At 40.2% G+C, this 144,179-nt stretch overlaps 5 protein-coding genes and 1 non-coding gene across 12 annotated transcripts in view; 5 read left to right on the top strand and 1 right to left on the bottom strand.

The window, feature by feature from the left end:
* The window catches only part of ppp6r3 (protein phosphatase 6, regulatory subunit 3), a 28,632-nt gene extending 13,356 nt beyond the window's left edge, over positions 1 to 15,276 (top strand). The window contains exons 14-26 of one of the 7 annotated variants that reach the window (XM_063479031.1): positions 424 to 509; positions 1,092 to 1,178; positions 1,784 to 1,830; positions 3,944 to 3,998; positions 4,382 to 4,512; positions 7,441 to 7,556; positions 8,143 to 8,341; positions 8,471 to 8,568; positions 8,792 to 8,987; positions 9,983 to 10,000; positions 12,092 to 12,199; positions 13,133 to 13,207; positions 13,346 to 15,276. In XM_063479031.1, the coding sequence (XP_063335101.1) occupies positions 424 to 509; positions 1,092 to 1,178; positions 1,784 to 1,830; positions 3,944 to 3,998; positions 4,382 to 4,512; positions 7,441 to 7,556; positions 8,143 to 8,341; positions 8,471 to 8,568; positions 8,792 to 8,987; positions 9,983 to 10,000; positions 12,092 to 12,199; positions 13,133 to 13,207; positions 13,346 to 13,397 (1,268 nt within the window). In that variant the 3' untranslated portion in view covers positions 13,398 to 15,276. Of the gene's footprint in view, positions 1 to 423; positions 510 to 1,091; positions 1,179 to 1,732; positions 1,831 to 3,943; positions 3,999 to 4,381; positions 4,513 to 7,440; positions 7,557 to 8,142; positions 8,342 to 8,470; positions 8,569 to 8,791; positions 8,988 to 9,982; positions 10,001 to 12,091; positions 12,200 to 13,132; positions 13,208 to 13,345 lie in introns of all 7 variants that reach the window. The other 6 variants (XM_063479029.1, XM_063479028.1, XM_063479027.1 and 3 more) reach the window with 6 other exon arrangements.
* A 1,590-nt stretch (positions 15,277 to 16,866) lies between these two features.
* On the top strand, positions 16,867 to 23,975 carry tmem170a (transmembrane protein 170A). The gene is made up of 3 exons (XM_063479026.1): positions 16,867 to 17,137; positions 17,681 to 17,851; positions 19,688 to 23,975. The coding sequence occupies exons 1-3, from the start codon at positions 17,023 to 17,025 to the stop codon at positions 19,816 to 19,818; spliced, it is 417 nt and encodes a 138-aa protein (XP_063335096.1). The 5' UTR covers positions 16,867 to 17,022; the 3' UTR covers positions 19,819 to 23,975.
* A 22,973-nt stretch (positions 23,976 to 46,948) lies between these two features.
* LOC134631765 (RE1-silencing transcription factor-like) lies at positions 46,949 to 48,595 on the top strand. The gene has a single exon (XM_063480317.1). The coding sequence runs from the start codon at positions 47,093 to 47,095 to the stop codon at positions 48,593 to 48,595; it is 1,503 nt and encodes a 500-aa protein (XP_063336387.1). The 5' UTR covers positions 46,949 to 47,092.
* A 4,740-nt stretch (positions 48,596 to 53,335) lies between these two features.
* wu:fa25f02 (uncharacterized protein C11orf24) lies at positions 53,336 to 64,224 on the top strand. Its single transcript, XM_063480315.1, has 4 exons — positions 53,336 to 53,343; positions 53,623 to 53,676; positions 53,899 to 53,951; positions 56,751 to 64,224. The coding sequence occupies exons 1-4, from the start codon at positions 53,336 to 53,338 to the stop codon at positions 57,674 to 57,676; spliced, it is 1,041 nt and encodes a 346-aa protein (XP_063336385.1). The 3' UTR covers positions 57,677 to 64,224.
* A 31,037-nt stretch (positions 64,225 to 95,261) lies between these two features.
* lrp5 (low density lipoprotein receptor-related protein 5) lies at positions 95,262 to 142,201 on the top strand. The gene is made up of 29 exons (XM_063479025.1): positions 95,262 to 95,490; positions 107,801 to 108,001; positions 108,161 to 108,377; positions 111,122 to 111,190; positions 111,358 to 111,486; positions 114,084 to 114,280; positions 114,424 to 114,555; positions 117,966 to 118,054; positions 118,140 to 118,358; positions 118,723 to 118,811; positions 119,162 to 119,333; positions 127,040 to 127,256; positions 127,366 to 127,519; positions 128,793 to 128,928; positions 129,088 to 129,332; positions 130,053 to 130,237; positions 131,400 to 131,548; positions 132,143 to 132,320; positions 132,726 to 132,922; positions 133,188 to 133,393; positions 134,944 to 135,134; positions 135,979 to 136,188; positions 136,277 to 136,402; positions 136,851 to 137,087; positions 138,402 to 138,512; positions 138,607 to 138,846; positions 138,936 to 139,078; positions 139,177 to 139,274; positions 139,534 to 142,201. Exons 1-29 carry the CDS (start codon positions 95,406 to 95,408, stop codon positions 139,853 to 139,855), a joined length of 4,944 nt encoding a protein of 1,647 aa, XP_063335095.1. The 5' UTR covers positions 95,262 to 95,405; the 3' UTR covers positions 139,856 to 142,201.
* Positions 142,202 to 142,758: 557 nt separating this feature from the next.
* Positions 142,759 to 142,830, bottom strand: trnap-ugg (transfer RNA proline (anticodon UGG)). Its single transcript has one exon. It is a non-coding gene; the product is annotated as a tRNA-Pro (tRNA).
* Between the last annotated feature and the right edge of the window lie 1,349 nt (positions 142,831 to 144,179).

The following is a 144,179-nucleotide window of genomic DNA, read 5'->3' as shown; positions in this document are numbered from 1 at the left end:
TCATCGATAGGTCTCATACTGACCAGGAACACATCATCAGTGGAGTAAAACTAACGTTTCTAAACCCTAGCTCATATTCCCCTTCGTTACACTCGTATTTTAGGAAGGACAAAAAGCACTTCCATGTGAGGGGAAAGAGAAGAGCTGGCTTTAAAACACAAGAAACTGTGGAATAGAATTTGCAGCATGAATGTTTTGTTTATTATCTGGGTTTTATAGTTATTGGACACTAAAATCATAACTGAAAATAAAGTGAGAGATGTGCTTACCCATAATTTGAGAATAACATTTTTTTACTACTTCGCTGTAAAGGGGCTCAGGGGGTAGCACTGTCTGCTGCCAGTAGTTTTGATAGTTGTGCTCTTTATGTTGATGTAGTGTGTGTGTGTGTGTGTGTCTATATAAATTTCATGTCTGTGACAGAGCTCCCTGCAGAGGATCGAGAAAAATGGGAATCTTTTATTTCTGGACAGCTGGCTGACACAAACAAAAGAAACACTGTTGACTTGGTGAGTAACAACACGAACATGAAAACTAGTAAAGCTTTCAGGTTTGTTTTCATGCTGAACCATTTAACAGCTAAAGTGTTTTGGCATAGCATTAAAATGTTTTTAATGTAAATTTTAATTGAAAATAAACTGCTCGGACACACGAGGAAAAGATGAGCCAATGATTCAGTTTAAAATATACTGTCCAGCAAGACATTAAGACTCAGTAAAACTATTATGAAGTTGAACTTTAATGTCAGCCAGACTGATTTCCCTGGGAACAAATGAAATGAACCAAGCATCACCTGTATTATAGCACTTAAGTAAATTCTATCTAATGTTTGTCCTCCAGTCAAAGGTGAGGTCAGATGTTGGGGTCTGTTGACAACCTGCTGTGACAGTTTCAGTATTTCATGACGCACTGTAGCACAGGAACCATGAGATGATGATAAAATAGTGAAATAATTATGTTTTTAGTAAAAGTGTACTTCTAATTTTAATGTATGCAGAAATTATAGTTTAATGATTATGTTATTTAATTTTGGCACTCTTGGCACTCCATAAGCAGGAGATCCTTTTGTATTAAATGTTATGTTTTCTCAGGTAAATACACACCACATCCATTCTTCTAGTGATGATGAGGTGGACTTTAAAGAGAGTGGTTTTCACCAAGACTCGTCTCTTCAACAAGTAAGATTTAAACACAGATGCAAATGAATGAAGGCACACAAAGCAGACCCATGGGCACATAGACCCAGCTCATGTAGAGGTAGCCTTTCTGCCTAGGGGGCCAAATCAAAATCTTCTATATATTAAAAGGTATTGTCAAAAGTATTTTTGATGATTGGGGGGGAAAAAACCCTCAGAAATTTAAATGTGCAGTACATACATAGGCAACTTATTTTTAAATTTTGTCCACTTCATGCTTCACAAGAGAAATTGAAGTCCTCCAAAGTGCATCAGGTTACTTTGTATGTTTTGGGGGGTTTTTTTCTTCTTCCCCCTTGACTTGGCCAGCTGTTGATTTCAGTGGGTACTCTGTGTCCATGGGTCCTGCACAATAACTCTGTCATCAGTGTAGCAGTAGAAAATTCAAAAATTAATGTACTTTAAACATCTATCTAATGTATGTTATGTGTGTGTGAATATAGTATGTGTATACATGTTCTTTGTACTGCAAGTAATGACAATTTTTGGTGTAGAGCCAAGAGTATATCATTATCGTTGGTCCTGGGTTTTGCCAGGCCTTTTCTGATTATCAGATGCAACAAATGACGTCCAATTTTATTGAGCAGTTCGGCTTCAATGACGAAGAGTTTGCTGATCAGGACGATGTTGTGGAGTGAGTACTTTTCCTACATTTGCTATTTAAGTATTACCATGTAACACAAAAGCACACTACACTACAAGCTGGTGGGTCATTTTTTTCACTGTTAATTCATTCAGTTATAGAATATTTGCATATGACTTTTAAAATAAAGTTCTTCAATTTAATTTCTTAATTTTGAGTCATTCATTGGCTTGTGAAGGATTCCCATTCTAGGCCTAAACTCAATTTAAAAAGCATAAAGCTTTTTTTTTCTCAGTAATTTAGATTTTCCTTTTTATATAGAAAGAAATGTCATCACCAGCGACACCATTTTATGCTTTATCATTAGCCTGGTACAATGATCACGTCAAAGGCAAAAATTGGCTCAAAGAAGAAATCATATCCACCTTTTTCTGCTGTCGTGCACCGCCTCTTTTCTATCTTTCTTAGGGTGAGCTGGAATGGGCACGCTTGTGGTTTTGCCTTTTATGTCACTTGTTTTTCAAAATGCCTGGGAGTGGATCAGTGAAGTACAGCTTTCTTACATAATCTTAGGCTTCTGGTGACCTAAAGTTCATCTTGTAGCTAAAAGTTACAAGAATAACTTGTAACTTTTAGTTACAAGTTACAAGAATAAGTTTTCTTTTTACTTTATTTTCTTCCGCTTTAATTTAAAAATAAATAAATTTTTAACAAAAAATGGCGTAAGTAAAGCGCTTAGGAAGAAAAGATCTGCTCTGAGTAGGTAGCTATATGAACACCTGTCGAAAAGCATGCTTGTTAGAAACATACATGGGAGATGCATAAATACAATGGACCCATAGCATTGACAAACCTACCTCAGTGATTGAATGTTTCCCAGAAAGGCTGAAAATGCACATTGATCACAGATATGACCTCTACTAATACTGTTAAGCATAATATTATTTAATGTTAGTGATTTATATGTAATGAAAATTTGGCAAGATCTCTTTTAGAAAATAAAGCTGTTATTCACTGAGGTCTTTAACTGATGTACCTGATAATGCTTCTGCTCTAGCTAATCTAAAGTGTCTAAAGTGGTGTGCCTCCTGTGCCATCATGATGCCTGAAACATATCTGATGTAGCCTAAAAAAAAAGAGGACTTGACTTTCCTGTAGAGATGTACACAGCATAAAACCTCTGCTTCTTTGCTGTAAAAGAACAGTGCATTGTATACAGGGCAGATGTTGGCAAGTTATTATAAGTGGTCACACAGGTGAAAAACATTGATAATTTCTTCATTATTAGTTTCAATAGTGTATATCCAACTGCAATATGCATGATGAGTTTTATATTTATTGTATTTTCATCTTTGTTAGAACTAGGCTAACAATAAAAAAAAATAAAATAAAATAAAAAAAAGCCCATGCTTGGGCAAAAAATGATTGATATTCTGATGTAGTCACATAAGATTTTGCTGAAAATTTACCATCCACTAAGCAAAGTAGAGACTAACAATGTTGGGTTCCTTGTAGAACTGCATTGTTTCCTCTACCTGGAATTGTAGCTTTTCTTAGCTTGGTCAGTTTAAAACATGGAACGGGGACATAAAGAATAAGGTGGTGATTAAAAGTTGTTTATTTTTTACTGGCTGCCTGAAATATTAAACAAACTTTTGCTATGTCCTAGAATTTGTCTGTGTGGGGTCATTTGGAGACAGGTTAAAGGAAAAACAAGTGTCTTGATAAGGTGTTGTGCCAGCAGTGTGACTTGGCATTGTTTGTCCAAGTGTCCAAGTCTATGAAATTCTACACAGTGGTTAAGCAGCACAAATGATATTCTCTCGTTTTGATGACGCCAAAAGTTCAGCTGGCTTTTGAATCTGGCAACTAAAGGTCATGGTGTTTGAGTCACATCAGTCATACTTATTAAAGCCATTCTTTCCCTATGGATGGGAGCATTAACATCTCGGCAACAACTTGCATCATTGGGAGTGCTTCATCATTGGTTAAAAAAAGATCACTCTACAACTTCTAAAATGTCTCCTACAGCATAACGGCCAAAAGATTCCCCCATCGTAGGAGGGAATCTGGGGTTTTTCCTTTAATTTGTTGCTTGTCTGTATGTGGATGCCTAACAAATCTAAACTAACTCAATAAAACTCTGTTCTCTTTAACCTTGCAGTATTCCCTTTGATAGAATATCAGACATCAATTTTTCACTGAATACAAATGAAAGTGTAAGTACTTTGATTATTAATCTAAAATTCATAATGTTGAGAGTAAAACTCTCCTGGAATTAGTTAAAATATTTTTAAAGGCATGTTGTGCATATCCTGATGTTGATATTAATTTGGAAGCAGATGACAAGAAAGTGAGAAAATAAAACTGCTGTAGAATACAAACCTTGAAGTAATTTTTTTCGTACTTCAAACAAGCCTCTAGGTATGCTTCAGGAAAAGAAATGACAGCATAATGCTGTGAATGATGCCTGAGGCCTGCTTTCTAAGTGAATGCTTCACAGCCTAGGGTTTTGTTCTGTAAGACTTTACTTTGTATGTGCATATGGTTTAAGCACAACCGATGACGATCTAATTTTGACATGTGTGTAAATTTTCTCCAGGCAAATATTGCTTTGTTTGAGGCACGCTGTAAGGAGAAAATCCAGCAGTTTGAAGATGCTGGTTCAGATGAAGACGATATCTGGGATGAAAAAGATGTCACCTTTGCACCAGATGCACAGAGACGCCCCAGGTCAGTCAGACACCCATGCACCAAGAAACTGCCAAAAAAAACCAAGTTCAATCTCATACTGAATTAACCTTTTGTTATGACCTTAATGGCCTCATTATACTATCTTTCCACTTGTTTTTAAATTATTTATTACTTAATGTTTTCATTAAGGGGGCGGGGTTGCCTTTATTTGATAGCATTAAACAGGACTATCAAGTCAAACATGGGCATAGTTGTAGTATGGATGCAAGCTGGTATGGATGTGAACCATGTGCCACCAGATTTTGAACAGCTAAAACAGGGGTAGGCAACCTTTCTGATGGTGAGTGCCATTTAAAATTTCCTCAGAAGTCAGTGTGCCATATGATTGCATTAGCAATAAAATTAATAACGCTCTATATTAACAGTTACACACTATATAGAACCACTTTATAGAATTATATTTGTTCGCAGATGTTGGCAGCTATCAGCAAATAGTTATCAGCTATTTTGAAACAAAAAAAAGACACTTTTTATCCATAACAAGAACTCCATAACAACAAATACAGAAAATAAAAATGCTATTTATGGTCTCCTCACAACAATAAGAAAAATAAACTGGGCCAATATGGCATGTTTGTTAATACAGAGATACACATGTTAATATGATCTCTGGTCTCCCACTCAGAGACACAGGTCTCCGAGTGTCCAGCATTCAGACGGCTACCCGAGGACACTCATGTGATAGAAAATCTGCTCACACAGATATGTAGAGCCAAATACTGTCAATGAGGCCTCTGCAATGTTCTGAAGGCAGTTAAACTTGTCAGGTAGTGATGTCCAGCAGGTGACAATGCAAGCTCCATGAACACGCACATCTATGGATTCCAGCTACTTCGATGTTATATGTATGATTTCTATACATTTTATGTCAGATAAAAACTTTGGTTGTAAGCTTCAGATAATTATTTAATAACAGCCAGACATTTTAAATGAGAATAAGAAAGTATTTCTTTGTGCCCCCCTTTCCCTGTTAATGCCCCACCTGGCCCCCTGGCAAAACTTTGCTAGACCCGCCCCTGCACAGTTACCAGCTGTCAGCTACTTAGAAAAGGATCCTGGTGTTATTTGTCTCTCAGAAACCGTTCATAACTTCCCTTCAACTCATTCCTGTCACCTAAAAGGTAAACCTGTTTCTCCATCACCTGTTCAGCTCTGATGATTCAGTAAGGACACCTCCTGGTCTCATCTTCATGTTTCCCTCTCACCAGATATACAAACCATCATGACCAGCAGCTTTTACAGCTGTGGCTCCAGCAAACATCAGCTGATACTAGAAAGTAATATTAAATAAATTCTAACAACAGCTGATCAAGCTTAAACGTGCTGCTGTTGTTTAGCGCGACATCCGCTGGTTTCTTCTTTCTGGCGCAAAGTGGGCGATAAACAAACACGAGAGAAAAGCCGATCAGCTGATCATTGATCGTTTCATGATTGAAGTAGCAACAGGAGATGGAAGGGGGGGGGGGAGAGAGAAGAAGAGGCAGCTGTGCAGCAAAGACACAGAATAACTCCAGCTTTGTGTCTTTTTCATTGTAGTTGAAGTTCGGGACAAACTGTGTTCCTTTTCACCTCAATACGAAACGCGTAATATTTTCTCTGAATGAGGGACGATTCAGAGAATCGTCTTTTTACAGGCAACTCTACTAACTAACCTTAATAATAAAATACAGTTCACTGTGGTATCAGTAACATCATAGCACCCACCCAGCTGTATAGAAACTCCGTCATGCTAGCTAGCAGGCAGTACGAGTTATTGTAACTGACTGTAAAAAGTCAGCACAACGAAAATAAACTCCACCTAAACTTGGTTTATATCTGACCCAGACAGACTGCAGGTCATAACTTCTTACCTGAAGTTCAGTTCACCTGACACTCGGACCGGCGGCTGCCTCGGGTCTCTCCTCCTCCTGCCTTCCCTTTCTCTCATCCACCTGCTGGCCTCCACCACTTGCTAATTTTACTGAATCTGAGGAAGCTCCGCCATAGCCACCACCAAACAACTGAGTTATTTTTACACACCGACCAGCGTCTGGCCAAACCACCACCTTTCATTGTTTATACTGTTACAAAGGGGGGAAAAAAAGTCACCGGGCCACCGAGCAAATGCCCGATGGCCAGTCCAGCATTGGTCGTGCCATCAGTTAACCGACCCCTGAGCTAAAACATTCAAGTGGTAGGAATGATATAGCAGGTTTTCTCATGTATTCATATGGACACTGTATTTGATCTTATAGTGATTCATTTTTATTAACATCAACTTCAGAAGCTATTTGTAAAACTCTTTTTAGTCTTGTTTAAGTATAATTTGTTGTGTTTAGTTTTTTGCTTTTTGTGTGACTGCTTTAGAAAAGTGGTAGTTGTAGCACCATTGCTGTAGTCATCAAAAAAACTTTTGTATTATCAGCTTGTGTTACTTCAGTATTTTTAATACAATGGTAATAATAATCGTTATAATATTTATAATCAACATAATATGAATAATGTCATCGGTACTTGGACAAGAAACATCTATAGGTTTGTCTGTGTTAGTTGTAAATCACACACAAATTCATTCACAATGGAAAGATGAGGGAAATGAGAAAGGTGAAGGTCGTATGGCTCTGAATACATATTTTAGTGGTCAACAAGGCCAGCATTACATACTTATTATGCAAAAATACAAAAAAAAGGATGTATTTATGTGAACTGTAAGTTCCATGTAGGAGCATATATACAGATAAATGGTTTTACAAAACGCCACCAGAGCAGCCTGTTTATTTGGGCTGTATCAATAAAATCCTGATATCAATTCCTGCTGAATTGTATATTCTGTTATTTATTTATTTATCTATTTATTTTTCAATCTCTCTCACAGTATAAAGAGGACAACTCAGATCTTTATTCTAATACTTGATCTGTCCATCACAGGAGTTCAGGCAGCACAGACAGCGAGGAGAGCACAGACTCAGAGGAGGAGGACGTGAAGAGGGATCAGTTTGAAGCTTCCAACCCCAGCAACGATGACAGAATGGAAGTTGACACGGGTTAGTGGTTTTGAGACGACCACATGTAAGACTCAAGTACACAGTGGTAGCCTAATGACAAATTGTCACAAGAGTTTTTATTTATTTTATTTTTTGCCTCAATTTGATTTTAGGATCAAGATTAAACTAGGATTAATTTAAAGTTATAGAGTGTAAAATCTCACTGCTGGTCAGTAGATTGCTGTCAGCTGAGTTTTAACCCCTCCCAGTTCGACTGAATAATCAAATCAACTCCTTTAGATCAACCCAGAAGAATCAGTAACGGTTGCTTTCATTTTCGCCACAATGGCCGCTTCCAACTGGCGTGTTTTTATGACCGTTAGTCATTTTTTCACATACTAAAGCATATTTGAATAATATCAACAATAAATTACGCAATAAGCAATAAATTATGATTTTTTTTTTTTTTTTTTTTAAAAACCCACTGAGCCAGTAAAAAATTTTTTTCTTTTTTTTACCCCTCACTATGTAGGCATTGCATTGTGTAAGCACGATAATTAATTGGAGTTATTTTCAGTTTATGCGTGAATTAAAACGTATATATTTGGGGTTGTTTTTGTTGTTGTTTGTTTGTTTGTTTGTTTAGGCCCAGTGTGGACAGCAAATTTTGATGATATCCCCATGGACACGGGTACATCCACAGCTTCAAACTCCAACCCCAGCAACCCAGCTGCATCCTCTCCCTTGTCCTCCACCTCCCCTGAGACAACATGGAGCTCCTCTCCTGCAGCTAACTCAAACTCAGAAACTGGCTGGGCTGATTTCTCCAACTTCACTCCTGTCAGGTAAGATGTCCTGACTTACTGTGGGTCTGTTTTTCTGTCTGCAGTGTTGCAGTTTCTGGAATAAATAATTTGTGTTTAAGATAGTTTTGAAGCTTTAAAGGGCTTTATAAATTTATATTTATCTTTCAGCCCCAAAGACCCCCTGAGATGCAACTCTCCTGTTGCTATGGAAACCAGTATAGAAACAATTGACCCTTTAGGGGTTAACGCACCCATGCAGTCTGAAGGTGAGGTGATATGCACAAATGCATGTCCTTGAGTATTCTTGTCATCTGACAATTGAAGTATCCAGAATTTCCTGAACTTGATGTTTCTTATATTTCTTATATCTTTCTTATATTAGGGGTGAATGTAACCCATGTTGGGGTAGCTGTTGATGCTAAAACAGTCTAATTGACGTTGATTTGATTAGACCTGACACCTAATGTCACATTTCTTAACATCCCTCAGACTGTGATGGCTGGTTGGGCACGAGTGTGGCTTCTCCAGCTGCCTCTGCACCTAGTGATTGTGGGAGCTCTAAGGCAGAGGAGGAAGCATCTAGCTCTGAGCACCGCAGCATCACAGAAACGGTCATCAATGGCTCCATGAAAGAAACAGTCAGTCTCACTGTTGATGCCAAGACTGAGACCGCCGTTTTCAAGAGGTTCGAGAATCACTTGCACACAAAAGAATTACGCTTCAGACTTATGGTGATGAGAGTGGTGCCAGTGCCAGTTGGAATTCTGTGATTATAGGCATGGGTTGGCTGGTTTTAACTGGTGTGTCTTATGGGAGGGGGGGCTGGCTCATTGTAGCCAGAAGAAAAACTCTTAAGCTACTGAGGTAGTCCTGCATTGTGAATAACTTATCTTAACTAGGCTGTAGTCAGTGTAAATTCTTAAAAGTTGTTATCACTTTAAGAATTTACTTATTTATGAATGAACTTATTTATGTATTTATGAATACAATCCCAGTTTAGTTATCTGTGCCTCAATGACGATCAGAGGCTGATCTTATAAATGATTCCTACTTGACCTGGTCCATTGCACTGCCATAAAGAAAGGGGCCTATAAACTGATTCAGTTTTTAACACTGACTGTTCTTTCTTCCACTGTCTAGACTGTAGTGACTGTAGCTAACATAAGTTCTTTACACTATTGGTGTTTTGAGACTTTAGATACAACCACTATAGATCCTGTGACATTTAATTTGTGTGCCCTGTCATGGGTTAGTGTAATGTGACATAATAATGTGGACAGCAGAAAATAGGATTTTGGGGGGGTTGGGGTTGATATTTGAACATTTGAGCACTAGTTTGTTTGTTTTTTACTCCTTGATAGCCATTTGATGTTCAAAAATCCAAAGTAACTGAGGTCTTGCCTTATACAAACTGGGGATACCAAGTTTTGAAAGCCACTTTTCTGTCCTACAAGCTTGAAAAGTGCCTCATAAAAAGTCCCTTTCATGGTGAAATCCTTGTTTCCTGAACAGTCAGGTTTTAAAGTTGGTTGTCCTCTGTCCTTCCGTCCCTTTGTTGATGCTGCATCATATTGTCTGTCTGTCTGAGTTGATAACAGCAGTCTAATGAACTGAGCGACACTTACAATCTGAGCTTCCCCTCTCTCTCTTGCTGTGCGTTGTGGGTGTGGTCTTCTTCAGAGTGTTGAAATCTTATCGGTATGTACAGCCAATCAGAGATCAGCCTGCAGCCGTGATGTAGTCTTGTTGTCACGTCAACCACCAACTTTTCTTTCGGAATTTTGATCTTCTTTGGTTTCAACTCCTTGTTTGTTTATTTCATTATCTCCATTCTGCATGTGTTTTTACCAAAGGTGTGTTTTTCTTTTTTTTTCTTTTGTTTTTGTTTTTTTTTTCTTTTTTAAGTGCAGTTTTTTTTTTTTTTTTTTTTTTTTCCTTTTTAATTTTGCCTTGATCTTATTCAGATTACTCTTATTCCAACACTGCAACACAATCTCATTCTTGGCTGAAATGTTCCAAATGAAATTGGCCCAAAGTAAAAACCAGTTCTCTGAAGTGGCCTCAGTTGGATTTTTATTGGTTACATACAGCTTTCTAAATATATTTCTCCATATGCTTGTTTCATTGGTGTGCTTTTCCCATAGCTGCCTTCTTTTTTTGGCTTTGGCAAATAGACAGTGTGTCCATCCTGCGATTGTAACTTATTAGAGTGAAAAACATTACTACTTTTGATCATTACTGATGAGCAAAATACAAAAGCAAAATGTGGTGATTATATTCTGACTGAAAAACTACTTTAATATAGAATAAAAACATGTACACGTCACAGCTCACCCTTCACATAATACTACAAAATTTGATACTGGCTGCAATACAACTAGGGCTGTTCGATATAACGATATATATCGGATGACAATATAAAAAAAGTCTATCGTTTCATTTTACGCTATCGTTTGTTTCGTGGTGTCGTAAAATAAACTGTTTACAGCAATATTTTTTTCATCGTTTTGATGGTCACTGTAGTGGCTATATTAATTTCTTAAAGTTCACTCTCTCTTATATTTAATATAACCACACTACGGACGGACAAACGCCTGTATTTACGTGTTGTTGTTGTTAGCAACAACGACGGTAAAACCATCGAGTGGCTCCGCTGTCCGCTTGTTTGTTTTCCCACATAAACCTTTCACAATAAAGCTCAATATCCTGTTGAGACTTTTCAAAATAAACTGAATCACGTGAAAGGGTATGCAGAGAGTTTACTGATGAGAAGCAAAAAAGAGCCGTCAGGTGTTAAAAAAATAAACCTTTGACTCAAACTTTGAAAGAAAATGGTGGCCATTAATTGTCAGGACGATAAATGTCTTATATCGGTATATGAGATTTTGGTCATATCGCACAGCCCTAAATACAACCATTCTAAATATAACAATAACTGAGGTAGATTTAAATAGAAAGATTTGTGCTTTAATGTGCTGCTAATTGAGTCAGATTTCAAAAAAACATGTACAAAGGACTGCTATTAATTAAAATATCTTAAAACTTTCAGAATTATAATTGACAAAATATTCAGATATAGAAATCCTGTGTAAATACAATTCATAAAGTTGCAGTTAGTTGCAGTTAGTTTTTTTTTTTTCTGTACTTTAAATACCAGAAAGTAACGTTTTCTCTTTTTTGGTACTTGACTAAAATTACATTTACACAAGCATGACTATATGAGTTTGAATGGTTTTGTGAAATTGTAAAATTCTGTTTTTAAACATGTAACTGACTGCAGATTTTTAACAGGAGACCATAAACATTTGTTTTCTAATTTTACACATTCTGGATACCCGTTATATAGCACCTTTTTAAATGTTTGAATAGATTTGGATGTTTGTGAGTGTTTTTAGTTTGATTGAGGCCTCATCAAGATGATTGGTGGTTCTCTGAGACAAAGCAAGACTGACGGCTGGTACAAACAATTTTGGTCTAATCAGTCTCTAGGCCTGTTTACTGTTTGCTTGCTAGCAACAAAGTAAAGACTATCATAGCTAAACAATCCAATCTGTTGACTTTCTCCATTTGCTGTACATTTTGATGCTTTTCCTACATAGACATCAGAGGTGTTCCATTTCGACATGACCATCCTTTGTTTTACTGTTCTTTCTGTCAGTCAGTTCAGCATGCTTCACTGTTGACATCTCACTGTTGTAATGGTTGGTGTGTTTCTGTGGAAAAAGTGACTAATTAGAAGGGATTCATACCAATGTATTAATGCATATGCTGTGTACTTGTGTGTTCCAGTGAGGAAGAGAAGATTGCTTCTTCAGAGAAGTACTCAGTAGTGGAGTATGTGGAGTCAGAGAGAGCAGGCATCAACAGCTCAGCCACAGCCTGCTGTCCTAAAACTGGGTCAGATATAGCACACACAGTCTCACAGTCACCACTTAAGTTTGTTTTTGTTTGTCTTATAAAAAGCCAGAGTCAGCACGTGCTCTGCAGTGTTCAGCGGTCGTCCGTCACACATTTGTCCCTGAAATGTGCAGGACTTTGCAGTATTCATTGCTACTATCAGATGTGCTTGCAGAATCTGATAGTCAGATTATGTTTCTTCATAACTTCAAGTGCATTAATAGTAATGAATCATCACATTCATCATTTCTATTATATCGCCATCCAGATGCATCTAGCAGCTATGTCAGTGCCCCGTGTTTCTCTGTGCTGTGTGAATAACTGCAGGCCTTTCCATTTTGGTTAAATGTGAGCCTGGAAAATAAAAGATGTGATTTAAAAATTAGTAAATTGCTTTTGATTAAAAAATAGTTAGCCTAACAAACAAAGTAAACAACTTCATTCCTTCCCTTTTCAATTGGATTAGACCTTTTCCAGAAAGCAGGTCATTTAAAGTCTAGGAATAGTTCCAGATTACCTTCAAAGTCTGCTTTACATCAGCTCAGTGAATGAGGTATTAAAACAGCATGGCAGACAGCTCCTTTGGGCTCTATGCCAACAGTTAGAGATAGTTGGGGTTTGGGGGAGAAATCCTGACTGAGTGATCTACTCGTGTAACTAAACCTCTTAAGTAGAGTTGAGCATCGCACCCAGAAAATAAGTTCAGTATAACTCCTGGCCAATCAGAGCTTGGTCAGTTGCTCTATTGACTGGAATTTAATTATTTTTAAGAAATTATAGGTGTAGTAATTGATAAATGACAAAACTATCTTGCTGCAAGATACAAATTATCTTGAGCTGATTTCCATTACAACCTTTTCTAAACCATTTCACATGTTCTGGTATTGTAAACTGAATATATTGTGTTTCTCTCCTTATTCGTGTCCTGGCAAGTAGTGAGAAATGTCGGCCCGTTGTGGAGCTACCCAATGGTCCTCTGGAAGAAATGTCCCCCACAGAGGAGGCCAAGTAAGTCTGACTGCCTTTGTGATACAAGTTTGAATTTCATTAGAATATAATCAGTCTCTTCATAGTCTTCATTTATGCAGTGATATTTCCTTCTGTCTTCAAAAGGTTCCATATCTATATCTCATTCCTCTTTTCTAGGCTCGACAGAAGTTCTGTGTCCTCTGAGCCAGCTGTAAACGGGCCAGCATGAGAGTCACTTAATGCCTGCCAATGGCCAGCCTGTTCTGCCATGCAGGGCCTTTCTCCTGGTCAGCCAGCAGAGGCTGCTGCTCACAGCTGTTCCAACCCACATGCCCCATCAGGACCAGCAATACTCCCATCGTCTCATCACTGAAAGACAAATGGGCAGACAGGTGTACAGACACAAGATGGACTAAGAAGTAAAATGAGAGACACTCAAATGGATACGGAATAATTTTTTTTCTGCATTTGTTTATATACTATTGTACTTAGGAGGTGATGTGTGACTGATATCCTGACTCCCAAAATTAAATAGTAATGTTGCGATGGTTAAGGAAATGATTGTATGAATAAAATATTTTATAAAAGGAAAATGTATACAGAAGCATAAGTTGAATTACCACAGAGAGAGGAATAGCTGATTCATGATCCAACCAATCACCATGTTGTTGTTATTGGCTGCAGAACAGGCTGACACTTCCAGTTAGAGCTATGTTTAAAATTTCTCCCCCACCGTTGATCTGTCTCTGAGCAGAGCTGCTCTGACCAATTGAAACAGTTTTATTTTTGTTGTAGCTAATTGCAAATGATTTTTCTCTTGTGATCTTCTGCATTGAATAACATTTGATGAGCTGTTTTGGTATGTTTCTTTCTAATTTATTATGGAGTTGAGATTGTAGTAACAAAAAGGGGAAAAAAAATGACCATAGAGATATACCAACACTGTCTCTTTCTTACTGGCTGCTTTCATGCTAACTAGGTTCTTACCTCGCAGCTGGAAGGCTAAAGAGGAGATGTTTGTCACCACAGCCTAAACTAGGAGCTATAAATGCATTAAGAATATGTTCGTTTTTTTGTTTTTATCGCAAGTGCTCTTCAGATAACTGGTTTTCAGTTTGCTGGGTCTCCCTTTAGATTGCATTATATTTTTAAAAAATGTCGTTCCAAGTTGAATATTCATCTCCAATGTGCAGAACTGTCAATTCAGCCTGCTACTATTGTAAAATTGAAAGGCATTTAATTGCCAAACTATACACAGAAGTAGAGGATAAATTTATTTAAAAAAAAATAAATTTTGCCAAAACACACAGCTGCCACATGGGGTAGGCCCAAACATCTACACAATCTCACCACTACAGTCCGTAACTCTGTCAGCTGTAGAGGGCGAGCAGATGGAGCTACTGTGTGTAGTCCCACCGTCTCGGCATTAGAAAGATATTGACTGGCAAGGCTTGGCTCTGGAGGTTTCCTCTATAGGTAAGAAAGTGTTGGTTTTCAAAATATGATTTTTTTTTTTTTTTTTTTAAAGTCAATATCTGTACTGTTCAGCTCAAGCGCACATACTCTATAAAAAAAGGTTGCAGTTTGTGATTTCCCATTGAGTGCAATACATCATTTCTAATGTGCTAGGGACAGCACGTTGCATGCCTCATACATCATGTGGAAGCTGTGTGTTTTCTGCGTTACCTTTTGCAAGATTGTCTTGTGTCCGCCCTCATGGGCTTACATGTGACAATCAGGTGAAATTGTTTCAGCCAATGACTGTGTGCCAACAGGTGACACTGTTTAGACCGTACAGTGGGTGGGGTGGAGGAACGGATGTAGAAAGTTTGGGCAAAAAAAATTAATGGTGACTTCAAATGATGTACTCTGTCAGCCAGTCTAATCAATGAAAGCAAACATTCCTGCTAGATTACTTTGTAATATGAATGGTGACATTTTACTTTTTACCTGCAAGTTTTTAAGATAAAATGATAAGGATTACTTTTACAGTTATCACATCAGACGCTCTGCAGTGTTTTAGCGTCTGGTATGTGTTCATGTGTAAGTTATTCCTGCAGAGCAGGAGGTCCAGCTTGAGTAAAGCACCCAAGTTTGAAACAGTTTTATTTCTATTTTCATTGACTTCATTCTTGTTCATCAATGTTTTGTTGGGAATCGTTCTTCACTTTAAAACCACATTCATAAAGCATTATTTGGAAAATGGTTTGATTTATTTTGGTCTCCAGTTCTAGAGGTGGCAGCTGGATCCTGAGGTGTATTTTTTGTTTGTTTGTTTGTTTTGGGGGGGGGGGTCTTAACATTATAAGTGTCTAACTTTTTTTTTTTGTTGTTGTTGTTTTTTATTTTTGTTTTTGTTTTTTTAAATTGGACCAACCGTTGGTGCCCTGGGCAAAAACAAACACTGGCTTATCTTGATTGGCACTATTACTGCAGAATATGTCCACGCAGGTTTGACTTTTGTATTGAGCACTAAATGCACCAATCACCAATACTTGTAGGATTTTAAAGTGGACTTGCCACGCTAGTTTCCAGCTCTGTTCTTTCTCTTGGACACCTGGACAACCTAAACTGCTGTGTAACCACCTGACTTAGAATAAGGAGCTGCAGATAATATGATGGTAAAAAACAGACTTCAACTTGCCTTCTCTTCTTTGCTTTAACCCCTTACTTTGCTCTCACCAAATTAGTTGAAACGTGGTTCCTAAGGAAAATGGTTTTGTGACTTGGTTTTCTGTACCAGGATTGGAAATGAAATGAGAGGTTTACAGGTAATGGTTCACATTCACTGCTCTGTTCAGTTGTGCATAGACTGTCAAAGGCACAACCCATTTTCTGTTAGATTAAAGGTGTCAGTGGAAACTCGAGTCGGTTTAATATACTGATGTATATTAAATGGTGGTAATCGCACCCATTTTTGTCCTCTTGGGCTTTGCTTTGGAAACCAGCACCACATTTTGCACAAAACTTCTAGTATCACCGAGACCTAATTAGCAGCGTTACGGTAAATGTGAGAAATAATTGTGTGAAAGTTAACTGAGGTTTTAAGATATTTCTCCATTAGAATTTTTGGAGTTGGCGCATTAGGGGTTGCAGTGTTTAATCGCTCATGTCAGACCACATGACATGACACACTTGTGCTTTCAGTGTAAATGAAGCATTGTCATTATGCCTGTTTTAAAACCGAAAACTGAGTTTTCCTACGCGGCTTCAAACCATCCTCTTAACGGTTATTTCGCTCCGGAAGTTGTGTGCGTCATATACACAAACGATGAGGATGAGAGGAGCCTACATGGTTGTTTCTCTGCTGCATTATTTGAACACTGCCCCCAAGCGACATACACGTGGAAGAAACCACACTAAACCTGCTTACACACAAGAACTTATAATCAACAGATGAAATGTTAACATTGAAATAGCATAAGATTTAAAAGTAATCTATTACAAACTACTCAAAAATGTACTATGCTGCCAAAGAATATAAAAAATTATTGTGGCCTTAATGTGCCTTCCTATCATTCCTATCATCACAGAATCTATGTCCGAATAAAAGCTGCTATAACGACACCCCCCAATCCATAAAGACAAATATCGATTGAACATTAGATGGTTATTATTAGTTTAATTGTTAGTTGTATAATTGCTCGATCTTTGCACTCTGTTAGGAGCGCGTTGCCTGACAGACTGCACTCTGGGTAAAATCCTCCCATCTACGTCAAAACAACAGCTTGGTTAGCTCTTGCTAGCTAACCTGACGCTAGTTAGTGGTGCGTCAGGTTCACCAACCAACTTTAATGGTTTTTCGCGTCTGTAGGCCATCTTTGCTGTATGCAGTGTCTATTTTGTTATGAGACATGCAGGATAGGTACAACGAAATAGGCTTTGTCCAGCAAATACTCGGTTTGAATTTGGTGCCGAGAAAAAATAGTACAAACCGAGGCAATGACACATCTCTCAGCGACTTCTCAGGTGGGCTAATGTTTGGTAGCTTTTCAGCTAGTCTTTATGTCTTTGCTGTCTACCTATGCTAAAGTATTTGACTTAAAAATAAGCCATTTAAAATGTACTACGAACAGAACCTGTCACTATGGGTCATTAGCTAGAGGCTAGTTTATACGCAATGTTGTTGGAGTAGTTGGTGAAGCTAGCTAACTTCTACTTTGTCTAAGCGATTGTTGGGTAGTCAGAAGTCTGCATATTGTTTTGTAATTTGAGGGTCTCTAATGTTGAAGACCTGTGTCTTTTTCTGTTATTTTTCTGTGACACTGAATACAGCAATGATTTTGCGTTGGTGTGTTACTAGTTGTTAAACAATGAAGATCTAGAGTTCTCCTTAATATTTAGTCAAGTCACAAACTGATCCTCATTAAGGATTCAACATCATTGTCATGCTTTTTCAGTGAACCACTGTCAGCCCTATGGAAATAAATAAAATGAATACATTCGTGGTTATGTAATATGTTCACTGATTGGCATGAAGAGATGCATAACTGTATAATTGTGTTTTCCCAGAGATGTGGTATGGCGTGTTTCTGTGGGCAGCGGTCTCCTCTCTTGTCTTCCACCTGCCTGCAGCTTTACTGTCCTTAGCCTCACTGCGCCAGCACAAATTTGCCCGGTTCATGCCCATTGCGATCCTCCTCATGGGCATTGTGGGACCAGTGTTTGGGGGAGTCCTAACTAGTAAGCCTTCTACCTGCATGTGCTGTGTTGTTGTTGTTTTTTAATGTATGTATTTTTGAATTTTTTAAAATGAATGATATAATTATTTGTGATTACATTTATTTCAGCATTTATTAAAAAGATTTGTATACCTGCATATTATAAAATAGAAGGTATTTTCAGATGCTTCCTCGTTTCCTAAGTATCACCACAGCAAATTAGTCCACACAGGAGGACATGAACTTGTGTCCGTCTGAGCCTGATCTCAAACGAGGGATGTATTGCACGCTAGTCAGATGCCTTTGTGTTTTTCCCAATGTAAAAAAACTGAATGAATTGGACCATCACTGAGCAGTGCTGCTGGAAACCTGTTCATTATGCAGCCAATTCATTTAAGCTTCCACAGTGTGTGGGTCTACTAGTCTCAATCTCAAGTGTTTACAAATAGAACTCGATGTGTAAATTAGTATCCCTGTAGCTGAATTGGGTTGTGAGCACACCACAATGGTTCTTAATGAAATACTCTGAATCTTAAGTTGGATCAAAGCATCAGGAAATTTTGCAGTTTTTAAGATGCATAATAAATAGATGATAAGTTCTGTATTTTCTTCTGAACTTTTATTTAATTTTTCCCAAGTCAGTCACTTAAGCTTGAGTTAGTTTCCAGAGAGCATTTGCTTGTTTCACTGTAGTTTTTGTTCATGTTTAGTTGTTGTTAAGTCTTCATTATTTTCAGTGCTACTTGTAGTGTCTTATTTTAATGACTTCGGAGGTGTCTGATAGCCATATGTTATTCTGAAGTTCAAAATGGATATTACAGTACAACTGCAATGTTTATTCATTTAATTTTGAAGGCAGGTGATTCATGACAAAATCCTGAGTCTCAATAAGCAAACGCACAAAATCCTGATTGGACAAATCGTGATAACAAATTTAAACATAAAGTGAATGCATATTCTTAAAAAAGTGTATTATTACAATTACAATATTATTACAGTATTATTTCAGACATTGTTTCTTTTCAAATTTCCATTTGTTTAATTGGGTTAACAATGTCTGTTACACACCCACTTTAGTTTTTAGTTTATTTGAAATTTGAATCATATTTGCACAAATGGGGAGAGCTTGAAAAGATTAAGAGAACTAGGGATATTCTTTTTATTATTATTAGTAGTAGTAGTAGTAGTAATTCAGTAAAAATCTAATAATTAGATTTTCTTTAAGAAGTGACACAGTCTACATTCAGTTGCAAATTTGATATTAATCCACCTGTTTCCCCTGATTATGGTAGGCTAAATCATCCATGCCCCACTTTCTCTCACATCTGACAGTAACATAACGTGTTGTCGTCCGTACCTTCCCCTCTCTGGTCTGCTCACCTGACAGCAGAAATGGAACAAACTAGGAATATTTTATGACATCAAAGAATCTTACACTGAGACACACACAGGCTGCCCTTACGAGACAACGTTTATGGTTACAAACATCCCCTAATTAGGGCATGAGCTGTACCAGGCAACCCTGAATACCCAACAACCCACAACTCTTTCTGTTTAAAGCTCAGAAAACCCCAAAAGAAAAAATGATTGCAAGTACAATAACTGCTTGAAATTTTAGATAATGAATAATAATGATATGTAGTGAATACATTGACCAAACTAATGGTTATTATGATTTTTGCAGTAGTCAAGCCTTACATTCAGACCCCCAAGTGTGCGGTTCTGATTAGTTGTTGCTTATATCAGGAGGTCAGCAGGCCAAAAGGTGGTTTGTCGGCAGAGCTCTGCTTATCAGTAAGTCAGAAGCCAAACTGGAAACACACACGCTTAATAATTTTCTTTCTTTTTCTTTTTTTAGGTGCAGCCATAGCAGGTGTGTACAAGGCAGCAGGGAAGACGATGATATCTTTGGAGGCGCTGGTGTTTGGTGTCGGGCAGTCGTTTTGTGTCCTCCTCATCTCCTTCCTCAGGATACTTGCCACCCTTTAGCAGTGCTAAGTTTGATGTGGACTTTCTGGTGAATACTGGCATGAACAGTCCAGTCTGGGTTGTGATGTCATTTTCTATGATGCCCCAGGGTGGATTTTTTTTTTCTCAACTATCAAGAGAAAGGCAGTGTGTAAATTATTGGAGTGTATGCTATACAGCACTGAATGCTCTAGGTGTTAAATCATTTGTATGATATTGACTGTAGGACAGCATGTTGCTACATTCACATCCAGGCCTCCCCATACTACATCCAATGAAAGTTACTTAGCATTGTGTCCCAAGTTTTTTCTAAAGTCAGGTGTCGAGCTGAAATTCTCAGTTTAGGAGTCTGCACTTTCAAACGTAATGTGAAAGCAGCAATATGCTGTTCTCTCGAGTTAACAGAGCTTACAGTTCAGCAGCAGGATGACACTAACCTCTCTCAGGGGCTGTGTGAGAGCGTGTGTACGTTTGTGCGCACACGTGTGTGTGTGTGTGAGAGAGCGTGCGTGCATGTGCGCATGCATGCACATTTCTCTGCCAGAGTGACTGCATAGAGATAGAACAGCAGACGGGCTGTTGTACTGTTAAAATGGGGAGATAATGGTTATATGCAAGGTTAATGCTTTTTCTCTTGAGGCCTTAATTTCTATTTTCTACTTTCCAAAGTGGTGTTTATCTTCAGGGCTATATTTCCTTAATTCTTTGTCCTGCTGCTCCTTGGGTTCTCTCTGGTGTTTTTGGTTGACATTTTTTTGACTGCCTGTGTGTTAATAATAATAATTCCAGGTTGGTTAGAAGCACCTATATGTCTCCCTCTATTCCTCTCAGCTTATGTCTTTCACACAGGAATACAGTGGAGATGCTGTTATAAAGCTGATTGTTTAGTTCATAGCCCTGAAAATGCAGCCTGTGTCTTCAGAGCTTCTCTGTTCACCTTCTTGATTGTTCTGTCTTTAGGCTTGATGAAGGAGGGCAAAGATGATCAGATTGCTAAATCAACAGAAAAGTGATATAAGTTTTTAATCTTTTAGCTCTTTGAATGATAGTGTGTTTTTAAGGGTTATTTTGTAACAATGAACTGATTTGTATATATTCAAAATTGTTTCCAGGTCTTTGTACATTTTCAGTCTTTATGATCAAATATAAATAATTTTCTGCACTAAATGTGCATGTATAAGTTTCCACATTGTGACAGCTTTTTGGTTGATTTTTGGTATCTGAGAGGTGCATTTACAGTAAACTCTACAAGTAAAACACAAGTCATTATGTTTGCTGTGTCTATATAAGTAACTATGTCGCAAGTAATTAAGATAGAAGAAATGCATTTGTTTTTACAGGAATGAGGTGTGATATGGTCAGAAGCTTCTTCAACCTCTGTACACTATATAGGGCTCTAGGGGCTCAGACCAGTGAATGAGCTGTGGACCCTACAGGTCCATCTAATTGGTCCTAATATAACATTAATTGCATAAAGCAAAAAAAAGTTGAAGACTGACTCACAATCCTGTACAAAAAAAAAAAAATATTCAAAGGTCTCCTCAAGCAGGCAGGAAAAGGTCAAGAAAACCACTAGATGTCTAAGCTGTTTCCAAAGGATGACTCACTCTTAATTTACTTTCTGTTTATCTATAGTTTTGGCTGGAGTCGACACAAGGTTTAACTATTATTGACATTTAGCATATCTGCACCTTGCTATAGACTGTATATGATGTTATAAGTTTTCAAAATGAAGCCAAGCCATGAAAGTGCCTTAAAGATGCTCTCCTTAAATTGTTAGCAGGAGCCTTTTCCACTGGTTCCAAGAAGTCTGGTTCTGTCCACTCTGAGAAAATGCATGAATTCCTTCAGGTTCTCAGTCACATCCACCTCGTTCTTATCACATCCCAGTTACAAAAACCAAGGGTGACTGCTGAATGCCTGACTCGAGTCATAATGTTTATACTCACACGTTCAAGGTTTTTAGCTTGTACAGGTAAAACAGTGCAATAAATGTATTACTGGGCATAACTCCAATCTTATAACACATTTTACTATTTTTAATAACTGACTGTTTGGTAAGTCTGGCTTTTTTTGGAGAATTACTTGCTGTACAGTAAAGGTGACAGCTAAAGTCTCCTGTTACATATTAAATAATTTCTGCTTGTCCTGCAAGACCTCAGTGGATCGTTTAATACTGTTGACCATAATATATTTTATTTTAATTACAACATTTAGAGCATGATGTAGGTATTAAAGGTACGGTACTGCGGTGGTTTGAATCATCTGTCTGATATACTCCCATTTGATCATGTAAATGGAGTCTTCTTCTCACACTAAGGTTAATTATGGAGTTCCACAGGGTTCCATGCTAGGACCACTTCTGTTTACATTATACATTTATGCTTACTCTGGATGGCATTACCTTGTCCTCCAGTAACACTGAGGAATCTGTGAGTCATTTTTGACTAGGGATAGATCCTTAAATGTGCACATTAAACAAATATATACGACATCTTTCTTTCAATATCCTGTTTCTCAGTTTTGGAGCCCTCTCTACTTTTAAAAATAAGATTAAAACTTTCCTTTTTAAAAAAGCATATAGTTAGGGCTGAATCAGGTGAATCTGAATCCTTCCTTAGTTATGTTCCAATATTCCTAGGCTGCTGTGGGCTTCCCATGATGCATTTTTTTTCCTTTGTTTGTTTCTTCTTCACTCACCTTATTATTCTGTTTATGCACCAATCTGCATTTAATCCTTAGTTATTATTAATCTCTGGCTGTCTTTTACAGCATGTCCTCATTTTGTTTTCCTCCCATCACCCCAACTGGTTGTGAGCATGTTTCTGCCAGATTTTTCTTCCTGTTAAAGGGGAATTTTTCCTCCCCGTTATCACCAAACCACTTGCTCAAAGAGGGTCCTACGATTGTTGGGGTGTTCTGTGTTTTTTTTGTTTGTTTGTTTGTTTTTTTAAATTATTGTAGGGTGTTTCGTTTACTATAGAATGTGCCGTGAGGAGCTATATAAATAAAATTGAACTGATGTCCAGCAGGATCATTCCATCTGAAATCATTATAGGCCTTCTGCTCAACCATCATGCTTGGTTGAAACTTGGTCCTGAAAAAAGACAATAGTAAAAAGCACAGCTGCAAATCTGCAACAGAATGGCAAAAAACAAAAGAATTGAGGTACAGACCTCAACTTAGTTGAAATAATGTGGCACTCTTAAGAGAGTGGTATATAAATGAACACCTGAAAACCTCAATGAACTGAAGCAACATTGTAAAGGAGGATAGGCCAAATTTCTCCACAATGATGTAAGAGGCTAATATTCAGAAACAAAACAATTACTTTCAGTCATTGCTGCTGGATGTGGTTCTACAAGCTACGGGACTGTGGGGTGTACTTAGCTTTTCATACAATGTTCCACAATGTGGAAAAAAATAATAATAGTGACACTGTGTAATATGTCATATTTTGCTAGTTAATCAGTGGCTGAATTTACCTAATTTTAAAGCCTGGTATGTACCTGCTAATTATTTATTTCTTAGAATTAAAAGAGGGTGTACTTTCTTTTTCATGATTGTAGACATTTGTTTTCCCTTGAATATTTTTGCATTTAGTAGTTTCCACTTGGATGTGATTTTAGATATTTTAGTTATTTATTTTTAATTATTCCTCACATTTTAGTGTTTTGTTTTTTTCCTGCCAGAAACAGGCTTCCATACAGGCCTTAATGCAGGTTATTCGAACACTTTAACCACTTGACTGCTGGGATGGGTTTTTTTTTTACAATAAAGAGATGTAGTGTCAGAATGCCAGATCTGATGAACAGTCACACTGTCAGAAACACCAGGCAAACTCGATGACGGGATACAATTAGAGATGTCAAGTTAATACTAGAACAGAGCAAGATATTTCACACATTCATGGGCTGTATATGTTCTGATTTAAAGGGTTTAAAGCTTACATTTATTAGAGGAAATAAGGAACCCGTGGTTAATAGTTCCATGATATAGGATGTTTCAACTAAATTGTTAGTGTGTCTTAACGTTTTTTTGTCCTTTGTAGGTTGGGGCACAACCTACTAAGCATTGTTGCTGCATTGTTCCCTTTGTGGCCAGTTTATCCATCTTTTGATGACCGCCTCCAGTGTAATAATACACCATGTTATAAAGCACAGATTATCTCAAACTGGTTTCTTGAACATGACAATGAGTTCATTGTGTTAGATGGTCTCCACAATCACCAGATCTCAATTTAATAGTGCACCTTTGGATGCAATGGAGCGACAGATTCAGGTCATGGATGTGTATCTGACAAAACTGCAGGATGCTATCAGTTTGGGTCAATATGAACCGAAATCTCTGAGGAATGTTTCCATGGCATAGATTCAATGTTTGTTTGATCTGTACCATGAAGAATTAAGGCAATTAAAAAGACATAAAGGGGGTTCAACCCAATCCTGGCAAGGTCTCCATGACTCTTTAAAACCAAGTGTATTTGATACATGAGCTTTTGTGACTTTTACAGTGTAAAAGTCTGACCCCCACCCAAAACAAAATAAATTGCATTCTACATCTTTAAGGAATAAATTGCCTGATGTAGCAAACATGATGCAAATTCACACTCCTATATGCAAGTTAATATTTAATTTGTTTTTAAAATTTTGTCAGAAGGTTCAGTCCAAAGGCATGCAGTTAGTGGGGTTATGTGAATTGGGAACTCTAAATTGCCTATAGGTGTGAATATAAGTGTGAATGGTTGTCTGTCTCTGTGTTAGCCCTGGCGACCTGTCCAGGGTGTACCCTGCTTCTGGCCCTATGGGTGAATCCAATAGATCATCTTGTTCCAATGCAATGTTTTACATGAAAATCTTTGGTCATTTATGTGGATTATAGCACATCCAGAGTTCGTGCTCATAGAGCTTCACTTGTTCCACATTTTGTCATGTTACATGTCATGCTTATTCAAAAATGGATTAAATTAATTTTTCACCTCAAAATTCTACACACAAAATTAGTAAATGACCCTCCCAAAAACCAAAATTGAAATACACACAAGTATTTCTAGTCCTTGCAAAATAGAACTGGGAGACCAGTAAGGGTCAAGGGAAAGATGAATGTCGCCATATACAGAGATATCCTTAATGATAACCTGCTCCAGAGCACTCTGGACCTCAGATTGTGGTGAAGATCTAGCTTCCAACAGAAAAACAACCCTTAACACAGCCAAGATAACAAAGAATGGCTTTGGGACCACTCTGTGAATGTCCTTTAGTGCCTTAGCCTAAAGGACATTAGGCTAAGTGCCTCAGCCAGAGCTCAGACTTGAATCCAATCGACCTGAAAATGGCCATGCACCGATGCTCCCCATCCAACGTGATAGAGCTTGAGAGGTTCTGCAGAGAAGAATGGGAGAAACTCCCCCAAAATACATGTGCCTGCCTATAATATGCGTATATAATATTTGTAAGTGTGAGTGTAATTTTTTAGTAATGCATTTGCAACAATTTCAAGCAAGCTTTTTTCACTTTGTTGTTGTACAATTTGTGTGTACAATTTTTAAGGTGAAAAGTGATTTGAATCCTTTTTGGAATAAGATTGCAACATGAAAAAATGTGGAGCAAGTGAAGATCTGTGAATACTTTCTGGTTGCACTCTAAGTTTAAGATTTACCCTCCCCACGCTCCACAGCAGGGCACTGGACCTCTCCCAGTTCAAAAACTATTAAAACTGCATGAACATGATAAAGATCCATAGCCATTAACCCAGTATCCAAAAGACCCAGATTCCAGTTTGATCAAGTATCCACTGGGTTGTTGGAGGCATAGTTTATTTACAAGCTACTCAAAGCTGACTTTGAACCTAACAGACGGAGGCAATGATGTGTTGAACAGAGAGAATTTATAACTGAAAGGTATATTTTTTACAAAGAGTTAAATTGCCTTAAGATAATTTTAATACATAGTAATAAGTTCATAAAGTAGCTGTAATATTGTCTAAATATTGAACATTGTTTTGTAAAATGACTTCTACCTTTTACTTCAGTAAAGAGATTATATATTACTTTCGCCACTTTGTAATACAGTTATTCAGCTCAGGACACTATTAACAGCACACTGTTAATGTCATTTAACAATAACACAGTTTTACTGCTGTAGACATATGGGGTATTCAAACATACACTAAGTGCGCCTCCTTCTGGTCACACTGAAGTACTGCTGGTGTTTGGAGAACAGCCGTCTGAAAGAGCAGTGTCCACTCCACCTACGCGTTGGGAAAGCTGATGTTTTTTAAATACATTTTATTTATGCTTTGATGGTATTGTGCATGTAAAAAAAAAATCAGCATAAAAAAGAGAAAAAATGTACACCCAGTCTCCTCTACACTGCAGAATGACGACTGATGGTGAAGCCTATACAAGCTTGTCGTAGGTCGCTTGCTAACCTTGCTGAACCTTGTGTGGTTTCTCATTTAATAATAAAAACGTGTTCGCTTTGAGTGTGACTACACAGTTGCGCAGGATTTATATCATGAAGTAAGTAAAACCTGCGTCCTATAATTCACACAACTGGAACACTTTGGTGGCTTTCATTGAAATATACAAACTTAATAAAAAGGGTAAAAAGTGCTTAATTAGTATCCTGGGACGCACATAATGACAAATGTAACAGTGAATATAATTGTTTGCATTGGAAATGTCACTGTTTTTCTGACATTTTTTTTTTTAAGATTTGTTCCACAAGTGCTGCATCTGCAATGCATTATGTGGATCTAAAACCAAATGAAAACAGACTGGATCTATGTGACTGTTTTATTTTAACAATTGCTCTGAATTTCTTCAATCCCTCCTCAGACAAAAGAGAATAAAAGTGAAACTAATAAAAAACCTCACTCAAATTAAACATTTCAAACAAGTAACTAAATAAAATTTAGAAAAAGGCACTCTGAAAACTAAACTGGGACTAAAATCAAATTAAAATCTAAATGCAGAAATAAAAACTGATGAACACCACATTATAACACCTGTGTTCCTCTGGGCCCACCTTCCATCAGTGATATGTGGGAGAAATGGAAATCCAGTGTCTCCAAAATACCAGCAAATTTTAAGCATGTTTTTTATTTGCACAAGTTCAAATCCCCCAAAAATGAGCCATTAAACTTGGACTATAGCAGAAGTTTCACCATTCTCAGTTTCATGTCATTCGTGTGAACAGAATATGGTTATCTGTCAGAGAAATCAACAAATCATGACATGCAACCTTGACTTGGAGTATTTTCTGACATTCAGCAAGCAAATGGTTATTCTGATTAAAACGTGTGCCTTATGTCATTTCTGTCACTAGAAAAACACATTCACCCATTTTCTGTGGACTGAACATGCATTTATTGATAATGTTTGTATGCGGACATGTGAACATATTATCGCAAGTCAGTGCAAAAACCATTTGGAAAGAGAAGATCAACATGTCATCTCAACAGTTGGTGAAGGACAGGGAAGAGAGTGCTGACTGGTCTTCATATGAGCTTTTGGTCTTCCACCTCTTCTTCTATTCCTTCTTCTTGTAGTTCTCCAGGTGAGCCAGTACCCAGCCAGAGGGACCCAAGATGGCCACAAAAAGGGCCGTCATAGCGATTGCCTGCTCCTGAGAGGTACACAAAACCACACCGACAGAGTTATTACAGCTTTGTTTTTTTAGGTTTTGAATGTTTGTTTACACCTCCGTTTTACTTCATTGATTTAAAAAAAAAAAGAATTGTAGACTTAGTTTAAGTGCTTACTTAGATTTAATAGAATAGAAACACTTGACTCAAAATCACACAGAAATCCCAGTCATTAATTATATTTACCAGTGCCCCCTCGTGTTGGTTATGTTGAAAAATGTGACCAATTTGACAAAAACTAAAGACAAATTGTAAATTACATTTTTATTAGATTTCTAAGAGTCTTTTGGTTTTTGGAAAGCCTATTTGTTATTTCAATTTCAGGTATTATTTCACACTTAGCTTTAGCCTCTGTCAGTGCGCCCCAGGGCAGCTGTGGCTACAATGTAGCTTGCCATCACCAGTGTGTGAATGGGTGGATGACTGAATGTAGAGTAAAGCGCTTTGGGGTCCTTAGGGACTAAGTAAAGCGCTATACAAATACAGGCCATTTACCATTTTCCCCAGGCTCAAATCATATCACTCGGCAGCATAAACATGATCACTGTCTAATCCCCCTAAAAGAATTGTAATGTGTTATTAACCCACCGTTCAGAAAGAGGAAACATATTTGCTGTAGAAAAGTATCAGTTTCATCTGTCCACAAGAGCAAAAACACATCTAATATATCTAAATATGTGAAAACGTTGTTGTTTTACATGCTGTGAGATATCAACATAGTTGTCCCTCGCGTGGCCTTATCCACAGCCAGTGTGTAACTATGCAACCATTGTCCCAGTTAATGATTAAGCCCTTCCTGGAGACGAAATGAAACCAAACATTTCATTGTCAATAACTTCATGCTTCTTGTGTCGCTGCGACTTTAAAGGCGTCACAGTGAGCTGAAATAGGCTGTTCTTCCCTAAATGCAGTTATTTCTTTATGTATTGTGTGCTTTTCGGCCCCTCTGTGTCTGACCTTTCCTACATCAAGGTTATTGGTCACCTGTTCAGCGCGGCTGCGAGTATTTCTGCCGCTACTGCTGTTAGACTACTTTATCAAACTTATGTCTACATGTTGTGGAAAAATACCAAAACGCTTGTTTGGCTTCACTTTCATTTATTAAACGACCGTGCGCGGTCTCCAAATGTAGTGCGCTGCGCACTTGGCCCACATATTCGCAGCTGTCACAGGTCTACGTGTTGGAATTAGGCGGAATAATGGCGAGATAGTGGCGCACTTATCAAAGTCTTAAAAATAAATTGGACTTGCAAGTCACCGTGAAACAATGGCGCGAGGAAACGAAAGATATCCTACATTTGCTATTTTTAATTATTCGATATTTTATATAAAATATTCAGTATATATGCAAAAAAAATATTTCTTATTTGTAAGAGAGAGTTAGTCAAACAGGCAGGTTTCCCATCATATCATGTTAATATGTGTGTATGTGATGCGGAAGAACTGCTATTAAGGTTTAATAAAGCGAAGGAGCGGGCGATGAAGTTGAGCCTGTTGCTATTAAGAACCTCTGCAACTCCAGCCGGGACAAGACCCCTGCTTCAGGCATGTGAAGCTCACAGAGCGAATATGAACTCACCCCTGCAGTTATGGTGTGTTTAGCAGGTTTGGTCGTCACATTAGCCACAGAGACCAGCTGAGTCCTCAGCGCGCTCCTGAACAGTCGGGAGACGGTGGGCAGAGGCATAGCGTTGCTTCACTGCTGCCAGAAAGCCTGGAAGAGAGCCTGTACTCTGTAACTGACACTCAGCCTGGTGCAGCTTATCTGAGGGGTATGTGCAGTAGCCGTATGACAGGGAGAGAACGTGTGCGCGCGCGTGAGCCCCCAAGCAGCGTCGAAATTTAATTGGCCGTCTCGCCTCCGGGTTTGAACCGTGACCGACGAGCTCGGGGTCGTGTCCTCACGTCACCGCGCGCAGTGTCGAGGCTGTTTGTGTAGCCGTCCAGGAGACATTACACTGAAACACGGTTCACAGATTTAAAAAGTTTAGCCTCGTCAACAACGAAATTCACGCTCCAGGTGAAGTTATGTGTGTGTGTTTGTAGATGGAGGGAATGTGCTGGAGGAAAGGCACAAGTGCTTTGCTCTCTCTGTAAAGGAGAGCGGACAAAACGAGTAAAACGACAACAACCAGTTTTTATTTCTCTGTTACCTCGTGATAAAAAAAAGACCATCTTTCTCTATCTTTTGCATTTATGATACGACATGACACCTTCGTGAACTTGAGAGGAAGAAAACCCGGGTTTGGCTCAGAGCGCAGAGCTGAGAGCACAACGGGCTATTAGCAGCAGTGCCTGTATAAGTATCAAGGACAGCATGGAGCGCACACACCGGCTCCATGCTGCTTTTATTTGGAGAAAATGGTCCTCAAAAAGATTTTAAGAAGAAAAAAACATGATCAAGAGGCGTAAGAATTTACAAATGTGGACAACATTGAGTGTGATTGATTTGAGTACTTACAACTCCGCAGTCTTTCAACACACATACATCAAACCATCCTACAAATGTGTATATAAAAACCCGAATAATGATTATTCACACACGCAAATATTTACTTCACAAATCTGACCATTTTCACTTTCAGAGAGCTGCCCGTGACTCTGCAAAGTGTTGGTCACATTCTTTTTTCTCACTTACAAATCGTCCACGAATCGCTCGTACACAGCATGAAGTCGCGCACACAGAGATAACGGCACGTGAACACTTCGGGTTTTGAGACCCTTCACGCGGACAGCTTCGCACAGATCCATAACAGTGACAGTATAAAAGATTTGTTTTCTACAGTCACTGATTCACAAATGGAAGCTGCGTTCAAGTGCTAGGGGAAAACTGCGACACCCGGACTACTTGTGGTTTCCTAGGTTATTTCAAATGAAACAGATCCCCCCCCCCCCCCCCCCCCCCAAACAAACAGTTCGTGACTTTTCACTAGAACACATACATTTACCAGTTTGCAGTACACTGGCAGTGTGACCCAAGTTGGTTAAAAAAAGTTCAGACCGATCACATTATGCATCCGTTTAATAGTATTTATAACAGCAAAAGTTTGATTTTAGTGTGTTTACTGGCACATGTGATGAATAGAATAAGATGTGGTAACCCGCCACAACGAGAAGGGTTGTTCTTCTTGCCATTGTGTTTGTTTTAAGTAGCAAGCTTGGAGCATAGTGACAGCCTGCCCATGTCATGTTGGTGTTCTTCCATCACTGTACCCTCATACCTATAACAGACCCATTTCTGTAAAATATCTATATACCTATATTATTGCTAATATATATTTTGTAATATATCTATATCATGGCTAATGCACTTCTGGATGGATGCAAACTGCATTTTGTTGCCTTGTACTTGTGACATGTGCAATGACAATAAAGTTGAATTCTATTCTATTCTATTCTATTCTATTCTATTCTATTCTATAATAATAACAACTAAATATAATAACAACCTTCCTATCGCTATCCGTGCGTCAGACTCCGTTTTATCCTTTAAATCCCGTTTAAAAACTCATTTATTCAACATAGCTTTTCCATCTAGTTAGTGTCCCTATTTTATATTTGGTTCAATTTTTTATTTATGTACTTTATCTTTTAGCTATATCTGTTCTTAGTAACTTTGTTTTTATATTCCCTTCTATTGCTGTATAATTAGTGCTCTTAATCTGATGACATATGTGGTACTTTGTTAATAGTCTTTTTTTTAATGTCTTAATTTTCCTGTTTTTATTGTAAAGCACTTTGGTGTACCGCTGGTCATTTAACCCTAGAAAACCATGGGGTCAAATTTGACCCCATGGGTTCTCCAGGGTTAAACGTGCTATACAAATAAAGTTGTATTGTATTGTATAATGTTGCTCAGATGTCATGAGTGAAGTTTGTTGGCCCTGCAGTGGAAGAAGTGTGGAATGTCAAAGTCCACATGAAGATGAGGTCTTAGTAGATGAAAACATGGGCCTAAGCTTCGTTTGATCATCCGTCCACTGTCATGGTCCCGGGTGTTGAACTCACCTGAGTTCTAAGTTGTGCGAGCTTCTTTTGGATTTTGTGTTATGTATTTTGAATTCTTGCTACTATTTAACATTCTGTTAGCTAAACATCTAAAGTTTTATTTCTTTGTATCAGTTTCTGGTTAATTCCATGTGTACTCTCCTTTAAGGTCATTGTGTATTGTTTGTTGTTGTCTTCTTAAATCGGATTCTTTTTCAGTTTTCGCTTGCAAATCGAAGAAAAAGAAAAAAACTTGGTTTATATCAAGGCCAAACACAGTTCAGTATGATATTGCCCAGTACAGACACATACACAGCGGTTACAGCTTCACAGTCATTTATTCAGTTTGCTTTTTAAGGCTGCGATCGCCGGCTAGCGCACACAGTTGCTTTAGTGGGGTTTGCTCTCATGCAGCCGGCCACTCTCAGCCCCTCTCCCTCCTTCTAGGTCCCAGCATGCTACTGAAATAGGAGAGGCGCGATTAGACGATGACAACCAGCTGTATTGGCCACTTCCCCTAGCGCTGCCCCCTGAACCCACTACACCACCCCTTCCCTGCAGCTGAGCTACAGACCACACCCCGTCACACACAGTTTCCCTTAAATGGGTAACTGCATACTAAAACTTTTCTGGACTGGCTTTCAAGCAAAAATTCAGACTGTTCTGTTATCAGAATCAGAGAAACTTTATTAGTCCCAGAGGGAAATTGAGTTGTCATAGCAGCAAATATACAACAAACAACAAGGACTCATATAAAGTGAGTGTAGAAACAAAGATGATAAAGAGAGAGATAAAGATAAATATAAAGCCATAGGTATTAATATACATATAAATATAAAAGGAAAAGTATGTGTGCAAATATGGCGTGGTGTACAAAAGTGACAGGGTGCATTGAGGTGTAATTAATTCTGTTCCACATGTGTAGATCTGACCTAAGTGGATGAATTAAAGAGTCTGATAGCAGCGGGAAGGAACGACCTCCTGTAACGTTCCCTTAGACAGCGAGGTTAAAGGAACCTGTTGCTGAAACCTATCCAGACTTTTTTAGTCGCTGGTGACATAAAAAAAATAATTATTGGAACAACATCTAAATCCTCCAAAATTGCATAATGACTGAAACTAGCACCACTGATGAACAATGGGCTGTGAGGTCAGTTTCTTGATCATTAATATGCAAATTAAAATGACCATTGATCAACAACCATTGATCAACTGATCAGTGGTTGTTGGCCATTTACTCCATACCTAAACAAAAAACACTAGTTATCCCTTTTTTGTCAGGAGTAACAGTTGAGGCACATTTTCTCTAAACACAGCGTCTCTGTAGTTTTTAAACCCCAAAACATGCCTCGCCAAAAATTGGTCCACCCCAAGGATCGGGTCCACTGACACAAATGGAGTAATGTAGTGTACTCTGTTAAGTGCCAGGAGGATTGCCAGGATTTATACATCGGGGAAACCAAACAACTTCTTGCTAAGCGGATGACACAACACAGGCCAGTGGACACTCTTTCAATGATGAGGATGTACACATCCTGGACAGGGAGGAATGCTGGTTTGAGTGCGGAGTCAAGGAGGCCATTTACGTGAAAAGGGAAAGACCATCTCTGAATCAAGGAGGGGGCCTAAGAGTACATCTTTCACCATCTTACAGCCATTCCCAAACTGTGAATGATACTCATGGTCATTGATCAATGGGTGTTGATCAGTGGTTGTTGATCAGTCGTCATGACAATTTGCATATTAATGATCAAGAAACTGACCTCACAGCCTATTGTTTGTCAGTGGCTCTAGTTTCAGTCATTGTGCAAATGTACTGTTGATAAGGTTGGGGAAACCTGCAGTCAGCTGAGACCGAAGAAGTCCCTTGGATGATGATGAAACGTTTCTCCTACTGAAAATGCTACTTCCAGATGAACTGTCATGATCCTGGGTCCTTTTGACCCAGCGTTTTGTGTTTTCTATTGTGATTTTGGTTCTGTTCTTCCTCTGTTTAGTGTTTATTCGGTTATGCCCATGTATTCCTGTGTTAAGTCCGCGTTTCTTAGTCTGTGTCCTTGCATGTGTAAGTTCCTGTTTTATTGTGAAGGTCTGTGTCTTATGTCAGTGTGTTCTGTTTACGTTTCCCCTGCCTCGTCAGCTGTGATGTCTTCCAAGTGTGTTCCCCTCCTGTTTCCCATCCCCTGATTCCTGGCGTGTGTATTTACTGGCTGTATCCCAATTCAGGGTCTGCAGCCTTAAAGTACGCAGCCTCAACGATCCTCAAGGGCCGCGTACTCAAAGACCGCTAAGGCCGGAAGTGCGAGGCTCGTGAAATGGGACGGTCTAGCCTCCGTCGCGCTGCCCAGGTTGCCTAGCAACCATGATACTAACAGCTGGAAACGTTTCATACAGCTTTGTTTGACAGAAATGAAGGAGAACATATTTTGTTCGTGTGTTTGTTTCTACACGAGCTTTGTGTGATTTAATAAGTATCTGAGGCTGAGACCACAGGACTGTAAAACATGATTGTTGGCCTTCATTTCTGTACTGAACAGTCATTTAAGATTAGCTAGTAAATAACAATTAGTTAATGTTGTTCATGAGACTAAAGTCAGTGTAAATATGATACGGCCAATATTATAGTTATTATATTAATCATTATAAGTTATTACAGCAGTGAGTTTGAACTCTCAAATCAAATCACTTTTATTGTCACATCACATGTACAGGTACACTGGTACAGCACATGTGAGTGAAAGTCATGTGAGTGAACTCTGTGTCTAATACTGAGCTTCAGTAAAGATTCAAGTTGCAGTTATTTATATTTCCTATCACCTTAAATCTTCACTCAAAGACAAGTGTCTCTGACAGTGTATATATAGGTGTATTATATATAAGAGACAAATATTGTCCGTTTAATATGTTGGCATTACTAAATTTGGCTCAATGCTTACATATATGTGTAAAAAGAAAATGTACAAGCTGTGAAAACTGTTTCTGATAGAATGAAGAGTAGACTGATATATGAAATATTCCTTTATTGGGTGAGAAAATCAGACCCTGTCATAACTGCTTTAAGTCATACAGAATAGATATCAGAGCCTTAAACAGACTGACTTCTGCTAAATGGGTCAAACTGGGCAGAAAGTAAACAAACACATAACATCCTTATAGAATATGATGTAACACTATAGATCAACTTAGCTCAGAATATATAAAGCATATAAACAATTACAGCAATATGATGCAACAAACACAACAGTACTACTAATCCAAAATACTCAAAGCTTCATAGAACTGAAACAAACATTTATTTTCAGCTCCATTCTGCTGCTGATACATACTTTAGGTTTCTGAATATTAAACTTGTTGCTGCCTTTCATAGTGTGTAACCTGAAGGCCCTGAGTACTTTCTCCCACACTGAAAACACTGGAATGATAACATTATTTGAACATTACCTAATAAGACTGATTCAGGACAGACAATTAGTTATTTTAAACCTTTCTAGCAGTCCTTCACAAACAGGGAACAGTCTGTCTATTCTCTCCATCTGTCAGCTGCTGCTGGCTCTTCCTCCTCCTCTTCCTCACACACTGCTGAGTTTGTCCTGGTGGATCATCAGGGATGCAAAGCCTCACAGATGATGTGCAGCAGTGGGTCCCTCAGTCTGTCCTCACTCTGGACACTTGCAGTTGTCACACATGGAAATCAAATGTGTGATAAGCTGCAGGATTCAAACACAAGTGTAACTTATAAATGCATGTTCATACATTTATTCTACAATCAGAGAGAAAGAAAAAGAGAGAGAGAGTGCAGGACAGACAGACAGGTGACAGTCTCAGGTGTATACACTGCTACAAAACAGCACAAGAGAAGGAGGATTTAGCGTTTGTGTTATTACGAGTGCTAAACAAGAAGAGTTCCCAGATGGTACAGTGGACACATGTGTGACTCCTGTGATTAAAGCATCTTTCTTTCAGCTTAACGAGTGAACCGTCAGCTCGTTCAAACACACGTTAAAGTCCGTTTGGCTCGACACCACCGAACAGAGGCAGCAATATAACATAGCTAACATTAACAGTGCAGTGAATCCTGCTTGTGCCGTGATATTCAGGACTGCAAACCGAGCAGCATCACTGACTTTCAGCTTGTTGTGTTTGTGGATATATGACTGACTTTAATTATCCATAAAATCATCACATTCTCTGTAAGATTAAGGTCAGCTATTGTATTATTATATTTTAAAGGCTTTAAAACCAAGTAAACGCTGACAGTACAAACATCGCTAATGGCAAATAACTTTGCCGACATGTGGCCAACAGTAATGTTTTAATGTTCCTCATTATTAAACATTTGCACATAAATAAGTGACATAATATTCAGTACTTACGTTTAACAGTTTACTCTTCGGCCGCTACGCTTCTGCCGTCTGCGGCAAAATTATCCACAGTGACTGCCGCGCTATGAATTGTGGGATATGTTGGGCCACGAAGTCTACATCGCCACAGCCTTAAAATTCAGGGAAATGAAGGCCGCATTTCAGGGCCGCATTTCAAGCAGCCTCTGAATTGGGACAGCCTTCGTCGCGCCGCTGTGACGTAATCGGCCTTAAAATGCAGCCTTTAAGGCTGCAGACCCTGAATTGGGATACAACCATAGCGTGTGTTACCTCGTCCTCGTTGCTGGTTCGTCTGTGTTGTTCCCCTCCACTTTCTTGTGTATTCTCCCTGCATCTCTGTTTCTCGACTCAAGGTTTCAGGTTTGTTTTTGCTTAGTTTTTCCCAGTTTAGTTTATTCTTAGGTTTTGGTTTTCTTCCTCCTCGTCCCTGTTTGTTTCACCCTTTTGTTAATAAAGCTCGCTCACAACTTAAGCAGTCTGCATCTTGGGTCCGTTTATATTCTCACACGGCCTGCCTCGGCACCCTGTGACAGTACGAACCAGCTACAACATGGATCCAGCAGACTTACCTGGGGAGAGCGATCTGATGCGAGTCCAACGCCTGGTCGAGTGGATAACCCACACCTCAAATATGAGCGAAGGATCGTGGGGATAAATGCTATTGAGGTGATCCTCAAAGGAAATCCCTATCTCCGCCAGGTCAGAGGATGTTTGGACTTATTGGCCAACTTGTATGAAGCCCGGGAGGCGGCGCGAGCTCGGGAAATATCGGACTTGGTCCAGCAGCAACAGACTACAGCCACCCCGGAGCAGCTGCGTCAGCCTCACCTGCCGGATGTGGTTTTGCCCGGCCCGTCGGCGCTGTCTGTGGGGAAGAAACGACGATCGCGCCGCCGGCGCGCCACCCCACAGCCGGACGTTCGGACTTCTAAATCGCCAGCTGTGGTGAGTGAGGACTCTTTTTCTGGGTTGAACTATGGGACTGTTCATTCAGGGGCTATGTTTTGTGCTGCAGATAGAAATGTGTACAGCTTATCAGCTGCTCAGCAGCAGCCACCTTCAGCTCAGTTAGCTGACCAGCAGCCACCTTCAGCTCTGCTAGCTGACCAGCAGCCACCTTCAGCTCTGCTAGCTGACCAGCAGCCACCTTCAGCTCAGCTAGCCGTCCTGCAGCCACTTTCCACTCAGTTTCCAGTGTCAGCTGCTCACTCACTTTCTGTTCAGTCTCCTGTGCCTCTAGTGTTACCTGTAGTTCACGCTCCAGTGCCTCCAGGGTCACCCGTAGCTCAGTCTCCAGGGTCGCCCGTAGCTCAGTCTCCAGGGTCGCCCGTAGCTCAGTCTCCAGTGTCGCCCGTAGTTCACGCTCCAGCGTCTCCAGTGTCGCCCGTAGCTCAGGCCCCTGCGCCTCCAGTGTCGCCCGTAGTTCAGGCCCCTGTGTCACCGTTACTCGTAGTTCAGGCTCCAGTATTACCAGTTTCACTCATTCACTCCATGCAGGGAGAAAGTCTTATTTCTACTCAGGGTGCTTTTCGTGGTTTAACCGCCATTGGCACAGTTTGCCACTCCAGGGCTTCCCCAGAGGCTAGGTCTCAGTCCCCAGCTGATTCTGGACCCCTGAAGTTTAAGCAGCCCCCTGAGAACTGCACCATGTCAGCGTTGCCTGGGCAGAGCCAGTGCTCAGTGCATTGCCAGTTGCCTTATGTCAGCTAGTGGACTCCATGCCTGCTGGCTTTGTGATGGCTTCTGCTGGAGGGTCCGTGGGACCGCTCCGGCCTTCATCTCGTGTCTCCGCTGGAGGGTCCGTGGGACCGCTCCGGCCTTCATCTCATGTCTCCGCTGGAGGGTCCGTGGGACCGCTCCAGCCTTCGTCTCGTGTTTCCGCTGGAGGGTCCAAGGGATCCGTCCAGCCTGCTGCGCTTCCACCTGCGGCTTCCACGCCGTCGCCTGCAACGCCTCCGTCTCCGGCTTCCACGCCGCCGCCTGCAGCGCCTCCGTCTCCGGCTTCCACGCCGCCGCCTGCAGCGCCTCCGTCTCCGGCTTTCACGCCGCCGTCTTCAGCCTCGTCTGGTCCAGCTTCAGAGTCTTCAGCCTCGTCTGGTCCAGCTTCAGAGTCTTCAGCCTCGCCTGGTCCAGCTTCAGAGCCTTCAGCCTCGCCTGCAGCAGCCTCCGAGCCTTCAGCCTCGCCTGCAGCAGCCTCCGAGCCATCATCCTCACCTGCAGCAGCCTCATCATCCTCGCCTGCAGCAGCCTCATCATCCTCGGATGCAGCAGCCTCATCATCCTCGCCTGCAGCAGCCTCCGCTTCTGCGTCTGCCTTTGCCTCGCCTGGTCCAGCCTCCGTGTCTTCGCCTTCAGCGTCGCCTGGTCCAGCCTCGTCTGGGTCTGCGGTTAATCGGCCACCTTCCAGGCTACTGGTCGGGCGTCATCGCCATCGTGGGCGGCCCCCAGATCCCCTTCGCCTGAGTCGCCGCCGTTGCCTTCCGCACGGCCGGCCCCCGGACCCCCTTCGCCTGAGTCGCCGCCGTCCGCACGGCCGGCCCCCTGAACTGTTTCCACATCGCCGCCGTTGCCGTCTGCACGGTCGCCCCCCGGAATTGTTTCCACATCGCCGCCGTTGCCGTCCGCACGGTCGGCCCCCTGAACTGTTTCCACATCGCTGCCGTTGCCGTCTGCACGGTCGGCCCCCTGAACTGTCTGCTCATCGCCGCCGTTGCTTTCGCCCCCTGAACGGTTCGGGCCCCTGTGTTGTCGGCCCCCGGGCTGGCCCCCTGAAGTGTTCTGTTTTGGACTTTGTTTTCTTGAGTTCTGGTGTGTTTCTTTTTTTTCATTGGTTTTGGACTTGTGTTTTGTTTTTGGGTTTTTTTTTGACTTTCTAGTGCTCCTGTTTTGTTTTGCTCTGTTTAGTGTTTATTCGGTTCTGCCCATGTATTCCTGTGTTAAGTCTGCGTTTCTTAGTCTGTGTCCTTGCATGTGTAAGTTCCTGTTTTATTGTGAAGGTCTGTGTCTTATGTCAGTGTGTTCTGTTTACGTTTCCCCTGCCTCGTCAGCTGTGATGTCTTCCAGGTGTGTTCCCCTCCTGTTTCCCATCCCCTGATTCCTGGCGTGTGTATTTATAGTGTGTGTTACCTCGTCCTCGTTGCTGGTTCGTCTGTGTTGTTCCCCTCCACTTTCTTGTGTATTCTCCCTGCATCTCTGTTTCTCGACTCAAGGTTTCAGGTTTGTTTTTGCTTAGTTTTTCCCAGTTTAGTTTATTCTTAGGTTTTGGTTTTCTTCCTCCTCGTCCCTGTTTGTTTCACCCTTTTGTTAATAAAGCTCGCTCACAACTTAAGCAGTCTGCATCTTGGGCCGTTTATATTCTCACATGGCCTGCCTCGGCACCCCGTGACATGAACAGAATCAACTGTTGAGCTAGTTAATAGGTATGCCCTCCTTGTCATCTGTTGGGATTTTATTTTGAAAGGATGCTTCCTGTTATGCTGCGGAGTATATGCGAGAGTTCAATAAATAAAGACACATTGGTGTGAATGTTCCGGTAAAAAGCCGATGCTCCACGTGTGATTATTCAATTCAATTCAATTCAATTCAATTTTATTTATATAGCGCCAAATCACAACAAAAGTCGCCTCCGTCTAGATAATAAGTATCTTTAGTATTCATGCAGATTCTGCTGGAAGACCCGTCTCTGCTAACAGGTTATGGGCCCAGGAAAATATTGAAGCTACGCCAGGGAAAAGTTTACCACCAGAAAAGTCGCAAAGTACAGCGTGTTCGGTGAGGACTAGCATGCTAAGTTAGCACCATGAGTAAGTGTGCCGGTGAACCCAGTTGCCGATGGGCAAGGTTGGTTTTTGACGGAGATGAGAAGAATTATGAACTGTGGGAGACAAAATTTTTGGGACATCTTAGATTACAAGGTCTAAAAGAGACAATATTATTATATTTTGGTCTCTTATGCTCTGGGGGTCTCTGGATGTCTGGGGTCTGGATCTCCTCCATACCTGCTCCATGCCCAGAAGGACGGGGCTGTGGCTCCCCACCACCCTCTAGCAGATCATTACACGAAGGAACCTTTTAAATACAAGCGCGCTCACGCTCACAGGTTTACAAACGGGTGCTCACAGACAGAAACTACACCCTTTTTGGCTCCTACCTCAAAGAACACTGTGTGCTGTTGATCCAACGTGCGGCACAATAATATTTAATATTTAGTATTTACTGTTATAGTCACATAGATCATCGCGATGATGTTGTTTATTATATTGCTCTGGTTTTTTGCTTGTTTTCTCTTTTTTCTTTCTCAATAGGTGATTGATATATGTATTTTTTGTCTGTTTGCTTTGTTGTTGTTGTTTTGTTTTTTCCCCCTTTATCACCGTTCCTCTTCCCCGCTGTTTTTCTTTCCCTCTTTCTTTCTCCCTTTTCTTTCCCCCAGTCAAGTCTGTCCCGTGTGTAGCAAGCGAAAATAAAATAAAATAAACAAAATTAATAGCAAAGGTGAATCAAATAGACCAATACGGCAAGGCTGGGATGGTCCATTTGGTAAAGTAAATCCGTTGGGCATATTTCTTTGCCTTTAGACAATAATTCTGATGACAAAAGAACCAAACGGGACAGGCGGGAAATAAAAAAAAATATTAAAAAAATAAATAAAAGAGACAATATTGAAGAGTGATGATGAAGATGAGGACAACGAAGATAAGAATGCCCAGGCCTATGCAGAGTTAATACAGTTCCTGGATGATAAGAGTTTATCGCTTGTGATGAGAGAATTTGCCGACGATGGACGCGAGGCACTGAAAATATTAAGAGACTATTATGCGGGAAAATGTAAACCAAGAATTATCAGCCTTTATACTGAACTGACTTCTCTGAAGAAAGCAAGCAGTGAGAGCGTCACAGAGTACATCATACGCTCAGAGACACTTATTACAGCCCTGAGAAATGCTGGAGAGACACTTAGTGATGGTCTGCTTGTAGCGATGGTGTTAAAAGGTTTACCAGATGCATTTAAACCTTTTTCTGTTCACATAACACAAAGTGAATCAGAAATCAAGTTTGCGGAATTTAAAACAAAACTCCGCAGTTACGAGGACACTGAGAAAATGCACTTAGTGGAACAAGAGGATAACATCATGAAGGCGAGAGTGCAACCTAGCGCCAGACCCGCAGCAGCTGCTAGTGACCACAGGAGAGACATGTCAGACATAGTCTGTTTTAAGTGTGGCCAGCGGGGACACAAGGCCAGAGCATGCCGCTACAAACAGTGGTGCGGTCACTGTAGAAGCAACACCCAGTCGACTTGCAGGAGACCAAAACGGAATGATGAAGCGCGCACAGCCTCGGCCTCGGAGGAGGGCAGCAACGCAGAGAGCGGCGACACCTATGTCTTCCGGATGAGCGATGACTACGCGGAACCTCAACCTCACGTTAGGACCAAAGGCCTGATGGTGGATACTGGTGCAACATCACACATCCTGAATGATAAAACAGCGTTCAAGAGACTTAATGATGACTTCCAGCCGGGAACACACTGTGTGGAATTAGCTGATGGCACCAGGTGTAAAGGAGTGGCTGAAGGCAGAGGAGATGCAGAGGTGTGCTTGATTGACAGCAGAGGGAGACAGTGTAAAACAACACTAAAAGACGCTCTATATATTCCCTCATTTCCACAGAATATCTTCTCTGTGAGAGCGGCCACCGCAAATGGAGCTACTATCATCTTTAAGAAAGAAAGGAACGTCCTTCAACACAGAGACAGTACAAAGTTCTACATCCATGAGCACAACAGACAACCACAGTTTGAACTGTGAGGTGTGTATCCAGGGAAAATGTGTCCAGACTAGGAATAGAAACCCTGACAGAAGAGCTGAGAAACCTCTCGAGCTGGTACATACGGATCTAGCAGGGCCGATAGATCCAGAATCAAAAGATGGACACAGATATGCATTATTGTTTACCAATGATTTTTCCGGTGCAGTATTTGTATATTTTCTCAAAAACAAAAGTGAAACAATGCAAGCAACTGGAATCTTTTTGGCCGATACAGCCCCACACGGGAAGGTAAAGTGTATCAGGTCAGACAACGGTACAGAGTTCATGGCAAAGAGTTACCAGGCATTGTTAAACAAACATGGGATAAGACATGAGACTTCAGCCCCATATTCCCCTCACCAGAATGGTACAGCAGAACGTGGCTGGAGAACACTTTCTGATATGGGAAGTTGCATGCTTATTGAGAGTGCCATACCAAAGGAATTATGGACATATGCAGTTCAAACAGCGGCTATTGTGAGAAACAGGTGCTTTAACAACCGGACTAATCTATCCAGAATGCGAAAGTTTGGGTGTGAGTGTTATGCTTACAAGCAAGACAAGGGTAAGCTGGATTCTAGGTGTACAAAAGGGATTTTTGTAGGCTACGACAAAAACAGTCCAGCATACAAGGTTTATTTCCCAGACAGCGCTAAAGTGCAAAAGTTTAGGCTGGTTAAGTTTGTAACCAAACACAATGAGGAAAAGCAAACACAAACTGATACGACGTCTGAGGATGAGGACATACAGGTGAGGGAGAGACCAAACGTGAACAGCCCCAGTACCAGTTCACAGGAACCAGGTACTGACAACCAACCAGAAGTGAACAGTCAGACGCCACTTAGTGATGAGACCGAAAACTCCAGAAGGTATCCTTCAAGAACAAGAAAGAAAGCAGATTATCTAAATGAATATGAGTCAGGAGAAGACATTGATGATCAAGTGCTGACCAACATAGACTACTTCTTGATGCATTCTCAATCATCCAGGAAAGTAAATCTCCAAAAGTTGATTCTGTTCATCTGGACGTAGCGTTTTGTGGGAGAAACGTTTCGTCACTCATCCAAGTGACTTCTTCGGTCTCAGCTGGCTGCTTTTGGAGATTTACTTTCCTGGATGATTGAGAATGCATCAAGACGTTTTAACCCACTTTGGCAAGGACGGCCTAAAGCTTGTACGTCAGTATGGTCTTAAAGGTGCACCCTGTTTATGTATCTTCGGTAAACCATACAGACTTGGTGTAGACTCCCCTGGGTATAGCCTGTGGTATATACCCAGGTAAGATGGCGGACTACAGGAACCACCTGAGATTCAGCCTCAGATGCCGACAAAACAGGATTACTCCTGCAAATGAGCTCTTCAGTTAAAGGTTTCCGGGCAACAAAAATCCTCCAGAAGGCACAGCATCAGTTGCTTAATGAACGGGTGAGGCAAACAAATTTTACCATCGACATGCTAAAATCTCAAGAGGAGCAGATCCGACAGAGACTGACAATGCTTTTAGATGAGAATACTCTTAAAAAGGTGTTTGACTTTACTGAGAAGGCTCGTCTAGCACAGCACGAGAAGTCTAAGACCAGGCAACAAAGGAAGTTTGACTTACTTGTTGTACGTCGGAAACCACCGCAAAATACGGAGAGTGTCCTCAGTGGCCAGAAGAGACAAGGATGCGACACGGAGGATGTGGACAAGTGGGTGAAGAATTTGTCTGACAGACAGCTCACCCAAACAGAGAAAAACATCCTTGCTAAAGGGTTGAATTTTGCTGTCACACCGAGACAAATCCCGCTAGTGGAGCTGATCACAGCCACAGAAACAGCAATTCGTAACAACAATATTGCAGAAGTGGAAGCAGAGCAACTACGGACGAAAGTTTCGGCCTGTCTCAGCAATGCAAACCCCCCAGCAGTTAGAACAAGACAAGGCTATTGACCGGACCTCATACCACAGGCTATACCCAGGGGAGTCTACACCAAGTCTGTATGGTTTACCGAAGATACATAAACAGGGTGCACCTTTAAGACCAATTGTCTGCATGATCAACTCGGTCACCTATAACATCTCCAAGTTTCTGGCTTCGATCCTCAACCCGCTGGTGGGCAGCTCTGAACACCACATCCAGAACACCCTGGATTTTGTTGAGAAGGTGAGAGATGTCATTATGGAGGCAGATGAAACCATGGTCTCGTACGACGTTACATCTCTCTTCACTTGCATCCCAGTCACGGAAGCGTTGGAGGTAGTCCGTAAGAGATTACATGATGACCCCAACCTCAGCAACAGGACGACTCTCAGCATCGACCAAGTGTGTTTGCTTTTGGAACTGTGTCTTCATTCCACCTACTTCACATACAAGGGTCAGTTCTACAGGCAGAAACATGGGTGTGCCATGGGCTCCCCAGTTTCACCCATCGTGGCCAATTTGTACATGGAAGAAGTGGAAAAGAGGGCTTTGCAATCCTACCCTGGAACACCACCAAGCCATTGGTTCAGATATGTCGATGACACCTGGGTGAAAATCAAATCTCAGGACATACTACGTTTCACGGATCACATTAACTTGGTGGACCGACACATCAAATTCACCAGGGAGGATATGAAAAGTGGCAGGTTAGCCTTCTTAGACTGTGAGATTTCCATCAGTAATGGGGGACATCTAAAAGCTGACGTGTACCGTAAACCTACACATACGGATCAGTATCTAAGGTTTGACTCTCATTATCCACTGGAGCACAAACTGGGTGTCATCAGGACGCTACAACACAGAGCAAACACCATCCCCACTGACACAGCGGCCAGGGAGGCAGAAGAACATCACATCAAGAAGGCCCTGAGTAAATGTGGTTATCCCAGCTGGACTTTTGTCAAAGCTGGAAAGGCACCAAAAGAAAGCTCCAGCCGATCCAGGAGAGAAGGACAACCGCTGCCCAAGCGAAAACCTGTAGTGATCCCATATGTGTCAGGAGTATCGGAGCAGTTGAGACGCATTTTTTCTAAACACCGGGTCTCTGTGGCATTTTAAACCCCAAAACACGCTGTGCCAAAAATTGGTCCACCCCAAGAATCGGGTCCCCCGACACAAACAGAGTAACATAGTGTACGCTGTTAAGTGCCAGGAGGATTGCCAGGATTTATACATCGGGGAAACCAAACAACCTCTGGCGAAGCGGATGGCACAACACAGAAGAGCTACCTCGTCAGGCCAGGACTCTGCAGTCTATTTACACCTACAGGCCAGTGGACACTCTTTCAATGATGAGGATGTACACATCCTGGACAGGGAGGAACGCTGGTTTGAACGTGGAGTCAAGGAGGCCATTTACGTGAAAAGGGAAAGACCATCTCTGAATCGAGGAGGGGGCCTAAGGGTTCATCTTTCACCATCTTACAATGCTGTGATTGGAGCCATTCCCCAACTCTCTGTGAATGGTACTCATGGCCATTGATCAGTGGTCTTTGATCAGTGGGTTTTGGTCAGTGGTTGTTGATCAATGGTCATGAGAATTTGCATAATTATGATTAAGGAACTGACCTCCCAGCCCATTGTTCCTTCAGTGGGCTGGTTTCAGTCATTATGCAAATGTACTGTTTATAAGATTGGGGAAACCTGCAGTCAGCTGAGACTGAAGAAGTCACTTGGATGAGTGACGAAACGTTTTGTAACGTTGGGTTGTGTTGCGTGGTTGAGAGGAGGCGGCAAAACACCTAGCAGGCTAGTCAGAAGAACACACACCCACGCTGGTATCGGTAATCCACGGTGGTTCTTTAATACGCCTTCTTCAACAACCATATAAAAGCCCGGCTGAACGGCTGTGGCTCAACAACATAACGCCCAGCGTCCGTACAACCCATACGTTGCAAACAAAAAGAAAAACAAAAGAAAGGTCTCTCCTCATGCACTAGCGTGCAAGCACATGTCCAGACGAACACAGAGAGAGGGAGCAGTGGCACAAACTGATGACACCATCAACCCTCGACTTGGGTGTCTTAAAGAGACACCACACCATTGTGACTGTTACATATTCCCCCCGGGTTAAACAAAGGCTGTCCTCAGCCGGACCCAGCTGACCCTCCTCCCGCTACCCCCTTTCACTACACATAGCTACTTCAGGTAGTCAGCAGGTTGTGGAGGAATTGTTAGACACCCTTACCAGCATTGGTACAGTCAAGACTTAACCAGCCCCCATACATGGTCAGCAGGATAAGAAGTTGAAACCAAAACAGGGAAATGTACAGTGCAATATCGACAAACTGGCATACATGACAGTGTCCCACATGGTGAATGTCCATTTAAATAAATGTTATAGAAAGAAAAAAACTTAGGATAGCCAGGACAATTACAGAATGAAATTCCCTCTTTCTCGTAGCTTTTTCTTCTTTTCAAAAACTGTAACAGTCAGCATAACATGTGAAAACAGCACGAGAAAGCACTGTAGAAAACTTAAACAACAATCATGTTACAACAGTAACCAACACAAAATACATTAAAAAAAAATGCAAATCCAGGAACTATGGCAAAGCTGCATCGAACCCACGCCCAGGAAACGCAGGTCCACGCACATCCAATGGAGCCACGACGAAGAGGCCAAACAGAGAACGGCACCACAGTCCACAAACAGCGCTGGAGCGGCTTCAGTCGTTGCCATGGAAATGCACCGCCGCGACCCTTTGATCCTCCCGACGTCCGCGTCCAGGCCAGCCTGGTCCGTTCCCGCGAAACATGGTGGGCAGCCACTTCGCCGCTTCGTACCTTTTTATGTACCAATCATCAGCTGCTCGAAGATACTGCACACTGAGGTCCAAGAGAAGATGTTCGGGCGCCATTTTGTAACGTTGGGTTGTGTTTAGTGGTTGAGAGGAGGCGGTAGAAACCTTAGCAGGATAGTAGGAAGAATACACGATCACACTGGTACTAGGAATTCCACAGCGTATCCTTTAATGCCCATTCTCTTCACCAACCATACAAGCCCGGTTGAACGGCTGCAACTTAACAAACAGCGCACAGTGTTCGTACAACCCATACGTTGCAAAAATAAAAGGTGTCTGGAGAGGTAAAACATAACATCGGTCCCACCTCATGCACTAGCGTGCGAGCACATGTCCAGACAATCACAGAGAGAAGGCAGTGGCGCAAACTGATGACAACAATAACCCTCGACTTGGGTGTCTTAAAGAGACACCACACCATTGTGACTGTTACATATTCCCCCCGGGTTAAACAAAGGCTGTCCTCAGCCGGACCCAGCTGACCCTCCTCCCGCTACCCCCTTTCACTACACATAGCTACTTCAGGTAGTCAGCAGGTTGTGGAGGAATGTGCGGAAAGTTGTGTCCACTTTTCTCCGTGCGCTGTTCGTCGAAGGGAGAAAGAAAAACTACAAACAGAAGCAGAAGTCCAGGAAAAGTTTCGTAGAGTTCGGACGTGAGGAGTCGCTTTCCGTGTGTCTAGGTGAAGCGCTGAACTCCACATGGCAGTTCAGCCTGTGTTCTCGCTCGATATGTTCCCCGTGGGCGTTCCTCTGATGGAGGATGGGCAGAATCTCAGCGACATGCCCAGGAACACGCTGCCCGCCCCTCAGTTGGTGATGCTGGCAAACGTGGCAGCGGTGACAGCTGCGGAGAGCGGCGGTGGCTGTGATGGTGAGAAGGAGATGATGGAGCTGAAGACTGTGGGAGGCAGCTACTTGGACAGCGAGGACGAGAGTGTGATCAGGTATGGCTATGAGAACCAGAATCAGAGAGATGCCGGTATTGAGAAGTATCCCGAGACTCTGGGCCCAGGTATCCGTGCCGTGGTTGTTGGAAACAGGACAGAGGAGAATGAGAACGAGGATGAGGAAGACAAAGCTGAAGATCTGTCCTGCCCGCCTCAGCCCCGCTCCTCCTCCGCCACCACCACCACCAAAACACCACCTCCCCAGGGTGCCAAACGCAAAGAGGCCCTGCCTGCTGTGACGGAGAGCACGAAGAAGAAGAAACCGTTCCACTGCAAACCATGTCACTTCCAGGCGGAAAATGAGCAGGAGTTTGTGGATCATCTAAGCAGCCACAGCATCAGCAAGATGATGGTGGTGAACCGGGTGGAGGGGAGGAGCAAGACCAAGGCAAAGGAGGCGGAAGCACCCGAGGCCCCGGCAGGTGGGGAGGCCGAGAGCGGCGGGGAGGTGGCAGCCAATGCAGATGACATCAAAGGGCTGATCAGGTGTGAGCGCTGCGGCTACAACACCAACCAATACGACCACTACATCGCCCACCTGAAACACCACAACAAGGAGGGTGAAGACCACAGGGTGTTTAAGTGTACTCTGTGTCCATACACCACTGTCAGTCAGTACCACTGGAGGAAACACCTAAGGAATCACTTCCCCAGCAAACTGCACACCTGCAGCCAGTGCTCCTGCTTCTCTGACCGCAAGAGCAATTATATCCAACACATTCGGACTCACACTGGTGTTCGCCCATTCCAGTGTCCATACTGCGACTACTCAAGCTCACAGAAGACCCACCTGACCCGACACATGAGGACTCACTCGGGTGAGCGTCCTTTCAAGTGCGAGAGCTGTACCTACCTGGCAGCCAACCAACACGAGGTGACTCGACATGCTCGACAGGTCCACAATGGCCCCAAACCTCTTTCCTGCCCCTACTGTGAGTACAAGACCGCCGATCGCAGCAACTACAAGAAGCATGTTGAACTCCACCTCAATCCTCGGCAGTTCCTCTGTCCCCTCTGCAAGTATGCTGCCTCCAAGAAATGCAACCTGCAGTATCACATCAAGTCTAGGCACTCTGGCTGCAACGTTGCCCTGGATGTTTCCAAAGTCAAGCTGCGAGTCAAGAAACCAGGTCCCGAGAGTGCAGAGGAAAAGTCAGACTCTGGAGCAAATAAGCTCGATGATTCATCCAGCATTGAGGAAGACCTGGACAATAGACTGAAGTTTATGTTGAGCAGCCGGAAGGCTATGAAGTAAAAGGAAAAACAGATGAGAAACTGGTCTATAAGCTGGAAAAGTCACTTTATGGACTTAAACATTCATGCTGAAACTGGAACAGGACATTACATGACTATTGGATAGAGAACGGTTCCATGCAGAGTCCTGTAGATCATTGTGTTTACACAAGGAAAACAAGAAAAGACAAAGTGATCATGATCATATGGGTTGATGATATTATTATCGCAGCCAGTGATGAAAGTGTTTTGAAAACTGTGAAGGGAATGCTAACTGCAATGAAAGATATGGGGAAACTCAAACATTTTCTTGGTATTGATTTTGAGCAAACCAAAGATTGTGTAAAAATGTCACAAGAGAGATATGTAGAAAACATACTGGAAAGATTTCAAATGCAAGACTGTAAACCAAGATCAACTCCTTGTGAGCAAAAGTTGAACTACAATGATGATGCTGAGACAATGAACAATGTCAGGATGTACAGAGAGGCAGTAGGCAGCCTTATTTACTTGACCTCTTGCACACGACCAGATTTGAGTTTTGTTGTAAGTAAGCTGTCACGGCACTTCAAAGAACCAACTTTAGAACATTGGACTACTGTGAAACATGTTCTGAAGTATTTGAAACAATCAAAAGACAAGACATTGTGCTACAGGAAAAGTGACAAAGATTTGAGAGTACAAGGTCACAGTGACTCAGACTGGGCTGCAGATGTGACTGACAGGAGGAGAACTACAGGTTACTGCATAAGCCGGAATGAAAAAGGTACTTTGGTGTCATTGCAAACAAAGAAGCAGCCAACTGTTGCCTTGTCAACTTGTGAAGCAGAGTACATAGCTTTGGCAGCAACAACACAAGAATGTTTGCACTTGACACAACTGTTGCAAAGCATGTATGAGCATCAAAAGGGACCACCAAAGATTTTTGAGGACAATCAAGGGACTATTGCATTGGCAAAGAACCCTGTTAACAGACAGAGGTGTAAGCATATCGATATCAAGTATCATTTTGTAAGATCGACAGCATGCTTTGAGACAACTACATCTAACTACATCGTTTTTCTGCACCTAGGTGTTTTCTGTCTAACACTCACACTCCGATGAATGCACTGGAGATCAGCTTGACGTTCAGTGTCTTTTTAACTGTTTATTTAGCTGTATTTTTCACAAATGGAACAAACTTAAACACATTAGCAGTTGGTCATACATATACTATCAATTCACTGATCAGCCTGTACATTTAAAGGGAAAAATGCATAAATATCAGTTGCTTAATTACTATTAGATAAGACAATCCATTCAAAAAGAAAGGTCCATCTCGCTTCCAAGTACAGTCTATGTTGCCTTTGTTACCTCCTCCAAATAAGGCAAAATGACTGGGCAACTCCTAAATATATGGTGGTCTGCCAGCTGTTCTCCACACTTCTGCAGTGCCAACACAAACCATTTGTCTTTTTTCCAGCAAAATTCTCTCCAGTAGCCTGAACTGGTAGAAGTCAGCTGCATTAGATACACATTCTGCCAATCACCCTCTGGTATGGAACCTTTCTCCCAGTTAGATTTTGAAAGGTTATTTTTGTTTTTTTTATTGTTTAGATAGTTGAATATAGTCTTCACACAACTTTCTTATTTCTTTTGATTTTATCCATGTCAGTAAATATGTCGATCAGATTGGAGTCCTTTGTATTTCTAAATGTTTTTATCTTGTCATTAAAACAGTCTCTAACCAGAAAGTACTTAAAAAAGTTAATTTTACCTAAGCCATTAGTTTCCTGGATTTTATGAAAGCTATACAGCTCCATCTCCATCTGACACGACCAAACAGGATGAGGTAATAACGATTTTGTTCCAATATTTAAAGCACCCATTGATTGTGTCTGCTGTGAAATCTGGGTCAGATGTGATCCATTTTAATATTCTAGGATGTTTTTCCAGTAGTGGTGATTTACACTCATTAATCCAAATTCTGACTGGTACCTTGGACCATTGGTTTAGGGTCTTAGCATGCTGTCTATATAACATTTTGCTTCCCAGAAGAGATTGTAATGAAATGTGAAATTTAACATGTTCTTCCATTTTGCAAAATAACTGGGAATTTCTTAATTGGACAACTAATAAATGGAGAGACATGGCAGTGATATTTCACCTGTTTCTTTAGGAAATTGTAATATTTTAAATTGAATCCTTGGCCTTCTGCCCACATATATAAATCTAGAAATTCACTTGTTCCTTTCAATAAATTATTTTGATGTAAATATAATATAATATTTTTTTTATTATTTCATTTCTATTATGCATTTCTAAGGCAAACCTGCTCATATCTGCCTTGATATGTTTGGTTAAAACGGTATTTCTTAACTTTAGTAACGGTCTATATGTTTAGATATTAATAGCAATAATATTATTAGCAATGAATTGAAAGTATTGGTATTAGTCATGATAAATTTTGGTAAACTGCAACAATAGGAGGCGTTCTTGTTTTAACGTGGTGTGGCCAGCAGAGGGCAGGAGCACATAGATTATCAGTCAACACAGCTAAAACCGCAGCTGAGGAAGAAGGTCAGCGTCTCGTACAGAAGGTGTGGATGTTTGGTTCCTGGGTACCTGTGTGTGGTTTTCAGCAAACGAGCCCCCGCATAAGCCTGGTAAGGACCTCCGATCGCACGGACTGTAGCTAGCCTGTGAGCAGTAACTCTCCGTCACCGTGGCTTGTTAGTGTTAGCTGCTCGGTAGTGTGGATGCACTCGCTGCTGAGGGGAGATGTCTCTTCATCATGCTCCGTTAACTCGTTTCCCGTTGTGTTTATTGCCCGGTGACATAGCGATTACAGCATTATTCACTGTATTATCGATGGTGTGGTTTTGCTCGTTACCTTGTGGGTTTGTGTAACCGAGCCAGTTAAACACGGGTTAAACTTTGGGGTTTCCCATCTGAACTAAGCTCCGTGTCTTCCTTCGGAGCAGCTTTCACTTGGCCCAGTGTTAGCTTGTGTGAGCTACAGCTGCGTTTCTCTGCTCTGACTTGAAGTCACAATAACACGTGACTGACCCTTTTTGCTTTGGATTTTTTCTGTTTATTCGGCTAAAGTTAATGGGACATTTCTCAGATGTAATGTTTTGGGTTATTTGGTGCTAAAGCAGCTGCTGGCTGTGTGCTCGGGAGTTCCCGTTTTAGCCCAAACTTCTTTGATTGGCAGGTCGGCAGCGTGGCAGAGCGCGCGGCACTTCCTCTCTCCACGTTGGCGTCTTCAACGAGTTTTCCTGTTTACACTGAGGGCTGGTCCTGTGCCCCAGCTGTCTAAAACGCATCCTGTTTACAGTGAAGTACCTATCACACAGATCTGGGTCCCGGTGCACTGTGGGGCAGTGCTACAAATCCGGTAAAGGCTGGCCTAATGTGGAGGATGTAGGGTCCCCAAATAACAGTGTATACTCCCTGTGGAGCTCCCTGTTACTTTACACTCGTGGAAAACTGCACCAGAAACCTGATGAACCAAACTGGTGCTCACAGATCAGTGGATATATTGTTGGCATTTGTCACAAATATCATGCCGTGTGTGTTATTCAGTAATGGCTTCTGCTTTTAAAATGCAGTGTAGTTTGTTTTTAGTTATTTTTCCCAAAGAAGCACAAGGTGCTCCACATGAGTGGAGGAGAGCAGAGGCCTTACATGTGGACATCAGACTCCACTCATCCCACTCAGCCTGTGCAGAATACAGCCAGGAAATGTATCACACTAGACCTCATTAAACAGCACTGTGCTGTCTACTCGTGTATTAGAAGTGATGTTGATATATTTTATTCTTTACTTTTAGTGTCTTTGAGGTCAGTTTCACACAAAACCTGCTGGCTGTTTCTGGCTCTCACTCACTCACTCCCATCTTTTTTCATGGACTGACTCCGGGATGTGATTTCTGTGACTACAGGCTTATCGCAATCTTTTGATTTATCTCTAGCTTAATTTCTTAAGGTAGTCTAGGTGCTGAGTGGGAGTAGATATTGTAGTAGAATTTATGGACAAAGTCTTATAAGTGGTACATTTCAGTGCAATCAGCTACAACTATGGTAGTAGTATGGTGGTGGTAGTTATGGTACTAAGGCTTTGGAAGAAGATGCTAGCTGGATGGATCTTTCCTGACTGACCCTTTGCACAGCCAACGAAGCTGCTCACTTCACTTGAATGTAAAGGCGCAACTGTGTCACTGTATTTCAGTATAGAAAGCCATTTCAGAGATTCTGACACTTCATGTGTAATTTAATTTTGTTTGGGTTTCTTCATTTGAAGATTCATTTGAGCTAAATGTTGTCATTAACACTTCACTCTAAGCAGCTCTGTGCTTCTGTAACTTGAGCCTGGAGTCTAATTACACTCATAACTGATAACAGTGATTATGACTCGTACTACTTCCTCCAGGAGCACTACTGGAGATGTGCATTGTTTTGACACTAGATGGTAGTCATTCCTCACATTTGGGTGGACTAACTGCTCTTTACTGTTGTGCAGGTGAAGAGGCTTGAATAGCGTGCTTCAGGAAATCTGCCTTACTGAACTACAAATCCCAAGCTTTAGCCTGGATAATGTAGAACATTGTAAAAGTTGTAGTTTCCATAATACTGTTTAATTTGAACCAAATCATTAGTAATATCCTTCAACTTTGACTCTGCTGGTCTTGATAGGGCCTTAAATGTCTTATTAAATGAGAGAGTATTTGTATATTTTTAACCAGTGGAATTATAGTAACTATATTTTAATATCTGGCTGAATGGCCCAGTAAGTGTTATGTGTGTTACTTGTTTGAGTGAAACATGGTAAGAAAATATAAGACTCCATCAAAAGGTTAAAGATGAAATGATCCAACCAATATGAATAAATGCTGTCATCCTAAATGTTAAATACAGCTGTAATTGTGGTTTTACATGTTTCTCCGTAAGGACTATCTCTGTTTACTAGAAGAATAAGATGTCTCGCCGCAGAAAATCTATAAGGACACAGTTTATCGACCCCGTCTGTCAGGCTGCTTCTGATTCTTGCTTGTGTTTGTCTTTGTAGGTCCAACCAGAAACTGACTTCACCTCCTCCTGGTTTCCCCTCCTTCATTTCATTGTTTGTACAAGTTGACTGTGTGAACTTCATTGTACCCGGTGTGTGTGTGTGTGTGTGTGTGCATATGGATGTGCCTCTGTCTATGTGAGCGTGTGTCTGTCTCGTTCCCTCCCAGCCCACCATGTCCCTGTATTCCTCAAAACTCCAGTTGAGCGTATCATCACTGTGTCTTCTCCTCCTCCCCTGTGTGCTTCTGCTTCTTACTGACTCCTCCACCACAAGACCAAATGGGGACTACCTCTTCTCAACACCCACAGTTAATTGCTCCACTGGATGTAAGTATGTGGTAGGAGTCGCTCTTAAAGGTTCTCTGTGTAAGCATGTGAAGCTTTTTTAAAATTTGTTTTCATGGGCAGTGTGTGAACAGCTTGTGACATAACTAAAAAAAAGAAAAAGGTGAGACCCGGTGTGGACACCGAACATTATTAACACAATAACTTGAAGATTAGGCAGCGTAGGATTTTCATTTTGATACCATTGGTGAATCTACTAACACTGGCAGCCACAAGTATCCTTCAATGTCGTGACACTTATGGTCACAATATTGGCATGAATGTAGTCTATATGTCATTTGTCGTGGGTGCCAGGTTGATAAAGTGTACAAAATAAGCATTGTATGTGTGGTTAGTAAGATTCACTGGACTCACATCTGTGCTTGTCCTGCTAGACCTCAGTGCAGCGTTTGATACTGTTGACTGTAATATTTTATTACAGCGATTAGAGCATGCAGTAAGTATTACAGGTACTGTGCTGCAGTGGTTTGAATCATATCTAATAGACTCCAACTTTATCTCTTCACAAAGGCAGATAACACACACCAGTTAAACCGCAGGAATGTCTTAAAGGCATAATAATCTCTAATTTCCTGCTTATAAATTCAGATAAAACTGAGTTTGTTGTACTTTGGATTAAAAGTCATAGAAATACGGGCTCCAACTACCCTTTTCTCAGAGTGACTCTGAAAAACTAGTTCATGCATTTATTACTTCTAGGCTGGACTACTGTAATTCATTATTATCAGGATGTCCTAAAAACTCCCTGAATAGCCTTAAGTTGATCCAGAATCCTGCAGCAAGAGTACTGACAGGGACTAGACCCTGTATAGAAAGACAGGGTCTCCCTGTTAAATCCAGAATTGAATTCAAAATCTTGCTCCTCACATACTTGAATAATCAGCCTTTATCTTATCTTAATGACCTTATAGTACCATATCAGCCATTAGAGCGCTTTGCTCTCACACTGCAGGCTTACTTGTTGTTCCTAGGGTATTTGAAAGTAGAATGGGAGACAGAGCCTTCAGTTTTCAGGCCCCTCTTCTGTGGAACCAGCTTCAAGTTTGATTTTGGAGACAGACACTATCTCTGCTTTTAAGATTAAAACTTTGCTTTTTTTTAACTCACTATGTGTGAATACACCTCTGCATTCAGTTATTTGTTATTATAAATCTCTGGTTCTCTTCCACAGTGTGTGTTGTCCTGTCTTCCTTCTCTCACCCCAGCCTATCACAGCAGATAGCCGCCCCTCCCTGAACCTGGTTCTGCTGGAGGTTTCTTCCTGTTAAAATGGAGTTTTTCCTTCCTACTGTTGCCAAAGCACTTGTGCATAGGCAGTTACATGATTGTTGGAGTTTTTATACTTTCTTTGCTTTATTGTAGGGTCTCTAACTTACAACTGTTGTTGTGATTTGGCATTATGTAAATAAAATAGAATTGAATTTGAATTAAATTGAACAAAATAAGCACTTCATGTAGCTCTAGGCATGATTCATCAAGTAATCTTTCTTGGGAATGTTAAAGAAACCATAAGAGGTGTGATCAAGTCCACAAAAAACAAAGACTGCTTGATTTTAATTTGGCCGATCTCTCATTCAAAGTCAGATGGCTGGCAGCACGTTATTTTAAAGTCCGACTGTGAGAAAATGCCAACTTGTGTTTTAAAGTGACCTGTATTTTGTGTGGATGATTATTACTGATGAGGATAGCTGGGGTATCAATAGCCTTAAAAAGAAATAATATTATTTCAACAAAATTTACTATTAAGATATTTATTATTGGGGAAATGCTGAAGACCATTTTATCAGTGATTGCAGCTTACAGTATTACATGGTTCAGTAGTGGCATAGAATAATGAAATGAAGGCACAAAAGTAACCTAGAGGGTATTTTGCCTGGAAATTTTAAGTAAAGCACAACTGCTTTGAGCATTTAGTTTTACCAATAACAGAAATAGTTGAACTTTGTAACTCGTCAGTATTTTCTATACAGGATGATTGTGGGTTGAGCTTTTTAGCCAGATACACCATATAACAATAATTTCCATGAACCGTTAGAGTGTAACAGTTCAAGTGCCAGCGTTGCTTTGTTGAGTCATTTGTTTACTGTTGGGTTGGACATCCCCGTCTGAAAGCATCGCCTCCTGGTATGCCTTCATAACCTAGCTGTACTCTTTGGCTTTTGCCAAGTAATGAAGCGACTCAGGCAGTGAGTGTGCTACACTTCCACTCTAATCTCCTTTTAGTAGGATGCCTGACTCCAAGGAGCTAATGTAGATATAATAGCCCACAGGTTTAACTACTTTGGGCCGTTAATGAAAGCTACTTTAAGCTGCTTCCTTGTCAAAGTGATCAGCTGTACATGTTTGCTTTGGATGAGTTCCATGCCGGATGCCTTCCTGCTGCGTTCCCACCAGTGACCTTTCATTTGCCAAGCTAATGTTTAATCTGCTTCACTATTGAGCCACCTTACTTCTGGCTTCACTAAAGGCATGAAAATTTATGTGTTTTTTTTTTTAATTTTGTCTGATTGTTTTTGTCTACAATTTTGACTTAGATGGTGATCATAAACATTTTTTTAAATCAGTTATCAGTGTAATTTCAGAGTTCCCAAACTTGTTTTGGTTGTAAGGGTATCTCGATCTTGAAGATAACACGGCTCTTTGGCTATTTACAGGGTTAAAATTCTTTGAAAGGTACAAACTGATGCTCTGCAAATATACGAGTGAAATATAAATGTATGTTTGGCTTGTAGTGAATGTTTGTTTCACTAGTTTGTGCTAACTAGAATTTGTTGTTCCCAGGTGCTACTGATGCAACAACAAAGACCTCTTTGGATGGTGTGACCACTCCACCGAAGACTTTGGTCTCTGCCTTAAACCCTAATAACACTTCAGATGTCGTCATACAGACCAACTCTAGTACAGGCAAGGATAATAACAGTCTGCAACTAAATGCAAGCACTCAGCCCTTCCTGAACTCATCATCCACCAACCACACCACTGTCAGCCACAGATTGAATGAGTCTGTAACATCGGTGAACAAAAATGAGCAAATTACAGAAGGAGCCCTTTCTTCCACATCTTCAGCATCCATTGAGCAGCCATCGTCACAGGAGCATCTCAAATCAACAGAGGCATTTACCCCCACTAGCTTGCCTGCTCAGCGCCTGCATACTGGATCCATTACCAGCACTAGCAGTATAACAGCACCCACTTCAGAGTCTGTTGAGAATGTGGTCACTACACCTGTGAAATCTGCAACCTCAGCACCAGCACCAGCAACTGCAACAACAACAAGAAGAACAACAGTAGCCCCACACTCGGTGACAATAGCTAACACAAGTGTTGCTGTTACTTCTGTCCATGGTTCAAACATGTCTTCATCGGCTGCCCTGCCACACCCCAGCATTGAGGTGGCACCGATTCAGACATCATCTTTAACCAAATCACCATCTGCTATAACTGTTGCCAGTACTGATGCATTGGCCAATCAAAATAAATCTTTTGCCTCAGCTACGAGGGTCCCTGTGGTAGAAGAGGCGGGGGCTGTTCTGACCAAGCAGCTCGTCGATACGGCATCTTTACTGGCTGTCCTGCTCTTTGGCCTGCTTTTCTTCTTGGTCACAGTGGCAGTGTTTGTCAAACAGGCCTACGACAGCTACAAGAGGAAGGACTACACGCAGGTCGACTATCTGATAAATGGCATGTACTCAGACTCTGGGGTATGAGACAGGAAGAGGATAATTATATTTCATGAAACTTTTTCTTTCTTTGACTCGGAGCAGGAAAAACAAAGCGAACTAAATGACAGACTAACTGAATGGTAAGATGGTGCTGTGAATTTACAGGATGGTCCAGTTAGTTCAGCAAGAAATGGAAAAGGATTATTCTGAGTACAGCTCACTGACGATAAAATGGTGATGCACACTGATCTGTTTTCTAGCAGCTCCTGTTTTTTGTGGGGGGTTATGTCAAAATTCAAACCTTATAGCTTACATTTGGTTCTGCTAGTGGCCCCTGACAGGATTGGAATCGATTAGATGTTGTTGGTCAGTCTGTTGGCTGGCTCAGTTGGGACGTTTCCAAAGCTCAGCAGATGACCTCTTCATCAGTTAATTTACTGCTGGTAAGAAATGTCGAGATTATCTAAAAGTAGAGTTGAAAAAAAATTAAACTAGCAAATAATTTATTGTATTTTTTTTTTTATTTTGTAAACATTTTTTTCCTAAGTGACATCTATATAAGGACCAAATCAGAATGTTATGCCCAATGATTCATTTCCTTGTGATTACCTTGATGCTTATTTTATTTTTGAATAAGTCAATTGACATACATCTCAGTGCCAAATAGGGTGTGTAACTGACAAAGAATAGCTCTGCACTTAAGGCATTTAAAATATGTCACATTGCAAATTCTTTTTAATGTGGTTTAATTGGCCACAGTGATAATTCAGTTATTCAGTGCTTCATGCAGCAGTGCACAAAACAGTTTCTGCTTGACAAGTTTTGAAGCTATTTTAATTCAGGAATGACTGTTTTAGACAGTATTTGTTTACATTTTTGGAATTTGGTGTTGCTGATTTGATAACAACAATAATAATTACTGTTATTATTATTATATTTGCTCTTTACAATTAGATATATAACCTTGATAGTGAAGAAACCTTCATCAGATCTCAGTCACGTTTTGTAACCTTCCCATTCCAGCCCCTGTACACAGTGTTGCACTGTTTACTGCAAAGTAGATTATTTGTTTTGTTATTAATCCTCTACAGAAAAATGGGGTAAAAATGAATCACACATAGATCTAAGTGTATAAAATCACTCTTGCAACATTTGACAGCAATCTAATGTGACGTTGTAGCTAAAATTTGCCATATTGCTGTGGTGGCATTATATTTCTCGGCCCTTCCCATCTTTAAGATATCACATTTTCCACATTTTTAACTACAGCTGGCATTGAATGATGCACACTTGTTGTAATTTCCAACCACAAAGCTAGACTCAGACTCACTGTTGAAACTTTTCTAAAGTCCTCACAGTTATAGGTGTGAGACACCTGGGTCTGTTGTAGTATCAGTCTGTTGTAATCTTGGCCATCATTTCTATAAAAGAGAAAGAAGTAGCTGTTAGCACACTGCAGATTCCTCATTTATTACATCTAGGGACATTTCAAGCACACCTGCTTTTCATCAGACAGCGACACACCAGGCAGTGTCATCTGAAATCAGCTGTGAACAGTCACGTGACCACGGCAAATTGCAAAAGCTTCCAGTCAACAACCTTGTACAGGACAAAGAATTGATAAGTGAATAATTTGCTGAATAAAACCAGCAGATTAGAGAGAGAGATTATTAAATCCCAGCTGTGCGTACTTTGAGTTTGACCTCATGTGAAGTCGATTAAATAGTCTGGATACACTTCTGGCTTGTTTATAGTCTAGTGATGGAAATGGTCAGTAAAGCATCATTTTAGTTTTCATAAAAGATGGCAAAGCTAAAAATCAACTTATGTATAAACCAGGATCTGATCAGCACAGACGGGTGAACTTGAACCAGCCTCTCTCAAACTTAATTCAAGGTAAATGAATATGTGGAAAACTTAACTCTATAGAAGTGTTGATGTTTTCTCAGAAAGACAAAAATTCTGCACAGGTGCTGCTGCCAGCTAATTACACTGCAAGATGTGTTTCCATTGCTCTGGTTAAGTTTCCATCAGATGTGGCCGCGTGTGTTGAAGCCTGATGTTGGTGGATCAGGGCCAGAGTGCACACTGTGGTGTCTGCTTTAGCTAACAGGCCAGAGAGAGACCACAGAGACATTTAAGTCATCAAGCTGAGGATTTTCCACCCACTGTCACTCTGTTAATGTCAGTTCGCTTGTTCTGTTGTGTGAAAATTATATGCAGCACAGGCCGCGCTCACAGAGCCTGTTTGGCTGGCAGCTCTTCCACTTGAAGGTCAGACAGACACACTAACACCGCTTCATCTTAAAACACACAGCTCCTGCTATGTTTACAGCTAGCATTAAAACTACTCTGCCCTCTGAGGAGGATTAAATCTGAGATTTTTGGAAACTAGCCAGGTTGGTTTGAAAAGTTGAGGATTGTGCAGGATTGCAGGCTGTGACAGTTAGAGGGTCGTATCCGTCACTGCTGACTATCAGCAGCACATTCATCATGAATAACAAATTGCAGGTGTTGCTGCCCTTGTATAGCAGCTAAACTCTGCATGTGGTTGTTCTGTCACGTTATAAAGAAATGACATTGGTGTGGTAGGTGTGAACTGAACTCCTTGAATTCACGTGCAGTTATGGTATTAGAATCATTTTGGAGGTTAAACAAAAATTTCTAACATTTCAGATCAAACAGAAGCACAGTTCGATCATAGTCCTGACATGGTCCACACTGCAGATTGGATTGAGGTTTGGTTGAGAAACCTGTCATTGTAGCCTCCTTGGGGAACTGAATGTGTCTAGCTGCATGAAATGACTATGATAAACGCCTATGTTTGACACATCAGTTCATTTTATTAGTTTAAAGGCAAATTCTGCCTTTTTTCCATATGCTACAGTCGTTACAAAACACAACATTGCAGTTTGTGAGAAACGGCCGTTTTGCTCATACATTAGGTTGTCCAAGATGTTCTTAACTTAGCAGGTAACTCCCACTATGGATAAACCTACTAGACTATTGTAGCTGTTGCACGAGTTCAGCTAAAGCAGGGTTGTGGTTGAGTTATCATTTTGTCTCAGTAAAAATGATTTGATTTGACGGATGATGCAGCTCATCGTGGAACTCAGCGATGCATTTAATATCAAGTCTTTTGAAGTGATGTTAGGGTTGAAGCATTACTGTTTGTATTATTAATGTCATATGAGTGTTGCTGTAACGCCAACCCTTAGTCTGATTGTTCATTTTATGTAAGTCACAGATTATAAATCTAGGTCATCTCCAGCACGGCATTTCATATTTTTGATCATCTGTAGGCTATTCAAACATTTTTTTGTTGGATAATTTCAGGTTTTATTATTATTTCATTATTATTTTCATGGCAGTTCCACAAACAACATTCTCTTTTTAAAGAAATCTGTATGAATTCTCCTTCACACTTTCCCTGGGATCATGATGTTTTCCACAGAGGTCAGTGAATAACAACCAGAAAAGTTAAAGGATTTATTTTTTTCAACTATTGGACTGCAAGCCATTAATGGCAGATTTTATGTTAAACAAACCTCACTGTGCTAAATACTCAGATTTTCCAAATGTTAGAGGGTTCCTTTAAAAGTATTCAAAGTTCTTTTCCATGACATTTCATTAGCTTTCATTGCTACAGACGACATTTCAGCAGTGTTCCTTTTAGGGCTGTGCGATATGACCAAAATCTCATATCCCGATATTAAGACATCTATCGTCGATATAACGATATAAATTACAAAAATGTAACATTTCCTGTAAATTCTGTGAATCTCGGGCAGCTCGACTTGCGTGAAGTGTTTCCAGCTGGGCGTCGCGTACCTGGAGTCGAGTGTTTTAGCTGATGCATGAAACTACACATTTTTAGACATAAGTTGTAACGGCCGCCGTTTTCTTTGTGAGTATTTATTACACAGCGTGCTGCGGAGAAAAGCCTGTTCTAACGTTTGAGTCTAAGGTTTATTTTTTAGCACCTGACGGCTCTTTTTTGCTTCTCATCCCTTGATACGCTGCATCTTTCACGTGACTCATTTTATTTTGAAAAGCCTCAACAGGATCTTGAGCTTTATTGTGAAAGGTTTATGTGGAAAATAAACAAGCGGACACGACGTGGTTTTACCGTCGTTGTTGCTAACGAAAACGCATAAAAAACAAGCGCTTGTCCGTCCGTAATGTGGTTATATTAAATATAAGAGAAAGAGAGAACTTTAAGAAATTAATATAGCCGCTACAGTGACCATCAAAATGATGAAAAAATATTGCTGTTAACAGTTTATTTTGCGACACCACGAAACAAACGATAGCGTAAAATGAAACGATAGACGTTTTTATATCGTCATCCGATATATATCGTTATATCGAACAGCCCTAGTTCCTTTGCACATGTCTTCCAGTGAATCACAGGAACAAGGCCATACTTAATTGTTTATTTCTATATTTTTTTAGATTCTCACAGTGAATGTATTCTTTTTAAAGATATTGAGTATATATTGTCTTATTAATGCATTGTGTCTTAGCCTGTTCATGTAACTGCTATGTTTAGTCCAGTCTTCTTCTGGCTTACCTCACTGTGCTCTTTCCCCTGCCTTTGTAAGAAGCAACTTGAATGTTAAGCCATTTATTCAGTCATTTTCATTACATTTCAACATTCCTTCAAACGTGCACATTGCATTCAGCAAAGAGCAAACGTTTTACACTATTTCCCATAAAGAGAGAAAGCAGCAGATGTTTCATAAAGAATGAGATGGTGTAGCTCATGAAAAACATTCCTTCTACAACGATAAGTAAAAGCTGTGTCACATGAGGCTGGTCTCTTTCTATTACAGAAACTTTGGAGATCAGGTGCATTTCCATTTTACCATAGAAGCTACTTATTGTCTTGGTTTTAGACTGATTTCATCCTCCGGTCCTTTGCCAAATGATTCTCAGTGATTTAGCCGTGCGCTACAAACAAAGGTGGTCCTTGAAGTCAGTATCCATTGCCATGCACTGAATTACTTTTGCCTTTTCTTGAGCACATTGTATTTGGTGTATTCTTCCAATAGAGTACACAGCTGATGGAACTTCACCAAATAATCACTGAAGCACATCTTTGTGTGATAAAGCCAAGGGAAACATAAAGCCATGATCAGTTAGTGACTGAATGAGAGGGAACTTGAACTGTTCCACAACAGCAAGGTGACCTTTCTGGGTTCATCTGAAACCTACACAGATTTCAAATGAAAATGTAACGTTTGAGATGTTGTATTTCTGCTGTAAATGCATTCAACCCTACCTGCCGCTGCTCGCATTCTTCTTTGAGCGGAGACCACTCTCTTGTCTTGTGGCAATGCACTGATTGGGTCACAAGACCTCGAGGGGATCAGTATGGCAGGCTGTTATCTTTGTTTTTCTCAAACAGCCTTGTTTTTCTTTTTTATGATAATGTCTTTATCACATTGGTCTCACTTGGTTTTGAATTTATTTCCATATATGTTTTTGTTAATCATAAGAACCGAAGGTACAATAAAAAAAAAAAAAAAAAAAACTGTGAAAGTTTGTGATGTGTAAATCTCAAAGCAGTTCTTAACTGCCTGCTCTGTGATTTCTCCTCATCAAATGATAGCTGATGCTTTTGAGACTGTTTCAGACGATGACAATCCTCTTTTGTTCTCCTCTTCGATTGTCTAGTTAATTCAGAAAGCTTCCAGTACCTAAAATCTTGTTCCTTGCTTAAAGATACTGGAAAAATACACAAATGGCAATACCCCGGCATAGGATGCAGGAAAATCACTTAGCTCAACTGTAGAGTTTGCTGAGAGAAATGGTTTTTTTCCCCCATGAAAGGAGAGTTTGTATAAACGACTATTTCTGCGTGGTTTAAAAAACAGCCTCAGATTTTCTCAAAATTTAATCTTTCCTCATTTTGTTTTCTGTTTTATTAAACAGATTTCTGTTTGGGTTGTCGTTTCTTCCTTTTTTTCTGAGAAATTAGGAAAATAATCACATTATCCAAAGTTTGTTTATTTTTATTTTTTAATTAAATGGCAAAAATGACAACTTGTTAGTTCTAACCATGACCTCTCTAGGCTTCTGTATGTGTTTGGCATACTTTGCTTTGTTTCTTTTTCCTCTCATGGACAAAAAAACCCCCAAAATATCTTTTTGTTATCAGTATCACCCAAATTGCGACTTCATGAAAACATTTTGTAGTGTTTATTTGAGGTGTATTTCCTTTTTTCTGAGGTCTGTTTGAAACAACATGATCTATAGCTGTTAGTAAGAGTGTCTGCAATGAGGACATAAATGTCTTTTATGGCAGTCAGAATGTAGTTCATACTGTATCAGATTGTCTTGGATTGTGTCGTCGTGTCCATTAAGCAAGTGGATTTTCCCCCCCAAGTGAAGATGGTTTACTGATGTCAGTAATTTCATAGTTTTTGCATAGATCCTGGAACCAGTGTGGACTGTGTTAAAGGTAAACTTGTGTTTGTGGTGACTGATGTGCAGGATGTCATGACACCTGCCCTGTGCCAACCTGATGTTCTAATGCACTTTGAACAGAGATTTTTACTTTGCAGAAAATAAATGAAAAAAGAACCGAATTGATCGTGTTGGTGTTTGAGTAAATCAATTGAATGTTTAATTCATCGATGAAGTACAGTTGCAGAGTAGTACCATCATTTTACATGAAAGGAACATTCATTAATCAAAGCAACAGTGCCAGGTTTAACTAGCAGTTCAGTTCGTGTGGTGGGATTTCTCAGCACATCAAGCTGCACCAGCCCAGCCTTGGGGATTCTGATAGATGCACAACAAGACTGACTTGGCTGTTATGCCGTGTATTCATGAAAGGTGAACTATTTGTATTGGTGTGTTGTTCTAACCCACTCTTGTTAATGAGATGGCAAGGATGCATGCTAATGTACATGCGTGTTAAACACTTGATTCTAGCACAGGGTTTGACAGGAAAGGGATGTGCTTTTGTTGTGGAATAACATTTTTCTCCACTCTTACTGTTTTTTTTTTGTTTTTGTTTTTTTTTACTTTTTTGTTCTTTCACTACAAATCAACCGTTTATCACAGAGTGCTGTAATGTTTTCACCTGAGGATTGCATTGATTCTAGTGCATAAAGCCCTCACAGTGAACCCCGTGAATGCATTCATAGACCTTATATGTCTTTGTCGTGTATCTTTTAAATACAATTATTGGAGACAACCGTTGTTTCTGTAATAATTAAGTATAATTTTATACTATACTTAATTATTATATTATCTATATATACCAGCAAGCTATCACTAAAGTTTGATAAACTACTAGTTTAATTGGATATAATTTACAACTCATCTATAGAGTGCCTGCTGTGTGAAGTTGTGGCAGTGGAAAGCACTTTGTATAACTGCTAAGGATAAAATGCACTATATGTGTAAACAATCATTAACACTAATATACAGATGAGTGAAGAAATCTTGAAAAGTTGATTCTGTTCATCTAGACGTAGCGTTTCAGTGGGAGAAGCCCTCTGACAACATAGCCCACGGGATCCCTGGGACACACAAACCCCACCACCACAATAAGGTATCAATTGATGGATGGGTGGTGGAAAAGTTGATATTTTTAAATAAAATTAAATAAAATGTTGTCCCTAGTAACATACGGACAGTTACAAATAAAGTAACAGAAGCACATTCACATCACAACACTCTCCCCTATTTATTTCCACTTTCCTGTTTTGACCCAGCTATTGTATCATAAAGACAGATTAAAATCATATTCAGACCATATTCAGAATTTATATGTGAGCATCACAAACATCATTAATTTATTCAATTTAAAGCTTCGCACACCAAATCCATGTTATTATAAACGCTTTGTCTGTTTTACATTTATTGTCCACTTGATGGCAGAGTAGAGCAAATGAAGCTTCATGAAGCTTCAGCCCGTGAGTGGACCAATTGGATGGAAAGCTTCAGTACTTCACGAAGCTTCATCTCACCATCACTAAGACATACTCACAGAGCAAAAAGTAAGCAAGCAAACAAACAAACAAAGGACCATGCAGATAAAGAAGCTGACTTCACTCTCTGTTATTAAACAACAATCAGGCTTCAACTGAACATCTTCCTTCTTCTTAAGTATGAGACTGGGAATCAGGTAATTACCAACAGCTGAGATCATTGTAATGATAAGCAGCTGTTGCTGTAAGTTAACGTAGTTTCATGCCATACCACAAGGTGGCACTATCTCTAAAGAACATGGGGGCATGAGAGCTAAGAGGTGAGGTTGTGGTTCTTCCGGCTTACCAAGCATGGTTAATAAAAGTATGTCGCAGATCACAAAAGGACTCTTTCTTCATAAATAAGGAGACAAACAAAACATGGTACCAGGAGTAAAACTAAATCTGGGCTGAGGTGCATCGTGGACAACGATAATGGATTCTATCAAGCCACTGGAGAGTTTGAAGCTGACGGGAAACGTCGACAGCAATTGGCATGCTTTCAAGCAGCAATTCCAGCTATATATTGTGCCTGTGGGATTTGAGAGCAAGCCGGATGCTAGAAAGGTAGCGTTACTGCTTACAGTAGCAGGGCCCCAAGCTATTGAAGTGTACAACACATTTGTATACGATGAGCCGGGTGATAAAGACAAGTTTGACGTTGTAATGGGAAAGTTTGATGCCCATTGCTCTCCTAAGAAGAATGACAGCTTCTTAGGAGATTTGACAGCTTTTTGACAGACCTGAAACTCAAAGCGCGGACGTGCAACTTTGCTACGTTACGTGACTCGATGATCCGCGACCAGATTGTTTTTGGCGTGGTGGACAGAAAAGTCAGGGAACGGCTGCTGAGAGAAACCGACCTGACGCTAGAGGGAGCCATACGGAGTTGTCAAGCATGTGAGTTGTCGCGACAGCATGTTAAGACTTTCAGTGAAATGGGTGCCACTGTCATCAGTGACAGCGTTACTGTGGGAGCAGTTTCCAGTCAGAGAGGAAAACGCATACTGCCGCGATCTGACAGCAGGATGTTGGACTGCAAGCGCTGTGGCCTGAAGCACATGCCCAAAAAGTGTCCAGCCTATGGTAAAATATGCTCCGCCTGCCACGGAAAGAACCACTTTGCCAAGCAATGCTTCTCAAAAGGTAGAGAGGACAAGACAAAACGATCAATAAACACGGCTGAAGATGCTGATCTCAGCGACACATTTTTTGTTGGTCTGGTTAACTGTGAAACTGAGCCAGACACCAGGATAAATGCCGTAGTGGAAGACAAATGGACAGTGCCACTGGCAATTAATGGGACGTTTGTCACATTGAAACTAGACACTGGTGCTAAAGCAAATCTGATCAGTTTATCTGACATCAAAGAATTGAAAGAAAAGCCCAAAATCAAAAAAACAAAATCGGCCCTGAAAGACTACAATGGACAGGAGATTGAGAGTTTTGGCACATGCAGACTAAAAGTGACTGTAAAGGATAAAGTGCACCACCTATGCTTCTCTGTCGTTGCTGAAGCACATGAGTCACTGCTTGGTGACAAAGCCTGTGAAGATCTTGGATTGGTGAGACGCGTGTATTGCATCAACACAGATGTGGACTCGCCACCTGACTCTATAGGCGACATAGTTCAGAGCTTTGCAGATGTTTTTAAAGGACTGGGCACCTTACCTTTCACATACAAAATCGCACTGAAGGAAAATGCAAAGCCAGTTGTGCATGCTGCTAGAAGAGTTCCTGTGCCACTGAAAGATAAGTTGAAGAAGGAATTGGACAGAATGACAGCCCTGGGACTGATAAGAAAGGTTGAAGAGCCAACCGACTGGGTCAACTCCATGGTATGTGTAAAGAAAAAGAGTGGTGACCTGAGAATATGCATGGATCCGAAGGATCTAAACGAAAACATCAAACGGGAGCATTACCAAATACCTAAAAGGGAGGAGATTATCTGTGAAATGGCGGGCGCCAGGTATTTCACGAAACTTGATGCTTCACAAGGTTTCTGGCAGTTAAAGTTATGTCGCAGATCACAAAAGGACTCTTTCTTCATAAATAAGGAGACAAACAAAACAATCATGACTTACTTTCAGGTGTACAGAATCCAGAGGAGGACCCATCCCTCAAACACAACGTGTGGTGCACACACACAGTGTTGGGGAGTAACGGAATACATGTACCGCCGTTACGTATTTAAAATACAAAATATGAGTAACTGTATTCCGTTACAGTTACCGTTTAAAAAGGTGGTATTTAGAATACAGTTACTTTGTTGAAATAAATGGAATACACGGCGGTATTTTCCTGTTTCATATTGTGGCGGGTCAGGACTGTTTGGGTTTTGTTTGACAGCTATGTTCTGTTGTTCAAGGCGGCAGTGTTACCGTTGCCATGGTTACAGGGTGACGCTCTCTCTCTCTGCGTGTTTCCTGGGTGAGAGAGCGCCTTTTTGCTGTTGTTGTTGTTGTGCTAAGCTAATTGACCCTGTGCACGAGAAAATGCTAACTTCCTGGTTTGAGACCGGATGTGGGGTTGTACATTTCCGGTAGCCTTAATTTGCGGTCAATCGCTACTGCGAAGATATACTCCAAAATCATGTCCAGAACTCGAAAACGGAAAGATCGCGTTAAGTTACAAAGAGCAGAAGGTGGGAACACTCACCACTGTTGTGTCATAAAAAATCTAATGATCAATTTTGACGTTTAAAGAGTTTAGATCGATCAGTTGTTTACATCATTCAACACAAGCAGAACTGCATTACAAAACATACAACACATCGTCCACATTCAGAAGCACATCTCTGTGACTGGTCTTATGATTTAAACAGGCAAATGTTCAGCATTGAAACTACAGGTGAAGAATAGTCAAACCAGATGTTTCCCCGTTATGTCGATATCAGCTAGTCAAGTACACACCTACACAGCATGTTAACAAACCGTGAAAAAAAGCCACACAAAAAATGAATGATTGCTGGTAAGGGTTTCTATACATTAGTATTTACGAAGGGTATGTTGTGACTTGCCTTTAAAATTACAGTGGTCCCTCGCTATAACGCGGTTCACCTTTCACCTGCTGTTTCGCAGATTTTTTAGTGCAAGTTTGCATGCTTTTTTTTTTTACATCACATTGTGTCCTGCGTCCTGATTGCTGCAAACGATCTCCTCTGTGACGTCTCTCCTGTACAGTACACAATCGCTGCATCGTTCGCCAGCAGTGTGACTCTGAAGTGCAGTACTGTATGTCGACGAAACGTTTTGCCCCGTCAAAAAATAAAATTGGTTACTTGATTTCACCTATCGCTGGTTATTTTTAGAACATAACACCCACGATAAACGAGGGACAGCTGAGAAATATAACATTTGAATCCCTTTTCTCTTTTGCTCTGAGGCGCGGGGGAAAAATATCGACAAGTCAATGAACATCATTTACAGATATATTGGGTAAATGCCCAAGATATCTATAGAAATGTAAATCGCCGCTTGATTCATTCATTTGCTTAACTTGTTTTGGACCGTAAACAAGGCGCGAATAGGACACCGGAAACAAAGCTCCCCACAGGAGTTTCCACACCGGAAGTACCATATGCTAACGTGCACATAGTCTATAGGCAGAATGCTACAGGTATAGCTCTAAAGAATGTAGCATCATGGGCAGTGTAGTCCGTGCTGCAGGGAGACTGGACTGCCATACTCGTTATGTGTCTGTGAGAGCGAGGAGGGAGAAAAAGGAGAGTGGAAAAGTACGAGTTGTCATCGAGCAGAAACGGGAGCAGGAAGCATGTAAATATAATAATAACCACTGCAGCCAAGAAGAGTGCCTGACAAGCCCAGTTGTAAGTAAGCTATTAAGACTCGACTGTACGCGGTGTTCGTGTTTTCCTCCGAAACAATAAGTTCCGTTGGAGCAGCCTTTCAATGCCTCTCTCTGTCTCTCGCTAGCAAAGTTGACCCAGACAACAAAGTAAAGGTATTTTTCGGCTACGAGCCCGACACGAACCGACGTATTAGCCAGATGTCCCTTTACTACGGTTCGGAGCCGCGGACCTTCAGTAACAGTAATAAATCACAGCAATAGTACATTCATGTAGTTGTAAAAAGCATGATAATATATTAAGTAATCCAAAGTATTCAGAATACGTTACTCTCATTGAGTAACGTAACGGAATACGTTACAGAATACATTTTGGGGCATGTATTCTGTAATCTGTAGTGGAATACATTTTAAAAGTAACCTTCCCAACACTGCACACACACCACACACACACACACACACACACACACACACACACACACACACACACACAGAGCAAGACTCAAACAGACAGACAGTGAGAGGAAAATGAGAAGAGAAAAGAATGAGCCAGCACAGGGGAACTGGTCCATGACATAACTCGGTTTATCATCCTTTAACTCTGTTGAGAATGGGGGGTTACAAAATTAACATTATTTTTGACTCACTTGTTGAATTGTAAATAAAACAGCTGAAAGACACGGTGTATAATGCAATTTCACTAAAAAGCAACAAAAAATATAATATTATATTATATAAAGTAGCATAAAATGGAAATTGTCAAAAGGTGGTCTACAAACCACATAATTAGGTACATTAGCAAATGAGCCCAGTTATTTTTCACCCACACTTAGCTGTCAAGCTGTTAAGCTAAAGTCTTTTCTCAGGGTGCACTTTGGGTGTAGCAGGAATGTGAAGTGGATGAAAAAAAAAGACAAGTGGAAGAAACTGTGACGATGTCATCAGGTTCATCACATCGTAAAGATGGAGTTTTTGCATTTCTAATTTCAGCCATTAACAATTGTTGAATTATATTTTGGTGGTAGAGCACATCATCTACTGATCAGACTGCTGGTGGTTTGATCCCTGGCTCCCCCAGTCTGCGTGCCAAATATCCTTGGGCAAGATAGCATTTGAATTATACAATGTGTATAATTCAGGACTTATTGCTCAATTACATTGATAATTAATTTTATTTTGGGTTAGGGTTCAGTTGTCTCGTAAATGTCTTTTTGTTTTAGTGATGAGGAGATCTAACCAGCTGGAGGACAGCTGGACGACAGCAAGCTCGTATCTACTGAAGGACTAAAGGATAAACAGATGGGAGGAATGTTATGAAACAGCCTCTACACACGCAGCTTAAAGTTTTACATCAGCTAGACTGTACTGTACTGTTGACCACTTAAATTAAATATGAATCCCTCAATAACACAATTTCCATGTGTACAAAGGCATGTTGAAGTAATGCAAGGTTTACTACAGTTTACCACGGTGCTGATGCATTTTCCAGAGCATCAGCAAGTGCTTTACCCCTTAGTCATCTGGTAACTCTCCCAACATGCCCACAACAAAAACACACACATAGCAAAACATCAGTCTGGGTGCATGGGAGTCCAAACATAGCAAGCCACATGCAGACTAAATACCACACACAGTAAAAAAAAAAAAAAGTCCTCAGCAATCCTGTACAGTTTACATATGTATAAACAAACAATTTTTGCCACCTGGAGAGATCATTCACAGTACACGATATTATTAGCACCTGTGACTGAGTAGCAGTAATTTCACTGTGGGCGATTGTGGCAAAATATGATCCTAGAGACATCTAGTATAACTGGAACTGTCACAGAAGTGGTTTTGAGAATCAATCAGTCCCAACATCAAAACTAGGTCGATATGTGGAGCTAGTAACACACATCATCTGGTTACAATATTCTGCTGAGTTAAAATTAGGGAGTAGAGAGCCTCGGAGTCTACGGTCCCACAGCATTATTTTCAATCCTCACACAAGTTATCCTTATCAAACGTATGATATTTTTGTTTATAGGTCTGAGAATTTCCCAGCATTGTGATCCCATTCCAACATGAAAATGTATTTATTTTTCAAGACAGCATAGGCCACTATAAACATTATTTTCATTGCCCCGGACACTTTTAACATTAATCATAGTTTCCCTGCTGCACATGTTAATGTAATTCATTAATTTCATTTTAAATGTAATGTAATTTTCATTATCATGGCTTGCAGCTCATGAACATCATACTAACTAAAATAAAAGTTACACATACAGCTCCTCAAATCTTAGTCCTTGGTGCCAGTGTTGTACCAAGGAAGGTAAAGGTAGGTATCCCCGACAGAATTATTTTCCTCTGGAGCACGTGGAGCAGTTGGCTCTGCCTCCATTCAAACTAACTGGACATGGAAGTCGTGACGTTTTACTTTAGTGAAAAAGTGAAACATTAGTGTCGTTAAATTACCGCTCAGTTTCTGGGTTACAACAGAAATGACACATTCACTGTTCTCAAGTGTTATTGGACGGGATTATTTCAACAAACCGACAACAGTTTCCCTGATAATTATTTGTATCTTACTATAACTTTACTGTATAAAGAGCTAAGACCTCAGAAATTTCAGGAGTAGTTATTCATTGTAAGAAGTGTTTGTGAACTAAAAATCAAGAATGATGGATATTGTTTGTCCATGATTTGCACAGCCCAGCACATGCTCCCAACACAGTGGAAACAAATCTTGACAGTTACACCTACCTTGGCAAAAACAAACTGTCCAGCTGAACAAACTGACTACAGATTAGTGGCCATTACATTGCTGATACGATTGCTACACTGACTGAGACTTGAGGTCAAAGATGAACTTGACCTCCTTCAGTCTGCATACAAACAACACATCGGAGTGAATGATGCGTCACTGTGCGCCTGTTCATCTGGAGGAATCTGATGCTTATGTAAGAGCTATATTCGTTTTTCAAGTGCTTTCAAAACCATCCAACTCAACATACTCAGACAAGCTGACAGAGATGGGAGTAGATTCCTCCTCGTTTCCTAGATTACAGACTACCTGACAGAAAGGGCAGTTTATCAGGTTGGTTACAGCAGATTTCAAATACAACGCTGAGTCCTGCCACATCCAGAAATCCTCGGATGACGCTGCCATTGTGGTGTATATATATCAGGAATGGACAGTACCCTGAATACAGGGATCTTGTAAAGGCTTTCAGTGAGTAGAGTGACAAAAGCTACCTCATGTTGAACACCTCTAAGATGAAGGAAATGATAGAAGATTTCTGAAGATTGAGGCCTATCAGTCTGTGGTGGTGTGAGCTGTTCTATGCTGCAGTCTGCTGGGTAGGCAGCATCAGAAACAAGGGCGAACAGAGATTACACAAACTAGTGAGGAAAACTGGCTCTGTAATTGAAACCAGACTGGACACACACGGAGGTGGTGGAAAGGTGCCCACTAAAGACATTACAAACCATCCTGAATAACTCTGATCACCCACTTTACAACATCTTCATGGAACTTCCTCTCTCGCCACTGTAAAACAGAGAGAAACAGAAAATCATCTGTTCTCTCAGGCTTCTCATACAGATAGCACATGAGTTATGTCAGACATATGAATTTCCCGTTGGGATAAATAAAGTTATTCTAAGTCTTATTCTTATTTTTATATGAATGAATGCTACGTGTAACCATAGAGAACATAACACAGCAAACCTGCTAAAATGTGACTCAAACTGGCTGCAGACTAAGTGTAGTCACAATGTACACTCAGAATATATATATTAGGGGTGCAACGATACTCGTATCGATATTGAACCGTTCGATACAGTGCTTTCGGTTCGATACGCATGTGTATCGAAAAATACAAATTTTTTAAATTTATTTTATCAACTTTTCTTCTGACGATGCTGTCTGTGTTGAGCGCTCAGTGGATCTGCGTTCGACTACTCCGCCTGGGCTGCACTGTCGAGCGCAGATCCACTGAGCGCAGCGCAAGCTAGCAAGACAGAAGCTAAACTTGTTGCAACATGGCAAATTGAACCTCCCCCACTCTCATTCAGATCTGGCCTTTGGAACTATTTTGGTCTTCATGTGAAGTATGACCCTGAAGGTAAGTGCGTCATGGACAAAAGTAAAACAGTATGTCGGATGTGCCACGCAATGCTCAATTACATGGGTGGGAACTAGTGCGTTAGCGCAGTTTGCTCGTTAACGTGTTGACGCCGTCCAGCCCCACTCACGGGGTGATCCGCGGTAGCTCGTTAACGGAGATTTGCCGTATTGTGGCGTTAACGTCATTTCAGATTAACCTAGACAGCACTAGTGGGAAGACAATGAATATGACTGCACATTTACTCCAACATCATCCTAGTGCAAAGACAAGTGGAAGCAGACAAAAACAACAAGCACGCATGCTACAAACTTTACCAGAGTCATTTAGACAGCCGTTAGCACATGATTCTCCTTATGGGGACCTGATATGTTTAATATGCTGCTGAGAGTATACCCCAGAAGAAGCTATAGTATAGCTTTTATTTTGGAAAGAGCCATTTCTCTGTAATAAACTCTCTTTTCCAAAGATGAGGGATTTCTCCATCAGATATTTATTTTTTATTACTTTGTCGTTTCAGCAACATTAAATTTAAAAACTGTACTTTTGAGTTAAAATATATATTTATAATTTTAATAAATTACAAATTAAAAAAGCATGAACATTTTTTTGTATCGAAAAAATATCGAACCGTGACACCAAAGTATCGAACCGAACCGAACCGTGAATTTTGTGTATCGTTGCACCCCTAATATATATATATATATATATATATATATATATATATATAATGGTTTGTTTTTTTTTTTTTTGTTTTTTTTTTTTTTTTTTGTCTGTCCCATTTGGTTCTTTAGCCGTCAGAATTGTTGTCTGAAGACCAACAAGGATACCAAATGGATTTATTTTGCCAAATGGATCATCATGGCATTGCCGTATTGGTCCATTTGATCAACCTTTGTTGTTATTATTTATTTTATTTTCAGTTGTTACAGATGGGACAGACATGACTGGGGGATAGGAAAGGGAGAAAGAAAGAGAGGAAGGAAAAGAAAAACAGAAGGGAAAAGGGACAGTGAGAAAGGGCACTTACAAAGACAAAGAAAAAAAAAATCTCCTGGATCACCTGTTGAGAGAAAAAGAAGAGAAAACAAGCAAAAAAAACAAAGCAACATACTAAACACAACACCATCACGTTAATCTAGCTAAGTGTAAACAGCAGTAAATACTAAATATTGAATGTTGTTGTGCAGCACGCAGGACAGACAGCGCACAATGTGCTTTGAAGTAGCAGCTAAGAAAGGTGCAGTTTATGTCTATGAACAGTGAACACCCGTGTGCACACCTGTGTGGATCAGCGCGCTTGTATACAAAAGGTTTCCCCATGTAACGGTCTGCTAGAGGGTGTGGAGGGCCATAGCCCCGTCCCCCAGGGCATGAAGCAGGCATGGAGGAGATCCAGGCTCCAGACATCCAGAGGCCCCAGAGTGCGAGAGCCCAAGGAGGACCGCCGGAGGGGCATCTGTGCCACCCTCCTGGGTAGGGCTGAGGAGATCCCCAGACAAGGGGTCACCCAGTAGCCACGGAGCAGAAGCCAGAGGGGGCTGCACTGGCGCGCCCGCCGGCTCTGCCGGCAGCCAGCTGTGCCAGAGTGAACCGAGCCGCAGGCCCCGAGGCCGCAGGCCCCGAGGCCGGAGGCCCGGGGGCCCCCTTTGCCCCGGAAGAGGCCTGACCGAGCGACAGGCACCAGGCCCCCGCCAAGTAGCCACCGGGAGTGAGCTGGTACATACCTGAGCGCCCAGCCCCGGACACCAAGAACCACCAATGCACCAACCCCTGAGGGCATCAGTTACCGGCAGGGAGTGTGGTGAGGGGAGATAGGCCTCCACACTTTGGAGGGCCTGGGTGTTCCCAGAGAGGTGGAGTCTAAGACCCGACCTGACATATAGACACAGACAAACAGGCACACACAGACACAAACATGCATTCCCACCCTCATGCACACATATACAAACACTCAGCACTCACCCAACGTAGGGATAGACATACATGGACATGTACACATAATCACACTCCCCAAACATACTCTATACCCCGGGTCCAGGTACCCTCGCCCCCAGAGGGGGAAACGGCACCCAGACCCAAGAGATGTGACCCTTTCCCACGGGGCGGAGGCAAGCAGACCGCCCCAGGCTCCGCAGCAGCAGGGAGGCCAATCGGACAGCCAACACCTCCTCCCAGTCCCCCGCCCCGATGGCTAGTAGAGAACGGGGGTGTGTGAAGACCCCATACCTCCCTCCTCTCGCTCATGTGTAGTGTTGCTGCGTGTTGTTCTAAAGTGCATTTAAAACAAGGGAGGGCATGGTGCTGCTGCCAGAGAGCAGCAGGTGTTAGCACGGCCCCTCCCGAGAGCCCTCAATGTCTACATGGATTTAAAATTGAGAGGTGGGCACCGGCGCCAGAGGTAGGGTTGAATACACAGACCGTCCACTGGACGCCGTTAACGTGGTCACCCTCAAGGCCCTATATATATATGTGTGTGTTATGAGAGTGTGAGTAATGTGAATGTCTAAGTTGTGGAATAAAATTGAGGCACAGGTGGCCAGAAGGGGACAGAGGGGGGGGGGGGGGGGGGTGCCTCCCCTGCACCCTGGTGACACACCCGCACCCCAAGGCCCTACCTGTGTGAGTGGGTGTGGTGGAGCGGGAAGAGGGAGGCAGCCGGGGATGGGGAGGAAAAGAAGGGAGGGGCAAGATGCCCCTACCTAGGGCCAGCTCCCCCGCTGACCCCAGTAGGCACCCCCGTCCTCTGGTACCCACCAAGGCAAGGGAGCCCAGGCCCATCCAGACCGGGGCCTACGGCAGCAGCACCGCCAAGCCCCACAGGACCCGGGGAAGCCCACCCTACCCCACTGCAGAGGAAACTGTACCCACCCCAACATTCAATCATCTCCCAGACTACACAAGACAACAGACACCCAGGTTAGGTTTATTCTCCACCTCTCCTATGTCTCTCCCCCACCTGCAGAGTGGACTCCTGCAAGGATGGAACAACCTCCCTGCCAGTTGAAGAGCCCCCCAGTTAGGCCGATGCACCAGAGGCCCCCTGCGCCAGGGCTGAGCCCCCGTGCACCCACCTGACCACAACCTCGGCGACACACCGATGAGGACCGAAGCCCCCAAGGCCCAGCCAGAGCCCCAGCACGGAGGCGAAGCACCCCCGAACCCCAAGCCCCCACGCCTGCCCCGGATCCACTCAGGGGCAGCCAGGCCACCAGGCCAGTAACCTACGTCCGCCAGCACAGACCATCCCCCAGCCCCGCTGCACGCAGCCACGAGGAGAACACCCTCTAAGAGCGACCAGAGCCACTAACCAGGTTATGACCACAACCCCCCGGGTTGAGCCCTCCAGGGATAACGTCTCTAGGGGTTCTCCAGGCGCCCTAAGCCCATCCCAACCTCCACATGTCCTATATTCTGAGTACACTCAGAATATAGGAAAGGAGAAGGACAGAAAAAGAAAGTATCTGAGTAGTTTGCTTTCATCTTACCATATTTTAAGTGCCTTGGGGCGACTGTTGTTGAAATTTGGCGCTGTATAACGGAATTTTCTTCAGTAATCTGTCCTTACTGATGTGGTCATTTTTGAAGAGCAGAAAGTTTTTCTTTTTTGCAAAGTCTTCAAAAACTAAAACAATTTTATCTATTAAAAAACAAAAAAAACCTTTAGTTTCAATGGATTCAGAGACAGCCCCCCACTGTCACACAATGGTACAGAGAAACGTTCAAGGTGTTGCCAGTGGAGCGCCTTAGTGCCATTATAAAGGGCAATTGTGATGCATTCTGTAGGATATGGCGCCCTTTGCTTGATCACCTACCTCGTGACCTTGCTGTGCTATGACATAAAGGGGGATCACATTTTGTTTTTAAACATAATAATTAATGTCTGTATTCCCTTTTCTTTTTCTTTCCCTTGACTGTAAATGTGAAACACTGTATTTGACCCAGACATGTACATTTGTAACTCATGTACCTGTATTTGGTTTTTTTTTCCGTTCTCTTCTTTTTGTTTGTATTTGGCTGTGCTGATTTGTTGCCGTTTGTATTGTTCCCCCCAAAAATCAATAAAGCATTGTTTAAAAAAACAAAACAAAAAAAACCCTTTTGCTCTGCATTTGGTCTTTATCTTTGTGTCGAGAGTGGTGGATTGAGAGAGAGCTTGAAGTCCCCGCAGCATACCTCTAAGACATCTGAGAGAAAGTAAAAGGTCTTAACGTCCAGACTTTTGTGTTTAAATTATACAGAAAGCTATAACAGAGCTTATCTGTGTTATATAATTAATGAGAAATGTAGTTTGAGTAACGAAAATAATTCTAATGTCTGGACGTTGTGTGCATAGACGTGATCTGTGTTTGACCTCGGTAGATTAGTGTCTGTGGGTGGCTGCAGGAATGTGAGAGATAAGAAGTGTGTCACCAGCCCCACATTATACATGATTCTGAATAAAAGAAATGGCATTAGGGTTTGTAATTGTTGAACCAACACCATAATGCATATGTGATTTTGTTGGTAGTTAATTATGCTTAATTGTTTAATACTGATCAGAATATAATCAGTTACAAGTTTAACCAATGTGACAAGTAAGAAAATATAATCTCTGAAATGCTTCTAATAACAGGTCTCTGCCTGAGAGGCTGTGTAGCAATGATGGGTGAGACCAGACGTTATCTCAGAAGCTGTGACATCCAGAAAGAGAAGGGGGAGAAAGGGTGACCAGGTATAAAAGTTAAGTGAAGTCGGGATATGGGGTTCTTCCTTTTGTCTTCTGCAAGATGAACAGTTATAAAGATCTGATGTTCACAGCTAGAAATTGGATGGTTTGGTTTTGTAGCCTTTTCTCTGCTCATTTTTGCCATGTTAGACCATTAGTTCAAGGAGATTTGTATTTCCACAGAAATAAGCACATCTTCAGGCCTGGGTGTGCCCATTCTCTCTAACCTCCTTCCTCACAAGGATCAGAATAATGTCAGCATTGGCCCAGAGTAGGTTAATCAGATAGCTATAATTCAGATGATTTAAAGAATTTTTTAGTGATTTTTATTATTTGATTCTGCTTCTGCTTTGCTCCTGATAAACCGATTTAATAACGGTTTTAAGCTTTGTTAAAATATTTCAACTTTGTGTTATGCTATAAAATATACCAATCGTCATCATATCAGCACAGCTTTTTAAAATTACTTTTTCTGAAAGGTGATTCTTTCTTTTTATACTTACAAGGCTAAAGCAGGAGAAATTTAAAATGCAAACAAACAGTTTGGGTGTTAAGAGGATCACCTGTAATCCTCGAAAGAGGTCAGTTTCACATCTATTGCAAAAAAACATCACTTTCCCTCAGCTTTATTGGGCATTTCAGCATTTAACAACTATTTCTTGATTCTCATGAAGTTGATTAAAATCAAAAATTAAAATTACCAGTGTAGAGGCTAAGCCTACGCTTGAAGCCACTGAGATGTTTGTTAACGGGGGTGACGCGATGTCACTGGTATGCATGAATGAATTAAACAGTCCAATAACGCCATCAGTACTTATCTTACCTAACATCATTTTTGACATAACAGCGCAGCGGTCACAAACTGTTTGCCTTCTTCCGATTAACAACACACCTGACGTCTACCTTAAATACCTTTACATAAACCTACCATACAGAAAACTGAAAAGGGTGACCTCTAGCGGCAACATACGGTATTAACCCAAAAACTCTCCCGAAAGACATCGTGAAAAATTTACAACTTGAACTGAGTGCAGAAGAACACTCTCAGAGATTTGACTGAACTGGGGAAAAAGATAAGCGTCGACTCAGATAGGTCTGTGGTCACAATACATACATAAACTTGAGAAGGGTTCCAATTTCCTAGAGAGGACTGCACAGAAACAAAAAATTATTACCATGAACAAAATGAGAGCCAGACCCTTTGATCGTGCAACATGACAACCAAGGGATTTTTCAATTTAATTTAGTTGACAACAGGAGTTGACTCAACTCAAGGTGTGTTTGAGATGAGTCTAAGAAAGTGTTTTTTCACAGAGGTTTAGGAATGTATATACTGGCCAGTTTATATGAGTCATGTCACATAACACTCAAAGTAATTGATACACAAGAGTCATCTGCAGAGAGGTGATTGCTTCCTAAAAGTCGCGTGCTTGCTCTCTGTGTCCTGTTTGGCAGGAATCAGGCTGCTCTGAACAGCCGAGCGAGTTAATTGACTGAGATAAAAACACAAGGAGCCGTGTGTGGCTGTGTTAAACATGTTATACAATGTGTAACATGCTATAGCTGAAAAGGTAAATCCTTAATATTGTCACCTTAGGCACACAGCTGTGGCCACATTAGAAAAAAAAACCTTAAAGAGAGGGGGAAGAAAGCTAAAACGGTTTGTTTCCAGCTGCACTCTGGAAACAGCACTGTCCTCCTAAGCTCAGCTAAGATACACTGAGGTGAAATGGAGTCTGAGGTCTGAAGAATCACATTTTGAAAAGTCCTTTTGGAAACCATGTGCACTTAAAATATGTATGCAGACTGAGAAAAACAATTATTCTTGCAAGTGTGCCTTTTGAAAAGATACTGTATACATGCACAAACATGACCTGCACACACACACTGACAGATGAACCACACACAAACACTTGCACAGCAGGAGCACTTTCAGGTTGCAGGAACACAAGGTTGCTTTAAGAGGCAAACATGGGAGCCATTAAGGTGTAAAAAATGTGAGAACACAGCTTTCTGGCTTCAAAGGCCTTTTTAGGTTGCCTAGCTTGTGAAAGAGATGACATTCAGTATTGGCATTTCTTACTAAAGTGTGAGGTTGCTGCCTTTCCAAAGCACCAGAGGGCATTTTATTTGTTTTCAGTGGTTTTGGCACAGCAGGCGTGTCTATGCAATCAGTAATTCTGGCACCTCAACGGGTGCCAGGTTGAACCCCCTCTCAACTTTTAATTGTAAAAATCTCTCTTCAAATAAGTAAAGCCAGACACGATTACTACTCTGTAGCTCCTTTTTATGTTTTTCCATAGTTTAGGTCAAAACTGGAGGAAGTAGGAGTGTGAAAGGTGTCTGCAGAATGAGTTATATTTTTTGTAATTGTAAGTTCGATCTGCTCTCTGACATATTTTATGAATTAGTGTGGGCAGCCATAGTGGAATTGTTTCTGGTTCATTAGTATCAAAGTTTTTGTTTTGTTTTAGTATTTTATTTTATTTTAATTTTTTTTATGCTGCTTTAAAATAAGGATGGGAATTGATAAGAATTTTGTGATTTCGATTCCAGTATCGATTCTAATTGGGTTCTCATTGGTTCCTCTTTGAGAGTCACCATCACTAAGCAGTATATCAAATACATTACATTATTCATATTAATTACATGCTGTATGGACAAATGTTTGTGGATGCTGGAGGTGTTTCCCCTCTTTATTGTGATGAGTGTCGGGGTCATTACACCAATAAAGTAATCAGATATACTAAATACAATACTTTTCTTAAAATTATTGGAGTACGTTACTTAATTACTCCCAGGATAAAGTAATTTGTTACACTACTCGTTACATTATTTTTTTGTTTCTTCAAAAATTGACCTGAAACTTAATGTCTCATAACTACCATTTAACAATATAAACCTATAGAGTAGTGAGGACACATATCTGATCGTTATCTTAGTATAAAGCCGACATGTCAAGGATCATGCTGTGTGGCAGGCAGGATGTGGACCAAAACGCAGGACTCAGAAACAGGAAGTTAACTTAAAGTGCAGTTTTATTTGCTGGAACACTCTTGCTAAGAAGTTAATTTTACAAACACAAACTAAGAACCTCAAACCCAAACTAACAACTAAATTAGACTCAAGAAACTAAAACTAGGAAGCATAAACAAGAGAATGAAACCAGAAATTAGGAATAGAATTTCACCAGAACACAAAGGGAGATACAGCACGGAGAAGGTGTGAATGAAGGTTAAATACGCAACAACAAGCAGGGGAAGACTGAGGACTAAAATACAAGAGGGGAACAGATCAAAGAGGAAACACCTGGGAAACACAGCTGGTGCTAATTACACAGACGAGACAGGGGACAGAGGCTGAACACAGAGCAGGACTATCAAAATGGAACAGGAAGCACACAACAGGCACAGAGATGCAGAGTAGACACTGAACAGAGAGAGAGAACCAAAACCTAAGACTAAACTCTTAACATGAATTAAACCAAAACATAGGATAGTGCTAATCAAAACAGCACAGCTAGTGAATCAGAACATAAACCATCATACAGAATAATACCAAAACACCAGAAACTCAAAATGCTGGGTCAAAATTACCCAGAGCAGAGACACGACAACATCAAGCAAAAATGAAAACCAACACAAGAAGACACAATTGCCTCAGAGATTCTAATGTAGAAACACATACAGCTAGAAATGGAGGTGGTAACTTGACTGATCATCCGTTTGTTACCTGTTGAAGCTCAAGGTATGGCTGCTGGGTTGGCATTCACTCACCTTTACAGTTGTCTGGTTTCTTTGCTAAATTAGCATTAGCATGCTATCTGTGCAGGTGCTTGCCAGGAGCATGAGTTGTGTTAACAGCATTATGCTGTTAACACAACATAATAGGACAGGGCAGGGATAGCAGGTAAAGTGGTTGCGATATGATCGGAAGGTCGGGGGTTCGAATCCACTGGACGGCTACCCTGAGGTACCCCTGAGCAAGGTACTGTCCCTACAAACTGCTCACTGAGTGCTGCACTGGCGCTGCACTGGTGGCTGCCCACTGCTTCACTGGGTGAACGGGTTAAATGCAGAGGAGTAATTTCCCTACGGGGACTAACACATACACACATAATGCCGCTATTTCTGTCTTTGATGCAGTTTGCACTTTGCAATCACGCTCTGGTCCTTTTGTGCAATAACTATCTATATTCACGTGAACAATCTATACTCACGCTCATTTCCCATCCCCAGTCATGGCCTCAACATAATTACTCACAGATGCCATCAAATTCTGTCTGGGAGATTGTTGAAACAGCAGTCTAAATCTGCCATTTAAACGGTTCTACATTTTAAAACAGCAGGACATTTTGTGATTTCAGGTACCTGTAAGGATATGGAAAAACATTTCCCTTCCATCTGGGTTGGTTGAGGGGGTCATCTAAAAATTAAAAGGGTTGCAGTTCAATTCCTGGCTGCTCCAGTCTGCATGCCAAAATATTCTTGGGCAAGATACTTGGCATTGTTAGTCTGCTTTCCTATCAGTTCTGCTTAGCGTACTGCATTAATTTTAAGAAAAGTGTTCTGTGTAAAACACTACTTTTTTTTTTTTGAGTAACGACCCCATTACTAAACACAACAATGAGGGGAAATACCTCAGGCACCCACAAACATTTGACCATGCAGCATGCACAAATGTAATGTATTTGATGTATTTGAACTGCTTAACGGCAGTGGTGATTCTCAAAGCGGAGCGAATGAGAACCCAATGAGAATCGATAAGAGATTTGATGTGGAATTAAACTGATAAGTGATATCAATAATGGAACTGGAATCACTAAATTCTTATCAATTCCTGGTCCAAACTAGCCCATCTGACACCAGCAACAGTTTGGTTTGAATTATGCCAATTACAGGATAGATAATGGGGACAAACAAGCATATCTAATACTAACCCACATTGATAAAGTGCTGGCGGGGTTGCATGCTGTTTACTAATCTAAATAGAGTAACACTCCCCTTGGCCCCACTGCACCATCCCTGCTCTGCAGCAGAGCTGCAGACTCTACCCCGCCACATATCTCCACTGCTCAACTGAAATGGAGTACTGTTCTACCGTGCAGCAAGTCCAGTCGTGAAATTTCCTTGCAACTAAATATTGGTAATATAACAAAGTGAATGTGAGTGGGAATAACAACCATGAAGTGGTGTGCCACGTAAAATCACAGAGTGGGGTCAGCGGTCTCTGAGTTACATAGTGAGCAGAGGTCGCCAACTTTCTGTATGATGCTTCTCAACTCGAGTCCATTAGAAAATGTAATCTCAGATCAGAGACCTGCTTTCCCACCAGACATTGCCATCACTAACCTGTGCCCAGACCTGGTAATGTGGTCCAACTCTTGTTGTCGCGTCTACACTGTTGAGCCCACAGGTCCTTGGTAAGACGCCTTTAATGAAGCACATAAAACGAAGCAGCTGTGCTATGCCAATCTGGAAGCTGAATCAGAGGAAAGAGACTGTAGTGTGATGGTGCATTTAATGGAGGTGGAATGCAGGTGATTTATCACCGATTTCACTGCAAGTCTTCTGAAGGAAATCTGGGCATCAGAGGGAAGGCCCAGTGGAATATCATCAAAGACCTCACCACAGTAGCTGAGACAAATGGAAAAGCATGTAGCAGGTAGGGCTGCCACAAACGATTATTTTGATAGTCGACTAGTCACCGATTATTTTTGCGATTAGTCGACTAATCAGATCATGCATCCATTGGACGTAAAACGTACAGCTTATTGCACCAGCATGCATCTGCTCTTATATAACTATCATTAACTTACAGCTTTAAGTGTTTAAGGTATGTGCTAACTAAAAATAAAGACAAGATGATAGTTTATTAAATTTTAATGAAATTTGCAGATTGTTTCGGTGAAGTTTAATAAACTCCTTGCTATCTAAAATATAACGGGACACGAGGGTGTATACCAGTATATTCTCGAGCATCTCACACTTCTGATAACCAGTTGTCTGCTTGACGTTTATTCAGCTGTGTAAAAACTATAACTTTAATCTCAGCCAAACCGATTTACTCAGGAACAATTAAAATACTAAAAAAAGCCAAACAATAACATTTTTAAGTTATCTAAGTGACTTATGTATGTTTAACCTGAATAGCGAAAGACGGCGGTGGGTTTGAAAACGATTTGCCGGGAGTCCGGTGTTCTCACGGGCTCTAGTGAGCCTTGCCCCCGGCTAGCTATCAAGCTAGTGGGTAACAGACGTCTCCGAAAACGTCGGAGCGCGTTTGAAAATATGTGGTGTCTTGATAAACTGAGCAGATATTTGAGGTTTACACAGTTACATTCTCGCCTGAAAATATATTAAACGTTTATTTTGTGACCCAGAAAGAATAATAAGAGTAATATTAAAACTAACTAGCAGCCGCCATTGTTGGAAACTGAGCTGGGCTGCGCTATGAATTCTGGGACAGAGGTACTTCTTCTTCTTCGGGGTTTAATGGCAGCTGGCATCCTTGTACACGCAGTGCTGCCATCTTCTGTTTCAGTCTGTTATTACACTCTTAAATCCTACTACTTATTCCTGCGTCTTTTGTGATCTTACAAAACTTCAAACGACGCGTCGACTATTAAATCAGTCGTCGACGATTTTGATAGTCGACGTAATCGTGACTAGTCGACTAATCGTGGCAGCCCTAGTAGCAGGTTTATCAGAGAAACTCAGGAGAATTTTCTCCAAGCATGACATCCCAGTTCACTTCAAAACCAGTCACACCCTCAGAGAAAAACTAATTCATCCCAACGACAAAACTCCGAAACACAAGCTGTACAGTGCAGATCTCTACATTGGAGAAACCCAACAGCTACTCCATAAATGAAGCAAAGTTTCTGATGTACAAAGTTTTCTGAGTGACCTCACTTTTTCATGCCCAGAGAGGGTTTTTTTGGGTTTTTTTTTTAAAGCTATTTAACTTGGGTGACCAACCGTCCTCTTTTTTTGCACTTCTTGACTTGTAAAAGCCTATATGACATTTTTTATTTCACCATTCATTAACCGCACACAGAAGTCATTGTTTAAATATGTTAAAGTTTTCTTTAAACAAACAGTATTATTAAAGTTCTTTATGACTGGGTCAGGTGTCCTCTTTTTTGGGAGTCAAAATATGGTCACCCTAATTTAACCACATAAAAAAAATTGCTTGTATGAATGGGTGAATAAGGCATGTTGTATAAAGTGCTTTAAGTGCTCAAGCAGAGTTGAAACGAACCAGTCTAGTTACTCCTTTTACTACCAGCCATGTAGGGCAGGAATGCATACAACTGGAGAGGGAGTGTATGGTGTCATGGCCCACCTTGTCCTCCAGGTGGGGTACCTGTCTTTCTCTTTCCTCCAGCTCCTCTCTCCATTGTCTGTGTGAATGTATGAATGGAAACTAACCAGTCTGTTAGCCTGTGAGCAGTGGGCGTGGTCTCAGAAAAACCCCAGGGAGGCACGCCTGTCGTTCATCTCCAATCAAGGCCGTATTTAAACCTGTTCTCCACCACTTGTTGCCATGTTGTCATCTCTGGCTGAGGCGGTTTGTTACTCTAATTCTGTACCTCATTTCTCTTACAAAACCTGCTGGAGAACCTGTAGAAATGAGTTACCTGTTAACCTGCATGACCTGCTCTCTCACCCCGTCTGCTGTAGCTACTTCCCTGCTCTGAGCACTGGAGCTCAGCCCTGAAGAAAGATAGGAGAATCTGTGTTTCTGTTTCCAAAGAAACTTATTTGACCTGGATGAAGAGAGATGCTGATCTGATTTGCTGCTTGATCACCTAGAAGGCTCACTTACCTGCGTACATTTCCTTCCTGTGAAGTGATTAAGAGACTAATCCAAAGTACTTACTTAAATGATCAACATTTCTGTTCCCTACCTGAGTCTTTTAGTGAAACACGAGGGGCTTGGACCACAGTCTCAAGTATGACCAGACACATTTATTGATAAAGTATGGTGGATAGGTGATAAGAAGTGATCTGAGTCGGACTCGGTCAATAAACATACCACCAACATTTATTGTTTACTGTTAAGGAGTTTGGTCTGATACAACTTTATTTTAAATGTATGAACAATTTAGTTTAAGTATATTTTTTGTTATGGATCATCTCAAAAAAGAAAAACTTCCCTTTGCTGAAAATCCTTTAGCAGTTGTTCAGTTCATGTTGAATTGTCTGAATTTAAACCCACAGACAATTCAACAGGTACCCGTATCTGTATGAATCTTTCTCTTTTCTTCTGTACAGTTTCTATGGTTTGTCTTTTCTCTCTTTTTTTTTTCATTTTGGAAAGTACCTTGTACTTTTTGAGTCAGCACCCCAGTCATGATTCTAAGTGAGCTGAGCTGATACTTAAGATTATGATGCAGAATGCTGATTGGTTGGAAAGAAGTGGCATTAGAACTGTCCTATATGCAACACGACATCAGTCATGGCCGTTTTAAATGACTAGACTGGCAGTGCCAACTGTGCCAAGCAGCTATGTACAAATATAAAAAAATATTGGCTCCCTATGCATCAGAGATGTTTCAAGCAGCGCTTCTATCATGATCAGCACTATCTACACAGGAAGTCGCACTTGCAGTGGAAAACAAAGCAAACAAAATAAACTGGTACCAAGAAATTAGTCAAGTTACAGCGGTGGAGCTGAAATATGCTTGTTGAATAATGAATTTAAATAATATGTATGTATTTTAGTTACAATTTTGCCAGTCCTATAACCAAGTTTTTTTTGTCTTTGTTTTTTAAAACCTTTTTCAAATTACATATACCATCTTAAATGATTATGGAATGGTGGCCCTGGATAGGGAGGGTGTATGGATCAGACTGAGGTCTAAAATAACTTGCATTTTTTCATTTTTGTTTTAATGTGCATACTTTTCAGAGTTGTCTGAAAAGACGTACGTAGCCGGGTATTTTTGAAAACGCAGATTTTTCTATGCGTTTGCACCTTTCGTCCACACGTAAACGGCGTTTTTGGTCAATGAAAACGGAGATTTCTAAAAACGTCTGCCAGGGTGGATATTTTCGAAAACTCCGTTTTTGCATTTACATGTGGATGAGAAAAACGGAGAAAACGCAGCGTCAAAGGTGTGCGCCTTTTTTGACGTCACACTGTGCGCCACGTTATTGTTTCGGTGAAATGAATTTCCACAATACTGTTACTGTTAATTGTACTCTCTGCAGTGTTTAAATGCTTACATATACACACACAGTTACTGTCCCTCCACACATACGACTCGGTTCTGCTTCTATGCCCCATCTTTGTTTACCATTTCCCGCCGAGGCTTCTAGACTTCTGATTGGCCAACATTTCTACACGGTTAGGAATATATCGCCACCTGCTGCTTTGGCATGTTCCTAGCAGCGTTTTCCTTCATTTCTGCGTTTACGTGTGGACGGGATTATTTTTTAAAACGAAAACGGAAAATCTCCGTTTTCAAAAATACCCGTGTACGTGTGGACGTAGCCTGAGTGGCATGATGTTCTGCTGTGAGCTGAGTGAGAGTCTGAGCAAAAGATACCACATGTGAAAGAGTTTTATTTAGAAAAGTCAGTGTTTACCACAGCCAGCTGGGAGCCTCACCTGTTCCTTGTTACCCACGGAGAAAGCGAGAGGTATTTGTTAGACTCAGCTATATTACTTCTAAGCCTTGGACTTGGGCAGAAAGAAGAATGCAGACCTATGCAGAGACTGTTTTGATATTTGTAGAGCAGTGTGAAGTCAGGCCAGCGGCTGTGAGTTGCAGGTGACTGCTGAAAGAAAAAATATTTTATTACTGCATTCCAGCACCAGGGTGGGTGCATAGAAATGGAATAAACTAGATGGGATGCAGTAGGCTTTTTAAAATTACTATGCAGTACGAGCTGTCAGCATTTACAAGGTGACACTGAGTGCCAGGTGACTAAATTGCTGAATACCCCACATACTGTTTACATATAGGGAGTTTCACTCAATTCAGAATTTTTTTGGAACTTCATTTTTCTTTTTGGATAACTGAAAAAAAAAAAAGTTTAATGAAAACATACAGTCAAGCAGTCACAAAACCAAGCTAACCCACATTATCCCAGCTTGATATTACAATGTTTCAAGGTTTCTTAATATGTCAAATATTTACCTTTCTTGCCTTTTCTCAGACACAAAAAGTTGAAGATGATAAAAATTTCTTTTTTTTTAAATTTTTTTTATAGTGATAGGAAAAACTAGCTGTGGCTGCTATAGGCTGACACATTTTACTCACTAAAGAATAAAATCCTAATCCTTATTACCCAAGACCTGTTTTAGTTCCAAAAATGCGTCCCTTTGTCCCAAAAAATATTCTGTTCATGAGGTCATTCATTTGTCCCAGACATTTCCCAACAGATTTGTATATCTTGCTCATACATGATACTCTGAGTTACCTGGCTACACTTGAATTAATAACATGGGGGCTCTATAAATAAAGATTATTTGTATCATATTAAAATGATGATCACAATAAATTTAAGGTTCGCCACATCTTAGTTTGCACTGGTTATGTCTGTTGCTGTACAACAGCCTTTAAGATGATCATTAATTCATTTGACTTCAGAGATGGAAAGTTAATAAAGACAGGAGTTGAAATGGTCCTTCTCTCCAACAGAGGAAAAATATTAGTGGGTAGGAAAGATTAATCTAATCTGAATATGACAAATATTTATCTGTAATGAAGTGAAATTTGCAAACGTGGTTCCCTTTAATATGAAAACAACAATGAGAACATGTCAACATATGCTTTTTCTAATCCATCGTTGTACAACAAAGCAACACCAGCATTTGATGTGACATTAGGAGCCTTGCCTGGAGTTGGATTCTTTGAGTAAGTCCTTATAAATTCTCCTTAACGTGTTTCCTTCACCTCATGATGTTTTCCATCAAGGTCGAGGCAAAGTTATTAAGAAAAGATCCATCAGGGACTGTCTCTCCTCCGCCTAGGTGTCTTCTACGTTGTGAAGACTGCGGGTGGGGTTGGGGGTGGGGCGGTCCATTTACCAGTGCAGGTTGGCTGACACACCTTATCTACTGTAACCACGCTCCTGTGTTATAGTATTTAGTGTATCAGCATCATGAGCCATTGAATGCTCAGACTCACTCATGTCTGTTATTCACAGTTTTGCTCATCCAACTTCCCTTTGGCTTGAACCATGGCTAACCTACAAGATCCCACTTGTAGGTTAGCCAGCAGAGCTCAAGTTAGCTGAAATGTACCTCTGTTTCCTGTGTCTCTGAAAATCCACTGTTCTCTACAACAATGCCACCGCTGCTTCAAGCTTTCCTCAGCTCAATCTATAGGGAATACTTTTACATAATTAATTAAATTGACTGTTCATAACAGCTTTTCTATCTATCTATCTATCTATCTAGCTATCTAGCTATCTATCTATGTATGGAGGGAAAAATGAATTTGAGAAAACAATTGAAGCTTTTACCCACTGATACAGGAGATGCACAGGGGACAAAAGACACAGTGGAAGACAAATGTATGTACATGGGGGACACATTATGACACAGCTGTGAACAGGGCACAGGTACTACCTACTCTGTATTTCATATTCTATGTTACGAAAGCTGCCAGCCTCTCTACATGTGCTTGGAAAGACAGAGGAGAGGAACATGTGTTTTGAGTTTTCAGAGCCTTTAAAGTGAAGAGCCAATTGGAGCAGAGAAGCAAGGTACTGAGAAAATAGAGAAGAAATGAGAGCGTTGGCTTAGGTTTAGGTGAGTTTGAAGACCAAGAGTTATTCTTTTGTTTGGAAAACAATATGTCCCCAAGTTACCTTCTCCTCTGGTCTATTTTACTGACGCAAAGACCGGGCTAAAGTATTGACCAGAATAATTCATCATTTATTTGAGATTTTTCATTGTTGGACTGTGTACTCCTCCTGGAAAATGTTATGGAATGTCTAGCATTATGTTGTGCAGATATGCAGTCAAACAATCAGCATGGCTTTGGGGCCAATGGATGAGAAGTTAATACATATAAAGCTCCATTCGCATTCTTTCTTTTTTCTTTTGCAGTACAAACACTGACACACACGGTTTGTAGTTAAATGTACAGTAATCTGAAGACACATGCACGATTCATGACCATCAATGCTATTGTCACACAGGTCCATTCTACTGCTTTCAATATGAAATAGAAAAGGCTGGAATTTACTCCTTTTCTTGTCTCACCGATGATAATAAAGCTTTAAATTGTAAATGAACAGTCTAAATACAGTACTTTTCTATTCTTAACTTCAAATTTATATTGAGAATTTGAGCATCAGCGCATCTGCCATATTTCAGTCATGACAGATGGCTGCCCCTCCCTGAGCCTGGACGTGCCGAAGGTTTCTTCCTGTTAAAAGGAAGGTTTTTTTTCTTTCCACTGTTGCCAAGTGCTCTATCAAAGGAGCTAGTTTCATTGTTGTGGTTTTCTTTAGTATTATTGCAGGATTTCTACCTTACATCATTGAGGCAACTGCTGTTGTGATTTGGTGGTATATAAATAAAACAGAATTGAATTGTCTACTGACGGTTCCCATCTATCCTATCAGAGTCTGAAACAAATCTACAGAGAAAAACATAAAAACTGCAACTATTCAATTATGTGATATTTCAATTTTTCCTTTTTAATGGGACTGCAATTCTGTTTCTGCATGATTATTTGCTATTGTGTTTAAATATTTTTTTTATTTTGCCAAAATATTGCAAAATTTAAGAATCTGCTACAGTGAAGAGACCTGGATGTACTTTACTGTACACATGTGTCCTCTGCAAGAGTGAAGCAAGAAGGTTAATACAAGTGTCTGTGAAATGTGAGGATGTAATCTGGATATTTTTCATTTCATTTATGTATATATATATCTATATATATCTATAGATATATATATAGATAGATAGATAGAGATATATATATATATGTGTGTGTGTGTGTGTGTGTGTGTGTGTGTGTGTGTGTGTGTGTGTGTGTGTGTGTGTATTAACAGTTTTTAACAGTTGCAGTTTATCCGCTTGTAGCATTTTATTACTTGTAGTGTTTTATTTATTGGCTCACAGTTTTGAAAAAGATTACGGTTTTAGTTTAGTGTAACTAAATGTTAAATGTTAACCTGTGTAATGTTTTTGTTTTGTAGACTTGCCATCCAGCTGTTTAAAGTGGTTTTTTTAAAGTCATATATAACTAAAAAATATATACTATATTAAATAATAGATTAATCTTTGACAAAGAGAATAGCAGCCATGCTCTATGTTACAGATTTGTCAGCCTTTTGGAATTACCAGATACATTTTTTAAATATTTGAGATCTCAAATATTAAATTGCAAGGTGTATGTTTGCTGTTTTTTTTTTTAATCTTAGCTTTTATGGCTTAAAATCTGATTTGGGGGTTTAACATTAACTGGCATTAAAACAGCATAACAAAGAAGCCTGAGAACTTTACTCAGTCATGTTACCTTCAGAAAATGCTGGTAATGTGAGAACTGTGAACACTTTCTATACAGCCTGATTTTGATACTGAACTCCACTTAGCAGATTTTTTAGAGTGTACTTTGCCCTTATCACAGTATGAGCATCTACTCAACCAGAATAACCTGCTGGTGCAATGTACAGATAATAAATGTTAGCTATGTATCTTAAATGGGATTTTGTAACAAAGAAACACTCATAACTTACTACTACTAATATTTACATTTGTTTGAAGATCTGAAACATTTAAGTGTGACAAACACTTAAATGAAAGGCAGGATACTCTCACAGAATTGCACATAGTTCTTTTTGTGTAATCTTTGAAGGAGCTTTTCTAAACTGTCTAAAAAAAGTTCTTTGAGAGTTTGCTTTTCTTTATTCATCATTTCAAACTACAAAAAAAGTCAGCTACTTAGAAATGCTTTTGGAGTTCTTTCTGCATATTTATAATGTTTTTGTTTTTTTTTAGGGTCCATTCTAAGTTGTTGTGATTGTATCGTGGTTCACATCTACCAGATTTTACTAAGAAGAATGACTTTGTCAGTAACTAAGCTATATGCCTGTATTTGTTGGGAGGGGTGCCTCTATGAGGTATAGCTCCAATGTCATGTCCTAAATTAAAACATCTGACTCTAAGTAGCATACTGGAAGGAGCCATTTACACAATCTCCAATCTCCACTATTCTTGTGTTTGTGTTGTAGATGAAATTTAGACCACAGTTCATAAACAGTGAGTGCCGAAATCCTATTGAGTGACTACTTCAGTGAGTATTTTTTTGCATTTACAATAATGCATGCTATTTGCTGTGGTATAATAATAATGTATACTTTATTGATCCCCGTGGGGAAAATCCTCTCTGCATTTAACCCATTCACTTAGTGAAGCAGTGGGCAGCCACTGGGCACCTGGGGAGCAGTGTGTAGGATGGTACCTTGCTCAGGGCTACCTCAGGGTAGCCGTTCAGTGGATTCAAACCCCCGACCTTCCAATCATGGGTCCACCACTCTACCTACTGAGCTATCCCTGCTCCGGGGATGCCAGTATGCCAGCTAACAACAGCTGCACAACACAAGAGAACCTTCCAGTATCTACAGAAGATTTATATAAACACATAATGTATAATGCTGTATACAGCCTTTATCTGTTTTTTTTTGACATTACTTAAGAAACTGATATTGCACCTTTTTTTTTAGTGTGATCTGGAAATGATTTATTGTCTACTTCACTGATTTTACTGAATAAGCAAATCCAACATTTGATTCATAAAACAATGGCCTGAAGTGCAATGAACAATGCAGCACACACTGAGGTGTTAAACAATATTAAAATGCTTTACACATTTAAATTTATCTAAATGCATTTTCTTGGTCAACACTATACTGAGTGCAAAAGTGTGTGTTTGACTGAATGTATTTAAACAGCTGAATGAAATTAGACAGCATTTTCTAGTTTGTTGCGTCTAAAGATATCCAGAGGAAGACAATGATAATTTATTTTGGGGGAACGCTCCAGTGTAACATAAGGATATTTATGATTTCACTGTATTGCTGGCAAAGACTAAAAATTTGAAGTAAAGTAACTTCTCTTCCTGTTCCTCTTGCTTATTTGCAAAAATGAAAATGCAAAAGTAAATGCTCTCTGTATCATGTTCAGATAAGAACAAATATTCTTAACTATACAATTTCGGATTTTTTATTAATGTAATCAACAATCAAAGACATTATTTAGGGGGCACACAGTTTTCATCTGTCTCTGGTTTGGGTGGCTAGTAACAGCAGCACACAGTACAAATGACAAGAACTGATAATAATACAAATAATTGTCACACTCTTTTATGATCACGTTTGCTGATGATTGTTTCATACAGCAGTATATCATATAGCACAGGCATTTTTTACATGTATTTTTCATTTTTAGAGTTTTTAATGAAAATGACCTTGAATCTAATCAAATATGATGTGTAACATGGGCCTTATCAAAAACTGTCTGCTTCCACTCACTTTTTATGTGACTTGAAAACATGGATTTTATTGGTTAAATGCTACAAGTCTTGTTTGCAAACTTTACAACAGACCACTGGAGGATTTGGTCCGGATTGGTATTTGATGTTTCTAAGCCATAAGTAATAATCTCAGGCTCAGTGTATTTTTTTTTTTGCATGATTATTTGTTATTGAGTGATTTCCATAATATTTATCTAAAAATATTATGGAAATTACATTACCAGTTACTGATATCGTTAGACTGGTGTATAAGTACGATATTTCTTTAACTAGTCGATGATTACATGGCTTACTTGCTTTTGCATTTAAAACCAAGCACATTTGGGGAAGACTGAGGTATGCTGCAATACATCCTGGAAGTCAGTTTGATTTAAAAAAAAAAAATGCTTGGAGTCCAGACAAAAACAAGCTAGAGTTCTTGCTTAATTTGAATGGTTGTTTGGTTACTTTAATTTACAAGGTTATCCTGTATCAACATCAGTGTATTTAATAAGGGCATCATATGATGTCATGACTGACAGGGTGAGGGTTGTTAGAAAATTTTGCTGTCACTGTCCCCACTAAGGACACATTTAATGATTTTTGTTACTTATTAATTTGATATTTTATTGCTTATGAATGACAAAATCGGCAAATCCATTAAAAATTCCTGTAAGTGTAGGCTAAAATGACCTGTTGCAGCATGTCTTTTTGCAAACCTATGAAAAAAGTCAGCTTCATTTCCAAAATCAGTTACAGCTGATATTCGATCAAGTGTGACAAAAAAAAATCGGCTTTTGAAATTATTGTATTTTTGTACAAGAAATATTTTAATAATGTTTATTCTTCCCAAACATATCATTCTTCCTGTCTGTGAATTTCATCTGTATCTGCAGCCATTTACGACAGACATATGTATCAACAAACAATAATTGCTGTTTGATGAATTTTACTTCAAAACTGTAATATTGCATTCTAAAGATGCTAGAATGTTATTAGAAAGCAAAACTTAACTTGGGGAATTTTAATATTACCATCCCTGATTCGTGTTGAAATATCCGACTCTCCCGATTTAATAAATTCTGTGATTGATTTTTTCATTTGCTATCATCTTTAATGACGTGGATTATTAGCATACACAGAGAAATCCAGGTTATTTTAAGTGTCTCGCCCCACTCGACATAAACAGCAAGTGGAAGGAGTCTCTTTGTTTCATCCTAGTTTTACAGAGGTTCACTTCATTTAAAAGTCACACTTTACATCTTGTTTTAGAATTTCGTGTGCAGGAACATAAAAGTCTGTCCTTAAAGCAACAGAGCAGCGTTTACTCTAACTGCTGTCCAACATCTGATGTTTATGACATTTACACAAAAGTCAAATTAGTAAGAATAAAAAATGGGACAGCCTCGTGTTGAGTGACGTAATTCCACGCCCGCCTGCCCTTTCTCTCAGTGCGCGAGCTCGAGAGTCCAAAGTATAAAGTAGCGCGAGCGCCTTAAGTGGGACGGGGTGGGGGGGAATGTAGTCGATAGCGAAGGACACACAGAAGCGCACCCTCCTGCATGCAGCCACATCTGGCTTTACAGTGGAACACAGACCATATGTGTACATGTGAGCACTGAGGAGTGGAGGGCTTCACAACTCGACTGAGGAGTAAATATAAGAAAATGGACCCGGAGTTATGGATTTAAAGTGCAGAGGACTTGAAATGGGCGGTCTACTGGTGGCGTTGCTGCTCTGGAGTTGCCTTCTGTCGGCGGTTGACGGTACGTTTACTTTTTGTTCACAACATGGATCCTCAAGAAAGGTGGAAGCACGAAAGCTGATAAGAACACTGGTGAACACGGTCCGAGCCTGCCGCGCATTTGTGCACTTCACTGCCCTCAAATGTTACCACATTTGGTCAGTCTAAGTCTAGCAACGATTTCTTGTGTCAAACTTTAGATTTTTATATCCCAAGGGCAAACCAACACAATGGAAGTCTTTAAACTTTGAATTGGTGTTGGCGACACGCTCTATGAGAAGGATTGTGTAACCAAACGGACCCCTGCTTTCCCCCTCAGTTTTACAGCCGTCACAGTTACAGGAAAAGAAATTAACTTTAAAGTCAGCCTGGCTGTTTTGTCGGGCCTCGGTAGCTCCAGCCATTCGTGCTCGGTGTCGGATGTCAGCCAGTCTTTCTTCTGTAATGGTGCAAATACGCCGGTATGTTTATTTGAGAAAGAACACACCAGAGAACAAGGCAAACATTTTCCAATGAGGATCGATGTCTTTATAAGCATTCCCTTCTCCACCGCCTGAATTGCGCTATTACTATTTAATCGCCTGAAACTGCTCAGCGAGAGGCGGAGCTTAGTTTTCTCTCATATGGATACATTTTTGCAGGTCCTGGTGCTTTCTATGCGGCCACTTACAGCTCAGGCATATTATTTCATGCTCCAATAATTCATATAAAATTAACTTCTAAAAACTCTAGCTCCCTTTAAGCTCACTCAGTTGTTTTTTTTAAGGTACAGGTAAGACCGATTCCAGATTTGTTGATGAAAGTTGCAATCTTTGCTTTTCTACTTTCCGTCAGTGTCACCGGGCCACTGACGGAAAGCTAGTTATAACTTTGCATAACAATAATTTACATAAGAAGAATGACCAAAGTGGAGGTTATCTCTGACTTCATTCTAACTTAACAGTTTGAGCTATATGCCGCACCTACTCAGCTATTTTATCATTAAAATTTTACTGAGTCAGCTACCTCATCATGTCGTCACTGAGCTGGTTAGCTGGTCAATTATGTGTTAAAAGAATCTTAGTGGTTTTACTACTCAAACAAAGAGCATGAAGTGTAGTTGCTGACTGTGTAAATGTATATTATGAGGGTCAAAAAAACAAAATGTGTCCACAGTATTTGTGTTTGTTGGATTGGGTATAGCCCTCAAGCACACAATAGTGACATTTCTCAAGAACTTCACTTATCGTTCTTAATCCTTGACTAGATAGTAGATAATAGAGAACCGACTGAAAGGCACTGTATTACTGAATCTTCAGATTTCATCATTCCTTTTTATGATCGCTAAGTAGCTCATACACTTTCTCTGAGTTATTTTTGATAAACTTTTAACCAAACACAGCCAGAGAAAACGCAGTAAATACTCACTCATTACTTATTACTCCAACTACTGCCAACCTTCTAGTAGTAAGTCCTTCATGATTACCTTACAACTGTGGTATTAGGTAAGGAACAATTCTAAGCTTGAGAGCTGGGTGAGTAATTTTCTTTTCTTTTAGTTTTCACTTCAGTTTAACTGTAGAGAAAGCACAGTGCTTTTTATTTAATGACATGTAGCTAACAGCAATAATTATTTTAAAGGTTAGGGACTAAAAAACAATGTCATGGTTTAATAGTTGATAGAAAATAAAATAAATTGTGGCAGTATATAAAACATACATTTTATATTAGCACGTAAATACTACAAACATGTTAATGCATCCAGTAAAATGCTAATGAAGCCTAATTTGTGAGCAAAGAATAATTCTTTAAACACATTTTGTTACTAATATTTACATCATTTTCATTCAGTAATCTTTCAACAGAGGTCCTCTAATTCTGTTCAAGTATGTTTAAGTTGTTTTTGCTACTTTTTGCCTGAGCACCACTGTGTCATTGTTATAATTTAAGTGTCCTCTTATTTAAAGTGAAGCATATTTAGTTAGGACTTCAGTTTTTTCTTAACAGTTTTTTTTTCTAACAGCACAGTAGGCCAGTTGAAAAATTCCTTAGGCCTGTTGTACTATTTTCAAATGAAATCTTTCACACACTTTCAGCTGTGTCATAAATGGTAACAAAGTCCAACAAGAACCTGTTGCTCAAAGTAACATATTTATCTTGTACCCTTGAGAAAGCATGACACTATTCATTATCACTTACAGTTGAAGAGTAAGAGTAATGTAAAATTAAAACATACGATGTACGGTGTCAGTACTGAACTCTCACCAGCCTCTAACCTCCACTGGTACATAGTGGAACTTTAGGTCCACATCACTGATATAACCATAAGAACATTCATCCAAATCATGTATATGTTTCCTACAGATCCACATCTAGGATGTATTTGTATGTGCATGAGTCTATGCCTTTCAAGAAAATCTCTCATCCTGAACTCAGTTTCTCCTGTTTTGGGCGGCAACTGTCCTTGTTTTGCTCTTTACCCTTGGTAACCATGAAACACTTCACCACCTGCCGCAGGTTCTTCTTAGTGTGGTGCTTAGCAGATTTCCAGAGGAAAACAGTTGGAGCTGACATACACAGAACCACAGGATGAGATCCTTTCTGGGAGGCCACTGAAAGACATAGAGGACTGTCACAATAGCAACATTAGCTACAGATTATGTAAGATAATATACCTGGCTGGCCACCCAGGCATAATAAGTACACTCTATGTGTAGGAAACACTGAGATAGCTTTGCCTGTTAGGAACATGACTATTAATATGGTGATTGACATTAGAATATAGCAATATTTATACACAGTATCAAGCATTCCATAGTTAGCATTTTGCAGCACAGCAGTGATTGTGTATTAATTCAGTTCAATTTTATTTATATAGCACTAGATCACACCTTGATAATGATGAATTACAGTAGTCCAGCCTAAAAGTAATAAATGCATAAACTAGTTTTTCAGCATCACCCTGAGAGAGGATATTTCTAATGTTAGAGATATTGCACAAATTGAAGAAAGCAGTCCTACATATTGGTTTAATATGTGCAATGAAGAACATATCCTGGTCAAAAACGATTTCAGTCTTTTCCTCACAGTGTTACTGGAGGCCAAGATAATGCTGGCCTCCAGTAAGCATCTGGTTAGACACCATGTTTCTAAGATTTTTAGGACCGAGTACATTAACCTTAGTTTTATCTGAATTTAGAAGCAGGAAATTAGAGTCTATCCAGGTCTTTATGTCTTTAAGACATTATTTCAATAATTGATGTATGTTATCAGGCTTCTTGGATAGATAAAGTTGGGTATCATCTGCATAGCAGTGAAAATGTATGCTCTGCCTTCTAATGATACTATCTATGGGAAACATGTATAATGTAAACAGAATTGGCCCTAGTGCAGAACTCCGTGAACTGCATAATTAACCTTAGTATCTGAAGAGGATTCTCCATTTACATGAACAAATTGGAGTCTTATAGATACGTATAATTCCGATCACTATGGTGCAGTACCTTTAGTCCACTGTTGGAGGCTATAAGAAGATCAATTGTTCACTAATGCCTTTTCTGTACTGTGATGAGCTCTGAATCCTGACTGAAACTCTTCAAATCAACCATTCCTCTGCAGATGATCAGTAAGTGGTATTAGCTCAAGCCGTAAACACATCCTGAACACATGTGGCACACCAGAGCTAATGCTGTGCTAAAATGCTGCTCATTCAGTGCCTCCAGTGTAGACACAGTTACTAAAAAATGTGCATGAGAAGGAATAATTGAAGTGGTCCTGAAAGAACAATGATATCCCAAGCATGTCTGTACACAGCCACTGGCTAAAAAAAAGGTGCAATACCATGCAAGTGTGTGTATGTTGACAGGTATCCTTATGAAACTGTAAGAAGAGATGAATGGCACTCATATCTGATGTTTAAAATGTTTTAGTACAGACCTCTGCCTGTGCTGAAGCAATTCAGTTCAATTCAAATCAGTTTTATTTATAAGGTGCCAAAACACAACAGCATTCGCCTCAAGGTGCCTTATATTGCAACGTGAAGACCCTACAATACTACAAACCAAAAACAGCTAAATCCCAGCAGCAACAATACAGCTACATTTATAATACTGTTGTTCTCATTCACATGTTTTTGTGTTTCTGTTGTCAGACATTATTACAATATTGGATGGAAAATGAAATGCTGCTGTAATTGAACCTCATAAATGCCACATGCTAACAAGTTACTGTGGCACAACATCGAAACTGTTTTATGCTTAAGTTGTGAGGATAAAAAGCGGATGATCACAGTTGAAAACAGCTAGGCTGTGTGTTTTGCCAATATTCACAATTAATATAAAGAAGCTTTCAGGCAACAACTTTGGGCCCTCTCTGGTGTGGCATACATCAGGGTTTTGCAAATCCACACTTTAACACCAAACTCATGTTCTGAGATTTACAAGTTAGGATATGTTTGATTTGTTACTACTAAAAAGTTGATGTGATTTCCAGCCTTGCAGAAACTCACTGAATGAGATGCATTAGAATATGAGAAGGGAAGGGAAAATGGTTTAAGGGTAGGAAGGGAAATCTGAGGAGCTAAACGTGAGGAGAAGGGGTATGGTAACAGCACTGAGGAGGAATGAAAGTACTGGGTTTATGACTTTTCGTGTTTGCATTAGCCTGGTTGAAGACTCTATGCTGTTTGGATTTTGTAAAAGCCTGATGTAACAAATGGAGAGAAAAGAAGAGCGGGAGAAGTAGGTAGGAAGAAAGAATGAGAGAGAAAATAGGAAAGAACTAGCACAGGTGGAGACAGAGGAAGTCTGTGGCAGTCTACCTTGATTTCTCTGGGGTCCACTCTCTAACACACATGCACACACTAACCATGTTCCCCACTCTTATCATGCACATTTTTCTCATCCCGGTTGGGGAGGTGTGAAGAAAATCTCTTCCTTCCTTTTAGCCCTTCACCAAACACACAGACGCCTTTGTTAAGATGGGTTCTGATAAGAAGTAAAGTGAGGGGGGCCTGCTGGCTTTCTCCAGGCAGAACAAAACAGGAGAGCTGAGAAGTTGTGTGTGTTCATTTGTGCATGAGCGTGTATGCATGGAAAGGAGTTCAGCAGTGCATTGCCTACTCTTTCAAAACTTCTTTTGGAGCCCTTCTTTGTTTTCAAGCCCCCACCCCCAACACACACACACACACAGGCATGCCCTGTCTTTCTCAGGACTTCTACTGACTTGACTGACACTGGATTCATAATGTACTGATTCAGACTTAACACACACTGCTGGCTGTAGGATCACAGAGAGACTTGGTCCTTACTTGGAATCTGCCACAGGGCATTGGCATCTTATAATATAAATAAACAGTTTTCCAATGATGGAATCATCAGGAGATTTTTGATGCCCTGCACCTTTAGTTTGATCCTACTACGGAAAGTCATGGTGTAGGATCTTTCAGAACTTTTTATTAGGGGTGACAGTATAAAAGATGTATGTAGCTTTCAGGCCTGAAAGGTAAAGCCAGTGCAGAAGTGCCTTAAACCTGCCTGTTGTATAGAAAACGTTAAATAGAAGTCTTTGGGAAATTAGATCTTTAGAGAATTTCCTGATAAGTTTACGGGCTGATTTGCTGTTTCGGAGGAGGATTATCTGGGGTAAAAATTTAGTCAAGATATAGCGTGGTCATTACATTAAGTGTTCTTCTTTGGGTTTTGGCTGCTCGCTTTAGGGATCACTACGGTGGATTCATTAGATCCTATTCATAGCATCCTCCTCTGTTACACAAACCCTCTGCATAACATCCTTTACGACAGCAGTCCCCAACCTTTTTTGCGCCACGGACCGGTTTATGCCCGACAATATTTTCACGGACCGGCCTTTAAGGTGTCGCGGATAAATACAAAAAAATAAAACTAGTACTGGTACCGAAAAAAATAAGATTTATTCATAACACACGTGAAAAGACCCAGGAAAACCGAGTTAACGATAAAAACGATAACAAAATAACGCTAAAAACCGCTAAAAACCCCGAAAACCATACATTTCACACCTGAGCCTCAACTCTCGCGGCCCGGTACCAAACGACTCATGGATCGGTACCGGTCTTCTTCCCTCCAGCCTGGCAGCTCTGTATTAAAATTCTTTTCCACACGTGTCCAAACCATCTCAGCCTTGCTTCTGTAATTTTGCCTGAATCCACTCAACCTGAGCTGTCCCTATGACATCCTCATTTCTTAACATTAGAGGTGGCAAAAGTACCTACATTCTGTACTTAAGTAGAAGTACAAATACTAGTTTTAAAAAATTACTTTAGTAAAAGTTGAAGTAATGATTCAACTTCGTTACTCAAGTAAAAGTAAAAAAGTACAGGCTGTGAAATGGACTCAAAGTAAGAAAGTAGTATTGTAGGCAGCTTGAATCAGAAGAAAAAGAAAAAAATATTTTCTGTTGCCTACGTTATAGAGGGTGACTTTGCCTCTAAACAGGAAAATGAGCACAGTCAGGGGTTACAGTGGGATTCAACCCTAAAATCAATTGTAGTGGCTCAGCGCAAAGAAAAGAATCACTACTCACAATAATAAAAACTGAGAGCTTCAGTAGATTTTGTTAGTGTACAAGCTGTGATCAGTTGACCTGCTGCTCTTTGTGGATTTATAAACTTGAACCAGATGTCAGCAGATGTTTCATGAGTTGTCCTGGGCAATTTCCATTCTATATACTAACAGTACACTGTTTATGCTGTCTTTATATTAGACAGTATACAGCTGGTATGAAGCATCATCAGCTAAAGTTCATATTAACCAATGCTACATTTCATGTAATCAAACTTTAACCACGACCGCACAGCCACTGTGCACCAGTCCAACACACTGTTGTTTACTTTAAACCCATCACAGTACAGCAAACTAACCTGTTCATTCTGTACTAACCTGCAGAGTATATTCATGCAATCTTTAAATAATGCAGTTAGTCTGCCTTACTGTTTTGCAGCATGTTTCACAATATGAAAAAACACAATTTCATATATACAGATGCAATATCTGATTTACTGATCACAACCACATTGACTTCCTCTTACAATCATGAGCTCTTCACAATAAAACAGAATACTTGAAAAAGTGAACCATATGTAATGCAAATGCTCTTTTAAACTTATTAAACACATTATACTAATATTTAAAAAAATCCCCAAATTTTTTCAGAATGGAAAACGCCTGAAAGGAAGCAACTCGAACTGACCTCTGGCACATCTGGGCCAAAACTTGGCATTAGTATCCCTCTCGCTCAGTGATTCTGCGGGTTAGGTTAACCTCGCATTTATGAAGCACATTGAGGGAAATAAACAGCTGAATCAGGAGTTCATTCCAGAAATGTACCAGGATGTCAGGAATTACACTAGTGGACCCTGGTGGCGGATCACTCAGACAGACACAGCTGCAGTGAAAGCAGGTTTATTTACAGTGAGGATGAAATGATAAACATAACACTGGAATGAAAACGAGAAACTCAAACTGTTTGCCACATGTTTACTGCATTCTTGGGCGAGGTATGTAAGGATGGAGACTGAAACGGGGACGGCTTGGACCAGTGGCAGTGCAGGTGAGCAGGGAGGCTGAGGTCTGGAAGAGAGGAACTGAGGTAGTACGGAAAGGTAGGCAGAGATCACAGGCTGAGAATAGCTGGGCAGTGAGTGTCACGATCCGTGAATGTCCTGCTAATCAAAGTTGTACATAATAGACAGTTGACGTGTTACCACTTAAGACTGAGACAATAATCCAACACCTGAGAGCTGTCCAGCTGCTCCTTAAATAGCCTGCTAGATGACGCCCGATGCGCCGCAGGTGCGTCGAAGAAACCCCCGATTTGTTTATAAAAAAAAAGAGACTAACATAGTTAACACTGACAGACAGACAAATCTCACAACTCACTATCGATATTGCTGTTTTTTTCTTTTGCCATCAGTCGGTTTTTGGTTGTTGTTTTTTTTCTTGTTTCGCAAGCACTTTCAGCTAGCAAGCACTCTCCTTAGAAAATCCAGTTTTTACTTTTTACTATTTCTTCTGACTTTTGAGATTCAAGACTGTGAATGCCACTCAAGTTCTTCCAAATTAAACTCACTTATCCATGTCTTTGTGGACCTTGTTTTGTGTACTGGTGCACAGTCATGTTGGAACAGGAATGGGCCATCCCCAAACTGTTCCCACAAAGTTGGGCGCATGAAATTGTCCAAAATGTCTTGGTATGCTGAAGCATTAAGATTTCCTTTTACTGGAACTAAGGGGCTGAGCCCAAATCCTGAAAACCAACCTAACACCAAGCTTTACAACTGATACTATGCAGTCAGACAAGAAGACAAGTATCATTCTCCTGGCGACTGCCAAACCAAGACTTGTCCATGTGAATGCCAAATGGAGAAATGAGCAGTGGTGACACTTTGCATTATGCTTGCTGATGTAAACATAAGTTTTACTTGATATTTATTCATAGATCCACTGACCTTTGTTCCCAGTAAACACAATTCAGGATCTAATGGAATATTAATCCCTATAATATTGGTCATGGTACTATAAAGAGTGCAGGAAAGAGTGTACCCTTGTACAAAGCCAGGTTCAGTGGAGAAAGGAACCACCTACATCACATCTAAAACACATTTCTGAGATTTCAGGTTTGGATCTATGTAGATCAAAATCTACTGGGATTTTGAAAGATGGACACTGTTAAAAAGGCTACATAAATTGTTAGATAGTGAGCGATTACAAATAAATACATTTTGATCCTGGTATATCAGGCGTGGCAAATACATACCAAGCCTGTTAGCCAGTGCCTTAAAAATGAATTTATAGTCTGTGTTCATAAAGAAATAGGCGATATGATGTGCATTTTGTTGTGTCAGCAGCCAGTATGTTGAAATCTTTTTACAAGTTTAGACATTTCTTTGTTCAGTTCTTCTATTGTTTGCATTTGCATTATATTTTTTAATACTTTTTGTTAATGATATTATTTGATATATGCTTTTAATGTGTCTCATAGTATAAAGCTGCTGGGAGCGGAAGCGATTCATTTCACAGATTATTTTAATCTGATCTCTAATAAATTACAAAGAAAACAGGTTTTTGGAGAATTGTGGGATTTTAAGGCTGTCTGTATAAAATAGCTGTTTTTTCTGGAATCAAGATAGATGAGGTCAAAGCTGAGTGGTCAGACAGGATCCTGGGCAGCTATGGATTATCCAGTGTTCTGTGGAATAGTTGTGTTGAAACAAACAAAAAACAAACAAAAAACCGATCTATTCTAATAAAGCCACAGTTATTTGGAATAGTTTTAAACTGGATACAGTTGTAGTTGATTTGTCCAAAATAGGAACTAGAAAAAAACGTTATATCATTCCGTACCAGTACGTTTTGCTGTCCTTCTGCTATTATCAGAAGAATATCTTGAAAAAGGAACTATGATCATAACTGGGTTGTATTAATATAGGGGGGGAGGGGGGGGTGTCCATTATTCTGAATAAATTTCACAATTAACTAATCAACCAGAAGGGTCAATTAAAGTTTCTTTTATTGTCACTGGAATATTTTTATTTATCAGTATAGCCAGTCCTCTGGCTGTAGAATGAAATGAAGATGACATAACATGGCCAACCTACTTTGTTCTATTGCAGTAAGATAGGTTTCTTGTATAAAGGCAACATTAATTTCCATTTTTCTCAGCTGGTTTAAAACTTTCTTTCTTTTAACTGGTCCATTCAGCCCGTTTACATTAAAACTAACAAAGTTTATATTCTAATTCATCAATAACAAAAATGAAACTCCTCAGAGTATAATAAGCTCTCTGAGAGTCCCCCATAAATGTAAAAAAAAACCCATCTCCTTTAGCAAAAAAAGCAACAGTAGGAAAAAAAAACAGCACTCACTCATAGGATTATAAGAATGGCACTCTCATTCTTACGGCTCAGCCCTGTGTGTTTTGAGGAGAAAACAAAACACTGTTATAAAAATTACTTTAGTTGTTATTTTAGCATGTATAGATAATTTTCCAGCACATTTCTTTCACTGAGGTTACCAAACTGGAAGTTGGTCTTTAAGTTATTGTTTTGGTTTTCTTTGTACAGAATAAATAAGCGATAGAGAAAACACAGTTCAATGAAACTGTAAGAGTAACCTGTGTTAAACTTTGTGTTGCTTAACATTCATTTCAAGCTGATTGCCAGGTTTTATTCCACCAACTAAAAAACTGCCAGTGTGTTGAAAGTTACTTAAATGTATCTGCTCTCTGATTCCCAGAGTTATCCCTGACCTTGTCCATCTGGGGGGCCCGCTCTGCTTAGTTGTTTTCATACATGAAATCCTACCTCTGTTAGGAGAATCGCTTCTGGACATTATCCACAGTTGTCATTTCTGACATGCAGCAAACAGCACCGCTTCAGACTCTTTTTCAGTACTGGAAGCACACTGTTTAGGCAAGGGTGTAGCTTGAGTGTGGATGAGCATGGACACGTGATGCCCACTCACTTGATGTGAATTGCTGTAATTTCCTGTCATTTTGTTTAATGTATCTGTTTCATTACTGTTACAGTAAAGCTATCTATTTCCTCTCTAGTAACATAACAACGTTGTGTTTGAACTGAATATTTTAAAGAATTATTGGTTTGATTAATCATTATCAATTCATTTTCTCTTGTTATTTATTTGAGTGTTTCAGCATGAATGATAAGCAGGGTACACCGTGGACAGGTCGCCAGCCTGTCACAGAGACAGACAACCATTTACACTCACACTTATGGGAAATTTAGAATCATCAGTTAACCTAACCTTACTAACTGCATGTCTTTGGACTGTGGGAGGAAGAACCCCTGCAAACATGGGGAGAACATGCAAACTCCACACAGAAAGGCCCTGAACTCGAACCCGAACTCGAATCGAACGCAGACCTTCTTGCTGTGCGGCAACAGTGCTATCCACCGCACCACCGTGCTTGCTTTTACCTATGTAATTTGATTTCAATAAGAGCAGTAGAGACTACGTTCGGCTCTCACTTAGGGCTGCCAAAACAGGTAGATCCACATGTTTGACTTGGCAGATTTTTACATCAGATGCCCTTCCTGGTGCAATCCCTGCTCGTCCTGGAACTGAGAGCTTTAGCTTGCTAAATGAACGTTTAAACCATTGCCTTATGGAGACACTATGTTTAATAAAAGCAGTACCATGTGTCTTTTAGGGCTTGGGTATTGTTTCTGGGCAGCGTTCGTACTAACAGAGGCAGACTGGCTTCGTTCTGTGGGATTATAGGAGGCACGGTTGTGCCAAACCACAGCGTAGTAGCTCTGCCACCCTGCCTGGCCAAAACCACAGGATTCCCCAGAGGCACTGTGGCAGCTGCTGTGATCACTACTGGCTTCAACAGTGGGAGGACAACATCTCTTGAGTTACTGAACCGCGCTGACAAAGACATGGGTTTATGGAATCTGGACCCTGACATTTGCATACTTACCGCATGGTTGGGACAGAGTGGGAATGCTTTCTTGTACAAACATTTTTCTTATATTGCCCTGGTTTGTTTTATGTTCTATTGTGAACTTGACTGTGTGTGGGTCTAGAATCAGCACTGTACTCAGTATCAGTATTTATCTGAGAATAGGTTGTTTTTTTTATGTATATTTACTTCTGAGCTCAGAAAAGGATTGTAGTTCACTGGGCATGTGAAAGACACCACTGTGTGTATGTGTGCTGTGCAAAGAGGAGGAGAGAACAGTTAGCCAATTTACACATATAAAAGCAGACTGATTAGAGAGTCAGTAGAACTGTAGGTACAGAGAAAAGGCTTCCGCTGGTGTAACACGTGCTGGAACTGCAAAATAACCCCCAGGTGTGTGTCTCTGCATTATAGAGGGTGGATAGTGGTACCGTAATAATTGCATAATGCATTAATTTCCCCCTCTGCTGATCTTATAAGAGACACGAAACGTTAGAGTATGGAACCTCCAAAATGCATTTTTTTCCCAATGCAGTAACTCCCTGAAATGAGTGTTTGTCAGTCTTTTGGATATGTTTCCCACATATTTCCAGGAAAAATCATCTTCAGTGTGTACTTGGTAAAAAGACAAAAATGAGAATATTCAGAAGAAATAAAGCAGCATTTTGTTTGAAAAAGTTTATTCATTTTTCGAGAGAATTGCCGTGATATCAATTGAAAGCTTTAGTCAGATTGCTAGAGCCAGATCCAATAGTTTTGGTTTTTTTTTTAGTAAACCAGTGAAATTTAATAACTGTTCGAATATAAGCATCTTTGCATCTCTGTATGAAATAACATTGTGAGAAATCTGAGTGATATATGAAATGTTACATAAAGGATCTTTTCCATTCCAGGGTCACCGCTCCTTCTTTTTGCCAATCGGCGTGACGTGCGATTGGTAGATGCAGATGGTGTCCGAGGGGAGTCCGCCATCATCGTGAGTGACCTGGAAGATGCAGCAGCTGTGGACTTCTTGTATTCTGAACGCCTGATATTTTGGACGGATGTCAGTGAAGAAGCCATCAAACAGACTCACTGGAATCAGTCTTCTAACTGTAAGACTACACACTGTTTACTTTTAATTTTTCTACTTGGTGAGGACTTTCTCGTAAAAAGCTAAAATAACTATTGCTGCATGTGTTAATGATTTATTGAAATATACACCCTTTTTCATGTAACAGTTTCAACTGAGTTTTTTTTTTTTTAACCTACAGCCCTTAAAGAGGCACTGGGAACAGGCCAGACTGTGGTAGTATCAGGGTTAGACAGTCCTGATGGGCTGGCCTGTGACTGGTTGGGTAAAAAGCTCTACTGGACGGACTCAGAGACCAATCGCATTGAAGTGGCCAACCTAGATGGAACCTCAAGAAAGGTGTTGTTCTGGATGGACTTGGACCAGCCCAGGGCTATCGCTCTCAACCCTGGCCAACGGTAACAAAATACACACAGAAATGTGCAAAGATGTGTCTGACGCCATTCATTTTTTGTTATTGAATGGATCAGATATTGTGTAGGCTATGTAAAATATCCTCACAATCAAACCACAGACCAGATTCTATATCAAATTAATAATTGGGTATAAAACTGATATGGACATCAAAAATCTTTTTTTTTTACATTTTATAACCTAGTTTCTAGTTTCTTGGCTCTACTGATTCTGCTGATTTGATCTCTTACAGCTCATGTTGTTCCCGATGAAACTGGAAAGCTCACTAGTTATTATAAATGCCAGTAGAAACACTTCAAAAATGCAACTACTGTTGTTTTTACAGGGAAAAAAAGCTTTTATGATTATATTGACCTTACAATCAGTGGGGGGATGATGGAAAATGAGTCTGGCTGGCTGAATGAGTGACAGGGCAAGCTGAACACAGAGATAAACATGTTTAGGGCACTAAGAAATAGCAATTCATCTAAAAAACAACTAAAAACAATGATACAGTGACAGTGACACAGTTTTTATAAGTTTACCTCTATATGCTACCACAAATATTCAGAGAGGATGAGGATCATTCTTTAACACACTGGGTTACTGAACAATTGAGCTAAGGGCAGCTGAAAATGTTGCTGGAAATGCTGCACATACACAGATTTAAAAAAAAAAAGACAGGTAGGCAAAGCTTTCTTATCCAAAGAGTAAAGAGTAAAATTGTCAGAAGCCAGTGGGGTCCCAAATGTACACAGAAGGTGTTCTTTGCCTTTGTTCTTTGGCTGTAATGTAAGAAGTCACAGGGTTTCCAACCCAGACAGGTTGTGTCCCATTTAGGAGCTTTAAGGTTTGCACTTTACTTTCACTGTTTTAATAGGTTTATGAACTAAAACTATTGGTTAGGTGTTGGAAAAAGACGTTTACATTTCAATATGTTTGTCTGTAACAGGTTTCTCTTGTAAATTAGACATTGAGTTTCAATGGGAATACCTGTATAAATAAAGGTAAAAAAAACCCCTGCTAAACAGCGCCTTGTTCATACAATTAGGTCCTTAAGTGTATGGATAGTTTTTTTTGTTTGTTTGTTTTTTGCTTTTGCCTTTAATTCAAGGGGTTAAGAACATTTTTATGAACTACAGCCATTTTTATACAAAGTTCCCTTTTCAGAGGCTTGTTTTTAAAAAAGAATTTTTTTTATTATGACTAAAAAATGAAAAGCTGCCGTGGTCAGTTTTGTTTGCAGCTGAGAACATCAGACGACACATATTATGTTGCAGGTAAATTCAGCCTGACTAGAACAGTGGAGCTGGAAATCCCATTTCTTGTTATTGCATTAAAAGTATTTGACCTTTTTATGTTTAAATGTGTTTTTCCCTTAAATACACATTTCACAGTAAGAACAGTTTTTCACCACAGGCTAAAAAACATGTCAATGACAGAAAAAGTTAGATCGTCAGTGTGCACAGATAACATTTTTATAGAGCACAAGAACCATAGGGTGTTTCTGTGTTGGAGTTTCAGGCCAGTTTTTTTCATTATAAAGAAAATAATCATTGGTGGTGTGAGAAAAGATGAAACTCAGGCAGGTTGATTAAATTCTTATGAAGCATCTGCATTCACATTACAGTGCCAGTCAAATGTTACTACAGGTGGGGTCATTGAATCTGTAGTATATATACAGTATATATATGGAATCATATTTTAAAAAACATAAAAGACAACATTGAGATGCAAAGACAATATTGTATATATACACATTATTCCCAGATTTCTCATTTCAATTCTTTAGCTACAGTTGCAGGAGTTTAAGAATAGTTTTTGCACAAATGGACCTGCATTTATAATGCTTTTCTAGTCATACTGACCACTCAGACTTCTTCAGACTGCAAACCACATTTAACCATCGATTCATACGTGCCTTTTAGTTATTATTACACTTGATCTACCTCACACCCAAGGCCAATTTAGAATAACCACATGACCTAAGATGCATTCCTTTGGAGGGAACCCCACATTGTCTCAGGGAGAACATGCAAACTGCAGATTCAAACCCAGGACCTTTTTGCTGTCAAGCAGCAGTACCAGCTGCTGCACCACCATACCACCACTGTGAGTAGCATATAGATATCAAGTCAGTATAATAAGAACAATTACTAAAACAGATGAAAAGTACAAATTTAACTTTAGTTACTTACTTCACAGAAGCAAGTTATCCAGTATTACTATCCAGTATTATTATCCAGTATTAGTATCTGTGAAAGGGAAACTATACAAAACTTGCACCTTTCCTGAAATTTTTCTTTATGCAACTTAAAATTTAAAACTTTGTTCCATCAGTGGTGGTTTAGATTAAGCAAAATAACTCCAAACCCTGACAATAAAAACATATTTCAAAGATGGGATAAGGTCCTGATGGAGCTCAGGATTTTCCTGTTACCAACAGAAAGTTTATCATTTAAACCAAAAAGTTATATTTGATATCATCCACCAACAAAAAACTTTTCCACAGCCTTCTGGATGACCTGTGTGCTACAGGAGACTGGGGAATAGATGCTAATCAAATTTTTGTTAACATACCTCTAGCACAGTACTCATTAACTCGTATTACATGGATAAAACATCACATGTTGAGAAGTTGTATACTAATTAACTAAATAAATAAATAAACCCCCCCAAAAAAGAACAAAACTCTTTTGGTTTTAATGTTATGTGTATGAGTGATATATTTCGTTGCTTTTCCCCTCAGCTACATGTACTGGACAGACTGGGGGGAGGAACCCAGGATCGAGCGTGCTGGCATGGATGGCAGCAACAGGTACAGTAACTACATAAGACTGCACTCAGATCTTCTGTGTTTACAGTAGTATACTAGTTGTAGTTTTATTTTTGTAGTGTGGACTTTTTGTGTAGATGTGTTACAAAAAAGTCACATTAAAATGTTTTTTTAAAATCTCAATTCTAAGCATCTCTGTCTTGTATCAGGAGAGTAATAGTGAATGAGGACATTTACTGGCCCAACGGTCTCACCATAGACCTGGTGGAACAGAAGTTGTACTGGGCTGATGCCAAACTCAGCTTCATTCATAGAGCCAATCTGGATGGATCGGCACGGTATGCAGCTTTATATATATCTGTGTGTGTGCGTGCATGCGTGTAAAAGACTGTCTTAGAATGAATGCAAACCAAGAGTGTAATGATGTATGCTTTTCCTCCTTCCTTTTCATTCAGTTCAGTATATGGGGATCCATATAATGTAATCCAAAACCAAAAACATTACCGCATACCCTGACTGTTGTTCTGGTCCACTGGTAAAAACTACACTGCAAAGACAATAAGCCAGTATAACCAAATCCCCTTTTGTTGCCCCTTACTGAGTACAACTTTAGAGTGGAATAGAAGCTAGCCCCTCTCCAGGAGACTGGTTTCAAACCAAGCTTGTGCTTTGAGAGGAGCCCAGTTATATCAAGCCAATATCTCTCAACCCCATGCCCTAACCCTGCAGGAATTCAGAGAAAATAGCACTTTGTTGACAGTAGCAAGGAAAAACTCCCTTTTCACAGGTCGCAGCAGACGGCTGCTCCTCCCTGGGCCTCGTTCTGCAACCTGTTGGGCGAGGAGAGGCAGACAGGACAGATGCACTACACGCATTAGGGGTTAAATTACAATGTACATGGTAGAAGATAGAAGGACGTTTGAAATACTTTAAGTACGCTAATGGTATGTAATATATTGTCATAAACTGAATTTTTAATGTTTCTTTCCAGCTGTCTTATCTACATAAAATGCATAAAGAGGTGCAGGAAACAAAGAAAGTACTGCAACTTTTAATGACAGCAGTGTGCTGCAGCATGATGACTCTCACTTAGAGCAGACATGAAAGCTAATTCAAATAAATTAGATGAATATCACCAATATTTTTTTTTCAGTGTATCTTGCCAAAGTTAGAAGATCAATGTTTAAGTTGAGGATGTCTTAAACGTATACATTCCCTGTCTCTGTCTTATCACTGGTATTTATTGATTCTTTGTACCAAGGTATCAGTATTGAATTGGAAATAGAAAACCAGTGTAGCACTGATTTGAAGCACTATTGACATTTTATGTGAGAACAATATTTGTCACTGTACAAGAGAGATGAGATTTACTGATGTCTTACTTCATATAGTTCTTTCAGTTGTCAACAGTCACCTATTATGACAGTATCTCTTTATTCAGGCAGAAATAAAACATGCTTTTCAAAATTCTTAATCAGGATAAAGAATAAAAACATCCACGATCAGCAAATAACACTTTGAGTTTTCACTGGGAACAGAGAAATGGAGGTGGGAAGTGAAAAATAGCTGCACAGACCGAATAAAAAAATAGATGGAATAGTCCAAGACAAACAGAGCTGTGGTGTGCATTCCCCAGTCAAAACACACACGCGCACGCACACACTGCATTTTGGTCACAGCTCAGGATTTTCTTTTGTTTCTTTTTCCTTCTATCGGCCTTTTTCTCCACATATGCTCTTTAACTCTTTTTCTCTTTTTGTTTCCATCCAAAAAACGAATGCACCAAATAGTGCACAGTAAAGCACACATAACTGATAGTTACTATATTATATTACTGATAGTTAGTTAGCCCACCAACATTCAGTCCATCTGTAAAAGATTTCCAGTTACTGACCTTTTAAACATAGTTAATGGAATTCGACCAGATGTACCAGAGACTGGGAAAATGAGGACTGGAAAAAACAAGGAGAAGGAACTAGAGAAACAGACATACTTTCTTTAAGAGAAACAGAAAAAGTGCTCATCTTAATTTCCTGGTTTGATAAAATCCTGCCCATCCCTGAACATAGATCCTGGATATTTGTGTGTCACAGGATTTACCAGCAATGCTTTGGATTGATGATGTTTCTGTCTAGAACAAGCCAAGTCACACAGGCCTTTTACTTGTAGTAACTGTAGAACTTGTAGTAATTATCAGAGTGGATAATGTTTGTCTGCAAATTAATATCTGCTCATGCCCTCAATTACATACAAAAGCTGGACAAAGCTTTGAAATCTGGAGTTAGTTACATTTTTCCTGTTTCCTAATTCACACACACACAAACACACTCAGGCATGTAACTAAAAATGATGACTGGTTACAGCCAGTTCTTTGTGTTTTCTTTATATTTTTCTTTACATGATTGTGTTTCAGAAATGAAACATTTATTCCTTATCAGCAATTCCTCAAACACTTCCCCAATCTTTGTTTTATGTAGTTTTTTGATATTAACGATAGAGAGAGTGAGTGAGGTTGCACCTGAATGTGGTTTAGATATTTATGTTCTAAAGAGGACAGTTTCATTCCTACGTTGCCTCCATTGAACCAAAATTTCATTTGTACACAAGAGTTTGCAGTTCTGGTCTTAAGAATCCTTTTCTTGTCTGTGGTCTTGGTCTGTGGTCTGTGTTTGACTGAGCATTTACATTGTTTGAGAAATATAATCCTGTGAGTCAGTGGTAAGATCAGTTAAAGTGTTAATGGAAGTACAGTTAAATTTGCAAACATGAATGCTAACACAAATGTTGATTTTTAAGTACATTATAGAACAAACAAAAAAAAACAATAAATCAAGCTGTTTATATTTATTCATTAATTCCCTGTATCAGCATTTCAAAATGTGTTTTTAATGACATGAGTAAACATAAATTAATAAGCTTTTATTTCATCCTGCAGTGAAACGGTGGTGGAAGGCACCCTGACCCATCCTTTTGCCCTAACGTTGTCTGAGGAGACATTATACTGGACCGACTGGCAGACTCGTTCCATCCACGCCTGTAGCAAACACAGTGGAGACAAAACCAGAGAGATCCTCAGTGGGATTTACTCTCCCATGGACATACAGGTTCTGGAGCCCTACCGCCAACCAGACAGTACGTGTTTCAGACTGTTTTACATTTGTGTTTGTAGATTAGGTTTGTAGGTGGAGTAATTCTGGCCAACTTTGATCTACTTTCTGGTAATTATTTAATGATCTCTCTGCTTATTCTCACCCCAACGTGTATTTTTGTTGCAGTCCAGACACCATGTAGTACCGATAATGGAGGCTGCAGTCACCTCTGCTTACTCTCTCCAGTTGAGCCTTTCTATAGCTGTGCCTGCCCCACTGGCGTGCAGCTTAAACCAGACAGAAAGACATGCAAACCAGGTATGGATCCATTTACATTACTATAACCTCAGAATAAACCAAACCTTGTCTTCCCCTGTCCATGTGTCAAAGTGTCCTTGGGCAAAATACTGAACCCCAAGTTACCCCCAATGTATCCACTAGAGAGAGAGAGCGAGCGAGAGAGAGCGAAAGAATGGACGTGTAGTTAAAAGTGCTTAGGTACGGATAAAAGCATGTGCTTTTAGTGCTCAAATTGAGTAGAAACATGCTATATAAGTGCCAGTCTACTTACCATTTGTTTTAAAGGAATGGCTCTATTCCTTCAGTTTTAGTTTTTAAGTTTAGTTTTTGTACATTCTTTATTTTTGTCTGGGGTGTTTGCATGTCACAGGGGAACCAGGGGTAGGGTAGGCTGCATTTTTTAAAATCGAAAATCTGTACCAGGAAAATCTGTTCCATTGTTGGTCTGCGTATAGGAATGAAGTGGATTTAGTTGTTTAGCACAGATAAATCCAGTAATTTATTGTGAAAAATTCAGTATGCGTGCCGTGCACAAAGAAAAAATAAAGTTATTTTTTTGCAATGGTAGTTATCAATAATAGTTGCTTCAGGATAGATATATTATTATATTGTGACTCCAACACTCAAACAGTTTCCTATTGCAAGAACATTGTGCCAATGGGGAAGGATTCCCTTTTAAAAAGAAGAGACCTTTGGCAGAACCAGGCTCAGAGGGGCAGCCATCTGATGTGATCGGACTGGGAGTGAGGGGAAAGAGAAGAGGGAAAAAATTTAAGCATAGAGAGCTAAGGACAAAACACAAACTACTGGAAAGAGTAGACAAAATATATATATAAAATTAATTCCATTGAACTGAAAAACGATGTATTGTGTTCTGTAACATAATAACTGTGGACTTTTCTGGTATTTCAGGTACATGAGTAAGTTATTGCCTCCTCAGTTCTAAAGGGTTTAAATGTTGCTCATGAGAAATTAGCATATGTGGAGGAGTAATGTCATATTAATAAAGTTCTAGATAAAAGTTATAAAAAATAAAGTTATAGCTTAATCAGAATCTGTCACATAGCAAGCTGTCTATAAGTCTACGAAATGCAGTAAAAAGCTCAGAGAATGGTAGCAATGCTAGCAAACCGTTTAAATAAAAACTTAATGCCATGATCAGCAACACCATGAAATTTTACTGAATGGACAACAACAAATGACTTCCTTAATAAATATGTGATTGTTTTGAATATGTTGCCACAAATGAAGGGCAATTAATATATAGTGAGTATAAATTATATATCATTAATTATATCTTCATATCTGTGCTAACCATATTCAGTCTATAGTAACCCAGTACTATTTGTAGTTTCCTAGAATAATTAGTGTGTACTCTTGCCGACCCCATTTACCACTGCGTTTGGTGTGTGAAAAGTGATGCAGAGTGGGGTGCATCAGCTAGAAAACAAGTAAAATGACCAGTAAAATGAACCCTGTAGTTTAACAGTTAGCTGACCGGCCACCATGCTGATTCCCATGAGGCTAAAACAATAGAGCTTTATTCTATAATAGCACAACACTGTATTAGAGTTTTCTGTGTCTGTTAGGCTGTGTTATGGGAATGTATTAAATTTGAATGAAGCATGCCAACCAATCACTTAGCCACTGTTGACAATAAAAACAACAATGCCCTATTGTGTCAGGCTGCAGTTTGTGTGTCTGTGGGTGTGTGTGTGTGTCTTTGTGTTTTTGTGCGTGCTTCTAATTTGTTTTGCTTGGCTGGTTAAATTGAAGGCGTTTGTTATTGCGCTGCCTGTAGAGAGAGAGAGAGAGAGTGTGTGTGTGTGTGTGTGTGTGTGTGTGTGTGTGTAAGACTGTTTGTTAGGGGTCTTTAAGTGTCTCAAAATGAAGTCAAGCGAAGAGAAGAGTGGAATCACAGATGCTGTCCCTCTTTTCTCTTCATTCTCTTCCTTTATTTATCCCGCCTTGCCTCAGACATTTAAGTAACGATGAATAACTCTCATTGTAAAATCTGATTGGTGCCAAGGCTGAGAGATGCCAGATTTTGGCTGGTTGTGCAGCTGAAAGAACACAGATTAAAGCTTTTGCTGACACGTTGGAGAAGTGTGTTTTATCTGAGCTTATATTTAGACTGACATTTGGAGGCCTCAAAAATAAGATTTTACTTCTTAGAGATTTATCCAGATAGAGTAAAATTCAGCGTGGTATGTATTTTGTAACGTTCAGTTACACATCTTTATTGTCTGTAGGTTTTGTAATTTATTTTACAGACGTGCTGTACAGTAACTGTTTTGTCTTATGATTTGAGTGAATTGATTTGAAAGATAAATCAAATAGGAACATAGAAAGAAACACTTTTAACTTTTTATAATCCGAGCACCTCAGAATCAGACGTGTAAGACACAAAGAAAAATAGTTAATTGTCTCCCATGAGGTGAGTTTGGCTCCTGTTAAATCAATCAACAGCCAAGCACAGTGGAGAATCCCCCAGGATAGCAGAGCCCTTTGTTTCCAGACTGGTTGGAGTAAGGAGGAGGCAAGAAAACTGATAATAGTGCAAGCTTGGCTCAGGCTTGAAATCTTTTTTGACAACAGACAGATTTATATTGGGCTGCGGGCTTTGGCTCCAACCCAGATACCAAATACTCCAACTTTTGTTGGTTTGTTGGATGGCTTCTTTGATATAAATGTTTAAATAACGGAGGCTTTGGAAAATGTTTGATTTTCCAAATAGGACAGAAATGTCTGATGGGTATTTGTGCATAATAACCATGACTAAACAGCAGATTAGTCCTACATATGCAGGATAGAAGCCTCAAGCTTAATGCTGTCTCGTTGTCTTAAGATACAACTACAGCTAATATTATTAACAATATTAAACATATGTTTTTTGGATTGGGGAGGTAGGAGTTGAATTTTACAAGTTCTTTGAATCCATTTATAAAAAGCAAAATTCTGGTATCAATTTCCTTCAAGAGTCATCTTATTTGATGTCAGGGGTTATTGTGGTAGTTTTCAATGAAACAGTGTGTAGTGTCCAGGTTAGAAGGCAGTACACAACATGCTACACAAATGACTTGAACTGGGATTTTTGCCATTGTGCCACTTTGTCCTTGTGCTTGGGCGACATGCAAGAATGTTTTGGGTTTGAACCCTGGCTGGGACTTTTTTATGCAGAGTTTGCATTTTCTCCCTATGGTTGCATGGGTTTACTTCAGGTATGCAGTTTATTTCAGGTTCAGCTTCCTCACACAGTCCAAAGACATACATGTTAGGTTAATTGAGGATTCTATATTAACCTAACATTCTATATTATTGGATATGAAGTAGATGAAGTGCTTATAGTATATAGAATACATTGCATTATGTCTATAATGTAATAATAAATTACTAATTACTTATTAATAACTGTCTGTCTTGTTTAGGAGCAGAGCAAGTTCTGTTGCTGGCTCGACGGACGGACCTTAGGAGGATCTCACTGGACCTGCCAGATTTCACAGACATAGTACTGCAGGTAAAAAGACATAGGAAGAGTGACTGCTCCTGAATTACCTGAGCTAGGGTTCCTGAAGGTCATTGCTGTTCCTCTAATTATGCAGGTTGATAACATTCGCCATGCCATAGCTATAGATTATGACCCAGTTGAAGGTTATGTCTATTGGACGGATGATGAGGTTCGGGCCATTCGACGATCCAGCATTGATGGGAGTAATGCCACGATGTTGGTTACCACGGAGATCAACCACCCAGATGGCATTGCTGTAGATTGGGTTGCCAGAAACCTGTACTGGACTGACACTGGCACTGATCGGATTGAGGTATATCTGATTTGTTAAATTAGAGATTTTATTAAATTTGTCAAAATTCACTATGTAAAACTCTAAGTACAGTTTACTCTTAGGCTGCATGGTTTATATTTAAAAAGAATTGAACACAAAAGTCTAACTGGGTCACTCGTAATGCCTGTCTGCATACTTTTGGATCTGTGTGAACCGATTACCAATCAGACTTTTGAAGTTTGTGCCTGTGCAATTGACAAGACAGCTTCTGGTGATTATTACTCAAAAAGAAAAGACTATGAAATTTTAAACATATATGCAAACAAACCGTTTGAATAAATCTAAAAAATATGTTGCATTGTTGTGTTACATTTTTACATTGGAATGTTATGTGGTGTTGCAGGTTACCAGGCTAAATGGAACCTCTCGGAAAATTTTGATTTCTGAGAACTTGGAAGAACCCAGAGCCATTGTTCTGGACCCTGTTAATGGGTGAGTACTTCAGTTGGCTTGCCCACCTGAGCACAGCTATCATCCGACATACAAAAGTCATCTTATCCGTATATTAATCCAAATTCATGAGAGTTTATAACATGCAAATCAAAATGCAGTCCCAAGTGTTCCAAGTTGGGAAATATTGATTTTGATGTTGATAAAAAGCATATGGCCTAACAAAGAAAGAAAGAAAAACTGTTTTATATCGTAACATTAGATTTTACAAATAATTGTCTACTGTGAGGAATGTGAAATTTCTTTTGCAAGCTTCAAAAAGAATACCTGCCTAATCTAATATTCTCCTGTCAGTGGAACTAAAATGTTTTTTTCCCTCTTGTTTATTACAGTTACATGTACTGGACTGACTGGGGTGAGCATCCGAAGATTGAGCGAGCCAATCTGGATGGAACAGCCCGGCTGGTCTTGGTCAATAGCTCTCTGGGCTGGCCCAATGGACTGGCTATAGACTATATAGCAGGAAAACTTTACTGGGGAGATGCCAAAACGGATAAGATAGAGGTACGTTCAACAGTTGTCTTTTTCCCGATGAGTGTCAAATTAAAGTAAAATTTCTAGCCTTTACAGAATTTCTGTTCTACTCCTTGTCAGTTCAATTTCAGTTCAGTTCAGTTTTTTATATAGTGCCAAATCACGACAACAGTCACCTCAAGGTGCTGTATTTTGTAAGGTAAAGACTACAACAATACAGAGAAAACCCTAACAATTAAACAAGAAATATAACAGTGTAAGAAAGCAGTCCTACATATTTGTTTAATATGCACTTTGAAGAACATATCCTGTTCCAAGATTCCTCATAGTGTCACTGGAGGCATTGCCATCCAGAGTAAGTATCTGGTTGGACGTCATGTTTCCAAGATTTCTAGGGCCAAGTATAATAACCTCAGTTTTATCTGAATTTACAAGCAGGAAATTAAAGAAATTAGGTCTTATTGACCGCTTACACTTGTCACACATATTTTTATCTACCTGCATTCACACACATAACCAATTTAAAATCAGCAGTTAACCTAACACAAGTGGCCATTGCGATGGCTGAGGCTCAGATGAATGGACTGGTACTTGTATACTTATATACTGGTATTTATATAGTACTTTTTTAACTTGTACATATTAATACAGTACTTTACTCTAATTATACACACCTGTTCTTACATTCATGCACAGATGAATGCATTGAGGGAAACTCGGGGTTCAGTATCTTGCTCAAAGATGCTTAGCCTGGGATCAAACCACCAACCTTAAGATGACCCAGTGTGACTCCTAAGCCTTAGCAGCCCCTTTAGTGTCCCTCTGGTCTCCTCCAGATTAACCATGCAAACATCCATGGGCACGAGGAGTTCCTTAGTGCTTTGTTGTATGCTGTATGTCGCTGAATGCTGTGAAAATGATGTGACTCATATGAAGTCTTTCAGTCATTTTGAATACCCATGGGACAAGCTGGACATTATTAGATGCTCCACCATTATTAGGGACAGGAAAAGGAGGGAATATCTTGTAGTAGAATAGCGTTCACTCCTACAGCAGACTTGAAAAATCAATTCCAGGGCGTAGTGAAGGTGTTTTGCTGACACATGTTGGCCCAATACCTTACTAAAATAGTGTGTGTTGATTTTTCTTTTTAATTTGTGAACTGTCTATATGTCTGCTCTTTTAATAAACAGCTGATAAACAACATAAAGAATAAAATGAAGTGGAGAAAGTAGATGTGTGCATGCATGTGCATTTAAACAGCCACCCAAAGGAATGTAGAATCATTACTGGATGGGCTTACACACTATTGGGTTAGATTTTTACATGTGTGGGTTTTGAGCTGTCTGTCCCATTTATAAACAGTGGTGTTAATCCTGTCATTTAATCTTAAAGTAGACATTTGTCAATTAAAAATCCACTTTTTACACAGTTCACAAAATAATCAGGACTGATAAAATATGCTTCTGAACTAAGACCATTCACTAATTAAAAAAAACAAAAAAACAGGAAGAGACACTCCCTCTTTTAATTAATTTTGATTTTCACCTGCCACCTGTTTCCAGTTTGGCTTGTCTTACCTGAGTGAGTTTTCACCAGAGATAGAGAACTGGTGCCAAGGCAGAGCATTTCAGATTAGATGGGGACATTCTTAGTGTTGTAGAGCAGGTAGAAAATATTTGTATTTTGCAGTAAATTGGTCATTAATTTAATTTCTCTATCAATTGCTTATTCACTGGTCTAATACAATACCTCAAAACCAAATGCCAAACCAAATTGGACGACAAGTAGCTGACACAGGTTTTGTACTGGAAGCAGAATGTGGGGACCAGATTGTGACTCACAGATCACTGGGGGTGATGCTTTCTGCCAATCCAGTGATTGTAACGATCGTGGCTCAAGAGTTGGCAGTTCGTCTTATGATCGGAAGGTTGCTGGTTTGAGCCCCAGCTGGGACAGTCTCGGTTGTTGTGTCCTTGGGTAAGACACTTCACCTACTGGTGATGGCCAGAGGGGCAGATGTTGTGATATGGCAGCCTCGCTTCTGTCAGTCTGCCCCAGGGCAGCTGTGGCTACAACTGTAGCTTGCCTCCACCAGTGTGTGAATGAATAGTGGAATTGTTAAGCGCTTTGAGGGTCTTGAAAAGCGCTATATAAATGCAATCCATTATTATTATACCCTCTGGATTCTTAACAGCAGAAAATGGTTTCGATGGATGGGTGGAAAAGCTGGTCAGATCAGGACAGTGCTTTAAAGGTTTCACCACTCTTTTACACTTTAACTGTTTTAACTGATGATGGATTGTACCTCAGGCATGTGTGTGTATATGTACTCCTGTTGTGAAGAGATAAAAAGTGTTTCTACACTGTGGAGCAAGAATAAAGTCCCCATAATGCAACCAGCAAATTTTAGTGTGATGACCACAAGAGGGTTAAATAGTAGTTCTGCTTTTCAGGAGATTAATATCATAGCATGTAAGCTCCTCTGAAGTGTTGGAAACATAACTGTTAGCGGTTGCAGCAAACCTGCCAAACAGCTGAAAGCCTAACAGCACATAGCCTTTTAGCTTCTAAAAGAGAGAACGACAAAAGGCCTCGGCTAAGTGAAGAACTTCTCTAAGAACACTGGAGGAATGCTCTCACTCCCTCAGGTTCTCTCTCTTTGCTTCTCTTCTTTACCCCCACCCCCACCCATGCCCCTCCTCTGTCTTAGTGTTTTCAACTCTTTTTGTTGAAGAAATCTGACTCCCCCTTCGCCTCCTTCTTTGTGGAAAAAACCCCTCTGAAGTTACCGCGCTGGCCCCCTCCTTTTGAAACGAGCATGTGTTCATGTGAGAAAGCGTTGACTGATGTGTTGCTTTCTCAGCACACATGCATAAAACGGCTGCTTTGTTGTGATTATGCAGATTGACTGTGCGTAGCGCCATTCAGCCACTCTGTTGAGCCATATGGTTACTACTTGTGGATATGTGTGCCTGTGTTTTTTTTGTGTGTGTGAGTGAATGATGTGGGACTCAGAAAATGGGGAGGTGTGTATAGTGGAATTTCCCCTGCTTAAGGCCCTGCGCGTTTTTTTTTGTTTTTTTTTGAGTAACAAGTCTAGTGTCACTGCTTCATGCTGTATAGAATGAGAGAATGTCAGGGGTGTTACAGCGGGTCAAATAAGGATTGAACACGTCACCAATTTTCTAAGTCGATATATTTGTAAAAGCGCTACTGACATGAAATTCTCAGCAGATGTTGATCGCAATCCATCCAATCCATACATGCAAAGAAATCAAATGATAAATTATGTGTAATAATGAGAAATGACACAGGGAAAAATTATTCAACACACTTAATGAAATTTATTTAAACACCGTACAAAAGCCTTTGTTGGTGATGACAGCTTTAGAACGCCTCCGCACAGCCTAAACAGCCCCACACCATGATGTTCCCACCTCCAAACTTCACTGTTGATGTGGTGGTTTTGGGGTGACGTGCAGTGCCTTTTGACCTTTGACCTCCAAACATGGTGTGTTTTATGGCATCCAAAGAGTTCAGTTTTGGTCTCATCTGACCAAACTATATTCTCCCAGTATTTCACAGGCTTGTCTAAATGTTGTTCTGCAAACTTTAAACATGATGCAACATGCTTTGGATTCTTGGATGGTGAGCGTGCATACAGGCCATGGCTCTTGAGTGCATTACTTATTGTTTTCTCTGAAACAATTGTACCTGCTGATTCCAGGTCATTCTGTAGCTCTCTACAAGTGCTCCTTGGCTCTTGGATAGCTTCTCGTAATTTTTTTTACTGCTCTGTCGGAAAACCTGGTCGTGGTCGGTTTGTGGTAAAATGATCTTTCCACTTTCTGATTTTGGCCCCAGCAGTGCTCACTGGAACCTTCAATTGTGTGTCAAGTGCCATTGCAACAATAAGGTTGTGTTTCTTGTGTGACACACATGACACATTTTTACAGTCCATTAGTTGGGACTGAATCAGCTGATATTAATTTGCACAAATGGCAGGATTTCTAATTACTGATGGATTTCAGCTGGTGTCATGACTTTCTCTGCTTTTTTGCACCTTTGTTTCTTCATGTGTTCAACACTTTTCCCTGTGTCATTTTTCATTATTACAAACAATTTATGGACATCTATGGTTTGGTTTCTTTGCATATGTGGATTGGGTTGTTACCAACATCTGGTGAAAAGTAATGTCAATAGCACCTTTAGAAATATATTTACTTAGAAAATTGTTGACATGGTCAGTACTTATTTTACCTGCTGTATATGCGCCAAATCTCTCTGGGCTGGCCAAATGGACTGGCTATAGACTAAGCAGCAGGAAAACTTTATAGGGGGAATGCCAAAATGGATAAGATAGAGGGATGTCTATCAGCAGTCTATATATTTCCCGATGAGTGACAAATTAAAGCAAATTTTTTAGCCTTTGTGGAATTTCTGTATGCCTCCCATCTGCTGGTGTGCAACTGGCCTAACATATTGTTGTAGTTGTTTCCCCCCAGATGTGTGCATAAAGTGTTACAATAGATAGAGACATGGTACATCACGCTTTCCAGTGAGGGCATCATATTGAACATCTGACTGATAAATATTCTTATGTATTCCTGTCAAAGTCTTTATAATCTGGTTTTCTCATGTGTGTAGTTCAGTGTAGTGCAACTTCTAATAGCTAGGTATATGCCAAAAGTTGGAATGAAAAGCTTTGGAATAAGACAGTATATGGATCATATAAGTAAAGATTATTTTACCAGACTAAAGAAATTAAGGCTTAAAACTAGAGTGAAGTCAAATGTGCTCATTTCTACTATGTTAGGGGAAAAAAATCAGATCATACCAATCAGAAAACATTAGACAATCAGTATTTTATGTGAACGCAAGTGTAAATTAATTAATTAATTACGATCAAGTAACACTGCGCTCAGGGAAACTATCCAGTCACAGAAGTGCTGATGACATATGTAAGGAAGTCTTTATCGTTAAAATCACTCTTGCTTTTTCCTTTAGTGCTTCTGTTTTCCTGGCAGTTTTTTTTTTCACATCAGCATCAATGTTGGACCAGACATTTACAGTGAATGCATTGGTAGGTTTTTTTGCCTATGGAAAACACTGCTTGTGTCAAAGCTTTTGTGGTGTGGTTTGTGTTTGGTATAAGCTTTGTGGCTTCTTCGGTTTTTTGTGTAGATTCTATTCATCCTGGGTCTGTCTTTATGTTTATCAGAGAAAATCCACGTGTGAGCGTCTGTGAACCATCCGATGGTCTGATGTCTCACTGTGTGCTTGATGAGACCTTGTTACTTTTCCGCTAGCTTTCTTTTGCCCCCTCTTCCCATCCCCCCCGGACGTCCATCAAGAAAAGCGACATTCTCACACCCAAAATGAAAAAGATGAGAAAAAAAAATCACATTCCCAGTGCATAATTCTCCCTGAAAAAGTCAGTGGAAAGAAAGAGTGAGTAAGAGAGGACGAGAGGGGAGATAAAGGGAGTCTCTCTGCCATCTTTTCACTGGGATGTCCATGTCTAATTGTTTCACAGTGATAAATGAATAGGTTTTTTTGTGGAGGGGTTAGGAGCCTGCCTTGGATCAGAGGCCCATTAAAGTGAATGTTCTATTTATTTCTGTTTGCTCACCCCCTCGGCCTGTGAATGGATATTTAAATGAGTATTCATTAAACAGATGCCCGTCACAGCAAAACACTCATTCTAATTCTGCTTTTTTCTTGTGTTCGAAATATATATAAAAGCAGGAGCTGAAAGGTAATACTGACGACTAAATTTAATTCAAATTTGTAGCAAGTTTTTCAGTCAATGTATAATATAGTCTGTACTCCTTATTTTCAATTTGGAGTCTGACAAATGTTGAATTATTGATGTGAAATTAGAATTATTGATGGCTAGTCCAATGATGAACAGTAAAATGATCATGTTAATGTCATTTCAGCCAGAGATTTTTAAACTTGAGCTGAAGGTACACCAAAGGGTACACCTGCACATATATCAGCCCCCAAATGTGTTCCTGTGTGATCTGACAACGCATACGTTTTTGACAGCCTCTCTGCTTCATCTTGATCAAGCACAACCTAGCAATTATTTTGCAAGAATGTCAGTGGTCCTGTAGTAAATACTTTGCTTCCACTGCCTTATTATGCATGTTCACACAAATCAACACAGTCTTGCTGCCTCCAGTTGAGATGCAACACAGTTTTAAACAAAAAAGTTTCTGTTTAAAGTGTTTTCTTGTTAGGTGTCTGATGTTAATTTAGCCAATATGTGCAGAAACTGTGCAAGTGCTATCCAAACTGTAAACAGAGAACGTTAACCTTCACAGTAAAATTTTGGTCTATTGGAATTGAAAGTGCCTCAAGGCGACTTTGTTGTTATTTGATGCTGTATAAAAAACTGAATTAAACTGAAGTTTACTACTTGGGAAAGCGATCAACCAACCTTTCAGGGAATACACTCTTTTTCCTGGCAACCATAGATTGTTTGGGCGTTGCCAACCAGTCTTTAGGCCATGGACTGAGGCCATATTTACCCTTACTCTAATCTAGCCTGCGTGCTTGTAAGCATCACTGGTCCAGTTAAAGTCATTAGACTGGTGGTTGGTGATCTGCACTAGTGGTTAGTAAGGGGAAATGTGAATTAATAAATCATTCCCAAAGTTTTTTGCAGCTGTATGCTGCAATAATGTACCTGGACCCCATTTAGAAACCAGTGAACTGTAAACTTTATGCTTGCTTGTAATTAATTAGAAAGTGCAGTATGTTCCTCTGTTATACTGGATTTTGTTGTGAAAACAAATGCTTAGTGTAAACGGAAGTGTGAACACGGTCATGTACTCCCCAGTACTTAATACTGTGTGGCCTAGGCTGTAGTAAGAAAGTACATACCAGAACAGCAGTTACCTTTCATAAGCTGGCCTTCAGTCCCAACATAGATCATTTTCTTTGTGCTACAACTTGGCATTAACAATAGCCTATTATAATCTCTTCAGTTACATTGAAAACGGTAGATCCCTCCCCAGCTCCAGGCTTTACTCTACTATGCTAAACTGCTTCCCAGCACTCATTTTTAATATATCTGTCCACCATGCTCATAGTTTGCGAAATGTTTACCATGGCACATTAGAGACCTTGTAGTTAACATGTGACCAGACACACATGCACACACACACACGCTCGCAAACCTTCATGTAGACTGCAAATGACTGTAGTGTGTCTAAAATAAAACCCCGTGTCTATTTTAGTTGAGGCCAGTCCAGTAATAGCACAGGCGGTGAGGAGGAGGGTTGGACACAAGTTCTAATTGCAGCCTTGTCAATTGTAGCTCTCAATTTCTGCTTATAGAAACACACACACACACACACACACACACACGTGACGTGTCACCATATTGTTAGGAGAAGGAAGGGTTTCACCTTGCCAGCAGTGTTTTCTTTGGCTGCATACAGCTACAACATGTGCCAAACTCAAATCCTTCTCTTCAAACCTCTTTAACTAATTATTCTGCTTGGCAACACTTTGGTGAATGGTTGATGGTTTTATATGGACCAAATTCTTTAATCTATAATATTTGTGTGTTTTACATTTAATTAAAACATGGACATAGACTATATTTTCACCTTTAATCTATAAAAACTAACTATAGGTTAGGATGATGACAACTGTAATGATGGATTAAAGAAGCTGAGCTTTTAATGTGCGCTTTTTTCTGACCATCATTTCTGTTTCAGGTGATCAGTGTGGATGGTAGTAACAGACAGACTCTACTAGAGGACAAGCTGCCTCATATCTTTGGTTTTACTCTGTTGGGGGATTATATCTACTGGACTGACTGGCAGAGACGGAGCATTGAGAGGGTCCACAAAACCACAGCTGTACGAGAGATCATTATCGATCAGCTGCCAGATTTAATGGGGCTGAAGGCAACTAAAGTGACAGAGACCTTTGGTGAGTAAGCTTATTTTCCTCTGAGTTCTGTACATGCAGAAACAAAGCGGAAATTAGAAAAAAACTAAATCAAATGGCATATAAAAAAACGTGTTTTTTTTTCTTTTAGGTACAAATGGCTGTGCTGGTGATAATGGTGGATGTAGCCATCTGTGTTTCTGGCATCAGCAGGCTGTCAGCTGTGCCTGTCCAATGGGGATGGAGCTCCTCTCAGACCTCCAGACCTGTGTGGTGCCCGAGGCCTTCCTGCTCTTCACTAATAGGTCTGTCCGCCTTTCAATCAATAGCATGAAATGCCCTGCTGCTCTTGTTATCTGCAACTGGTGCATATTAAATTCATTCTGTTATTATTATGTCAAAAACAAATGACAAAAAAAACTGGAAAAGCTCACAAACATGAATGGCATAGGGGATTAGCATTCTCCTTACCTGACTGTAGTACTTCAGTTTGGGTTTAGGCTTCAGTCCTGAGAAAGTGTCTGCTATCTCAGACATGATTTAGTCTAGTAGGTGCTTTGACTTTGCTGTGTGTCAATCTGTGTCAGTAATTCTGATTATACAAGCTTATAACAGCTGCATTTTTCATTCTTTTCTGTATTTGAAGGAAGAGATACACGTCAGTTTAAATCAATCCAGCTGTCTACACAGTTTATTTTAATGCGTCAGATCTGTTTTGTTCTGTTTTTATACGTCTAACTTCACTGTGTCTTGGAATGTGAGTGCTTTCAAAATGAGGGTGAACCACACTCAGTAGTGTGCCTGAATGCACCATCTGAAGGAGGACTAAAGTGGCTGCTTCTTGGCAGTCTGTGCAGACCTCATGCTACAGTATTTGGTTTCAAACAAATTCAGCTGATTTTTTTCTTTTTTCCCCTGAACTGTCATAAGGTTTTTTTGCGGGGGGGTTCTGAAGATTTGCTGTATTGCAGCTGTCAAATTTCTTTCATCTTTTCCTACACTGTTAAGCACTGTCCAACTGTAACCTCTTACTTTTTATAGTTTTAGTATTAACAAATGGTTCTAACACAGTGCAGCTAGAGCAGCTATCACAACATGCATGCATCAGTGGGGAGGACATTTCACTGTATCAAATGGTAGTGGACTGTTTGGTGGCCTGATGTGAGCGCTCCATCCACAACTGCTTGCCATTAGAGATGGTGAACACAATACTGAGTACTAATTTTTATGTATCAGGACATAATAAAAAATCATCTGGTCCTTACCAGGTTCTATAATTGTCTAAATGCACCCCACGTTTATACTCTCGCATTTTATTATCTCGTGTTTTTGTAAATGTCTCAAAATACAAACCTGAGAAATAGGAGTTTCATACTGTTGTAGTGCACCTTGAACAACAGTAGGACATAAGTTTGAAGTTTTATGTTTCATTCTTTCGTTGTTTGATTTTTAACTTTTGTCAACTTGGACTTGACTTGATCTTGGAAGACTTTGAGCTCGGGCTTGTTTCACCATCAGCCTTGAAAGTGAGAATGTAACGGGAATTTTAGGGATTCTTTCGTGTTGTTTTCTCCTCAGGGACAACATCAGGAGTATTTCTTTAGGGACCAACAGCAATGATGTGGTCATTCCTGTGACAGGAGTTAAAGAGGCCTCTGCTCTTGATGTTTACGTCTATGAAAGAAGAATATATTGGACAGACATACAGGCAAAGGTATGTTTTGCAACAGAAATGTCCTGACGTGTTAGTTTTTTTTTGCATCAGATTAAGAGAAACTGGGAATTCTTAACTTCTATCAGTTAAAGGAGAATTTACTCTTTTTCTTTCCTTTTGTCTATCTCTTACTTTCCTCTCTGCTCGTTTTCCTGCCAGACAATCAGCAGAGCCTACATGAATGGCAGCTCTGTAGAACACATTATAGAGTTTGGGCTGGACTACCCAGAAGGCATGGCAGTTGACTGGATGGGTCACAACATTTACTGGGCAGATACAGGCACTAACCGCATTGAAGTGGCCCGGTTGGATGGCCAGTATCGACAGGTTCTGGTCTGTAAGGATCTTGACAATCCTCGATCATTGGACAACCCACGATCACTAGCACTGGACCCAGCCAATGGGTAAGACCATACAGTTTTAAAAATACCTGATATATTGGCCCAGTTCACTGTTGTGGATATAAAAATTCCTCCACTATCTCATAGTACAGGGGCCTTACCAGATGCCTGTGGCCTATCTATCTATCTATCTATACAATCTGCAGAAAAGTCTGTCATTTGATTTTCTACATTTTATTAATGAATATGTGTGTGAGACGAATGTATGTCATCAAACAAATGGACAGTCAAATAAAACAACATTTGCATCCCACGTCCTTCTCCTCATTTACCTTCAGTTTGTGAGGGATGGTGCTGTTAAACCTGTTTATTAACAAACGTTGCATTATTACATTGTATGCAGATCACCCCAAAACATACTGATGGTCCTGTGTGAGTCTTTCTGTTTGATTGTTAAGTACGTGTGTCAGCATGCCAAGTTGCTACACACTTGGTGATGTCTTCATGCTGTCATGGGCCAGACCTTTCAACACACTTGCCTGGAGCCAGCTGATGTCATTCCATGATCAAATATTGATAACAGGAAAAACAAAGTTGTCTTCTTAAAGTGGAAGCGTGTTCCCTGTTTGGATTAGATTAGCCAGTTAGATAAATAATGTACCCAAAAAACAAAAAGAAACAGATTTTAATAGAACCACCAAAACCTTTTACATCCTTTTACGTTCAGATGTGATTACCTTGGTCATGTGTATCACAAGGCATAACAGTTCTTTCTGTCTGCAGCTACATGTACTGGACAGAGTGGGGAGGTCGGCCACGCATAGCCAGAGCCTACATGGATGGCAGCACCATCACAACCTTGGTGGATAAAGTGGGCCGTGCCAATGGACTGACCATTGACTATGTAGACCATCGTCTCTACTGGACTGACCTAGACACATGCATGATTGAAAGCACCAACATGCAAGGTTTGAAAACACACACCAAGAACTTACCATGGTAATGATTCACGGGAAAGAGGACTTAAACTTTCAATAGTCAGCAAAAATACACTGTAGCAGGAATGTGGCAAGCAAAGGGCAAAGTCCAAAAACCAGTCCATAAAGTTAGATAGACGATCTAGTAGGAACATGAGTACAACAAAAGAAACTGTTGAGGGTGGGGCAGACCATAACAGAAGGGGAAAACGAGCAAAGTAGCACAGTTGCCAAGAAATGCCTTGTTTAAATATCAGTGTTACCTAAGGCCTTTTTATGTGTAGTTTGCATGTTTGCACTGTGCCTGTGTGGGTTTCGTCCTAAACACTTGGCAGTGCTTCACTAGAAAACTTGCAAAGACAGAAGGTGAAAGTGGCAGGACTGTGGAGTGACCAGGAATTAAGAAAATGACCATATTTTCCAATACTTGTTGAATGGGTCAACTCATCACTTTGTTTTCCTCCTCATGTTCAGAATTGTATTTTTAGAGCCTGCTGGACACAACTTTACAATTGTTTATGTGTTAGTAATTTTAAAAGCAAAAGATTAATCACTAGCTTTTTCTAGACAATTTGTTTTTGGTTGGCAGCCACTGAATTCAAGTGGCTGCTGCAGACTTTGTGGAATATTGCACAGAGTAAAATGCTTTTGTATATGCACAGAAGGTTTCACTTCATCTTCAGGGCCAGTGGAGAATTTTACCGATATACAGATACATACATACATATGTATGTAATTCCCTTAGGCACATTGCAAACTAAAGAATTTGTCTTATAGTCTGTTAGTTTTTTCCTGTCTAATTGATAAGGCTGCTTGGTAAATTTACACAAGAAATTCTTACAGCAAAAAGAAAAAAGTATTGATTTTAGGGCTTTTATGAGTTTTCCTGTGTTGTCCCAATTCAAGGTCTCCAGTGATTCTAGCCAGAGATGCAAATCCCCTTTGGGGTTGAGTCAGAAAAGACACCCAGTATAAAACTTAACAAATTCACATTCAGAGCTATCTGCTGGGCTGAATGGTGGTTTAAAAAAGTATTCTTATTTGTAAACAAGTCTTTAGAGATAGTGGACGTTGTTTGATGTTTGGAGCATGACATAATGGAAAGTTGAGGAACTCTTGAGTAGATGTAAAAATGTTGTCATATCTTCTGCAGGCCTTCAGAGAGAGATCATAGTAGACGACCTCCCTCATCCCTTTGGTCTCACACAGTACCGCGATTTTATCTATTGGACTGATTTTAACCTGCGTAGCATTGAACGTGCAGACAAACGCAGCGGATACAACCGTACTGTGGTGCTGCAGGTATGAAACCACTTTAATTATATAAACAATGTGTTCATTTTTTTACACTAATATAATAATTTATTATATAACCAATACAACACAAACAGACAAGAACCAAACAACTGGAATGAAAAGAAACTAAACAACACTCTGACCCATTTATTCAAAGCCACAGTTTACATCAAACTATTCCAGTCCACTTTCCACATCCAGATCCACAAGCCTTCTCAAATAACCTCATGTTTAGAGCTGTTCTATTATATTCTATTCTGTTCTATTCCATGTTTGTACTTTAAAATCTTCTCACTAGATACTTTCTATTTCTTTTAAATATTTTCCCACATTATACCAAGTTTCAATCATATGTTTAACAACTGGATTGCTAATTTGTGCTCAGTTGTTTTGTTTTGTTTTTCCAAATGACCTGCATATACTTGGACACGGGTCATTTTAAGACCATAACATTCTTTTGTATTCCTAATAAGGAAATGTAATCTCATTTTTACTGTTGTGCATTGAACTAGTGTATTTGTTTTTTGGCATTGATAACCTTTTGTTGGTCCCTTCATATTCCATCTGAAACTGCTGAGCTTTAACACACTGTTTCCTCAGGGCCAGCTTGAGCTGATGCTAGACATCCTGGTCTTCCACTCTTCTCGTCAGGATGGCACTAATGAGTGCACACACAACAACGGGAACTGTGCCCACCTCTGCCTGGCCACTCCTGCTGGTGCCCAGTGCCGGTGTGCCTCCCACTACACCTTGAACCCAGATGGACGAAACTGTAGCTGTAAGTACAGCTGATGGGAATCGCACATATACACAAGTAAGAGAGAGTGCAGGCTAGTGGCTTGAACAGAGTGTCAATGAAAAATATGATCATTAAAATAGTTGCTGGTGTTATACGACTATGCGTCTACAGTTAGGACAAATGGAACAGAAATGACTGAAGGTAAAACGATTAACCTCAGCCGCTTCTTTCTCAACAGCCAACACAAAGACTGTGAAAGCCAACATACTTTAGTTGTTTCCCATGAGTGTAGCTCCTCTAGTGTGTGTGTGTGTGTGAGTGTGAGAAAACTTCGGCTTTCTTTTGCCAGAGAGAACATGGAGTCTTTTCACCAGGCACACCCTTTCTCTACATTTGTTCACCCTGTAAATCCCACACCCCTCTCTGTTGTTTCTCTGTCTGCAGCTCCTTCAAGTTTCCTGCTCTTCAGTCAAAAGGCTAGTATCAGCAGAATGGTTTTAGGAGAGCAGAGTCCCGACATCATCCTTCCTATCCATGTAATGAGAAATGTTCGAGCTGTCAGCTATGACCCGGTGGAACGACTGGTGTACTGGCTCGATGGGCGACAGAATATACGCAGAGCCAGAGATGATGGGGCCATGGTACATCCACATCACCCTCTTAAAACACATACTCACAGCATTTGACACCATTGGGTGTTTTTGTGGAAAAAAGGATAAATAAACATTGACTTAGAAATTAGAATAGGATCATGATTAAGACCTTTTTATTATATTATTTTCATTATTTTGTATTATATTTTTTCATTATATATTATATAGCAGTTTATAAAGCTTCATGTGACTCAAAGTGAATGTCAGAACAGGTCAAATGTTGACCTTACGACCTTACTGTGTTTGTTTTCAGTCGTCAATGATAGTGAGCAGCACTGCTCAACCAGTGGACAACCAGCTTCATGACCTGAGCCTGGATCCCTATAGTCGGAACATCTACTGGACCTGTGAGACAACCAACACCATCAACGTCAAGAGGATGGATGGTCACACTGTGGGCGTGGTCATCAAGGATGACACAGACAAGCCAAGGGCCATTGTGGTCAATGCTGAGAAAGGGTATGCTCATTTTTGTGACAGTGACTCTACTAAGCTCAGTTGGAAAGATTGACGATTCTAGCTGGCAGAGGTTAAACCATTACTTAAAAGCCATCACTTGACAGTTATCTTAACTAATTATAAGCTAATCTCCAATATTGTTTTTATCTCATAAATGATTGAAAGAGTGGTTGTAAAGGAGCTAACTAATCATCTGTAGAGAAAGAGTTTATTTGAAGAGCTTCTGTCAGGTTTCAGAGCTCATCACAGTACATCTCTGTGCTTGTCCTGCTATAAACCTCGGGGCAGCGTTCAATACTGTTGACCATAATAATTTATTACAGCGATTAGAGCATGCTGTGGGTGTCAATGGTCCTTCAGTGGTTTTAATCATATCTATGCAATAGACTCCACCATGTAAATGGAGTAAGTAAGTAAGTAAAATTTACAAAGTGCTTCACAATACAATGAATGAAAGTCCTGAGAGATGAGAGTCCTCTTAACACACAAGTTAATTATGGAGTCCTACAGGCTTCCATGCTAGGACCATTTCCATTTCCATTATATACGCTTCCCTTAGACAGTACACCTCTCTGCATTTAATCATCAGTTACAGAGGAAAATGGTTACTCAAAAATGCTCATTTTCATGCCATTTCTGTTGGCAGGCTATTTCAAACATGCTGTTTATAAGCAAATTTTGAGAAAAAGTTATGTAAAGTCAATTCAGAGTTTTATCATGCAAATTGCTGATTTGGGGCATTTTCAGTCTCGTTTTTTAAAGACCAAGAGACCATGATTATTGTTCTTCCCGAACTACATTCACAAATCAGCCAAGGAAAGTCCACCAGTCATAATTTTGGTTATGTAATGTAATATAATATTTGGTTCCTCTTTGGGCTTTGACTTGCATGTGACATTTGTTTTATACGCCTTTTCCAATTAAGGAGATTTTCTAAATTGAGAGCTGTAGTTTTTTGGTTGAACAGGAGAAAATTGCTCATGCATTTGTAACTCCGCGGTTCTGTTTACCAGCTTAGATAAATCACCTCTTTCTCACCTCCTGGCTATACAAAATGCCATGGGCAGAATTCTACCACTTTTTACTAAGTCCACTCTTACATTTCCTTCCAACACAATGCTGCTCGCAGTCTTCAGTTGCAAGCTCAGAATCAATTGGCTTTTCCTCGTATGACAATGAAGAGTGAGGGAATAGAGCCTTTCAGTCTTTAGCACTTTGGAAGTTGGACGAATTTCCAACTCCAACTTTATTTAGCTTCCTCTGTACACTCCATAAATTCATTTTAACTGTTTTAAATGATCAGTTTTCTTTTATTCTATTTTATTCTGTTTAACCTTGTTTTTATATCAGTATTAACTGTTTTTTATTACAATTTATTGTGATTATTCCTATTTTTTATTTATTTTGCTATATAGTGCTTTGAGACTTCAGGTCTGTCAAAGGTGCTTTATTAATAAACTTACTTGCTCAGTTACTTAGTTATTATCCAATAAAGAATTTTACAACAGCACATAGAGTTGTACCCTGTTGACAAGTGTCCACTTCTACAGGTACATGTATTTCACCACAGTGCAGGAGCGCTCAGCTAAGATTGAAGGTGCCAGTTTGGATGGGACAGAGAGGGAGTCTTTGTTCACCACTGGTCTCATCAGACCAGTAGCTCTGGCACTCGACAATAAGCTGGGAAAACTATTCTGGGTTGATGCCGACCTTAAACGCATTGAGAGCAGTGACCTGACAGGTGAGTCACCATAAAAAGAAGTAATTTATATGAAAGAAATGTTTTCATACACATTTGGATAAAATAAAGAACAGTGCCAGAATATGACCCAAATATTGCCTCACAGTAAATATTAAAAATAAAATAGAAATATGAAAAAATATGAAACAAGGAGAGATCATTTGGAAGTAGTGAACATGATTTATTGAGATAGAGAAATTCATGTATTTGGCAATTAGACCCAGATGACCCATCATGGCAAAACAAAATCCCAGTGATGATCGGATTTAGGACAGGGCCCCCTGGAGTCTAGACGCTGGTGGTGGTGAAGATGAAGACTGAGGCTTGGATAGAGCGTTGGCTGAGGTGTCTGAGGTGCAGATGGGGAGGCGGTGGGCTGCACGAAAAGTCAGAAAGGGAGAACGAGGGAGCTCACAGATTTAAACCATGCGCCATTGGCTCAAACAAGGCGGGCGAGTAGAGTAATGTTGTCAGTATTGTGATTGACGGCGTGGGAATGCGGTAGTTGTGTTTACAACAGAAAAGCAGATGAACACCCAGGAAAGCAGGCAGATGAATGATTACAGATGTTCCTTACTGAACTTATGCATAGGCTTCATTTAGATTGCTCAAATATATCACATAAGTGGTTATTACTCCAAGCTTACTGTTCCCATCCCTGAGGTTGTCCACCAGAGACACTGACACATTTAGTTTGGTGGCAATGAGTTGTCGTTAATCAATATTTTTATTTAGAGAAGTGAGGAAAAAACAACGTAGGGTTGTTGGATTTTACAAACTCTCAATTATCATCACCAGGAAAAACTATTTTCTTGTTCTTATTATATCATTGCATCTATCCCAGGAGCAAATCGCATTGTCCTACAGGACTCAAACATTCTCCAGCCTATGGGGCTGACAGTGCTGGGTGACCATCTGTACTGGATTGACCGTCAGCAGCAGATGATTGAAAGGGTGGACAAACTTACTGGAGATGGGCGCACACGCATACAGGGACGGATATCATACCTTACCTCCATCCACGCTGTGGAAGAGATCGACCCACAGGAGTTTGGTACAGATCTTTCCCACAGAACTATTAGCTATATTAGTGTGGCTTTATGGTTTGGCCTTTGTAGTAATGGCTGTTTTTCTTTCTACAGCGTCCCACCCATGTTCTCGTGACAATGGGGGCTGTTCTCACATCTGCATTGCTAAGGGTGATGGAACACCTCGCTGCTCCTGTCCCATGCACCTGGTGTTGCTGCAGGACCTGTTGCACTGTGGAGGTGAGCAACACAGTAACAGCACTCAAGTGCCTTTTCATTTCTGGGTGGAGAATTCAGAGAAGCAGACATGTCCGACCTGCATGAGTTTCAGAAGTACAAGGACATTCAAGGCTTTTTCTTCTAAAACTCCAATTCAAGAACTCTTTGTGTTTTAGTTATACTGTTGCACAACAGATTAATACAGGCAGCAGAGAGGAAGCAATTCTGGTTGTAATTACTCTAACAGTGACAGAGGTTATTTATAGGAATGTTTAAATGTCTAATGACACACTGCACATACACTGTATATACATTTGCATGCATGTTCACTCCTGTTGTTTGGGTTTTGTCCCTCTTAGTCTCAAGGGTCTAATCTAAAGTTCAGTGCTTCTCCCTTCCACAGATAATTGGGACTTGTCTCTCTGCTTCATTCTCTTCCTTATATGTTGTCTTCTCTGTTTTTTCTCAGAGCCGCCTACCTGCTCAACAGAGCAATTCACCTGCTCCACAGGGGAGATTGATTGCATTCCTATGGCCTGGCGTTGCGATGGCTTTCCAGAATGTGAAGATGGCAGTGATGAAGACAACTGTCCCATCTGTACTGCATACCAGTTCCGATGTGACAAAGGAGGCTGCATTGATGCTCAAAGACGCTGCAATGGTGAATTGGACTGTGCTGATCACTCTGATGAGCAGGACTGTGAAAGTAGGTTTACACGCTCAACTCAGGCACAGATGTTTGCAGCATTATGCATGGAAGTTTTGTGACTGATAAATTAGGTTTTAAATAAACTACTCTCAGTGTTCTTTAGGGTGCTTGATATTTCTACTAAACAAATAATAGCCTGAGTTTACCTTTGAGTTATAGCACCAAATCAAAACAGCAGTTGCCTCGAAGCACTTTCTATTGTAAGATAAAGACCTTACAGTTATAAAATGTATAAATACTCTTTATATGAAGTTTCTAAGTCATTTTTTCCCCATTAGGACCAGAATTGTCGTGGGGTTAAAAATCATCCTCTCTACGTCCTCTATAGCTCTATCAGTGTATATAGTTATCATGTTAAAGAACCCATAGGACTGTATTGACCAAATAGTGCACTTCTTTCTAAAAAGTTTCTGCTTTTCAAAAACTGTTTTATAAAAAACGTCCTTTTTGATAGAGTATATAGTTAGGGCTGGATCTTGTGACCTTACCTCCCTCTGCTGTCTTCTCTTTAACCTCACTCCCAACTGTTCACATCAGTTGGCTCTCCCTACGTGAGCCTGGTTGAGCTGGAGGTTTCTTCCTCTTAAGAGTTTTTCCTTACCACTCTTGCCAAGTGCTTGCTTGGAGCATTATTGGCTCCTCTTAATGTAGATTGTGTTTAAATTAAACTACAGGGAGAATAGAAGACTATTGTATTTACAGCCACAGACCCTGACCAAAAAAAACAGCCAGTTACTAAAGTGACTCCTTGTAGTCCTGCATTGTTGTGTTTGGTCAAATGAGTAGCGCCAGCATAGCGCCGCTTAAAGATGTCTGCGGTTTTTTAAACTGCTTAAAAATTCAGTTGCATAGATAAAAACAATAAGTCAACGACACTGTTCGTGTCTGTCTTGGAGCTCTCAGTGTGTTTATTTTCATCGATCTGATCATTCATAGAATATATAAAGAGCATCTTCCCTGGGTCTCCTTAGTCACAAAACCAACCCACCTACTTTTTGAAACGTCACCCTTCTTTTGTTGATTCTCCACTGCTATGGCTGGATTTGCCTGTTTGCAACAGAAATATTTGCAGAGGTTCCACGTATGTGTTCTGCTATCTTGTCTACCTCATATTTGTGTTGCTTTCAGTAATAGTTCCCCCCATGCTCGGTCTAAACAAAGAAAATTTCCAATGACTGGCATCTAATTTTCCATCATTCTTCTTCCTGTTGTGTATAAAATGTACATAAATGCAACAGCTTTTGGTTTTATTGGTTTGGAAACAAAAAAATGCCATTGAAACATCTTGCTACGTTTCCTCTTCTACTCCAGCTATCTGCCCTCCCAACCAGTTCCGCTGTGGTGACAATCAATGTATCACAAAGAAACAACAGTGTGACAATTACTCCGACTGTCCTGATGGATCAGATGAGCTTGCCTGCGGTAAAAACACTGAGATATTCAAACTGCAGAAACATGGCTGTATATTCTCTGGTAAACTTCCTGTCTTACACTCTGTATTCTTGTCCATGTTCAGAGCATGTGTCACCTCCCTCCAGTGGCATCCCTAGCACTGGGCCCAACACTATCGGCCCAGTTATTGCCATCATCCTGCTCGTCTTCATCATCGGGGGAGCTTATTTTGTCTGCCAGCGTGTGGTGTGTCGACGATACAAAGGCCCCAGTGGGACTTTTCCTCATGAGTACATCAGCGGGACACCCCATGTACCTCTCAACTTCATCACCCCCAGCGGTTCTCAGCATGGTACCTATCAAGGTAAGCTGGAGCACACAGCAGCAGTGCTATGGTTACACCGCTACTTATCAGCACAGGTGTTAATAATTCCTGTAAACTATTGTGTGCAGGTATCTCCTGTGGGAAGTCCATGATGAGTTCTGTCAGTCTGATGGGCAGCAGCAGCAGTGGAGCTCCTCTTTATGATAGAAATCATGTGACTGGAGCTTCATCCAGCAGCTCTTCATCTACAAAGGGAGCCTTCTATCCTCAGGTACACACACACACACACACACACACACACACACACACACACACGCTGTTTATGGTTTACTTTCCAGTTTACTTACAGATTTTTGTTCTGTTTTGTAGATCCTGAACCCTCCTCCCTCTCCAGCCACTGACCGCTCTCTCTACAACACAGAGATCTTCTACTCTTCCAACAGTCCATCTACCACCAGATCATATAGGTCATACAGTCTTATCATTGCCTATCTCCAAGCACAAACATGACTGAGATTCAAGTGTCTGTCATGTGTGTGTTTACCAGACACTTGCAAACTTTATGACACTGTAATTATTTTACTGGGCTTTGGACTTCCTCCTCAGCAGGAGACGTTCACATCTCTTGCTGTTGATTTGCGATCTTTTTCAGTTATTATGATGTAAACAAAGATTAATTGTATGTAAACTGCAATGAAAACTAAGTTTGTGTCATCTCCCCTTCAGACCCTATAACCCAGTCCGTGGCACCGTCCCACCTACCACTCCCTGCAGTACCGATGTCTGCGACAGCGACTACACTCCCCACCACCCGCCGGCTGGGCTGGGGCTGTCAGTGGGTCGCTGGAAGGGCTCTGGCCATGGCAGCCACACCAAACACAAGTACTACATGGACCTCAACTCAGACTCTGACCCATACCCTCCACCCCCCACGCCCCGATCCCAGTATATGTCAGCTGAGGAAAGCTGCCCTCCATCCCCTTCTACAGAGCGTTCCTACTTCCACCTATGTCCCCCTCCTCCCTCTCCCTGCACTGACTCTTCATGACCCTCAACAGCCTGGGACCCCTGTGAGAAAGAAAGGGATGAAGTCAGCTAGCTACGAGAACTTCATATCAGCTGATTAGGCTCAAGTGCCTTATTGGTCCTTTTATCATTCCAGTCATCCAGGAGTTCTCAGGGTGGCCATTGTCTAATCTTCCAAATGCCCTGCTTGAACATTCACTCGCATGGAACAGGTTGAAGGTTCAAGGCTGTCCCTGCCATGCCTCAGGGCATTCCCTCTTTAAGTTTCATTCCATGGAATGAAGAAACCTTCCTGTGCTGGGCCAGTTTTGGGTTTCCATCAGTCCAAAAAGGATCCTGATTTCTCATGCTGCTTCCTCTTCAGCATGCAGTGACCTCACCAATTGAGTGTGAAAACCACAGATCCAGTGCATCCAAAAGACCACCACCTCATCTCCCCCAATCTTCACAGAATTGTCTTGTCCTTCCTCACAGCATCTGTGTCAGCAGGACTGTATATACTGTAGTGTTAAAAATCACATGAACAAAACAAAAAAACAAACAACAAATAATGGAAATGTTTTTCATACTTTATTCATAGTGGGTGATCCACAGCTTGACAGAAAACAAAGGACAGTGGAATGAGTGTGTGAATGAAGGATGAATGAATATACAGGAGCATACAGGTATGTGAAGGCTTGCTAGGTGAATTGGAAAAATCTGATGACTGATTTATAATATGTACACTAAAAAGTGACAGAGGGGATGATCACAGAGGTCAAGTCTGCTTCTTTTCCCACATTGTGTTCCTCCATTTCAAACTTTGAATCCTCCATAGCTGAACCCTGTGCCTTGTGAAGAAGTAGAGCTTTCTCCAGTCAACAAAGCGACTGCTAACAGTCTCTTCATTGAGTAAAGTCACCGCCTGCCTGCAATACATCAGACAAATGCCAACATGTAAAGCTATTGTAAATATGTGTAATGAAGTCAGTGATTGAGTTATGAGAAATTAATGCTTTTTGGTGTAACTAAGAACCTCTTCCATCACTTTTTCTGTATTCTCATCATCCTGTTTACCAAAAATATGTTTGCTGCTATTGTGTACATACGATATCAGTTACTATCATTACACAGAAAGGCCAAAATTGCCACTCTTATACTGACGGTAGATCGTGAAGCTACTTTACAGTTAATAGCAAATTATTCTTATAGCCATGTTTGTTCTTTGTACTTTGTATGTAGATCATTATGTATGTCTCTGTGTCAGTTGAAATGTTTGGTTTGAAGGAGTTATTTTTGGAAGGAGGTTAAAAGGTTGAAAACCTCCATGCTTCAGATGACTCTTCCCTGATCTCTCCACAAAGTCTTTTGTGTGTTTTCGTACAATGAACTCATCACTGCATAACCTGAGCTTGAAGGGTGGTTTAGATGCTGTGAGTCTAACACACACAGTTTGAAGCATCCTGATTAATCCCGAGCACCTCGAGGCAACTGTTGCTTTAATATGGAACTGTATAAATAAAATGTAATTAAATTGGATTAAATTAAACCAAAGTTAGCAGTTGCCTCAGATTAGACAAACTTTCTGGCCTCTGAGCTTTGCCACATTTTGTAAGATAATAACTACTGGAGAGATTTTGAAGAAGTTGTCTATTAGTAGTCCACTGAGGATGAAATCTCGAGACTTTGTTGACCCATTAATCTTTGCTCGTTACATACAAGAAATTGATGTCGTAGTAACAGCTGGTGATCATGCTCCTAAAGGAATGAACACTTTTAAACTTACGAATGACCTGTTTTAATTTGGTTGTGTCCTGCTTCAAAGAAAGAATTTTCTCCAACAATATTTCATGCTGATCCAGAGGGCACAACTTTATTCACTCCCTATAGGAATATTTGGCACTGTTACCGTAAAGACTATAGATTGGCACGAGAATAACCATTTTTAAGTTCAAAGACAGATAGTGGGTCAGAAAAGTGCTTCTTTTAGCAGTCATCAAGGTGAAAGTGTCCTTTGTTGCCCCTTTGTGCCTGGAAGAAGTTCACCTGTGTTAGATGAGTTAGAGGGAAGTGCAGTTTGGCAGCACTTTGTAAAGGTCAGGAATTGCATGGTCTTGGAGTAAGCTTTGTTCCTGTTGCCTGATTAAATTATCTCCAGTCAGGTGACATTACAGCTAAAATAGATTTCCAGCTTAGGTAGCTGAAGTTGGGCGCTTTTTTTAGCAGCACAACACATTTATGTTGAGGGCTATAGGCCCTACCTCAAACCACTGTGTCAGTAAAACCCTGTACTTGTTGTCTCTGCTAAGAATGCTTTGCGTAATTTACCCATGTGACATTTTTTGTATCAAAAGCATTTTTATATAATAAAGGTTTTATTTTAAGGAAAGTGTTGTCTGAGGTTATTCAGTTCACTTCAGTTCAATTTTATTTATATAATTTACAACATTAGCAGTTGCTTTATATAAGGTGAAGACCCTTCAATTTTGAAGAGCATCCCAACATTCAGATGCAGAAGGTGGGAAGAAAGATCTTCTGTACAACAGGAAGGCCATGTGGCAGAACCAGAATCAGGGAGGGGAAACCATCTACGGTTTGGTTAATGGAAAATACAAAACAGAAGCACACAGAAACTATATACAGTACAACAAATGCAAAACCCATGCGGGCTTTTTTTTTTTACCTCTGCATATCCTTTAAAGCTCTTTGGAAGTAGATACAGTCAGAGGAACCAGAACACTGTGTCTCTCTGAGCTGCTGAGGAGTTCAGCTATAACAAGGCAACCATTAAATCACATACGGTCACAATGCTTTAAAAAAAAAAATCATGTAAACAAATGTATAACTTGCTCTAACATGTAGATGTTAGAAAAGAAAAATGCAGTAATTGCTTCCAGTCACTGCCTTTCTGAAGAAACAAGGAAATGTACAAATAAAAAGAAAACAGGGCTCGTCCGGGATTTGAACCCGGGACCTCTCGCACCCAAAGCGAGAATCATACCCCTAGACCAACGAGCCGCCGGTTATATCACCGGACAAAACGTATTCATAAAGCTGTTCGGCCTCGTGTGGAGAGCGCGACACCTATTGATAGATATAGATGCATTACATTGTAAATGAACTCGGTCCTTGGAGCTGTGTACGTTTTTATCTCTGCTCATTGATTTGTCTGTCTAAATGTATTTAGATATATTATATCACGCGAGGAACAAATGTTACATATAACATTGATACAGTGATATAATCTCTAAAATCATTTCTCAATTGCATCAGACATTTTCACGGCATACCATCATCCATCAATAATCTATCTATAATCTATAGTATGTAGACCTAGTGCTATATGTGAACATCAGGGTCCATGTGTTTTGTTGGACTGTGAATTGTCATATCCACAAACGTCGTAAAGAAAACTCTAACTTAAACTACATTTCAGTCACCTAAAAGGAGAGAAAACGCTTTTCAAAACTTTTGCAGGAGATTACTTACTATAGAAAAAAAATACAAATATCCAATTTATTCATTTTATTAACCTTTTCGGTTTCCTATAAACACCTTAATAACATTAATAGTTGATCATGTTTAGTCGTCTTTACAAATTGCTCTGCTGCCCCCATGTGGGGACAGCAGAGCAGCCTTTATTAGTGACTTTTAAAGGGGTCAAATGAATCAATCTTAACAAGTATTTGATCCACTGCAAACACAATTTTAGCCTATACTTGTATAGTATATTCCCTGATAGCATAATGACCACATCTGAAACCTGAACATGTAGCAGAGGGAAAGTTTAAAAGTGTTTTACTTCTAAACAGAAAAATGGTAAATATAATGCATATTATATTATTGTAATATTATATTATACATAGATATTATTAGCATGCATTATATATATATAATATTCTAAATTTGTTGTTAAAAAAAACACCAAAACGTTTCACAGAAAGAATTAGAAAAATTAACATCTCTGACCTTTAAAAGAAAACAGGAACCTTAAAGAGCTTCTTTTAAAATGCCCGCTACAGTATGTGACCTGAGTCTGTTTATCCATCGCTCCATCCATACACAGGCCTGATGAGGTTATTACTGACCGAACCCTCAGATGGATGGCTATGCTGTAATGTAGTTGGCTGCAGATATGATGGAACTTTGTTCTGTATATTATGCTGACTTCTGTTGACTGAGCTTCTTCCTGTACCACTGCTTGAAGGAAGTATCATCTAGAAACTGGGAGTACATTTTAAGACCACCGCTGACACAGAGCAGCGCCCTGGGTCAACCTGCGATCCAGTATATCTGCTTCATCAAGAGTCTTCCTCATTTTATCTCTCTGGAAAATCTATGAAAAATCTCTCTTTAAGTATTCTTAG

This window comes from Pelmatolapia mariae, linkage group LG7 (assembly GCF_036321145.2).
Source record: "Pelmatolapia mariae isolate MD_Pm_ZW linkage group LG7, Pm_UMD_F_2, whole genome shotgun sequence".
NCBI classification, from domain to species: Eukaryota; Metazoa; Chordata; class Actinopteri; order Cichliformes; family Cichlidae; genus Pelmatolapia; species Pelmatolapia mariae.
This window is presented reverse-complemented; position numbering and strand designations above follow the sequence as displayed.

Coding starts and splice junctions, on each gene's coding strand:
- LOC134631765 (XM_063480317.1), top strand. CDS start 47,093: ATGGCAGTTCAGCCTGTGTTCTCGCTCGATATGTTCCCCGTGGGCGTT.
- wu:fa25f02 (XM_063480315.1), top strand. Junction 53,677..53,898: donor TTCCCCTCCTTCATTTCATT/GTTTGTACAAGT, acceptor CTCCACCACAAG/ACCAAATGGGGACTACCTCT. Junction 53,952..56,750: donor AGTTAATTGCTCCACTGGAT/GTAAGTATGTGG, acceptor TGTTGTTCCCAG/GTGCTACTGATGCAACAACA.
- tmem170a (XM_063479026.1), top strand. CDS start 17,023: ATGCAGGATAGGTACAACGAAATAGGCTTTGTCCAGCAAATACTCGGT. Junction 17,138..17,680: donor ATCTCTCAGCGACTTCTCAG/GTGGGCTAATGT, acceptor GTGTTTTCCCAG/AGATGTGGTATGGCGTGTTT. Junction 17,852..19,687: donor GTTTGGGGGAGTCCTAACTA/GTAAGCCTTCTA, acceptor TTCTTTTTTTAG/GTGCAGCCATAGCAGGTGTG.
- lrp5 (XM_063479025.1), top strand. CDS start 95,406: ATGGATTTAAAGTGCAGAGGACTTGAAATGGGCGGTCTACTGGTGGCG. Junction 114,281..114,423: donor GCCCTACCGCCAACCAGACA/GTACGTGTTTCA, acceptor TTTTTGTTGCAG/TCCAGACACCATGTAGTACC. Junction 139,079..139,176: donor AGGGAGCCTTCTATCCTCAG/GTACACACACAC, acceptor TCTGTTTTGTAG/ATCCTGAACCCTCCTCCCTC.